This window comes from Notechis scutatus, chromosome 5 (assembly GCF_049901735.1).
Source record: "Notechis scutatus isolate UNSWTSFEM ecotype Mainland chromosome 5, rNotScu1.2, whole genome shotgun sequence".
Lineage (NCBI taxonomy): Eukaryota > Metazoa > Chordata > Lepidosauria > Squamata > Elapidae > Notechis > Notechis scutatus.
The window spans coordinates 50,416,071-50,546,439 of record NC_142013.1 but is presented as its reverse complement, the minus strand read 5'-3'; the positions used below and the strand labels follow the sequence as shown (position 1 = coordinate 50,546,439).

Here is a 130,369-nt window from a genome sequence, read left to right as displayed (position 1 = left end):
CTGACAAATTATTCATCCAGTGATTTCAAGAAAATGAAGACTAAGTAAATATAACAAAATTGTGCCAGAAAGACAGGTATTAATAGAAACTGATACAGTTTTTGAACTTAAATTACTTTCTGTAAGCACTGTAGATTTCTGCAGAACTATCTGAAAAGGATCTTCTACTCTGACATAATCATCTCTATTTCAAACAATAAATATTCATACAGAAATACAAATTGCACTTCCCCTTCTTTGCCATACTGATTGTATGTAACTAATAAAATGTATGGAATCCACTGATAGGGAAACAGCAAAGCATCCTATATTTGGTAAATTTTTCAATATAATATTGACAAAATATTTATTCTAGGACATTTTTACTACTCTTCTAAAAGCATCTTCATTCTCCCAAATGGAAAATTTGCCCAATTGGAGCTGATGAACAATCATGAGTTCCATTTAATTCATAAAATGAATAAAGGGAACAGAAGCCTTCTATCTTGGGCACCTTGCACATGTAAAAAATTAAATGGAATATTGTTCCCTATTGGACAAAGGTAAGTCAAACCTGGAAGTTTCGTTCCTGATAGAATCTGGAAACTATTTTTTAATTCCTATTAATTTATGTATGTTAATGTATGTTTGCCATATTATTCTCATATTATTATAACCAAAGTTTTCCTTGGGAAGTAGTTTGTTTTATTGCTATCATAATTACACTGATCCAAACTGAAGGGTTTTTTTTTCTTTAAGTATAAATCCCTACCTTTTTTTTAATCTCATGATCACCCCTTTCTAGCACGTTCAATGAATCATATACTCAACAATTATTTATTTTCTACTTGCAAATCCCAGGTACAGTATACAATCTAGAAAGGCAAGAATTTTGCTTAAAATATATATCCAAGCAATATACGTGAGCTATGTATGCTAGTGAAAGTGATTATTTTGGGCAGAGAACTCTGATCTTTATTTTTAGCATTCTGTCTCCTATACGTGCATCACATGGAACAATATGTCCATTAATATGCTTTATAATCAGTTGATTTTGATGGCAGAAGCATTTTGCAATTCATGGCACATTACTATTTTCAGACATTTTATTTCAAGAAAAATACATCCACTGTCCCCAGATTAATGCACTTGAATGACATGTATTAGTTGAGTACTAAAAATCACAGAGGACTGATTAAGCCTATTCATAGGATGCTGAAGACTATGCTCTTGTAATGCATTATGCACATTAGTACATGATTGAATAAAAACAGATAATACTGTTAATCATCCACTCCACCTGAACATTCAAGATATCTGTTATACTGTCCTATTATTCCTTCTTACCTCATGGGCATGAACTATGCACATCTATGCTGATACATGCTAATTTTATGCATACTGACTTTTCTGGATCGGTGATTCAGCTAGCTCTGTATCTTTCAGCATACAAAATCCTTATCCTTGCAGAGAACAAACAGCGGGGTTTAAAGATAACTGAACATCCACAGTTGTTGTTTTCCTAGAAATATCCAGGAATACACAAATATGTAAACCATCTATTCTATATGGGTTACTTTTTTTTCAAGTTTAAGTTAATTCTGTTCTGTTTCTTGATCAGTCTGAGTTTTTTCACAGTGCGTACAAATGTTTCTTCTAATATATACACAGAGAGGAAGAGAGATAAATTTATTTTGTTTATTACAAAGCATGATTACCAATGATAATTGGGTTTTAGTCTGCAAAGTAGGTCAGTTGGCATTTTTAAAAAAACTCATAATTGATGGATGCTGGTATTTTTTTAAAAATCCTCCAATTTCTATTACAAACTTTCTAAGCTAATAGCTGCATTACATCTTGTGACTTTGAATTGTGCACAGAAGTTTTTTTTTCTTTCTCTGCTGAACTGATTATGAATAGATTTCATTTCAAAGCCTATAGCAATATTATTAAAAAGTAATATTCAGTTTGTAAATATATTGTTCGTACTTTTCTTTATCTTTTACACTATACATTTTGAGATGAAAGAGGTAAAGGTACATACAACATTCCAGAAACACTGTAGATTTAGATTTAAAAATGATGCATATATGTTTACTTTCAATTGCTTTTCCAATAATTACCAGCAATGAACTGGCACTCTTTTCTGTTGCTATCTAATAAATTAGTATGTTGCTGAATTTTCACAATATGATGGCAAGATTTGGTTTCAGAAAGTCAGTTTATATTTCATAAGTATACAGATAAAGATACACTGATTTATATCTTTATATCTTGCAAAAAAGGATCATATTTTGGTCTTATCTGGAATCTTCCTGTTTTCCATATTATAAATTATAAAGTAATTTGGGTATAAGTTCTACAGCAGCCATTTCAATAGATGTGTTTGTTTATTTATTTATTTATGTCAATTGCTTACAAGATAATAGGTATAGGTAAAACATAGTTATGAATACATGGATACATATAAGAAAAAAAATAAAAGAAACAATAGGATAGGGACGGTAGGCGCGTTGGTGCGCTTATGCATGCCCCCTACAGACCTCTTAGGAAAGGGGTGAGGTCAATAGTAGACAATCTAAGGTTAAAGTTTTTGGGGTTTGGGGAGGAAACCACAGAGTCAGGTAGAGTATTCCAGACATTGACCACTCTGTTGCTGAAGTCGTATTTCCTGCAATCAAGTTTGGTGCGATTAACCTTGAGTTTGTATCTATTGTTTGCTCTTGTGTTGTTATGGTTGAAGCTGAAGTATTCATCGACAGGTAGAACATTGCAATGTATGATTTTATATACTATACTTAGATCGGACCGAAGATGGCATAGTTCTAGGTTTTCTAGGTCTAGAATTTTGAGTCTGGTGGCATAAGGTATTCTGCAACGAGTAGAGGAGTGGAGATCTCTTCTTGTGAAATATTTCTGGACTTTCTCAACTGTGTTAATATCAGATACGTAATGCGGGTTCCAGACTGATGAGCTGTATTCAAATATTGGTCTAGCAAATGTTTTGTATGCTCTAGTTAGTAGTGTGATATTACCAGAGAAAAAGCTACATAAGATTAGGTTAACAACTCTTAATGCCTTTTTGGCTATGTAGTTACAGTGGGCTCTAGCACTTAGATCATTAGAGATGAGTACTCCAAGATCCTTGACAGAGTTTGGCTCATCAACAAGGTCTTGACTATTCAGCTTGTATTTTATTTTCTGATTATTATTATTTTGCCAATATGTAAGACAGAGCATTTATTTGTTGAGATTTGAAGTTGCCATTTGTTTGACCATTCTGATACATAGTCAAGATCTTTTTGAAGGGTAGCAGTATTGTCTGTGGTATTGAACAGCTTTACATCATCAGTGAAGAGAACACAGTTGCTCTTAATATGATCACAGAGGTCATTTATGTAGAGTATGAAGAGAGTTGGTCCTAGAACACTGCCTTAGGGGACACCACTATTGACAGGTACAGAATTTGATAGGACGCTCCCAATTTTGACCATTTGTTGTCTGTTTGACAGGAATGCTTCTATCCAGTTATGCAATTGTCCAGAGATACCGTAAGATTTTAGTTTTAGGAGTAGTTTGTCATGTACTTTGTCTTCTATACTACCAAGCTGCTGAAGCATTACTTCAATCATCTTATTTCTGTGTAAACTAAGTCATTACAATTCAGCTTCTGCTTCTTGAAAAAACACTTTGAATATTCATTGTTTCAGTCCATTACTGTGAGAAAAGCTCACACTGACAACACATGATCATATTTTAAAACTTTATAAAAGAAATCTTGAAGATGAATAATGTATTGGTGTTCAGTTATTTCTTTTATAAGGTACTCAGGAAAAACAACTAATTTTTTGCTATTCATGGTGATGCCCATCAGTGCAAATTAGATCACGTTTCAATGTTTTTTTAAGTTATGCCATGATTTCATTACAAATTTCTTTTCCATTTGTACAACTATCTGTGGAGCACATCCCAGTAATTTCAAAATGTGTACTGATTCCTCTTACAAAAAATAGTAATTATGCTCCTTTAAATTAGTCCTTTCATCAAATATTATTGAATAAAAGAGATTTTAGTTTTAGGAGTAGTTTGTCATATACTTTGTCTTCTATACTACCAAACTGCTGAAGCATTGCTTTAGCCATCTTATTTCTGGAGTATTTTAGGAGTAGTTTTCCGTGTACCACTGAATCAAAGGCTTTACTGAAGTCTATGTAGATTGCGTCTATTGCTTTGCCCTGATCATGTTGTGTAGTCCATATGTTTTTGCAGTGTAAGAGTTACAGATTACAGGATAGTTTTTTTCTGAAAACAAATTGTTTGTTAGAGAGTAGGTTGTTTGTCTCTAAGTGGAGGATAATGGATTGGTTAATAATTGATTCCATGACTTTACAGGTGATGCAGTATAAAGAGGTTGGTCTGTAATTTTCAACTAAGTTGGGGTCTCCCTTTTTGAAGATGGGGATGACCATGGCTAGTGACCATAGGTTTGGCAAGGAGCTGATCCTGAAAGATTTTTCAAAGATTATACTGAGAGGTTTGGCTATGGCAGTGGATAGCTGTTTTAACAAGTAGGCACATATTCCACCCGGTCCAATAGATAGAGATGGTTTTAGATTGCGTAGTGCTTTTTTTGTCTTCTGTAAAATTGATATGTATTAGATCATTGTAGTTGTCTGTGGTTCAACTAGGAAATACTGGGCAAAGAATGTGTTAAAGATGTTGGCATTAATGATTTAATCGTTGCAGTCTTTACCATTTGGTCCTTTCAGGGGTGGGATGGACCTTGAGTCTTTTAGTTTGTTGTTTACAAAATTGTAGAAAGCGTGGGTGGAATTGGTGCATAGAAGGTTTTCCTCTTGTTTAATGTGATAATTGGTGCATTCAGTCTTTATCTGGTGGCATAAATTTTTGTATCGGCTTTTGAAGTTGGCAACGTGACCAGATTTGTTTTTCCGCCAAAGTGATTTCTTTTTGGATTGAAGCTTCCTTATTGTTATGGGTAATTTGTTTTTTCTGGTTTTGAGAATTGTTATTGGTACATATAGTTTGATGACTCTTTTGACTTCAAGTAAAAATATGTTGTAATGGTCTTCAACAATATTGCATCCAGTGAATAGAAACTGCCAATCAAGGGATGAGAGATTGTTGTCTATAAGACCATAGTTGTCTCTTTTGAAGTTATAATTGGGGATCCCATTGTTATGATGATTTTTGTGTGGATGTATGTTGAGACAAAAGTCAATCATGTTGTGGTCACTGTTGGAAAAGGGTACTTTAATTTGAATTCCATAAATTGAATTCAAACTACTGCAGAAGATGAGATCAGGGCAGTTGTTAAGTCTAGTATTGTTGGTTACTAGTTGTTTCAGTAACAGCATTGTAGATTTGTAACAGCATTGTAGAAGGTTGTATGTATGGGTTCAGTTTTACATTCATTTAGGGTCCAGTTAATATGAGGTAGATTGAAGTCACCAAGAAGGATAAAAGCGTGTGGGTAGGATGTTGCCCATGTTAGTAGTGAATTTAACTTGTTTACATGTTTGATGTCATAATCAGGGGCTCTGTAACATAGTAAGAATTGAAATGTGATATTTAAGGACAGTTCACAGATAATGGTCACAGGAAGAGCAAGCTCCTGAGTAACTTGGATGCTTTTTAGATGTAGCAACTTTTTATAGAAGATAGCAACACCACCTCCTCTACGGATTTCACGACCTGATCAGTAAACATGATAGTCTCTTACTGTGGTAATGGAGTCAGGGAGAGATGCGTTGAGCCATGTTTCACAGACAAATATGATGTCGAATTTAGCCATATTTAGTAAGAGGAGAAATTCAGGTATTTTATTTACAAGGCTTCTTCCATTGAGTAGCTTGCATTTAAGGCCAGTTGTGGTTGGAATTGAGGTAGTTAGGGGCATGCGTGCCTAGTTTTGAGTGATGGTGGATTGGATGAGGTAGGGTTGGATGCAGAGTTGGGGTTTTAACAGATTTAACAGATAATCAGAGTTGGAAGGGACCTTGTAGGTCATCTAGTCCAACCCCCCGCCCAAGCAGGATACCCTACACCATTTCTGACAAATGGCAGCCCAATCTCTTCTTGAAAGTCTCAAGTGATGGTGCTCCCACAACTTCTGAGGGCAAGCTGTTCCATTGGTTGATTGTTCTCACTGTCAGAAAGTTTCTCCGTATTTCCAGGTTAAATCGCTCCTTGTTCAGTTTTCATCCATTATTCCTTGTCTGGCCTTCAGGCGCTTTAGAAAATAGCTTGACCCCTTCCTCCCTGTGGCAGCCCCTCAAATATTGGAAGACTGCTATTTATTTATTTTATTTATTTATTTATTTATTTATTTGATTTGCCAATTGTTTACAAGATAATAAGTATAAATGTATACATAGTTGTGAATACATGAAATGGTTACATATAAGAAAAATAAAAGAATAAGAGAAACAATAGGACAGGGACGGTAGGCACGTTGGTGCGCTTTATGCACGCCCCTACAGACCTCTTAGGAAAGGGGTGAGGTCAATAGTAGACAGTCTAAGGTTAAAGTTTTTGGGGTTTGGGGAAGAAACTACAGAGTCGGGTAGAGTATTCCAGACATTGACCACTCTATTGCTGAAGTCGTATTTCCTGCAATCAAGTTTGGTGCGGTTTACTTTGAGTTTGTATCTATTGTGTGCTCTTGTGTTGTTATGGTTGAAGCTGAAGTATTCATTGACAGGTAGGAAATTGCAATGTATGATTTTGTATACCATGCTTAAGTCAGACCGAAGACGGCGTAATTCAAGGTTTTCTAGTTCTAGAATTTCAAGTCTGGTGGCATAAGGTATTCTACAGCGAGTAGAGGAGTGGAGAACTCTTCTTGTGAAATATTTCTGGACTTTCTCAATTGTGCTAATATCAGATATGTAGTGTGGGTTCCAGACTGATGAACTGTATTCGAGTATTGGTCTAGCAAATGTTTTGTATGCTCTGGTTAGTAGTGTGATATTACCAGAGAAAAAGCTACGTAGGATTAGGTTAACAACTCTTAATGCCTTTTTGGCTATGTAGTTGCTTAAGTTACTATTAATTATGTAGTTGATTAAGTTACTACTGCTGTTAAACTGGCAATTCACCAAAAGAGTTGGATATTTAAATAGCAGAGTTTAAGTAAAATGAATTCAAATACCAGACAGTAACTCTCAGGGTCAACAAAAAGAAGATGAAAACTTAAGTCATCAAGTCAAGATTCAGGAAGGCCTTCCACAAATCCTTTGTAAATTGCAATGACACATTTTAATGTTTTTGTATATTGATATATTCCAAGAATGGTTTTAAATCTTTTTAATCTTGGTTTGCTGATAATCTCTGAGCTGTGAGTTCTTAATCAAAATTCAAAGCAGACCTTAATTCATAACTATAAAATAAGATTACAGTCCCCTGACCTGTTTTTAGTAGGCAGTTTTAGTGCTTCACTTTCTTCCTTTAAAGCAAAAGCAAGTAGAAAAAGTAATTGGAAGCTCATGTAAAATGTTCAGATGTTTTTTCATTAAGCATGTTGTTTAATGACAGGCTATGAGATAGTTAATTCTGAGCACCAAATATATTCCAGCTGTTCTAGCTTTTCAAGATAAACTAACATTGTTGAACTATTATAGAAACAATTAGGACTCTGCAAATACTCTGAAGAGATGTGTCAGGTTTTATTTCCTTCTTTTATAATTTTCTTCTTTTTTTGTTCTTGTTTTGTATTTATCTAATAAAAGGGGAGGAGAAAGAAAGCACAAGAATACAAATACAGAACTTTCATATGACTCTTTAAAGCTGCAGTGCCTGTTTCCAGGACTCATATATCCCAAGTAGGAAAAAATAATCTCAGGGGTAAAAAGGTTAGTGAGTTGCAATCAGGCACTGCACTTCAACTCATAATGAAGTAGATCTTCCAGACTGAACCCGAGTCATTGCTTAACCTAGACACAAGGTTACAGGTAGTCCTTGACTTAGTTCGTTTAGTGACCATTCAAATGGCACTGAAAAAAGAGACTTATGACCGTTTTTCACGACCGTTGCGGCATCTCCATGGTCATGTGTTCAAAATTCAGATGTTTCACAATTTATTCATATCTATGATGGGTTGCAGTGTCCTGGGTTCACATGAGCATCTTTTGCAACCTTCTGACAAGCAAAGTCAATGGGGAAGCCAGATTCACTAAACAATCATGTTGCTAACTTAACAACTGCAGTAATTCACTTAACAACTATGGCAAGAAAAGTCAGGAAATAGGGCAAAATTCACTTAACAAATGTCTCACTTAGTAACATAAATTTTGGGCTCAATTGCAGTCATAAGTTGAGGATAATGTTTGTGTAAAAAGTTATGTCCTAATGCAGAAATAGGCTGTGTTTTCAGACTACTATTGTAGTCTGCCAGCTGCCAGCAGAGCTGACAGCAGACTTGGACAATGAGGAGGTTGGGGAGGAACTTGGACCAGTCTTGGAGTCTGGGGAAGGCTCTGATAGATGCTCTGCATCAGAAGCAGAGATAGGGCCAGGGCCGTTCGACATTTCCCAGCTGCCTTCAGAGTCGGAGATAAGTGGGGAAGAAGAATAATTGGGGCCTGTTCCAGATGCGTGTATGCGCAGAGCTGTCAGGAGAGGAACTGAGGAACAAGGGCTGACTCGGGAAGGAAGGTACACGTGGACACTGAATGGGCCCTCCCTGGGGAATAAATAGAAGCAAAGGGGGAATGGTGGTTGCAGGAGACAATAGTTCGTATTTCTTTTGGAAGATTTGCTAATCTTGGTTCGTGCTTCACAGAGACGCCTTGCCAAGAATTAATTTATAGCTTTGCAACTGGAAGCTCTTGGCCTGACAATTATATAAGGACTGATAAGGTCTGTTCTTGCAATTAACCCTTGGAAGGATTATTGTCGGGACTTTTCTGTGTGTGAATGCCATGAATTCACAGTATTTAAATAAAGAGGGGTTTTTCGGGACAAAGAGTCTGTTTCTTGGTTCTGCTAAGACTGGGTTAGAACAACTACAGAGTGGCACAGTGATTAGAATGCAACATTGCAGGCGAATTCTGTTGACTGCCGATTGCCAGCAGTTTGGCAGTTCATTCCTGACTGGCTCAAGGTTGACTTAGCCTTCCATCTTTCCAAGGTTGGTAAAATGGGGGCCCAAATTGTTGGGGGCCATATGACTCTGTAAACCGCTTAGAGAGAGCAGTAAAGGATTGTGAAGCAGTATATAAATCTAAGTGCTAGTGCTACTTTTGGAACTTTGGTATGAGTTGTTGAAGAGTAAACCAAACTGCGGCCATATTAAGTTTGCCTACAATTGCTACAGCATGACCTCCATTTTAAATTGCATTCAACCATCCCTAAAACTTTCTATTACCACAGTTAACTTTGCCTTCTTTTTTACAGGCAACACAGAATCATCGCACCAATGTTCTAAATGTGCACGTTTAAGTCAGTGTTGATTCCTGGTGACTTCCTGTACAAGCCCCTGTAAGTTTTTTTTTTGGGGGGGGCAAGATTTCAGAAGTGTCTTGTCTTCTTCCTAGGACTAAGAGTTTGTGACTGCTCCAAAGTTGCGTTTGTACGTAATAAGAAACTAAAATCAATAGGTCAGAAATCAGTCTTCTGTTTGATAACCTATTGCCTTAATCACTGCACCATATTGGCTGTCTCTTGGAAATGAAGTTGATGCTATTATCCCAGCAAAATAAAGTTTGGTGCAGGAACTGGTGGAACTGGTGGATGCTAATAGAGCTGCATTTCTATATTCCTTCAAATGTTTTCAAAATAACCGCATTCATTCACACAATTCAAGAAATTAGTAGAAGTTATTTCTTTCCTATGTAAAAACAAAAATGGAGCTCAATATCTAATATTATGTTATGTGCAACCTTGTCAAAAAAATAGGCAAACCAGAACAGAATTATTTCATGTGTCAGAGATACCATTATCAAAATTTCCAATGAGTGCCAATGGGGTTATTAAAAAAAAAAAAGGCTAACTTTGTCACACAAAGTAATGGGAAATTCGGTTTTTATGCATTTGGATCTTAGCAGATAGTATATTACTTTTAATCATTAAAAATTTGAAATGTAATATCATGCAAATGATGAAAATATAATGGGAAAAATTATCAGTTCACCAAAATTCTTCAGTGATATTAGCAAGATGTCTTCTAGATCAAAGAAATGTAATTTAAAAAGTAGCCCTTGGACTTAAAAAATGAGGTGTTACATTTATGCTTCATATTTTTCATTTATATTTTAGATCTACCATATATTAAACATTCTAACAGAGAATTTTATACTTTAAAGGTGATTTTATCTGTATTTATCTGTTTTCTGAGTGTGTGATAAAAAGCATCATTTTAATCAACTGATAATTTATTATGTTATCTCTATTGTCTATCTATACTGTATAGCAAGGCATTCAACAAAGAAGACCACAACCTATTTTTTAATAAGCTAGAAAAAAGTGGAATAGATAGCATCACCATCAAATGGATTCGCAACTGGCTGACAAACCATACTCAATGAGTAGTCGTAAATGGGTCTAAGTCTACATGGAGGAAAGTAAGCAGTGGGGTGCCACAAGGTTCTGTCTTAGGCCCAGTACTCTTCAATATCTTCATTAACGACTTAGATGAAGGAATAGAAGGGGAACTTACCAAATTTGCAGATGATACTAAGCTGGCAGGAATAGCTAACACCCAAGAAGATAGGCTCAAGATCCAGATGGGCCATATCTAACTGGGCCATATCTAACAAAATGAAATTCAATGTAGAGAAAAGTAAAGTCCTACACTTAGGCAAGAAAAACCAAAAGTATAGACTGGGTGAAACCAGGCTCAATAGCAGTAACTGTGAGAGGGATCTTGGAGTCTTAGTGGACAACCAGCTGAATATGAGCCAGCAGTGTGCAGCAGTAGCCCAATGCAATCCTAAATTGCATTAACAGAGAGATATAATCGAGATCAAGTAAGGTACTAATACCACTCTATAAAGCCTTAATAAGACCACACCTAGAGTACTGCATCCAGTTTTGTTCACCACATTATAAAAAGATGTTGAGACTCTAGAAAAAGTACAGAGAAGAGCAACCAGGATAATTAGGGGAGTGGAGGCTAAAACATATGAAGAATGGTTACAGGAATTGGGTAGTGTAGTGACGAGAAGGACCAGGGGAGACATGATAGCAGTCTTCCAATATTTGAGCGGCTGCCACAGAATAAAACAAGCTGTTTTCTAAAGCGCCTGTAGGCCAGACTAGGAATAATGGATGGAAACTGAACAAGGAGCAATTTAACCTGGAAATAAGGAGAAACTTTCTGACAGTGAGAACAATCAACCAATGGAGCAGCTTGCCCTCGGAAATTGTGGGAGCACCATCACTTGAGACTTTCAAGAAGAGATTGGACTGCCATTTGTCAGAAATGGTGTAGGGTCTTCTGCCTGGGCGAAGGATTGGACTAGATGACCTACAAAGTCCCTTCCAACTCTGATTATCTGTTATTTGTTATCTATCTAAAGATTTATAAACTTGATATCTTTAATACAGCATCTCGGAGCTTGGTTGTTTTCTTGCAGACATTTCATTACCTAAACTAGGTAACATCATTTTATCAGTAAAAAAACCCATTATAATTATGATTATTAAATTTATTTGCCACCCATCTTATGGTTCAAAGTGACTCTGAGATTTTTTTTTAATCCTAAAAAAAGCCTGCAGGTTCTAAGATAACAATTCAGATATAAAAACTGGGTTTTTAAAAAGATAGTCCTTTTTTTTCCCCCTCAAAGTGAAAAATATTTTAGACATCATATGATGAACTTACAGAATATTAAGCATACTCATGAATGTTTTGTTTGGGGAAAACTGGTTTTAAAAAATTGAAAATGCTGGCTGCCTCAAGTGTGTGTGCGTGTGTGCGTGTGTGTACTTATGTATATGAAAGAGGGAGAAAGACAGACAGTTTGGGGTAGTGGTTAAGACACCATGTCAAAAGCCTGGAGAACTTGAGTTCTAGTCCCACCTTAGCCATGAAAGCCAACTAGGTGACCTTGAGCCAGTCACTTTCTTTCAACCCTAGAAGGAGCTAATGGCAAGCCACTTCCCCCCAAAAAAAAAAACTTGCCAAGGAAACTGCAAGGACTTGTCCAGACAGTCACCATGAGTCAAAACTGATTTTAAATCAGATACATGTGTACTTACATATGAATTCTTAGTTTGTATGTATGGATGCATACATAAAATACAAACAAAACTAGACCTTACAACTGTCATGCTAATGGGACAAATTCTAACAATTTGCATATCCCTCTGGCCCCTACTGGTATCCCTTCTTGATACTGCTGAATCATAACTTATAATAGCAAATCCTAAACAGCAAAACCAATAATAGGAGATTTTGAAAATTATAGGTCAGTGTCTGGAGGTTAAAGAATTCTGCTCTGAAAGAGAGAAATGATCTCTTCCAAATATTAATGTATATGGTTCTCCTCAGGGACACCCACAATAGGGTCAAATCACCAAAATGGTGGATGCTTTTGTAATTGAAGCCCTTCCCAGTGACACCTATAGAATCAGGACTATTTGCATATATTGCAGCATTAAAGATTTATTGAAGCCAATACACAGGAAACTGTTCAACTACGGGTCAGTATTAAATTGGAGCTAGATAAGGGTCAATGGAATTCAAGAGAGTTGGACTGGATCTGTTGTGGCAATGTAAGGACGCTAAATTAATGACACTTTTTACTTCCCCCTCCGCTCTGCCTGCTCTTCTCCTATATAGTGACACTCACCATTTTGATGCTCTTGATCCATCATTTCAGCTACTAATATCTGTGGTTCGTCTTATTCAAGAAAAAAAAAGGAAACTGTTTCTATCAAATGTCCAGTAACTTGTTTATTTTATTTTGAGGATATAGCAAGAAAAACCCAAAAGATTTTAAAAATGACATTTATTTTACACATTTGTTTTGTCTTGGAATTTTTATCTTATAAAAATTAAGATGTTCTTATAATCTTAAACTAATATCCATGGTTCCTGATTTACCTAAATTTGCTTTTCATAAATGTATAGCTTAAATTGAATATAGTGTTAATTTAATGCTTTTTTTAAAAAACACAGACAGGTTAAAAAAACAATGGATCTGATTAATATAAATCCATAGCTTATTTCATATGCACCAATTATGCTTACACAAGTTGGCAAAGCAAGATCATCACTACTTAATGTTTGTCACATTTAAATCATGCTAAATGGCTTTTATGTAAGAAGCAATGTGTTGCTAAATGGCAACTCTGCTTCATTTTAACAGTATGAACATACACTACAAAATGTGGAATTCACTTAATTCTGCAACCAAAATGAAAATTTTATAAAATATTAGAAAGTTGCTTTTAAAGTTTACTACTGAAGCTGAGAAGATAGAGATACCAGGTATTTCTTAGGAAGGCATTCATTAAATTAAGTAACAATAACTATATGGGAATCAAAATTCTTGGGCTTCTCAAGCGTAGCCTTTCTTTTGTCTGTGAAAAGTTAAAACTGGGAAACTGGTTCAAAGAGAGCTAAACAGTTTGCTTTTTAAAAAAGTTTTTTTTCAAGTTTATTATTTCTCCAACCCATTCAAAAAAAAAAAAAAAAAGGCAACTTTGGTTGTGTAATCTTTTATCAAAATAATGTCATTGAAAATTAATCTAAGTGAGAAAATTAACACTAAACAGTAATTATTTGTTCAATACCAGATGGGAGAGGTAAAGTTCATTCTGTTTTTTTAAAACTTGCCTTAAGTTGGGCTTTCAAAATTCAAACCAAAGGGATTTAAAACAAGGGAATTTCAAGGGAATTCACTCTATTTTTAAAAAAAATGTATTATGGAGACCAACTACCATTTTGATCTAAGAACTGGAGACAAATAAGTTGGCAAATGACAACTGGAGACAAAAGTCTCAAAGGATAATATTCTAGTTTATGCATTGTGGTAAACTAAAACCACAAAAATTACTGGTTTCTGAACAACCATGTTGTGATTAAACAGAATTCTTAAGCCTCAGAACAGGCTGATTCAAACAGAGGTGGATTCCTTGCTGGAGGTTTTCAAAAGAGAGTTGGAAGACTCTCTGTCCAGGATTGTTTATTGGATTTCTTCAAGGAGCAGGAGGTTGAAGTAGATGGCCTGAAAGATACCTTCCAACTTAGGAGTACAGAAAGTCTCTATCAGATATTCTGTATAGCAAGCCAAAGAAAATAGAAAACCAAGCAATTACAAGATTAAAAGTTTTATTGCCATGTCATAAATTTATTGATAACAACCATGAATAAGATTATTAGCCAGACAACACTTAAGATTTGGAAAGATCACAAAGTCCATAAGTCACTTTAATCTTGAGCCATGAGCAAGTACATGTAGGCAGTAAAGCCATGAAGGTTTTCCATGACAGTCCCAGATTTGACTTCCAGTCAGTCCAAATGTTAAATTTAGGGGCCTAATGCAGGGCAAGGAGAAACAAGAGCAGAAAATTCTGAGGTTCATAACAGCCAGGCTCAGAGAGCAATGGCCTGGGGACTACTGCCATGATAACTGCTTATCACTTTTGCTCTTTGCTCCATAGCTGTCAATGTGCTGTTGGACCAGATGGCCCATCAAAAGCTGACTCTTCATTACCTAAATCCAGCCTCACTGGCTACTGCTTATTGTCTCCTGGAGCTGCAACAAACATCTACTTCAGGCTGATAATCTGTCAGGTCTGATTCTTCAGCCTTTGACTCATAGGATTCAGATGAGACCATAACATCATTGATTTGATTAGTGTTACAGTACATTCAAACTGGAATCTCTGATCTGTCGCCTCTTAACAAGCCGTATTCATGAATCTGATTTGGTTGTTTGATTTTGAGTTCTCAGAAGAGAAAAAAGCTAGTTATCCGCATCAATCTAACTCATGATTTGGCAACCAGCCCAGTTTTGGAACATAAATCAAAAGTTACAAATCTATTAGTTTGAGATTAGCTGTAATAAGACCGGAGATAAATTCTTTCATTTCTTCAACAAAAAGCATACAATTTTAATTCTACAAGTAATTCCTTTGTTTTATGTAACCATACAGTGGAATGTAATGATGCCATGTATGATTTGCTAAATCAAATAAAATGTCAAGAGATTGATCCTTCATTCAACTTCAAAGGACATGCTGAATTTAAAACCAATATTCCTTTCACTTATTCATTTATTCTTCAGTATTTTTCTATGTTCTTTGTAAATAGCATACTAAGTTCACAACTCAAGTTGCTTCATATTGCAAATAGTCTTGAACATGTAATTGTACCGTAGAGTGTAAAAGCACAATAATAAATCATCTAAATGTCTCCAGTTGTGCTCAGTTCCATTAAAACCAGAAAGATATTGTTTTCAATCAAGACAGCTACAAATCTAGACCACCACTACTAATATAGGATATGACATTATCAAAATTTATTAAGGTCTTGCTTTTATAGGAAAGCTGCTTAACTGCTAATTTCATTAATGCATTTTCTAAAATTAAATGCTTCTCTCCCTTGGGTTTAGCTAACACATTTAATGAGGTTTTTGCCAGGTGATTTGTAGCAAGTGTCTGCTGCCATCTATTGTCTGAAGATAGCATGACTGCAAAAAGGTCATCTTTTTTGGCTGAAACACATGGTATATCTATCCGGTTCTAGAAACATTTTTTACCTGTTTGCAGTAATTTAGGCCAATGAACATGAAACGTGCTTGTAGTAAAAATAGAATAGAAAAGAATAGAATTCTTTATTGGCCAAGTGTGATTGGAATTTGTCTTTGGTGCATATGCTCTCAAGTGTACATAAAGAAAAAAATACATTCATCAAGAATCATAAGATACAACACTGATAGTGATAGTCATAGGTTACTAATAAGCAATCAAATTATACTAGGAAACAAATAAAACAATATAAATTGTAAAGATACAAGCAACAAAAACATACATTAAACTTTTTAAAAACTGCATCTTGTTCAAATGAGCAGAGTTGCAAAAGGAACATCTGACATCCTTTAATTTACAACCTAATCTAATTACTATCAGCTAAACTTTAGGTTATGTTAATGTGATAGGACCCTCATTATTCATGGAGTTCTAGATTAACAACACAAATAAAGAAACTGTGGAAAATAAAAAGCTCAGCAGCACATTTTGTACATGTGCAAAGACTGTCCACAAATTTATACATGTATAAAATATAGAAAATAACCCAAATATTTCCCTCTAAACAGAACTATGCACCAAAGACATGAAAAACAAGAAATCTTTTTCTATAGGTAATATGGTCTGCTCTGTAGTTATTAATTGCAAATACAGGGAACTATGGGTAATAGAATGTTCAATAATGAGACTCTTTTCTGTAGCTATAGAGAAGCAAACAGATCTTAATGTTTGTGGAAATTCTCAATCATCCAGGACATAGTTGTCTTAATGGTACTTTTTCAAAAGGCAATTGGACTGTTTTTTCCTTGAGGAAGAATTTTTCAACTGCCTTTTGAAAAAACACCTTTGAGGCAAACAAGTCTTAAATTAAATCTGTTCCTATGTTGCTGCTGTTCAACATTATTGTAATTTTGAAACTGTCACTGAACTATTGTTCATAAGTGAACAATTACCCCGAATTAAAAAAATATTTAAAAATATTCAGCATAGCCTCAAAAACGAAAATGGTTAATAACAGGATGATTACACAAAAGCTAAATCACTCAAGCATGACTTTGTGCCTCAAGTGCTGTTTGATTATCCATTTGTTTTCCTTGCTATGATATTCTTAAGAATTTTCTCCAACACCAAAGTTCAAAAGCATTAATACTCTTCCTGTCAGAGCTTCCACGATTCTGATCTTTGTGGGTATAGACACATTGTGGTATCTGAATATCTTTTCCAAGGCTTTCATGACTGCTTCATCAATGGTTAGATGCAGTTTATTTCTCAATTATTTATTCCTGTACTTAAGTAGGCTATTTAGCATTTAATATTCTCATTATCAGTTACAAGGCTGTTCTACCTATTGTCAGCTTGCTCTTCTTTGTATTGAATTGTATTTTAGTTCCATTTTTTCACTTTGCTCCTTGATTTTTATTACTAAAACTTGTAGTAATATTTATATGATGCTGGATGTTGGGCAGAACATGCATTTAATAAATTATTATTATTCATCAAACATTGTTAAAACACATATTCCTTCAAATATACTAATCAGGTGAAGATGAATAGGACAGGAAACAAGTGTTTTTGTTGTTGTTTTTAACTTGAACACTGACACCTGACTGGATTTGCTCATTTTCAAACTTGCACCTTTCTTTTGCCATACCAAGTTTGGTTACTTTCTGTCTGTTTCCAGAGATTTCTCCTACTGAAATATAGATTCCAAAATGTTTTATATAATCTCTTCCCAGCAGAAAGTGAACAAAAATATCTATTTTAAAAAACACATTTTAAAAATTTGCACTGCATCGTTCTTAGGAGGATAAACTCCTCTGAATACTTTATTCAATTGAGGTAAACATTCTTTTGTCTAGAAAAAAAGCATGCTGGAACTCAGCAAACCTCATTTCCCATTAGTTGTCTGTGAAACACCAAAATGTTATTTCCCTAGATATTGGTTGCAATTGTTGAAGCATGAGGAATAAATTTTTAAAAGGTTTAAACTTCTGTGATAGCAGATCTAAGAAAAGGCAGGCCTTGGATGCTGTTGATGGAAAAAGAATTACCCTGTCTTCTTACCATGCAATATGTATCAGTTCAGAGAATTCCTTAAGATTTTAGCATTAACTAAAATTATTCTCATACTAAATTACTAAAGTTATTCTGACACTTGTGGCTAAATGCAATTATACTGATCTCACCAGAAATGGTGAAACATAGCATAACTTTCTGTCTTTTCAAATCTTGTAAAAATACTTGCTTTCAGAAGTAAAGCAGAAAAATAATTCACTCTGGTTCATATACATTTCTTCATAGATTTAAGTTGCATTAACGAACTTTCTTCAGTATTTGTAAAGCTAAGCAGTAGTACAGAACTCACTTTTTAAAGTTTAAGAATAGTATTGTATGGGTTACCTAGTTATCCTTAATCCCTCCTTTTTTCCTTACTGATTGAAAACCCCCACCATAACTGAGGTCCAAAGATTTAATGTAATGCAAAAAATGTCTTATATATTTTTAAAATTCAAAAATATTTATTCAGCTATTACCAGAATTTTTTTCATCAAACTTCTTTTTTTTTTTTTCATGAAACTACACCTCAAATGTTAAAATTCAGGCTGAATTGTGTTGTTTCAAAATTTGCTGTTTCTATAGGTAAATAGTGTTGTATATTGTGAAGTTGCTGATTTAGAAGGGAATGGAAACCCAGGTTCTAGTTCAGCCATAAAACTTCATGGTCAGCCTCTCTCAGCATAACTAGCTTGCAGGATTGTTTTGGAGAAAAAAGAGAGTGCTGGTCTGAAAACAGGATAGAAATGTATAAAATGCCAGAATCTAAGCTTAGGGCCAAGATCTTATGCAATTATAATGCAAGTGCATGATTCTGGAAACAGCATAATTATATGACCAGAAGTTGGTATAGATTGTCAAGGAAAAAAATATTGTCAGATTTTGTTTCCCAGGCACTTGGATACATTAAAACCATCTTTGGAAACATTGCTTACACGAATTAGACAGAACCCAGGAATAAAAGGACTAAAAATTAAAAAAGAATATAAATGCCAGTCATTTGCGGATGATATGGTATTTTTCATAGAGGAACCAATTGAAACAGATCAAGAATTACTGAAAGAGTTAGATCAATTTGGGGAAGTTGCAGGACTTAAAATTAATAGGGAAAAAATGAAATTAATAACTAAAAATTTAACAGAAAAACAAAAACTAAAATTGGAAAGGATAATGGGACTACAAATAGTAAAAAAAGTTAAATACTTAGGAATTTGGTTGATGGCTCAATGCAAAATTCTAATGGAAAATAATTATAATAAATTATTACAGCAAGTTAAAAAAGATTTAGAGATATGGGTTAAATTGCAAATCTCCTTATTAAGGAGGATTGCCACTATAAAAATGAATATTCTGCCCAAATTTATTTACTTATTCCAAACAATACCAATAAAAATACATTAAAATTACTTCATGGAACTTAAGATAATCACCAAATTTATCTGGCAAGGGAAAAAACCGAGGATAAACCTAAAGGCAATGCAAGATATGAAGAGCAGGGGAGGTATGGAATTCCCAAATTGGGAATTATACTATAGTGCAGCCTCCTTACTCTGGTTGAAAGAGTGGGTAAATCTGTCGAATAAAAGGATCTTATTTTTAGAAGGCCATGATTTACAGAGGGGATGGCATGCATTTTTATGGGACATTGGGAAAATTAAGCAGAAGTATTTCCACAGACATAAAATTAGAGATTCCTTTTTAGCTAATTGGAACAAAATAAAAAAAAAAAAAACATTATTTAAAAATCCCAATTTGGATCTCAACAATGGAGGCGATGATACATCCAAATAATCTAGATCTTAATAAAATGATAAAATACAAAGACCTTCTTGATGAGCAAGGAACTTTAAAATCATGGCAAGATCTCCAAGAACAGGGGCTACAAGTAGACCAGTGGGCTTACTTGCATATTCACAATAGATATAGCCAGGACAAGAAAAATTTTGGAATTTTTACTAAGGGACAACAAATAGATAACATTTTATTAGGTCCAGATTAAAAAAAAAACATAACTAAATTTTATAATTATTTACTAGAGACGGAATTAGAAGAGGAAGTAGTCAAAGGCAACATGATAGCTTGGAGCAGAAACATAGGACGTAGCATTACATTATTAGAATGGGAAAAGGTTTGGACAAGGAATAATAAAATTACAAGATCAGCAGCATATAAAGAAAATGCCTATAAAATGTTTTATAGATGGCATCTCTCACCCTCGAGAATAGCGAAAATGTCTCCTAATATGAATCCGAATTGCTGGAAATGTAAAAAGAAACAGGGAACATTTTTTCATATGTGGTGGTCCTGCACTGAAGCCCAAAGATACTGGCATAGAATAAAAAAATGGTTAGAGGAAATAACGGCAGAGCAAATTGAATTAAAACCAGAATTCTTCTTATTGGGGATATTTAATAGACAAATTCCTAAAAATGTCAAATATATAATACTGCATATTCTTACTGCGGCCAGCATAACCTTTGCACAGTGTTGGAAAGAAGCAGATATTCCAACAGAGGAGATGGCTGTACAGAAGATAACAGCTTGTGCAGAGATGGACAAGTTAACCTTAGCACTTAAGGAAAAAGAAACATCAGACTATTATAGAAGCTGGGAATGCTGGTATGACAGGATAGAACAAAAATAGAATATATATTAGTAAACAACGTAAAATGTAAATCATAATTATATATTCGCAATAAGATGTATTTGTAAATGTATCACCAATATTGATAACAAACAAGGAACCATAGACTGTCGATAGTAGAATTGTTAATTTTTTAAATCACTTTCTTTTTTTCTATTTCTTTTTTCTTCTTCTTCTGTGTGTTGTGTTTGTTTGATATTTTGGTTTTGTAATCAATAAAGTTTGTTTATTTGTTTTTTTTAAAAAACCATCTATTAGGGATGCTTAAAATTGGACTTCGCACTGAGCAGGAAGTTGGATTCAGTAGCCTAAATGGTCCTTCCAATTCTTTCAGTTCTATCATCAACCAATAAGCCTTTCAGAACTGCTATGCTTTATGGAGATTAAATGGTATGGTTTTTTTTTTTTTTTTGGATAAAAAATACTGCTTGCTAAATCTGACCTACTACATGTGTTGGCCTTTACATAGAAAATACCAATACTATGCAATAGCAGTAGCATTTAGACTTATATACTACTTCACAGATCTTTAAAGCCCTAAGTGGTTTACAGAGTCAGCATACAGTATCGCCCCCAACAATCTGAGTCCTCATTTTACCAACCTCGCAGGATAGAAGGCTGAGTCAACCTTGTGAGATTCGAACTGCCAAATTGCAGGCAGTCAGCAGTCAGAAGTAACCTGCAGTACTGCATTCTAACCACCGTGCTACCATGGCTCTTATATTATTACATATAAATATTGTTATATACCAAACAAAAGGTATACACAGGTGAAACTCGAAAAATTAGAATATCATGCAAAAGTTCATTTATTTCAGTAATGCAACTTAAAAGGTGAAACTAATATATGAGATAGACTCATTACATGCCAAGCAAGATAGTTCAAGCTGTGATGTGTCATAATTGAGATGATTATGGCTTACAGCTCATGAAAACCCCAAATCCACAATCTCAGAAAATTAGAATATTGTGAAAAGGTTCAATATTCTAGGTTCAAAGTGTCCTACTCTAATCAGCTAATTAAGCCATAACACCTGCAAAGGGTTCCTGAGCCTTTAAATGGTCTCTCAGTCAGGTTCAGTAGGAATCACAATCATGGGAAAGACTGCTGACCTGACAGTTGTGCAGAAAACCATCATTGACATCCTCCATAAGGAGGGAAAGCCTCAAAAGGTAATTGCAAAAGAAGTTGAATGTTCCCAAAGTGTTGTATCAAAGCACATTAATAGAAAGCTATGTGGAAGGGAAAAGTGTGGAAGAATAAGGTACACAAGCAGCAGGGATGACTGCAGCCTGGAGAGGATTGTCAGGAAAAGGCCATTCAAAAGTGTTGGGGACTTTCACAAGGAGTGGACTGAGGCTGGAGTCAGTGCATCAAGAGCCACCACACACAGACGGATCCTGGACATGGACTTCAAATATCGTATTCCTCTTGTCAAGCCGTTCCTGAACAACAAACGTCAGAAGCGTTTTACCTGGGCTAAAGAAAAACAGACCTGGTCTGTTGCTCAGTGGTCCAAATTCCTCTTTTCTGATGAGAGCAACTTTTGCATCTCATTTAGAAACCAAGGACCCAGAGTCTGGAGGAAGAATGGAGAGGTACACACTGCAAGATGCTTGAAGTCCAGTGTTAAGTTTCCACAGTCTGTGTTGATTTGGGGAGCCATGTCATCTGCTGGTGGTGGTCCACTGTGCTTCATTAAGTCCAGGGTCAATGCAGCTGTCTACCAGCAGATTTTGGAGCACTTCATGCTTCCTTCCAGACAAGCTTTATGGGGATGCTGACTTCATTTTCCAGCAGGACTTGGCACATGCCCATACTGCCAAAAGCATCAAAACCTGGTTCAATGACCGTGGGATTACTGTACTTAATTGGCCAGCAAACTCGCCTGACCTGAACCCCACAGAGAATCGATGGGGCATTGGCAAGAGAAAGATGAGAGACATGAGACCGAACAATGCAGAAGAGCTGAAGGCCGCTATTGAAGCATCCTGGTCTTCCATAACACCTCAGCAGTGCCACAGGCTGATAGCTTCCATGCCAAGCCACATTGAGGCAGTTATTGCTGCAAAAGGGGCCCAAACCAAGTACTGAGTACATATGCATGCTTATACTTTTCAGAGGTCCAATATTGGTCTATGTACAATCCTTGTTTTATTGATTGCATGTAATATTCTAATTTTCTGAGATTGTGGATTTGGGGTTTTCATGAGCTGTAAGCCATAATCATCTCAATTATGACAAATCGTGGCTTGAACTATCTTGCTTTGCATGTAATGAGTCTATCTCATATATTAGTTTCACCTTTTAAGTTGCATTACTGAAATAAATGAACTTTTGCACAATATTCTAATATTGCCTCTAGCCACTTGTCCAGCTAACACAATTCCACATTGCATGAACAAAATGAATCATGGTTTTTCATTTTTTCTCCAGATAGTTCCAATCCAGTTGTTGAACTAGTCAGACTCAAAATTGAGGCTTGTAATAAATTAACATGATAGTTCTTTTATAGCTCATTGTTTTTAAATATGGAATAAGCAATTCATGATGATCTCAAGAGATTATTTAAAGAACTGTTGTTTCATTAAAAGTATGTCCAAATCTCTTATAACCCCCCAAAGAGAACAGTGGAGGAAATGTATGAAATAAGCATGCTTAGATTTCTGTGTGCACCCACCTATTTATATGTGTGGTGTAGTTAAATATTTAACTTCAAATCAACCTTTAAAATCCCAAATAGCACAATAATAGACACGTTAGTCCTTTAATAAATGATAAATGCAAAATATGAAAGTAACCTTTTAAAGAGTTTTATTCAAAGTCAATATTTGTTTCTTTAATATATTATATAAATGTATAAATAATGTTATTTCCAGAGTTCTGTTTTAATAGTATGAATCAGTTGGTATGCATCAATTTTACAATGCCAAATTTTTACAAAAATGAAGATATCAGAAAGGATAGTTTTATTGCATTAAAAAACACTGGACTATGAAAAGTTAAAAAAAATCAACTGGAATTAAGGGTTGTTTTTATACAATCTTTATGCTTTTATGGTTAGAATTTCTAACATTCTGCCCAAAATATTTAAAACTAATTTAACATGCTCTGATGCAAATATTGTTCAAAGTCAGAACTAAATTCTCAAATTTTACCTGAGTTTCTTATACTGTATATTGTAACTGATGTATTTCAAGTTGATGATTCAGTTTTTCAATGTCCACATGCAAAGCAAAACTTTACACAATCTCCTAGAGATAGCTATTTAGGTGTTAAGCTACCTCAGATTCTCCCACCCCAAAATTAGACAGTAGAAATTAGACTTACTTGACAATTCCTGTAAAAATGGGAATTAAACCTGGGAGTCTCATTCACAAGCATTGAGGTTTTTTTAATCAAGATGCAATAAAGGCTGTTTTCATTGCTTTCCAAGTCAGTGATCCATTCTTTCATATACCTTATCAATAAATTTCTGAGGGACAGAAGCCCCAACCATCAGACTGTATTAATTCAGTCACAAAATTAGCCAACCCAGTTATATAAACATATAATTTAGAATTTACAGCGGATACATCTTTAGAAACAACTATATCAATTGTTTCAAAATAGGCGTAAATACTTATCTGGAGCAGTTTTTTATGTTGTATACCCAACAGATTTGGCACTGTTAACTGATTTGTCAAAAAAAAAAAAAAAAAAGAATGAGGTGAACCTAAAGAATCAAAATGTGATTCCCAGAAAAGAAACACATTTGTACTCTTCAAGAGCAAGAGTTTCATTAAATGCACATAACACCTATAATGCCAGCTAAAGGCTTTAAAGGACTCATTCCTTATATGATCAAAAGAGAAATGAATACATGCAAAAGAATTCATGCATATTTAGAGGAAACTTCCACAATGAAGTTAAAAGTCTGTAAGCGTTGTAATTCTTAATGCTAGTTTGTGACAAATATTTGTGAACATCACTGCAGCTTTGAATGATCTTGAAATCACTCTATGAGGTAGTGTAGTTTTCTGTAATACATGCTGGTTGTTAATAGCACTATTTGGATGGTGTATTTGGCCAAAAATTTACTATGTAGATTGACACTTTATGTTAGAAATACAAACTTACTTTTCTAGAGGCTAAATTGATTGCTAAACTAATCAATATCTGAGCATACCAGAGAAGATTGCAGGATTCTCAAATAGTAAATATGCTAGGCAAAAAGTTGTCACAGAAAGATAATTGTGTTCCAAACACAGTTACAAAAACTTATATGTTTTGAGGTAGGAAACAAAGAATTCCATTGGCTTTTAAATTTTGTAAACCAGAAAAAGTATTTAAGGTTCAGTAGATAAAGCTTCTATTATTAAGAGCACTATACTATTACAGAATTTATACAGACTTTCTGTAATTAATATAATGCAGTACTGGCTACAGTAAAATGTTCTAATTGCTTATTTTAGTAGTTAAAATTATTGAAGCTGTAAAGTGGCTTATCTTTATAACTGAACTGTAAGCTACTGAATTTGAACAGCTACAATTAGCTTTACCCATAAAAGTAATTTATTTAAAAGAGGATTTTCCCAACATGCCCAACTTGGTCCCACAATTAAAAATAAAAGTTAAAACCCTTCCAGATTATGTGATCATTTCATTTATCCTTATGAAAACCACATCAAACTTTAAGTAGGAAGCACAAATTAACATAGTCTACTATAAATATTTTTATATGGAGATCATGGAAGGACAGCAAGCTGTCAAGAGTAAATACACCTCTAGCGCAGTGACCTAACATTATCAAAGATTTAGATTCTTGAAGTGCTTTGTTTTATTATCAAATTCTTAAAATACCTAGATTGGAATTATCAATAAATGTAAAGTAGTGGATGAAACAAATGTTACTGCCTTCCATGGCATTGGACATCTGAAGTAACAAAACTGTATGGATTTCTTTCTTTTACACTAAGTATATTGCCTAAGTTTTATATGTCATTTAGAGAAAAGCCCATAATTACATTTAGGTTTGATTGAGGGTGTTGAATATGAAATGCAAAATTAATGCAGCTGCAGTTCTATCTTCTTACATGACGACCAGGCCTCAATCATGATAGGGTGAAATTTAAAAAGGGTTATTCATCTGTAGTGCATTTGTCAGTCATTTGTTGACAAAAATCTGTGATACCACTTCCACTCTGCACACACTGTTCCAAGCACAGTGTTTTCTCTGATATTCTTACAGGAACTGGACATAATTCTTGTGCTTGATCATATCCTGCATCATAGCCTCCTTTCATATGTTGATAATTAGAATGCTGATCATTAGATGATATAACAGAAAGACCAGCAGATAATTCAACACACAATGGCACTGTAGATGACATATCAGAAGGTGCTGCTTGTTCCCTCTCAGGAACCAAAAATGAAAGTGGACATTCAGAGGCTGAGTATTTTGCAAGAATCTGGATTTGCTCATGACTCAGTGCTGCCTCCTTGAATACTTGCTGGCAAAGTCCTGTTAGATTCTGTTTTGTCTCAGCCAGCGTGGACAAAATGTGATCTTTTTCCTTCAGTAAGTTCTCTTTTTCACTTTGCTGCAAGAAAACAAAGAAGTTCTGAGTTCAGTACTGAAATACTGAATGGGTGGGTTTCCACTAAAGACAGAATTATATTTTATAGTTTGTTTTGTATTTGAAAACAGTGATAATAAACACTGCTTGGAGTACGGGTAGTCCCAGACTTATGACCACAATTGAACCAAACATTTCTGTTGTTAAGTGAGACATTTATTTAGTGAATTTTGTCCCGTTTTACGACCTTTCTTGTCATAGTTGTAAAATGAATCACTGCAATTGATAAGTTGGTAACATGGTTCTTAAGTCAATCTAGCTTCCCCATTGATTTTGCTTGAAATCAGAAGGGTTGCAAAAGGTGATCACATGATTGTGTGGATGGCTGCAAAGGTTGTAAGTATGAAAAATGGTCATAAGTCACTTTCTGTAACTTTGAACGGCACTAAATGAACTATTGTTAAGTCAAGGACTACCCGTACATACCAATTCCTTTTCAACCATAGTATTAATCTCACTTAACCGCACAATAGGGATATATAGTATTAACACAAGTAAACCACAGCAAAGGAACCCTTAAGTAAATACTAGGCAGTATAAACCATACAGTTCGTTGGTCATCAATATTTGGTGACAAGTAACAGAATAATTGTTGAACAATCTTTCTGATTTTTCTTCAAAATGAAAGGCGAACTAATCGTAATAATATTACAGGTATACATTTACTATCAAAAAAGCAAACCCTCCAAATGAGAAGGGCTCAAAATTTAGAATGTTCTTTCACATAATATCACTACATCACTACGTCTCTTGCAGCCCTTGAATAATGAAATTAGAAAATTTAAAAACAAAAATAAAAGAGTTCAATAACGTTCTGTATCCTTAAATTAGGCACCCTAATTTAGACATTTAAATAATTTTAAAACATTAATATTCAGTCCTTAGTACTTAAACAATGTTGAGCATTGTTATGTATAAAAATGTACAACACCCAAGGGAGCTGCTGCCAGTCATATCAATAGTAATGGACTACATGGATCCCGGCTTATATCAAAATTTCTGAAGCAGTCCTAGAAAGCATATGCATAGCAACCAATCAAATAAAAAATGAACTATATTCTGATAGAAATATGATCACTAAAAAGCTACTTACTGAGTTTTTATATTGAAAGTCTTTGTCAATAAGCCAATATCATAATATGGAGCAAAGGCATTATTTCTTGTTGATATAATATTTAATATATTATTCTAAAGTGTGATGAAGATTTTTATTAACAATAAAAGCACACGAAATGTTAACAATTACTTCCTTTTTTGAACAGTCAATATATAACTTTGATATGGGGATTATTTTAACTACTTTAAGTTATATAACACACCTCTTTATTTAACAGCTATTACATTGCTGTCAGCCCCATGGAATCAGGTCCATAACTGAACATAAAAGTTATGTAGGGAAAATTCTGTTTTCCCAGAAAATCTTGCAATTTCTTCAAAAAATATTAGTGAAAGACAGGCTTTATTTACCTCATCAACAAGTGATTACATATTAGAGAAACTGCTGTCTCGAAACAATAGTTTTTTCAGATTTCTGTCAATAAATGAGTTACTAGTCAAGAAACTTTTTGAAAAATGTTGTGCAAGTGAAAATAATAAAAACACTGGCAGCAAAGTAAACTATTTCATTTCAATCAGGGACAGGAAATGAAATCAGTGCATATACACTCAGCTAGCGCCAGGTAAGCAAAATATATTCCATATTTTCCTATAGCTTGAGAGAGGGGAAGGAAGGCAAGGAAGAATCAAAATGTTTATTACCATAATTAAGGATAACCATATATACAGTCAATATTACATAGAATCAAGGATTTATTTGAATTTTTAAATGTATTTATTTATTCATTTCACTTTGGCGCCTACTAATTCTAGGCCCACTATGGATAGTTCACAATATAAAAACAATACGAATACAGTGAATAGAAATGCAAGGAAAATAAACAAACTGGCACATTCAGAGAACTATGTCAGAACATACAACACATATAACAAACATATCTTAATTGAACAAAACTATCTATACATACCAATTTTTCTATTTCTGTTTCAAGGTTTTGTATACAGTCTAGCTTTCGTTTACGACAACGCTGTGCTGCAATTCTATTTTTACTTCGTCTTCTAATATCATGGATACAATCTAGCTCTTCTGGAGTCAATTTGTGCATTTTCAGAAATGACTGGAAGTCATTTCTAGAAAGTGAAATTATCTTCTGTGGATTAAATGGTAGCTTTACCTGCAAGTTATAGATATTTGATTAAAGTTTCATAACTTAGTAGCATTCAAATCTGAAACCCTGAAACCATATTATTTTGCAATCAGACTCAGTGTACATCTCTCAAAACATTTTTCCAAAGTCATACCACAAACATTCCATGACACAATAAGTTTTTTCTTTTAAAAAAAATCAATTCTATTACAGATAATTAGCCCACTAATACATTTTTAAATGTTCCGAGTTTGTGAAAATCCATCTCCCGGCCACAGATAAATAATTAAGTCTTGCTTACTAGAATGATCACATTGAATTGCTCCCTGACCTTGGAAGGCAAAACTGGAAAGAAATAATGTTGCTAGTGAAAAAATGTGCCTGCCTCTATTTATACGAACCTTTGCAAAGTCCTTAGGACACAGCCACCACAAGACCAGTTGCTCCAGATTATAATTATAAATAAAAGATATACAAATGGGGAGGGTAGACTGTATTCATATTCTTAAAGGAATGATTGAATGAAGAATATGAAATTGAAAAATCATGTAAGAGTAATATGAAAGATGAATATGTAGCTATGTAGAAAGATTCTGGTAAGACAACCAATGCATATTTTAATATTCAAACTGACATATATATACATTGATATGATAACGTATAAGAATTCTCAGCAAAAATATTGAAAACATAAATTTTATTCCATTGGGTAGTTTGAGTCATAGCAATGTTAGGGATATCTTTTTTTCAGTTTGAATACACGTCAACAGCACAATTCTTAACAAAGAAAAAGAAAGCATGTGTAGTCTCACCTCGCATTCCTGTTCTCTTGCAGAAAAGGATTCACTGTCGCCCTCTGTATCCGTTTCAGAATCCTCTTCCAAATTTATCACGCACGAGTAAGGACATTGCTCAGGTGGTTGTTCTGGAGTACAGTCTCCACTGTTAACTTCAGTGGTACCTTCAGTACTGAGATTACTGATGAAAGGGCAAGTGACAGAGCTCAACGTTGTAAAAGTTCTTGGAGGGCCATTCTCTGGGCTGTCAGTGATTCTGATGCCTAACCAAGGACATTCAGTTTTCTTTTCTGAACAGCTTTGTTCTGAAAATTCTTTTGGCAATGCAGGAGACAAGTTTATTTGATATGCTGCATCTGTGTGGTAAACATCGCTCCAAAATCCTTTTGCTAACTGTTCTGCTATCTCTCTCTCCACACTGCTTCGATGACTAGGTGATGTACTGTTCACATTTCCTTGCTCGTACAAATTAGACTTTGGAGTTGCGTTCTCAGCAGTGTTTTCATTTATTGGTTTGCAATTTTCGGCAATGGCATTTTTTTCAATCACTGTATTGCTTTGCATACCACTTAAAGTTAAATTGCAGTATTGATCATATGCATTTAAGAAAGAAGCAGAATAAAGTCCATGAGTAGTCACAGAAGAATTATGTTGGACAAAGTGAGAATCTGTCTTTTCTGCTAAACTTTCATCATTCTTAACCGGAAGGGCCATTTCATTCATGAAATCTTCTTTTCCATTTTCTTCCATTGCTACCTGAGTATCTTCACATTTTGCATCTGAATGCACAGCTGTACATTCAAGAGGTTTTTGTATAGCACCAGTAATATTTGGTTCCGCCTGATGAATAGTAGTATCAGATGTTACCTGAATTTCATTAATCCCAGGACTGGATTCTAAAAGAGGGATTTTATCAGTCTCCAAAGCTTTTTTAAATTTCCTGTATTTGGGGCAGAGGGACTCTGCATTAAAAAACTGATCCTTTTGTGATACAGGGTCATGGATTTGATTAGAACTGTCTTGCAGTAGGGACACGGCTGGATTTTGTTCAGTACTGTATGCCTTCAGCTGAGAGTTTTTAGCACCTTCATTTTGCATGATTTCATCCTCCTCATCAATTTCTAAATCTCTAGCATCAACACTTCCCATTTTACTGCACTGTTTCTGACAACTTGGTTTACAGCATTTTATTTTTGGATATTCCTGCTGTCCTGATTTATGATCCAGAAACTTGAATTTAAGGAACTGAAAACAAGATTCTTCGATGTCATGTATTCCCAAGAACTCAGCACATTTGCAAACTTCAGCCACATTGTCCTTATCTAAAATAAGCTTGGAAGTATAAGCGAATTGAAGTAAAGGTTCAAATCCTTTCAGTGTAACCTGTTCAGTTGAAGAGATGACATATGCGTAATTATGAAAATGATAAAAGATTGTATGTAAGAATATTTGTACATATAAAAAGTAAGATGGGACTTATTTACACAATGTAATACAATATATTAATATTAATTTGTCCAGAAATAAGAATAGGTTTGGTCTTTCTTGGCCTGTTTTGTATAAGCTCAAGTATAGCTAAAAAATCTCTTTCATATTGCAGAACTGACCTATGCTTATTTCTGGCCAATATTAGTATGGAGAAATTCAAGGAAATAATCAGAGACCAAAACTTACAACAAAACAAATTATACATTTTTTATAGATTATGCCAATTAGACACAATGATTCCATAGCTAAACACAATGATTCCATAGCTAAAATGTATAAACAACACTGAATTATAATCTAAAACTTTTATGAAATGAAACATCAATACCTAATTCCTGAGAAACTGTCAAAGATATGCAAAGCTATTTCAAATGTTTGTTACATACTTTAATTGTAAAGAATGTACTTTTTAATCATCTTTTGTGGACTTGTGACAAAGCAAAAAACATTCTGAACAGATTTAGGTTTTAATTCAGAAGGTTTTTAAAACATGTATAAAATTGAAAGCAGAAGTATTTCTTTTAGGAATACTGGACAAATAGCTTGAAAAAAGTGGAACTTTCTTATTATACTTGTTGAGTGTAGCGAGAATTATATATATTCAAAAATGGAAAGTTTTATCAATTTTCACCATGGAAGAATGGATGGAAAAACTGATAGAGTAGCAGAAATGAGAAAAGTAATTGTGTTAATTAAAGAAAAGAATGTATCTAGTTTTGTTTCTACTTGGAAACCACTTTTGGACTTTACGCTAAAAATAGAAAAAAAGGAAACTTTGATTTGGGGTTTTAATGATTAGTTTGCTACTATAGAAATGGCCGGTATTTTCTCTCTCTCTCCCTCCTTCCCTCCCTATATATATGTGTACATATATATATAAAAGACTCTTTAGAATTGTTTGCCCAAATAAATATTCAAACATCTTTCTAAAGCCAATGTAGAATAAATATTCAAATGACATTTCAAGCTTGCTTCCTCACTAGGTTCCTCCACAACATATGGAGAGCTGAGAAAACTTTTATTTGGATAAGATTCTATAAATACAGAACACAAATTAACTATGTTTCAAATATATAAATTGCACAATCCAAACCCAAAATAAACCCGTGACTGGAGCCTATGTATTTTGGATTATATATGAATTCCAAAATACCAGTCATGGATATGCAAAACAAGATTAAAATGGAAACTCTGAGCCAAAACTTTTAAACACAGGTAGTCATCCACTTATGAACATATTTGGAACCAGAACTTCTGTTGCTAAGCAAGACAGTTGTTAAGTGAGTCATGCCTGATTTTATTATCTCTTTTGCCACACTTGTTAAGCAAATCACCATTGTTAAGTGAATCATATGGTTGTTAAGCAAGTCTGGCTTCCCTCACTGAATTTGCTTGTCAGAAGCCAGCTGGGAAGGTTGCAAATGGCAATCACATGATTGTGACTGATCACTGCAACTGTTGGGAATACATGCTGGTTGCCAAGTGCCTAAATTTTGATCACATGACTGCAATGGTAGTAAGTGCAAGGACCAACTGTAAATCACTTTTTCAGTGCAGGTGTGACTTTGAACAGTCACTAAATGAATGGTTGTAAAGCGAGGACTATATGTAGTCTAGAACAAGGGTCGCCAACCTTTTGGACCTCAGGAACCACCAAACTCCTAATTTTAAATCCCAGGGACCACTAATTGGTTCTGTGGGCATGGCCTAATTTGTGAGTGTGGCTTGGTGGTCATGTGACTGGATGGGCATGGCTTGTATGTAAATATTATAAATATTTATATAAATATTGAATTTTATAAAAAAAGAGCAACTTTTACCCAAAATCAGGCAAAGCAGGTAGGCAGATTGAGTTGCTCACAGAATCACAGATTTATTCAGAAATCTATCTGCCATTGGCTAGCTGAGTCTGTCACATAAAATTTGCTAGCAAGCAAGCTCAGAAAATTAACTCACAACACACCATGTATGTAAATATTGAATTTTTATTTTAAAAAAGAGCAACTTTTACCCAAAATCAGGCAAAGCAGGCAGGCAGATTGAGGTGCTCATGGAATCATTCAGTGACCTATCTAACTGCCATAGGCTAGCTCAGTCTGTCACATAAAATTTGCTTGCAAGCAAACTCATAAAATTTGCTAGCAAGCAAACTCACAAAATTCACTCACAACTCACCATGTATGTAAATATTTATTTTTTTATTAAAAAAGAGCAACTTTTAGCCAAAATCAGGCAAAGCAGGCAGGCAGATTGAGTTGCTCACAGAATCATTCAGTGATCTATCTATCTGCCATCGGCTAGCTCAGTCTCTCAAACTTGCTTGCCGTGAGTCTGCACTGAATAATAGAACCTTCAGTCTTAAGGGAGGTTCAGCTGTGCTTAAAAGCACAGCTAGAAAGCTTAAAAGACTAGCTAGAAAGCAAGAAATCCAACCATTTCCTGCTTCCTAGCTAACTTAAATCTCCCAGCACAGAAGAACAGATGATGGTCGGAAAAAGGAAAAATAGCAATTTAGCAGGCAAGTTTGCCGGGTAAGGAGTGAGTGGGCGGGGAGGGTACCCGTGGGCCATGTGGGTGGCGCAGCCTTGTGTTCCTGCACCGCCTGGATTAATTGCTTTGGGAGGGTGCTCTGGGGGTGAGATTTCTCTGCAGCCCACCACAATTTTTTCACAGCCCACCAGTGGGCCGTGGCCCACCAGTTGGCAACCGCTGGTCTAGAAAGCCTGGCCTAAAGTAGAATGTTTATTTTAAGTTTGTACGGGGGGAAACTCCATACAAAATATTTGTTCAAAATTAGGTTTTGCTATTTAATCCAGTCCTTTAAAATCTACCAAGAGCTGTCACGGAGCCTATACAATTAAATATTGAAACATTTTTTTTTTCTTTCATAAAAAGTTCTAACAGAAATTATAAGTGAAACAGAAATACTCAGGCATTAACATCAATAGTCCACATCCATTTTCTTATTAAGAAAAAAAAAGTCATTTCAAATATTTGGCTGAGAGAAAATAAATAAGTTTAATTATTACTTTTCTAAATACTGAAAACCTATAACTTTGTGTGATATAGAGCCTTCTGAAAGCAAAGCCTTTACCTTTGAATTATTTCTTTTTTTCAAAGATTCAGTGTCATGTTTATCATCCTTCTACTGGTAAGTAATTGCAGTTTAGTAATGAGTTAAAAAATAGGCCATAACTTATCAAAAAGCAAGCTAAATTGTATCCTGAATATTTATATAATATTTTGTACCCTTATTTATCACATTTCATGTCAGATACATGGAAATGCACTGCAATAAAGTAATATGCTTTGAATTGGTTATATGTTTGACAAACAGCAATCCTAAAAATAGTTAAAACCACCCGATTATTTGATCATCTTATGAAAGTGCTGATATCATTGCTGGTGCTGATATCATACAAGTAAGAGATCGAACAGTTACATAACAACTGAATGCTCATTTCCCTTCCATATTTAATTAGAAGGCTTTGGAAACCAAATCATATCTTAGCCCCCCCCTCCCGTTTCACATGTGAGATCCACACCACCCATTTGGCCTTCCGAAACCACAGCTCTGCCAATTGGCCTGGGATTCCAATGGGGGCTGTTGTAATGGAGGTGAGATAATGGACTGAGATAGTCTACCTCCACTCCATGTATATCTTGTTCCTTTCTTTCCCATCATTCCTGATCTTTTGTAAATTTTTAACATTAATACTATTTTAATATTTTATCTTTTTTTTTGGTTATAAGCTACCTAGAGTTGCTCCTTGGCAAGATTGGTGGCATAGAAATTTAATAAATAAATCTCAGCTCTAATGTACATGGGCATTTTTTAAAAATTGAAAACAGTTGCTAGAATTCCTGTATCTTTATCTCATGCATTAGGGAAAAAAATCTTACTAAAGAAAACTCTGAAAATTGTGTTGGGAAAAGAATTATTTTTTATTTAGGTTGCTGCCAAACAGGCTTTAATAAGACAAATATTTATTGCTAGTGATGTTGTAGCACTTAGTCATTTATTACAATGACACATCATCTTTTAAAACTGCAATTCATAGATTTATCTACAACACTTTAAGAATTGTGTATACAACGTACATGTGTGTGTGTGTTTGTGAGAAAGAGATGGAGGGAGGGGGAGAGAGAGAGAGAAATACATTCATACACACATGCATACACACAGTATGCTAAATACTAGTAATCCTTTATGGTTTCTTTTCAGGCCACAAAATACTGGAACTGTTTCACTTCAAAAGTCTATACCACTGGACTCAATTCTGAATAAACCCAGTTAAGTTTCAGCATCTTTAGTGTTCCTGTTGCTTCCCCATTTTCATCTACCAAATTGCTTTTCCCAAATATATCCATGTTTTCCATTTTTCATAGTACTATGTTTCTTCTGAAATTAAGCAACAGCTAATGCCTCCCATTTTGAAATGTATTTGTTGTAAATACTTCCTTTTCAGTGAACTCCTGTGATTTAAATTGAAGGGCAAGAAAAGCTTAGAAAAGTTTATCTGGAAGGCAAAGAGTAGTTTCAATTCTTTTCCTTCTCTTCATTCCTGAGGTATACTTGTGGTACACCCTTCCACCTAAAACTCTCTTGTTTACAAATTATTCAATTAAGAGAGAAAACTAAAACAAACTGGTTGGTAAAAGAAAGCTAATGTTAAGGAATTAAAATTGGAAACAAATTGTTTTGAGGAAGAGAAACAACTGTATCTCCCTCCTATTTTAAACCTGATTTGGAAAACACAGGTGCTTGCTTAGCTGTGGTGGAATTTGCCTGAGAAACTTTTATATTATTTAATATCAAAAAACAGGCATTTGGTGCAAAGCAAATTGTATAAATGGAATTGCCATGCAATGTTATAAACACGTTTGTCAAGGGAAAAAACGGGGGAAGCAAAATGATCTCTCTTAAATATCCAAAGTAAAAACCTTAAAAATAAAGAAAATTTCTTATTTTGGTCTTGATTCAGTGATTATTATACTGTATGGCTATTTGCAAAGACTTTATACTGAAATGGTTGGTTTGCTGAGAGATTAGGCATGTGGGATATGGATTTACATATGAATAATAATACTAATATTAATTATTTTCCTTAATTCTATGTTGGATGGGAACAGTGTCTAGCTTCAAAAGAACATGTACCATGTTTTGCTGGAAATAGTATTTGCCTATGCAGTTCAGGCACAATTTGTGGACTTTTAAGTTACTAATAATATGCATATTATTCTGAGTAACTTTAAATGTAGTACAAAGTAAGATTATATAAGTACAAGCAAATGAACTTACTTCTTCAGGTAAAATTATTACAAGATCTGATTCTAACTGACCCACAATTCTTGAACGAAAATAGACACTGCAGGCTGCAAGCAGTGAACGATGGGCTCGAAATCTCTGGTCTTCTACTAAGATAGTAACATCACAAAAAAGATCTTGCTTTCTCTGTTCATCAAGACTAAGGAGAATATTGGTACTGTGTACTGAAGATTCATACGCAAAAACAACACTGTTCCTTTCACTTAAAGGCATTCTGTATAACAAACGTTGATTAAGATCTCAGAGGAAATCATGCTTCGTTTCTTCACATCTGAAATAAATAAAATTTACAAAATGTTAAACATGTTTAAGTTGACAAAGTGTGTGACAAATTGATGGTGAAGGTCACTTGACAAAAGTTTAATATCACCCAGGTCAAAGCATATCATTTTCACCTCAGCCTGGAGAAAACTCTTATTATTACCACTATTAGAGAAAATATTTTTTCTTTCCTTGGATTCTAGGAAATTGCTAATATTAACATTTTTAAGTTGGAACAGTTTTAATCTTGCTGCCTGTTTGTTTCTAATCAAATTGTGTCCTTTTATTTATTTTAGTGTACTTTTTATTATTCTGCTTCAACATTTTCTATTTAATTATGTGATGTGCTTTCCTCATAATGTTAACCTATTCATTTTTTTAAAAAAAATAAAATCAATGTCATAACTGTATGCCATGTTTTCTATTTTTAAATCCATCTGAACACAGGCTTGTTTTTAAAGCATCTCCAAAGTCTGATCAATTTTCATAAGCCTTCATCTGCAATCCTACTTGTCTTCCAACTACCTTATCTAATACTATCAGCTGTTCCTGTTTTCACCCTCTGCAGTTAGTTGTGTAGCAATAAGGGTAACATGTGCTTGTACTTATTGCCATCCTACAGATTACACTCACTTAGATACAAACAGATACAGTACTTTATACACAATTTTAAAGTGGTAACCAGAATTAGCAGAACTGAGTAATATTGGGTGAGAATATACTGAGAAGTGAAACAGTCTTTCATATTTATTTATCTACTTCAATACAATTTTACATGAGCAGAATTTTCTAGCCAAAATGGCTAACGCTATGTGGGAAATGATAATTCTGTGTAATGTAGATGCATCATTATTGATAGAATTGATAGAAACAGGCAGGCCAATTGTCATTGTAACAATTTATAAGACAGAACCTCATTTATACATTGTAACTTAAATGAAACAACAGTTTAATGTATTTTCTTCCATCTATTCATCATGAATAGATATTACCAGACAGAACTGCAGAACCTATTCAGGAATTGTACCATTTGATAGAATTCTTTAAATCTAAATGAAGATCAGAGAGGCACAAATTGTCAATAAGCTATCTAAATGTCAGATACAGGAAGAGTACTTTTGCTCTATTTTCTAATGAAGATATATAAAATCCTACCCAATCATTTTCTTTCCTGTTCTTTCAAACATAGTTATGGAACACAGAAAAAATGCACTTGCCTTTTCATCACATGAATTATAAAGACATATTTCAATTTATAGGCAAGTTGAACCACTTATTCCTTCCGCATCATCCTAGATAAATAAACGTTGCTGATGCAGAACAAATTGTGCAAGTGAAACTACAACACACTGTTACAAACTGGTTTGTCAAGGGAAAAACAAAAAGGGGGGGGTCACAGCAGAATGACCTCTCTTAAATATATGAACAAATAAGCTTAAAAAGAAAACCTATTTCTTCTCTTGCTCTTGACTTAGTGATTATTATACCGTATGGCTATTTGCAAATACTTTATACTTGAAATGGTTGGTTTGATGAAAAATTTGGCATGTGGGGGTATGCATTTGCTTGCTTCTTGTTGATGCTGAGTTTAGGGATGCATTTAAAAATCTGAAAATACAATTTGTGTTAGTTTACCTGGGCCCAGTACATATGGAAAGGACACTGGCCAGTACATGTTGGTAAGTTTTTCATAACCTGGCCCCCAGTGAGAGCAGATTGCATGCTATTTCACTATCCATGCTACCGTGTTTCTCCAACAATACGGCCTCCACCAATAGGAAGCCCCAGCATGATTTATTGGCATAAAATCAAATTAAGCCCCTCCCCCCAAATTAAGGCCCATATTAAACATGCGAAATGGTGGGGGGAATGGCGGGGGGGGGGCTTGCCGTTAGGAAGTACTTTGTTGCATGCCCGGATATGGTGCTGCCTGCATTGGTGGAGCACTTCATATCGGGAGACCTTCCATCACCGTTGCTTTCCCTTCTCCCTTGCTGCCGTAGCGTTACAGCAACGCCGCAGCGTTTGGCGCAGCCACGTGCAGCCAGTCAGGGCTCCTCCCTGCAACCGGAGCCCTGAGGAGACACTTGGCTTCAGGCGCTCCTGTGGCGCTTCCCTTGCCTTTGAAGGTAAAGTGAATTATTTTAAAACCTCCGCTCATCCCATCAGGGTCGCGCCAGAGCCGTGCGAGCTGGGCAGAGCTGGGAAAGCAAGCCGGGGTGTTTCCTGGTTCTGCCCAGCCCGTACGGCTCTGCCGCAGCCCTGGCGGGATGAGCGGAGGTTTTTAAAATAATTCACTTTACCTTTGAAGGCAAAGGGAAGGCGGCGACAGGAGCACCTGAAGCCAAGTATACCAACAACAAAAGGCAAATCCTCAAGGTGGGCAGGAGGGAGGTGGCTACGTGCCCCCCGGGCTGCTTCAATGCAAGGTCCTGACTTGCAGCATCCTGCCGTTGCCGCCGTGTCCTTTTCGCCGCCGCCTCCCTCTCCGACTGCGAAACTCGTGTGCTTCGCCAAACGCTCCGAGCGAGGCGAGCTCTTTCATACATAAAGAGAGAGGGAAAGACGCCGGCGTGCTCTGAGAGGCTGGCTCTTTTCTCTAGCCAAGGCTGACATCTGACTGAATCTCTATCCTGCTCCTTTATCCTCACGACGGGGTCGGCAGTGACGCTCTCTGGTGCGGCCACCTCAGCTTGCCAGCCTTGCCCCGCTATGAGACGATACTTTGACAGCTGCTGCTGCCGCACTCCCTTCTCTTTCCTCGCCTCTCCTCCCTTCGCCGGCAGGAGTGTGCGAAAGCAAGCAAGGTGGCTGCGCTGTCTTCTTTTTCCCTCAGCTTGCCGCCGCCACCACCTGCGATGGGCGAGGAGGCGGCGGAGGCACCCGAAATGTCACCAAGGCAACGTGTGCCTCCCCGCCGGGCCCTCCGCTCATCCCGCCAGGGCCGTGGCAGAGCCGTGCGGGCTGGGCAGAACCAGGAAACACCCGCGGCTTGCTTTCCCGGCTCTGCCCAGCCTGCACGGCTCTGCCACGGCCCTGGAGGCACTTCCTGTCAGCCTCGGCTAGAGAAAAGAGCCAGCCTCTCGGAGCAAGCCGGCGTCTTTCCCTCTCTCTCTATGTATGAAAGAGCTCACCTCGCTCGGAGCGTTTGGCAAAGCACACGAGTTTCGCAGTCGGAGAGGGAGGCGGTGGCGAAAAGGACGCGGCGGCAACGGCAGGATGCTGCAAGTCAGGACCTTGCATTGAAGCAGCCTGGGGGGCACGTAGCCACCTCCCTCCTGCCCACCTTGAGGATTTGCCTTTTGTTGTTGGTATACTTGGCTTCAGGCGCTCCTGTCGCCGCCTTCCCTTTGCCTTCAAAGGTAAAGTGAATTATTTTAAAAAACCTCCGCTCATCCCGCCAGGGCCGCGGCAGAGCTGTATGGGCTGGGCAGAACCAGGAAACACCTGCGGCTTGCTTTCCCGGCTCTGCCCAGCTCGCACGGCTCCGGCGCGGCCCTGATAGGATGAGCGGAGGTTTTTAAAATAATTCGCTTTACCTTCAAAGGCAAAGGGAAGGCGGCGATAGGAGCGCCTGAAGCCAAGTGTCTCCTCAGGGCTCCGGTTGCAGGGAGGAGCCCTGACTGGCTGCACGTGGCTGCGCCAAATGCCGCGGCGTTGCTGTAACGCTATGGCAGCAAGGGAGAAGGGAAAGCAACGGTGATGGAAGGTCTCCCGAACATCCAAGCTGTCGCCGCCCGCCCACCCGAGGATGCAACGGGGGGGAGGAATTAAGTCACCCCGAAAAGACGGCCTAGCCGGTTTTTCGGGGGTCAAAAAAAAATAAGGCCCGGCCTTATTATGTGAGAAACACGGTATTCATTCATTGATTTCTTTTCCCAGCCAGCATAGCAAGTCTTTTGTAAACATCAAAAGAATCCTATACCATCGAAATGGAAATAAAAATCATTTGAGAGATGATAGTCATCTGAACACAGGCTTGGTTTTTAAACATCTGAACAAATGAAGAATGAGAATATAATATAGTGTAAACCACTGTGTCCTGTCTCATTCAGTGATACAAAAATATAAATAAATTCAACTAGGTTCCATGTCTGAGACTAGAGTTCTCTATTCTTCAGTGTTGCCTAGGATTTATGTGACTGAGTGTGTTTTTCTTGTTTACTGACCAGTTGTCAATTTCTGAAATATCACTAGCTGGTATCAGCAACATGATTTATAACCATAATGCTAAGATTAAAAACAAGTTAGATCAGAATTTCACTGTGTAGAATCTCTGAAGCATTTTGAGGTTTGTTCTGATAAAACAAAACAAATTTAATGATTTGAATTTTGTTCTATTGCAATGAAACCACAATTTGGAGCATTTCACCTTTCATACTTATCCTCAGATGGACCTTACATTCCTCCATATGACACTGTACTCCAAATCCTAACATTCATTGCCACCATTATTAAAGGTAACTGTAATGTACAAAATCTAGAACCTGCCCTACATCCTGCTTTAAGCTGAATATTCATAGTCTCTTAGATGCAAAAGAGGAACAATCTTGAATGCTTTGCTAAATATCTCATATTCTCAAGTGATTTGATTCTGTATTTTGTATTTTTATACTGCTTCTACTAAGTTACAGGAAATAAAAATTGAAAGAGAAGGCTAAGAAGGATCCAGAAAAATATGAAATCTTAGAGTTATCATTATTGAGGTTATTCTTAAGTCCAAACACAAGATAAATTTTGGATGACCCCTGATAAGAGTAGGATGAGTTTGCCCTACTTGACCTCTTGGCTTTTGATAACATCAAGCAATGGTATCCCTCTGAATTGGCTCGGAATACTGGCGGTGGGAGGCACTTGCTGTGCTTATTTATCCTTCCCTGAAGTTGACTGCAATTGGTGGTGATTGGGAAGGAGATATTCCACCCTCAGACCTTGTGTGCAGTGCTGCAGGATTTGGTGTTCTCCCCTATTTAATATTACATGAGACTGCTGGGTGAGTTGGGGCGAGATATCAATACACTGATAACCAATTATATGGCAAATTAAGCAATTCTGTGAATGTCTTGCCGCAGTGACTGGAGCTGTGAGAATCTGGACGAGGAACAAGACTTCAGTTGAACCCCACAAAACTGAATGGCTTTGAGTTTTGTGGTCTGATGGTTTTAGGATTATGTCATCTGTGGTGTTGGATGGGTTGCACTGCCCAGACAGATCCAATGCACAGTCTGGGGCTTCTGGAGGTTAACTCACAACTCTTGCTCAAAGAGCACCTGGTACTTATGGTTAGGAAGGCTTTTTACAACTTCCTTTGCGTGCCACTTGCACCCATTCCTAATTTGAGTTCTATTCACAATCACTTATGCCATAATCATCTCCAGATAGGACTACTGTAACGCACATGGGTCTATCCTTTAGGAGCATCTGGAAGCTTCAACAAGTGCAAAATGCAGCTTTAGGACAGTTGTATGTACCTCCAAAACTGCACATGCCATACCTCTGCTGTGTAAGATGCACTGGCTCCCAGTTTGCTTCTGGTTCCTGTTCAAAGTGCTGGTTTTAATCTTTAAAACCCTTCCTAGCATGGAACAAAGTTGTCTGAAGCCTGCCTCTGCCCAATTACAGTTGCTCATTCCATTAGATCTGACAGAAAGGTATGCTGCAGATTGCATTGGCTAAGGATTTACATTTGGTGGGCTCCATGAAACAGGCCTTCTCGGTCATGGCAGTGGAACATTCTCCCCCAAAGTGAGGCTAACCCAATCCCTGTTAATGTTCTGTAATTCTCCCAAGACCTGGATATATTGATGGTCATGAAATCTTACTTAACAGTTGCAAAATTAATAGAAAAAAGTACTTATTTCAGCAGCTTTTTAAAGTCTAAGTTAAAAATATTTTCTTTGTGATACAACTTATCTTCCCAGCTAGACATAGCATATTAATTTCATAATGAGAAAAAAATGCTCATTTTATAAATTCAGATAAACAACAAGCATTAGCCTTAATTGACTGTTGAATAGCTAACCCCACCTCCAACCACCTTCCCTTTTATGGACAAATAGATATGTTCCAGTTGAGTGCTAGCAGTAGTTAAGAGTTGCTGATTCATTATGTTATGCTGACACGGCATGAAACAGCATTTTATAAAAAGAAAAACAGACTTGGCTACTATACCACCTTACAATTTAAATGCAGTTAGTTAATATGACAACTCATTTGAAATCAAAAACATTTTGCATATTTTTTCCTTATACATAAAATGTTATAAACATATTTTTAATAAATTCCTTCTGTTACTGGAAGGCAGTCACTGCATAACTGCAATCTACAAAATCTAGAATATACTAATGGATTTAAAATATTTGATTTCTCGCTAGATATGACTACATATTTAAGAGATCAGATGTGTTCAATTCAAGGGAAAATGGTGCGATAATTAAATTAACTACTAATGCATGGGAAATCTACACCTAAAATCATTACATAGGAAGACATCATTTATTTATAAGCTAGAATCATAAATGAGTAGGGGTTTTTTGTACCAGTCTAAAAAAAACAGCCTTATGTTTAGGATTATAGTTGTAAATGTAGGAAAGAAAAAGGATTATCTATAGGAAATGAAAACAACATACTGCAAACAAAGACAGGGTAATTATCAGAAACTTTAACAATTATGTCAGAAAGGCTAAAGCATAAAATAAAGCTGAGGCTTGTAACAAATGCCCAAAGCAATGAAAGTCTTTATTGGATATGTCAGAAGACAAAGAAAGATGAAGCAGTTTTAAGGTCTATTATGAATAGAAAGGAGTAAATAATGAGTAATGGCAAAAAGATAGAATATCTTACAGTAACTCCCTATTTTACATTTGTCTTTTCTCAAAAAATAAATAAAGATCTACCTGGCTGTTACTAGGCCACTGATAGAAAGAGAGAATTGTAGCTTAGAACAGAAAAAAGCATTTAATTTAAACAAATTCAACTATCCTAAGAGAGGAGGTGAACAAACAGAGTTGATTAAAGAATAAATGCAATTTTTGACAACTCCTACAAAACGGGTAAGATCCCATAATATAGTAGAGAAGAATAAGCATTGTCCCAACAGGAAGGAGGATAACTGGGGAAATTACAAATTTGACTATTTATCATCAATAGTGGGCAAGATCTTCAAGATTATTAAACAATATATAAGTGAACTGTTGGATAAGGATGTATCAATTAATAAGCAACATGGGTTTGGTGCTTACATATCAGATTAATCCTATCTTACAAAGTTACAAGCTTCATGAATCACCGCCTTCCAAAGCATTGTATGTTGACCTCAGCAAAGCAAAGTGCTCCCATTAATAAAGTAGTAAACATAAGCTACATGATTATGTGGAATCATATTTGAGTGAATGGCCACACCCAGATATATATCTTAAATGATTTTACATCATTTAAGATGTAGATTCAACATTAATATAAAGTGGCCTGCAAAAGGCTCTTTCCAGGGCCCTAAGTTGTTTCATATTTTTATTCATGGGTTGAATAAATGGGTTGAAGGGGTACCAGATGATACAAAACTACGAACAGTAGCGAACATTTTAAAAGATTGAAAAAGATCTAGATGGGCTTTAATAGTGGGCTAAAATAGTGGAAGTTAATAGGAGTAAAAGTAACATTTTGGATCTGTAGAAAAAAAATGACAGGAATGAGTGTAAAAGGAGACAGCTCTAGCTTGGCAGTCATATTTATGAAAAGGATGTGGATATTGTAAAGCGTTGAGTATGAACCTACTGTGTGATGCAGATGCTAAAAAGGATACATTAAAGGATGCATTAAAGGACACTATTTAAGGATGCAATTGACTAAAACAAAAAGAGTTCAGATCATAGGAATTAATTGCCCTATTATAGTCTGATTTTATTGGGCACCATTTGGAATACCATGTCCTGTTCTGAGAACCAAAGTTTGTTCTAAACAAATTGGAGTAATTTCTTCGGTACTGAAACAGAGGAGACTAAAGGCAATCTATGAAGAACTATCGAAGGAGGTGTTTAGCCTCCAGAAGAAATTACTGAGAGAGCCATGATAGTAGGTTTCATATATCTAGAAAGCTGTTATACAGAGGAAGAAGCAGACTTCTTCCCTGAGACCCTAGAGGAGAGGACCAAAATCAATTAATTTAATCTATAGGGAACTAGATTCAGATCAGATATTAGGAATAATTTTCTGAAGGCAAGATCTGTCAACTAATGAAATAGGTTGCTGCATAAAGCGATGTACTCTCCTTTAGTGGCAGTACAGGTAGTCCTTGATTTACAAGTTTGTTCGAAGTTACAATGGCACTGAAAAAAGTGACTTATGACCGTTTTTCACACTTATGACCGTTGCAGCATCCCCCGGGTCACGATCAAAATTCAGACGCTTGGCAACTGGTTGATATCTATGACAGTTGCAGTGTCCCTGGATCCCCTTTTGCGAACTTCTGACAAGCAAAGTCAATGGGGATGCCAGATTCATTTAACAATTGTGTTACTAACTTAATAATTGCAATGATTCACTTAACTAATGTGGCAAGAAAAGTCGTAAAATGGGGCAAAAGTCACTTAACAAACTTTTCACTTAGCCACATAAATCCTGGGCTCAATTGTGGTCATAAGTCGAGGACTACCTGTATTGAAATACAGGCCTGATAGTCTGATCTGATACATAGTAGCAAATCTGATCGAACAAGATGTTGGACTAGATGTCCTCTGAAGTACATTCTATACTTTTGATTCTACATTCTGCATAAGAATAATCCAGAGCATTAAAATAATATGAAATTCATTAGGAAGTGAGCAACATCAGTTATTAAATAGGTCATTTATTTTTGTATTAAGTAGATATAATGATATTTAGTAAAAATACCATTTTTACTAAATGCTAGTTAAGATCTTACAAGTCCTGTCAACAACAGTTCCAGAACTTGTAAAAATTCATCACTACACTGACATGATCATTAACCTGATAATTTGTAATTGTTTTGCTTTTAAAGAGATAACTAATGAAGCTTTTCTTATCTGATTTTATTGTGAATACTTTATAGCTTGAATTATTAGTAATCACAAATAGGGCATACTTGGAAAATGAATTGCTTCCGATCTTGTGCAAACACAGCACATCCCTGCTATTCATTAAGACAATTCAACTTTTTTCAGATATTCACATAAACCTGAAAAAAATGGTAGCTGCTTTAGAGTTGACTTATTAAATTAAGTACAACCCTTAAAGCACCTAAAACCTTTTAGAAACTAGTAAAGAATCCTAAAAATATCCAGGAAGTGCTCTGTTTATGCAAAATGCCAAGTACATGGTCAAAGTATCTGTTTAAAACATTCAGTTCTAATCGAGTTCTAAAAAGAAATTGCAATCTACCTTCAAACACATGTATATGCACCTTTATAGTTTTACCTACAATTCTGTATGTATGCATTCAGTGAAATCCCATTGAAATATAGAAATACAGTTCGTTATATTAGATGTTAGGGGGGGAAATTGCAGTTCCAAAATTTACATATATCTAGGTTCAAACTATATCCTGAGGTACAGTACATTCTCTTTGTGAACCTGCTTTTCCTGCAGGAATATAATAACCTCATTCAAATTGAAAATCTATTCCACAGTGTTGACCAGATCCCCTTTTCTTATCATTATTAGGTTTCAGTTTATATTTCTCCATACAATCCCTCACCATTAATTCTGATTAATTCTGAATTTCAAGAAGTGAATTTCAAGATGGTAAGACAGAATTGGGAGCCAATAGAAAATAAATATAGGAACAGATATTATTAGACCATTAAATTCCAAGTAACTACTTCCATCTATTAGCACATGTTCCATCTATTAGCACATATGCATAAAATGTGGAATTCACTGAAACACAATTTTGTACTGAAACAGATTTTTTGGAATCAATTTTGAAATTAATTCTCTAATAAGGTGGCTCCCTATATATTAGTGTCATAAATTTTCTCTCAACCAGACAGTTTAGAATAATATAGTTTATGGTCCTGAAGGCTGTTGAGATATCCAACATAACCAATAGGATTAAATTCTGCCTGTCAGATTTCAACATAAACTTAGATGTTACCATACCCTGTAGCGTGTTTTCTCAAATATAGACTTGTGGAGACTGCTATAAATTGGGGGCAAGGAATGGGGTCAGGAGTTTTAAAAAATCAAATATTTTACTAGCTCTTTTTTGAAACAGAAAGGAATTATTGCAATGAGGAACTCACCCCTATTCCTATTTACTCAGCCAGTCCACCCACAGACTTTTAAAACTAAAGGAGAGCAATGGTCAAAAAAAAAAAAAAAAAAAGAAAGGTCTCTAAGAACCTTAAGGGCATATTCCTGTAAAGTATCAGACAAGAAAAGCCTAAAATCACATCCTTTTTGTTCATCAGCTGAGGTATTCCATATAGCTATGGTGGCAAACCTATGGCACATGTGCCGCTGATCAGCTCCACTGTGTATGCATACGCGCCTCCTGCCAGCCAGCTGGCCTTCAGGTCTCTGCCGTGCATGCATGGGGGATGAGGTGCATGCATGGGGGCATGGCGCCTGTGGAGGCCTTGCATTTTGGGTATGCACAAGCACGCTTTGGGCTCTCGGGGCTCAAAAGATTTGCCATCACTGCCCTATAGCATGGACACAAATTATTTTATTACAAAGTGGTGTAAAATGTGATCATTATAATAGTTTGCATTTTCTTCTTCTAAGATAAAATACACTGCTCAAAAAAATAAAGGGAACACAAAAATAAGACATCCTACATCTGAATGAATGAAATATTCTTATTAAATACTTTGTTCATTACATAGTTGAATGTGCTGACAACAAAATCACACAAAAATTATCAATGGAAATCAAATTTAACAACCCATGAAGGTCTGGATTTGGAGTTACACTCAAAATTAAAGTGGAAAACAACACTACAGGTTGATCCAACTTTGATGTAATGTCCTTAAAACAAGTCAAAATGAGGCTCAGTAGTGTGTGTGGCCTCCACATGCCTGTATGACCTCCCCACAACACCTGGGCATGCTCCTGATGAAGTGGCAGATGGTCTCCTGAGGGATCTCCTCCCATACCTGGACTAAAGCATCCCCCAACTCCTGGACAGTCTGTGGTGCAACGTGGTGTTGGTGGATGGAGCGAGACATGATGTCCCAGATGTGCTCAATTTGATTCAGGTCTGGGGAACAGGCGGGCCAATCCATAGCATCAATGCCTTCGTCTTGCAGGAACTGCTGATACACTCCAGCCACATGAGGTCTAGCATTGTCTTGCATTAGGAGAAACCCAGGGCCAACGACACCAGCATATGGTCTCACAAGGGGTCTGAGGATCTCATCTCGGTACCTAATGGCAGTCAGGCTACCTCTGGTGAGCACATGGAGGGCTGTGCGGCCCCCTAAAGAAATGCCACACCATTACTGTCCCACTGCCAAACCGGTCATGCTGGAGGATGTTGCAGGCAGCAGAATGTTCTCCACGGCATCTCCAGACCCTGTCACATCTTTAACGTGCTTAGTGTGAACCTGCTTTCATCTGTGAAGAGCACAGGGTGCCAGTGGTGAATTTGCCAATCTTGGTGTTCTCTGGAAAATGCCAAACGTCCTGCACAGTTTTGGGCTGTAAGCACAACCCCCACCTGTGGACGTCGGGCCCTCATACCACCCTCATGGAGTCTGTTTCTGACCGTTTGAGCAGCCACATGGACATTTGTGGCCCTCTGGAGGTCATTTTGCAGGGCTCTGGCAGTGCTCCTCCTGTCCCTCCATGCACAAAGGCGGAGGTAGTGGTCCTAATGCTGGGTTGTTGCCCTCCTAAGGCCTCCTCCACATCTCCTGATGTACTGGCCTGTCTCCTGGTAGCGCCTCCATGCTCTGGGCACCACGCTGACGGACACAGCAAACCTTCTTGCCACAGCTCACATTGATGTGCCATCCTGGATGAGCTGCACTACCTGAGCCACTTGTGTGGGTTGTAGACTCCGTCTCATGCTACCACTAGAGTGAAAGCACCACCAACATTCAAAAGTGACCAGCCAGAAAGCATAGGAACTGAGAAGTGCTCTATGGTCACCACCTGCAGAACCACTCCTTTATTGGGGATGTCTTGCTAACTGCCTATGCTTTCCACCTGTTGTCTATTCCATTTGCACAACATGTGAAATTGATTGCCAATCAGTGTTGCTACCTAAGTGGACAGTTGGATTTCACAGAAGTGTGATTGACTTGGAGTTACATTGTGTTGTTTACCTGTTCCCCTTATTTTTTTGAGCAGTGTATAATAGAACGTTAACTACTCTGAATGACTGCTGTGTTAGAATGGAAAACAGCAATGTCAAAAAATAATTGTAGAAGGACCCTATTTTTTATTTAGTTCACTGTCAGGCCATGTACTTTACAGTCACCAGTCAAATTGGTCAGATCAAGTAGAAGAAAGCACTCATGAATTATTGTTAATCACCTGGGGCACTTCTCCATTTTAGAGGTAAACATAAGTGACAAGTAAATCCCCAAGAATCAGCACAGAGCCATTCAAATCCAACAGCCTTCTGGGTAAACTATCTTAATTGGTCCTCTTGTTATAGTTTTGAAAATCTTAGTAAATACAAAGCCTACAGATAATATGATAAAACGTACAAAAAAAATCCTACGTATACTGATTATTTCTGTGCAGCCAATGAAGAAAATAAAGTACTATGCGTACCCTATGATTTGTATTTTGTGCTTTTATGACCGGACCTGGGTTTGTCCTTGTCTGCCATTGTTTTATTCCATTGTATTTTTGTTTGGTTATAATACTACCTGCATCATCCAAATGTGCAATTATGAGATAGGCAATATATACTGATAGAATACTAAATAGAAGAGACTGACAAATGTCATGAAGTCCATAAAATGCTGGGCAATTCACAAAAGATTACTATTTTTTATGTTGAATTATTCAAAAAACATTATTTGCTTTCGAATTATGCTGCCCAGTTTGAGATGGGAGTTGGTTTAATAATGAGGCAGGTGGTATTATCAACAGACTATGTCTGCAGCACTCACCTTTAGATGCACTCATTAAAAACTGGAATACTGGGCATCTGACTAGAATGGAATTATAATATATCTATAGTCCCACTGTGCGATAGGCAGCAAATAAATTTAACAAACAAATGAATTTTGCTGGCCAGGTCTTTGTTTGCTATATACAATCAACTACTTGTTAGAGGTTAGAAGCTATTGGCCCTCCACTATCAATCACTCAAGAATCAAGCCAAGCTGACATGCTAATCCAAGATGAAATCTTGAATTATCACTCTTTTCACATTTATCAAGTAACAATTCAAGAAAACTCTTGCTATCTTAGGATTCTTTTGTAAACTAAACAATAAAGTATTCCTTACATATTGCCAAGATAAGCAAGATGGTATTTATATTTCTTTCAGTAATAATAAAAGATAGGGAACATTATTCAAAATATGGTTTGTGAGAATTAATTCCTTTTTTGAAATTGCTAAATGTAATATGGAAAGGTGGAAAAATGCAAAGAAACCCTACTTTTGTTTATCTTGACAAATTTTCTATCAATCTGCTAAGTTTTTTACAAAGCACATGAAGCTTTGTAAGTGATCATATAATCTCTGACAGTCCTCACTTTAATTATAAATCAACTGTTCATATCTCCATATCATACAGCATCAGATTATTTTAAACAATCACATTTCAGCTAGACCAAACAGATTTTCTCCCACTACAGATACATTTTGCTACTTTCTTAATAGTTTAATTAAATTGGCATCCAGGTTCTTGAATTAGTTCTCAGAAAAATCTCCAAGTTCCAGTCCCATTACACAGTGCTCGTTTCGTATGACGGTATTTCATTTGTTTCTTTTCAAACTTTAGGAAAACAGCAAGACTTAAATTACTCCCTCTTTGTGTAATTAATATAGACTACCCACAAAATAGTGACCGCATTCCGCTTCTTTTACAGCCGAAAGGGCTCCCTGTGAATCCCTGTGGCGGTTATGTTAAGGGGACTCAAAACGGCTATACCCCATGGATAGATCCCCCACAGTAACAAAGTTAATTTACGTGAGGTAACTCAATCCTGCCACTCAGGGCTTTTTTTTATTTTTAAATAATGCGCTGTCCTACAGTTCACAACTGTCATTGCTCCCAGCAGACACCCGAAAGCCCACAAGCGCACAAAACCCCGGACGCCACCATCCCCTCGGCTCAAAGCCGCCTTTCCCCGCCGCCTGCCTCCTGCTAAAAAGCTCCCCCGTTCTTCAGCGGGCCGCACCGCGGTCAACCTTCCCCAGCCAATCGAGAGGGGGCGGGGGGTGGGGGGGTGAGCAAGACGGACAGGCAGTGTTATGATCGGATAACATGCGCGCCTGCGCTCTACCGGTCCTCCCCTCCCCTTCTCTTCCGTCCCTCGGCCATCCCAGGGAGTCTGTTCTGCCCGCGCGCCAAAACCCCGCGTCCGTCCCCCCCTCCGGCCCAGCCCGAGCACTCCCAAGCGAGCGTTTCCTACCTCAACACTCTTCCTCCTCCGACAGCTCCACCGTACTTTCGCTACGCTCTCGGTCAACCGACTATAGTCAGGTGACAACATCACAGCCTCCTCCACCCTCTCTGAGCCGATTGGACGCCGATGCCAGCTGACATCACTATTCTCAAACCTCCCCCCCTTTCCTTTCTTTCTTTCCTCTCTTCCTCCCTTCCTTTCCCTGGCGTTAAAGTTCTCCGCATGCGCGCATGTGCCTGTTTTTTTTTTTGCTTCCCGCGTCCTTTTCCCCACCCCGCCCCCTCCCGTTGACCTTATGGGCGGGGTTGCTCGGTCAGTTCTGCGTAAGCGCGTCGGTTGGGGTTGATTGGGTGCTTTGACTGCCTTTCTCCAGAAGTGCGGAAAATACAGAACTCCTGGCTACTGTCAGTCAACGCAGGAGAATCAATGAAAGAGCTTTCTCCTGGGTAAACATGTTCTGAAGCCATGGCAACAGCAGTGTACCCTTTTCCCCACGTTTTGTGCTCTTTTGTGTGTTTCTATCCCAGGGCAGTAGCTCTGTTGAATTCTACTGTATAGCGCAGTGTTGGTGCGGTGGGTGTTTTCAATTCAATGTGTGGAGGAGGGTGAAGGATGTGTGTTTGTGTTTATTTCCATGGTCATGATGGGCACTGAAGAGGGTGTTTGATTTCGTTGTACGAGGTGCAATGACAATCAACTCAACTCAACTCAACGCGGATGTGATTGTCAATATTTCAAGCACTGCCAGAGGGCATTCCAATTGTATTTTAGCTTGACTTTCCAGACACTGCAGCCCCCCCAATCTGAAATTGTTCAGATTTCAGGAACTTGAAGACAATCTCTATGATGGCAGCAGATCAAGAGGGAGGTTGATTCGGGTAAGTCCGGATCCAATAAGCTGGTTTGCGGTGGAATGATTAAACAGTATTAATATTGTAAACAATGTAGAAGGCCTGTCTCAATATATTTGTGTTAAACTGGGGCTCTAGTTTGCAAAATATCAGTAGCCATTGAAAAATTATACCACTCTGCCTCTGATCAGCTTTTGCAGAAGCTTTGAACCTAATTCCCGTTTTCGTAGTTATCAAAATTCTTTAAAGAAAAATGTGCATTCAAATGATGAACAGAATGAATGCAGTGATATTTATTGTTTTGTAGTAGCAGTAAGCTACAAAACTATTAACAGTAAGTTGATGATGGGCGTGCATAAGCGCTAGGGGGCATGCATAAGCGCACCAACGTGCCTACCATCCCTGTCCTATTGTTTCTTTTCTTTTTTTTATTTTTCTTATATGTATCCATGTATTCATAACTATGTTTTTACTTATACCTATTATCTTGTAAGCAATTGACAAACCAAATAAATAAATAAATAAATGAACAGCCAGTATAATATGTGCAGCATAAATTGTGTAGCCCTAGAAAACTATGTCATGACTAATGTAAGTCTCCGTGGATCACAGTATCTCTACTACTGTATAAGCATGCTTAAACCTGGTTCTGACTTGAGCGTGTGACTGTGATCCAAGCATAATAAAAGTTTCAACTTGTTCAGGTTTCTGCAAGGTAATAAAAAGGCATTATTTGTAGTATTAGAATGTCAACAAAGGCTTTAATTGCCAACTACTTTATCATGAAAACAGCCATAAAACTAAGACAGTTGACAAAAAGAGGGAAATATATATCTAAATCTAAATAGAGAATAAAACTATTGTAACTTCTTATGCCAAGCTAATTTTCATTTTGTAATTAACCACATAGGAACAATTTTGTTGGTGAATCTCATTAAAAAGCCATTATCATATATAGTTTTATTCTAATATTAAATAATATTTTTATTGATTATCATCACCTTGTCCACTGAGAAAAACTATACAATTATCTTATATGTCTTCTACCAGGAAATAACCAATACATGATTCAATTGGGTCAAAATATCATCTAACTTCAATAACTTTATGTAATTAGAGCTATTACAAAATTGAACAAATTGTAAAGCTTTTACCTATGCCATCATTAAGTGGATTTTTTTAAAAATGCATCTTATTTCTACATGGTAGGGTGTAGAGTTTTGCAGACAAAAGCAGATTGCTTACTAGTGAATCTTGATATTCAGGTGTTAACGGTTGTATGGTTAGATGGAATCCATCCTAGCCAATACAGTAGAATTAATAAAACTTGTTTTCAGTTAATAATAGGAGTAGCACTTAGACTTATATACTGCTTCACAGTGCTTTATAGCCCTACCTAAGTGGTTTACAGAACCAGCATATTGCCCCCAACAATCTTGGTCCTTATTTTACCCACCTTGGAAGGATGGAAGGCTGAGTCAACCTTGAGCCTGGTGAGATTTGAACTGCCAAATTGCAGGCAGCTGGCAGTCAGCAGAAGTAGCCTGCAATACTGCATTCTAACCACTGTGCCACCATGGCTCTTTAAAACATGAATTAAAGGTTAAAAATAGGAGATGGGCCAAATAAAATAAAACAATCTGAGATTTCCATTAAATTGTATAGAGAGAAATAATCTATAAGTTTTGGCTAACCTAAGTAAATAAAAAGAACTATCAATTCTGAAAGATCTATAAACAGACAAAACCTTTTGCTGTGAAAAGGCAAAGACCTTTCAGAGGAAAGGTAAAGTGTTATAATTATTTACCACCAATAGTGATTTGTTAAATAAAAAGAACCAGGGGACATTGATAACTGAATTATTTTGAGAATGATGCTTCTTTATTCAGAGTTGGTGTACAAAAGCAATGTTATTCCTAATTGTCTGATGAAATTCATGGTAAATCAGGATGGAGACAAAAATGACTCACTTGCATTCTGACAACTGAAGCAATATTTGAGAGATCCTTGATGCTTTCTGAGCTTGCTTTTTTGCAGATGTTTCAGTACCCAAACTAGGTAACATCATCAGGATTAGTAAGGAGTGCAGTTTGCTGTCAGTTTATATTCTGGTGGCTTGCCTGTCAGTATTGGTGGGAATGATCTTAGAGATTCTTTGCTTGGGTTGTTTCTTGTTGGCTCCTTTGGCAGTTTCTTGATTGACAACCCCAGAAAAAAACCCAGAATCATCTACAACATACAATGTAAGGACTGCAACAACCACTATGTAGGACAAACAGGCAGAAGACTGGCAGAACGTATCCACGAACACCAACTAGCAGATAACATGATGAAAATTCTTTAATTTCACAACATATAGACAGATTTAACCATAGTTTCAATTGGGAAAATGTGACCATCCTAGACCAAGCCAAATCCAAAAAGGCCAGGGAAGCCTGGCACTCTGACAAATCAGCCATCAATAGACACATAGACATTGACAACATCTATAGACTATGCAAAAGAGACTATCACTCAGCCCGAAAAGGAACAAAAAGTCCCAAGCATCTCTCTGCAAGCAGTTGGCACCCAGATCAGTATAGAATTAACTCCAAGGATAACATCAGACTAACAATCAAATAAACAATACCCCAGTCAAGAAACTGGCAAAGAAGCCAACAAGAAACAGCCCAATTAAAGAATCTCTAAGATCATCCCCACCAACACTGACAGACAAGCCACCAGAATATAAACTGACAGCAAACTGCATTCCTTACTAGCACTGATGATGTTACCTAGTTTGGATAATGAAACATCTGTAAGAAAACAAGCTTCAGAGAGCACCAAGGACCCTTCATATCACATGGAATATACATGGGTAGCATTTACTATAGAAATGAACATCACAGATTCTACAATACATATTTACATCCTACATTAAATGAGACAAAGACAACAAAACTGGAAAACAGTATTTGTAACCTGATGTACAATGTCCTATATGTACCTGCATTCGTTCATAATCTGTTGGGTATATCCAGGTTACCACCTAGGAAAAAAGTGTGTTATTGAGAGAGATGGGGACAAGAAAAGCCAAAAGTAGCAGACACAAATGAAAGCATTGCTGTTAAGAAAGCACTGATTATTGACAGCACCTGGAAAGATAATGGCAGAAGAGGTTTGAATAAACAGATGGACAAGAGATTATATAAAATATGTGGCTGCAGAAGAAGTAAATACAGAACTGGGGGGGAAATGAAACAGGAGGAAGAAAAAGCTTCTAATTTTGGCTACAGAAAATGTCCAGACACAACAGTAGAAAATTCAATGGTAAAAGAATTAATATAAGTTTTAGTTGAAGCAGTGGAAGAAAAAATGTGGGATGCTGTAAAGAAGGTAAAATATTAGTCATAGAAAGTAGAATAGCCAGCCATAATTGTTGAGAATATGGAGATGACCATACAATAACATTATAAAGTTTAAACAGAATGATTTTTTCTTGGATTTTTTTTTAAATAATTGCTTACAGTTCCAAAACGACTCATTTCTCAGAAGGATGTTGAGAAATCCCTTGAAGTAAAAACAGAAGAAAAAGATGAAGTTGCTACTTAGTCAAGAAAGAAGGAAGATAAAGATGATGAGACAGAAATATTAAGTAAAATCGTTACATTAAGGAAATAAAATTACGGCTAAAGAAAAGAGGTGTGAAAAACTGACTCAGGATATGCTAACAATGGGCAAAAGCAATATAGATAGTACATTAAAGAAGTTCAACTTGATCTTGCTTAGGCAAAATAAAATTACTGAATCACAAACCTGAGTTGTTAATGTGTACTTTGGATTTCATGGTACAAAGCTATGCATGTGGACATATATATATATATATACCTGTCAGAAGGGATTGGAAAATATAAAACTATAGCATTCCCATATCTCTTGTTAAATTGAAAGAAAGAGGAATCTAGGGAAAGAAGAAGCTCAGAAGTGTAACCAGAACAGGATGTCAGTGGTGGGAAATAAGATTGCAGAAAAATGTAAGATTAAAAAAAAAAAACAGAAGTGGGTATATAGGAAAAATTATTTGCATATACTGGTAACATTACAGTATTCTCTTTATATCCTGGAAAGAGAGCAGTGTTATATTTGGGAGTGGAGAGGGGTGCAGAAGAGAAGACATGATGAAAGGATATTGTGCTATAAATAAATACGTAGTTAACTAATGGCCCAACAGGAACCCTAAACTAGGCTTAGAGAAGATAAACAGAGGGAGGAGTTAGGGCAGAGCATAAAGTGTGAAAAGAAAAAGAAATATTTGCTTTTCCAAAACAAAAATTAGTAGCCTTTACAACAAGCCAAACTTTAATTTTGTAATTAAGCACTGTCTTTCTCTTCAAAGTGAAACAGTTTATCATATTCTACACCACCAATTCATGTACTTTTATTATTAAATAAAGTTTTAGTTGATATATTTTTGGGAAACAGAATACAATTTAATCTTTTCACACCTATGTTTCACATCTTTTCCATGGAAAAGAAAATAATGTTCTAGAAAAAAGATGTGACCACTTCAATATAGGATCAAATTTCACGATATGAAATATAGCTGTATCATATTTTGGATAAAGTGGAAGAGATTATAATGCTTCTGACAAAATAAAAATGCAATAAAGACATTGAGACTTCTTCCCAATTCATACTCTGAAAATTTTGTAGTGGATGACAGATGGAAAACAAATGCAGATGATCCAATTTAGATTATATACTACACATTTTTAATTGTATTGTAAGTTAATTTGATAAAATCAATACTTTTAATATGCATCCTGGAGCTGAACTTTTGTTTAATTAAATAAAACCATCAAGATTCTAGTATTTAGAATAATTTGAATTCAAAATATGCTGTCATTAAATCTACTGGACATTGTAACATAAAGATTTATTGGCATCTGTCACCTCAAAATATATCAGAAATAGATTTGACATGCCAGATGATTGCCCAGTAAACCAACAAACTTTCATTTGTCCATGACCAAATGTTCCAAAAATGCCACAATGCAAACAAGCTTTTAAATTTCAATTGTTAACAAAGATGGTTATCGAATTGGTAAAATGTTAGCCCAGATTCAATCACTTCAATTTATTCATTCATGAATTTCACTAGTGATACTTTAACTGCTTTTACCCCATATCCTCAGAAAGATTGTTGTGAGATGAAAGAAATATGTTTTGTTAATTCTTTCTTTATTCTTTATTGGCCAAGTGTGATTGGACACACAAGGAATTTGTCTTGGTGCAAATGCTCTCAGTATACATAAAAGATACATTCGTCAAGGGTCAAGAATCATAAGGTACAACACTTAATGATAGTCACAGGGTACAATAAGCAATCAAATCATACTAGAAAACAGTCAATATAAATCGTAAGGATACAAGCGACAAAGTTACAATCATACAGTCACAAGTGGGAGGGGATGAGTGATAAGTGATGAGAAGATTAATAGTAATAGTAATGCGGACTTTGTAAATAGTTGGAAAGTGTTGAGGGCATTATTTGTTTAGCAGAGTGATGGTGTTTGGGAAAAAACTGTCTTTGTGTCTAGTTGTTCTGGTGTGCAGTGCTCCATAGCGTCGTTTTGAGGGTAGGAATTGAAACAATTTATATCCAGAATGTGAGGGGTCTGTAGATATTTTCACAGCCCTCTTTTTGACTCGTGCAGTATACAGGTCCTCAATTGAAGGCAGGTGGGTAGTAATTGTTTTTTCTGCAGTCCTAATTACTCTCTGAAGTCCGTATCTGTCTTGCTGGGTTGCAGAACAGACTCAATAATTCCTCTGTAGAACTGTATCAGCAGCTCATTGTGCATCCAGAAGTATATTGCTTTATAATAAAGTATTGGACTAAGAGTAGGGAGAACCAGGTTTATTATTTTTTGTTTATTTAATTTTTATCTTGGCATAACCTCACAACTCTCAGTGTGTCGCAGTAAAAGCAACAACAAAGGAATTAAAGCAATATAAAGTAACTACAAATAATATACAATCTAAATAGCAAAAACAAAAAAGTGGGAAGGAGAAAAATAATCGGATCAACAGGAGTTGCAACTGATGCCTCTTTAAAAGGTTTAATAACTTTCTAAAAGCTACGATGGAAAGGGCCAGTTTGATTTCAATGAGGAGCCCATCTCATAGTGCTGGTGCTTCTACAATGAAGCAAAACCCCCTTCTAACTTCATCTCTCTGACAAGGGTGGCACAACAAGCTACAATTCAAATAATGGGTCATTTGAATAGGTGCCAAACCATAATGTAGGTGATTCCAGAAGATGCCAAGCCATGATGTACTTTATAGGTGAACAATACCAGCTCAAGTTCACAATCAAACCAAGCCCTACACCAAGTTAAGTTGTCCTTAGAAGTGCAGGTATTAAGGTAGTGTTCTTGCTGTTGTCCTGACAAGATTTTAAAACACTGCTCAAAAAAATCAAGGGAACACTTAAACAACACAATGTAACTCAAAGTCAATCACACTTCTGTGAAATCAAACTGTCCACTTAGGTAGCAACACTGATTGACAATCAATTTCACATGCTGTTGTGCAAATGGAATAGACAACAGGTGGAAAGCATAGGCAGTTAGCAAGACATCCCCAATAAAGGAGTGGTTCTGCAGGTGGTGACCACAGACCTCTTCTCAGTTCCTATGCTTTCTGGCTGATGGTTTGGTCACTTTTGAATGCTGATGGTGCTTTCACTCTAGTGGTAGCATGAAACGGAGTCTACAATCCACACAAGTGGCTCAGGTAGTGCAGGTCATCTAGGATGGCACATCAATGCGAGTTATGGCAAGAAGGTTTGCTGTGTCTGTCAGTGTAGTGTCCAGAGCATGGAGGCGCTACCAAGAGACAGGCCAGTACATTAGGAGATGTGGAGGAGGCCGTAGGAGGGCAACAACACAGCATCAGGACCACTACCTCTGCCTTTGTGCAAGGAGGGACAGGAGGAGCACTGCCAGAGCCCTGCAAAATGACCTCCAGCGGGCCACAAATGTGCATGTGGCTGCTCAAACGGTCAGAAACAGACTCCATGAGGGTGGTATGAGGGCCTGACATCCACAGATAGGGGTTGTGCTTACAGCCCAACACGGTGCAGGACGTTTGGCATTTGCCAGAGAATACCAAGATTGGCAAATTTTCCACTGGCACCCTGTGCTCTTCACCGATGAAAGCAGGTTCACACTGAGCACATGTGACAGACATGACAGGGTCTGGAGACGCCGTGTAGAACATTCTGCTGCCTGCAACATCCTCCAGCATGACCGGTTTGGCAGTGGGTCAGTAATGGTGTGGGGTGGCATTTCTTTAGGGGGCTACATAGCCCTCCATGTGCTCGCCAGACTGACTGACCTAATGGCCTGACTGCCATTAGGTACCGAGATGAGATCCTCAGACCCCTTATGAGACCATATGCTGGTGCCAACCGCACCTGGGTTTCTCCTAATGCAAGACAATGCTAGACCTCATGTGGCTGGAATGTCTCAGCAGTTCCTGCAAGACGAAGGCATTGATGTTTGGACTGGCCTGCCTGTTCCCCAGACCTGAATCCAATTGAGCATATCTGGGACATCATGTCTCGCTCCATCCACCAACACCACGTTGCACCACAGACTGTCCAGGAGTTGGGGGATGCTTTAGTCCAGGTATGGGAGGAGATCCCTCAGGAGATCATCTGCCACCTCATCAGGAGCATGCCCAGGCATTGTAGGGAGGTCATACAGGCATGTGGAGGCCACACACACTACTGAGCCTCATTTTGACTTGTTTTAAGGACATGACATCAAAGTTGGATCAGCCTGTAGTGTTGTTTTCCACTTTAATTTTGAGTGTAACTCCAAATCCAGACCTCCATGGGTTGCTAAATTTGACTTCCATTGATAATTTTTGTTTGATTTTGTTGTCAGCACATTCAACTATGTAATGAACAAAGTATTTAATAAGAATATTTCATTCATTCAGATCTAGGATGTTTGTTTTCCCTTTATTTTTGTGTTCCCTTTATTTTTTGAGCAGTGTATAATCGGATGCATTTCACCCAAACATTCGGCCTCAAGATAATCCACTTGCTATTGAGGACATGGCTTCATAGTGGAACCTCCTCCTTGTGAATAGCTGAAATGCATAAAGAGGAATTAACCCAGTATCTGTTGAACACTTCAGACTAGTACAGAAATATTTTACTTTCCCATCCTTGAGCTGTTTTTCCAAAGCTATTCTGCTTTCAACAGTAAGGCTTTCTGATTCTTTCAAATCATATCTGCAGATCTCCAAGCTGATTCTTGATTTATAGACCTGGATCAGCTGGGAAGCAAATGACCAACAGAAGTAATAGGGGAAGTGGAAAAGAGGGAGGGTACTGACCAAACAACTGTCATCTGTTGTTTAGACTGCTTTTATGCTTTTCTGGAAGAACAATAAACCAGTATCGAAAAGCACCCCAGCTATCAATGGAATGGTTTGAATAGCAATAGTATATAGACATATATCACTTCACAGTACTTCATAGCCCCCTCTAAGCTGTTTACAGAGCCAGCATATTGCCTCCAACAATCTGGGTCCTCAGGTAAAAAAGAAAACCTGGGCAAAACCAGAGTGAATTCTGACAATTTCTAAACATCTCAATGTGTCCCTCAGTCCAAACTCACCCCCTCCTCCGTCTTCACCCCAAATTCAGGGATGGATGATAGGTGATGTTAGGGAGGAGAGGAACGGAGAGGAACTGAGTGAAACTAAATTGAGGAATCCATTTACTCCTGCTGTGGTTAATTTATGAAGTGTTAAGGGTAATAAGATATTAGTGGTATTATTCATGACAAGGTCTTTCTCATATGTAAATTGTGCTAGCTTGGAATATTCATCTTGCTTTGTGCTTTGTGTTTTTTTTAAGCAGCAAGAAATAGTGGATCAAATGTATAGAATGTTTCACAAACAATGTTTACATTTAGAGAATATACATAGAATATAGTATACTTTGACCAGAGATGAGAGGAATAAAAAAAAATCCAATTTCCCTTTCATTTTAAAAACAATAGTAACTGCCAGTGGAGGGAGCTCCAGTGCCACTGTGCAGTATCATCTGTTCTGCATCATTAGATGTGGTACTGGAATGATAATCCTAAAATTAATGTAATTTTATAGAAAGGCAAAGGAAAGAATATAAACCAATGGAGGTCAGTTATTAATGCTATCTGCAAAGAATTGTTTCTCCTGCCATCTGTTTCTTTAGAGTTAATACACCATACCCAATTTGGAACTGCTGCACTTTGCTTAATCAAGGCTTATATTAAATAACATGAATGGATAGATGGGAAAAAATAAGAGACTATAGAAAACCTGATTGAATTAGGAGAGAGTGTGTGGAAAATGGAATGGAAAAGTAAATGAGAGAGTTAAACTTGGGCAACCAGCCGTGAAGTCACTGAGCAAAGCCCTAAAATAAGAGGGACCGATACCTCTGGAAGCAAGCAGAGGTCCTCCTGGACTCTAGTGAGTTCGAAAATTGATGGTGGAGTAAAACTAATGGAAGGAGGTGCCTGTACCCACCACAGGGAGCAGTGGAGTCCTCTTGGACCGCTTTTTGGTCTGTAAACTGACAGTGGGTGTTTCCCTACAAAAGAGGGGCCCTTACTCTGATAGAGAACCGGAGTCCTCCCAGACCCTTTTTGGTCCAAAAACTGCTGGCAGGGCAGGAGTCTTGTTTAGGAGTCTCCATTCGTTGGGACCCGGCAGGGCTGAATTGAATCCCTACATCAGAAAGGGAAACATGGGATGCTCTAGCTTTTTTTCCCCCAAAAAAGTTTCTTATTTTTATTTAAAATATATATATATATATAAAAACATCTTTCAGTTATACAGTGTGTCAACTGGGTACATATATCTTATGTATATACATATTAATAATTATATAATTTTTTTGTTTTACATTTTATTTGGGTTGGGTTTATATTTTTTCACATATTAATGTGTACATTTCTTACTAAGTTTACATTTTTATTACAATCTATTCAACATTATATCTCATTGTAACAATATCATTTAATTTCTTACTTTATTTTCCAACCATTTATAAAATAGATCCCAAATCATATAATACTCCTTTTCTTCTTGTTCTCTAATTGCCAGTGTTAACCTTCTCATTTCTGCATACTCCAATATTTTCTTAATCACCTCCTCTATCGGAATCTTTTCATTTTTCCAATTTTGAGCAAATACAATTCTAGCTGCTGTTAATATACGTATAATTAAATATATTTTCTTTACTATAATTCTCGGGTAGTATCCCCAATAAAAATATTTCAGGCTTTAAGCAGGGGTGGGATTCAACCGACATTACTACCGGTTCGATAATTATGTTTTGCGCGCGCATGGGTGCTTCGCGTGCATGTGTAAAATAAAACTAAAGCTGTGCTACCTGGACAGCTGATAAGTGTTGCACGCGGGTGCGCAGTGCTCGAAAAACACCTTTTTACTGTTTTTTTCAACTTTAGCTGTGCCGTGTAAAGCAGCTAAGGTTGAAAAATCAGGAAATAAAGGTCAGTTAAGAGCCGGGCGGGTGGGCGGGCCAAACAGCAGCAGACACAGAAGCGGTTCTATGTCTGCTGCTCTTCAGAGTTACCGGTTCTGTAGAGCCAGGCAGAACCGGTAGGATCCCACCCCTGGCTTTAAGTCTATATGTTGTTTTATCATCTTTTCCAAGGGATGCTATAGCTTGAGGGTCAAGAAAGGGCCCCCCAAGACTTGCTTGATACTTTGGGCGAAAAGAGGCAGTTGCCTGTCTAGACAAAAATGTCAAAGGAAAAAAAGAAAAAAGGTTGTATAAGAAGTGGGCTTTGCTCATGGACAAAGCTGGAAAACCAATTTGGCTAAATAAAGGTACTTAAAAGAATAGGGAAATATATAAATAGGAACATTGGGTTTTTTTTCCCCCTCTTTCTCTCTCCCTCCCTGTCTTCCATGCAACCACATGCGGTATGTTTAAGATTGTGCCTTCCCTCATTTTGAGTTAACTGAGATTTATGGTGGGAATGAGCAGTGTGTGTAAACCTGAGAGTTCTGTTTTCTTTTTCTGTTTTGTTTCTCTTGTCTTTGCATGTGTAAGTCTTTGTGTGCCCGCCCCCCCCAGGTTAACGCAACGGTTAAGTGTCTGTGATCCCTAGAAACAAGAATTTTAAATGGTTAGGAAAAAGAAGAGTTAAAGAAAAGAAAATGCCTTTACTCTGAGTTTGTCTGGCCAGCAGAACAGAATAAAGAGAACTGTGTTCTTTTTTTCCCTTTCCTCTCTGTACTTTTAAGAAAATCCCAAGCTTATGAGGGAATCTTTTAAGTTAATTTACAAAGTTTCATTCTTGCATTTACTGTGTGTTTAAATGTTTTTATCTGTCCATCTTTTTTCTGAAGCATGTGAAATTTTTCTTTCTTCCTCATTTGTGATGTCTCCATTTTGTTACAATTGCTTTGTCTGTTTAATAACTGTAGTACTGATGCTTCCCTCCCTCTCAAACTCTGCCTGCAAGCTATCTACCCACCCCCACGTTACCTCCCCATCTCTACTCCTCTTACAATGTCTTTCCTGGGAGGATCACCCATAAAAGGGGGAGGGGGTCTTGTTCTCATGTCTTTCAGTCCTGCATAGATGACTCTTTAACATGTGGAAACAGATGCTGATCCAGATGCTGCATCAGAGGAAATCTTCCATCCATTTGAGCCAGGAATTCAGTTTGGGTCCAGTCATCCACCTGAAATCATCACAGCAACCAGAGTGGCGCAGACTTTCCCAAACCTGATTGGCCAGCCTTACCACCAAGCCAAGCTTAATGCCACCCAGCAGACATGAAAAAAAGGACCCTGAGATGGACAAATAAAGACTAATCAATCCCCAGAAGATAGCTTTAAAGACTATGGGGCGAGGATGGAAATTCATTGTAAAGTTCTCTTTCTTTGCTTTATTCACAATTGTAACTGATCAGTTAAATGGATTCTTGGAGGATGGCATTTGGGAGTGGTTGGCACAGCAAGTTCTGAACACCTTGGACTTCTGTTTAGTGGGAGGAAAATTTGTCCAGAATGTTTTATTCCCTGTATTGTAGAAATAGCTGCATACATACAGACACACACACCTTCCTTTCAGAATCAGACTTAGGCCTATCACCTTCACCTATCCCCACACAAAGCTTCTCCTAGCTTGGTTTGTTTGTTTGTTTGTTTGTTTTTGCTCTGTGGCATTAAGGCCCAAGCAGTCATATTTCCCTGCTAATTCCATGGGGGAAGGGCATCCCAATCAGGCAATTTCCTCACTGAAGAAGTAGCAGAAAAGATATTTCCAAAACCCAAGCCCTGATTGTGACTCACAAATGATGTTGCCTAGTTGCCCTGTAAGGCTAAGAATGCTGCACTGGTGGTCTCATTAATAGGAGTCTCGGGGCTCATTGTGCCCAATTTGAAAAATACTAAATGGCCTAGATTGTGCACTGGCTAACCTCAATTTGGCCTCACAAAAGTAAGAGCTAGGATAGGTTCAACAAACAACCCTTGAGATGGGCAGCCAGTAGTTATGTAAGGCAAAACCATAGCTGTGAAGAATTTGGGGCTTGTGCTTGTTTGAAACCTCACTGTAAGGTGACAAACTCCTAGGATTTGCACATGACCCCTACAGCAGCCAATAGGATACATGCCCTTGCTACAGGAATAGGAAGCTCAAGGTCAAAGCCCAAGGGAGGATATAAATAACACTCACTCTCCACTGCATGTGGTCAACTACCCAGGACTTCAAACCCATGTGGTCCTGTTCACCATTAAACCATCTTTCCAAGCAGCCTCCATGTTTCCAGTGTCTTTCTTCCCTCTTGGAACTGAACCCAGATGGACATTTCTTCCAACATTGATGTATCTGGTTAGAAAAAGGATATGTGGTTTAAAATAAAGTATTTAGTATAAGTATAAATCTATTAATATTAGCATGTAGAAAAGTAATAAAAAGCATGGTTGATTTTATCTTTATAGTGAAAAACTACATTAGCAATTTATGCAATGGTAATGAGAGGTTCTGAATGTGGGACAATCCTTTATTCAGATCAGGTAGTTTATTACAGTCATGATTGTAATAAAAAATCATGACTCCAACCCACAATCAATTCTTAGCAGGTGGTCAATTGTCTGAAAACATTTATACAGGATTATGTTAACAATAACTTTCATGGGCAACTTTTAAAATGCATTGAAATAAAATAAGTTGTCAATAATTTGTCCTCTCACATCACAAAATTGAAATTTATTAAAATATATCCATTTTAAAAGTGATGTCATCATTTGAATCTGTGAAAGAATTGAGATATAAAATCTGTCTGATCTGTCAGGAACTCGACTAAGAACTGAGGCTATATAAAGCAACAAATTTCAACATATAATGGACATTGTAACAGCAGATGAGACACAGATTCAACTGCTGAAGCAAAATCTTTCAGCAAAGGGAATATTTATTTATTTGATTTGTCAATTGTTTACAAGATAATAAGTATAAGTGTATACATAGTTGTGAATACATGAAATGGGTACATATAAGAAAAATAAAAGAAGAATAAGAGAAACAATAGGACAGGGACGGTAGGCACGTTGGTGCGCTTTATGCACGCCCCCTACAGACCTCTTAGGAAAGGGGTGAGGTCAATAGTAGACAGTCTAAGGTTAAAGATTTTTGGGGTTTGGGGGAAGAAACTACAGAGTCGGGTAGAGTATTCCAGACATTGACCACTCTATTGCTGAAGTCATATTTCCTGCAATCAAGTTTGAGTGAAAAGGTTAACTTTGAGTTTGTATCTATTGTGTGCTCTTGTGTTGTTATGAGTATTTTCCCTCTAGTAAAGTTGAGTCACTGAATTAAGCTAAAGTGAAACTTTTTATCAAGATTTTAAATCAAATTTTGATATCAAATATAATATTTTATATCAAAATATAACGATTTTAGCCAGGATGATTTTATTTAGGTTTTCTTTTTTAAAACAAAAATGGAAAGGATTTAGCATCCTTTCTCTATAAATCAATATCCATTATTTGTCATATTTTAATTTCTTCAGTCTGGAAACATGCAAAAATGTAAGATGAATGTAAACATACCACTATTGATTACTATCTCAAATTCTTGAATGATGGTATCCAGGAGAAACTGAGCTATGATGTCCTCAGAACAGGATGTCTATTTAAGCCAATAAATGATCTTGCTTGTTTAGATTCTACTTCAAAAAATTCTGTCTCCAAACATTGAGGCCATAACAAGGAATTGTTATACCATTATATTTGCCGTTATATGCACTCATACTTGGGCATAAACATAAAATTGTAACAAAATTTTTTTTTTAGCTGACTAATTTCCTGGTAACATTCTGGAAATGTCTGGGTAAAGCTTTTTAACAACAATTACAGAATGGTTTTTCTGAGCTGCTCCTACAGCTTTTGAGTTTAATATATAACTATAGCATTCTTTGGTGGATTCCCATCCAAATATTAACCAGATCCAACTCCACTTAGTTTCTAAGCCCAAACAGTGTAAGTCAGTTTCTGTTACTCATGGAGACAATTTCATAACCAAGTCCAATAATTTATTACTTGCTTCCTTGCTCACAGAACAACTTTAATGATGTTCTGGGAAACTGAACAATTAAACACTGTCCAACTATTTACAAAGTCTGCACTACTATTACTATTAATCTTCTCATCACTCCTTATTACCCCACTCCCACTTGTTACTGTATAACTGTAACTTTGTTGCTTGCATCGTTACGATTTCTATTGACTGTTTCCTAGTATGATTTGATTGTACTCTATGACTATTATTAAGTGTTGTACCTTATGATTTTTGACTCTTGACGAATGTATCTTTTCTTTTATGTACACTGAGAGCATTTGTACCAAGACAAATTCCTTGTGTGTCCAATCATACTTGGCCAATAAAGAATTCTATTCTATTCTATTCTATTCTATTCTATTCTATTCTATTCTATTCTATTCTATTCTATTCTATTCTACTCTACTCTACTCTACTCTATTTTATTCTAAAATGTACTGATTTAAAAATGAGGATAAATTGTTCTGATATCTGCCAATTTCTTCTTTAGATCACAATGAAAGATAATTGGATATCCAAGGCCTAAGCTGTTTAGCATTTTAAAGTTTAATATCACCATCATCTTATGTTGAGTGTGGTAAAATATTACTACACTGCTCAAAAAAATAAAGGGAACACAAAAATAAGACATCCTAGATCTAAATGAATGAAATATTCTTATTAAATACCTTGTTCATTACATAGTTGAATGCGCTGACAACAAAATCACACAAAAATTATCAATGAAAATCAAATTTAGCAACCCATGGAGGTCTGGATTTGGAGTTACACTCAAAATTAAAGTGGAAAAAAACACTACAGGTTGATCCAACTTTGATGTAATGTCCTTAAAACAAGTCAAAATGAGGCTCAGTAGTGTGTGTGGCCTCCATGTGCCTGTATGACCCCTCTACAATGCCTGGGCATGCTCCTGATGAGGTGGCAGATGATCTCCTGAGGGATCTCCTTCCACACCTGGACTAAAGCATCCCCCAACTCCTGGACAGTCTGTGGTGCAACGTGGCATTGGTGGATGGAGCAAGACATGATGTCCCAGATGTGCTCAATTGGATTCAGGTCTGGGAAATGGGCGGGCCAGTCCATAGCATCAATGCCTTCATCTTGCTGGAACTGCTGACACACTACAGCCACATGAGGTCTAGCATTGTCGTGCATTAGGAGAAACCCAGGGCCAACCGCACCAGCATATGGTCTCACAAGGGGTCTGAGGATCTCATCTCGGTACCTAATGGCAGTCAGGCTACCTCTGGTGAGCACATGGAGGACTGTGCAGCCCCCTAAAGAAATGGCACCCCACACCATTACTGTCCCACTGCCAAACCGGTCGTGCTGGAGGATGTTGCAGGCAGCAGAACGTTCTCCACGGCATCTCCAGACCCTGTCACATCTTTAACGTGCTTAGTGTGAACCTGCTTTCATCTGTGAAGAGCACAGGGTGCCAGTGGTGAATTTGCCAATCTTGGTGTTCTCTGGCAAATGCCAAACGTCCCGCACGGTGTTGGGCTGTAAGCACAACCCCCACCTGTGGACGTCGGGCCCTCATACCACCCTCATAGACTCCATGAGTTTCAAACGGTTTCTGACCGTTTGAGCAGCCACGTGGACATTTGTGGCCCGCTGGAGGTCATTTTGCAGGGCTCTGGCAGTGCTCCTCCTGTCCCTCCTTGCACAAAGGCAGAGGTAGCTGTCCTGATGCTGGGTTATTGCCCTCCTACACGTCTCCTGATGTACTGGCCTATCTCCTGGTAGCGCCTCCATGCTCTGGACACTACGCTGACAGACACAGCAAACCTTCTTGCCACAGCTCACATTGATGTGCCATCCTGGATGACCTGCACTACCTGAGCCACTTGTGTGGGTTGTAGACTCTGTCTCATGCTACCACTACAGTGAAAGCACCACCAGCATTCAAAAGTGACCAAACTATCAGCCAGAAAGCATAGGAACTGAGAAGTGGTCTATGGTCACCACCTGCAGAGCCACTCCTTTATTGGGGATGTCTTGCTAACTGCCTATGCTTTCCACCTGTTGTCTATTCCATTTGCACAACAGCATGTGAAATTGATTGTCAGTGTTGCTACCTAAGTGGACAGTTTGATTTCACAGAAGTGTGACTGACTTGGAGTTACATTGTGTTGTTTAAGTGTTTCCTTTATTTTTTTGAGCAGTGTATATCAAGGTAGATGGTTCAGTATAAACATTGTATAGCTCAGGCATGAGTCAGCAGTTACCAGTTGTATCTGGATTAGGCTAATATTTATGATTTTTATTTTGTTTCTGTTTTTTCATATATGTTTTATTTTTATTCATAAACATTTTGAATATAGGGCATATCATTTACGAAGATGCAAAGGAGGAAACAAACATATCAATATATATGTTAGTAACAATAATAATATAATGAAATAGTTTTAACTGAATTTCTTTGTATTAGCTTATTTATAGTTCTATTAATTATATCAACATGTTTATAATTGTTAACCCTCTTTGTATTTAATTCTTGCATAACAATAATCTTTCCTAATCTAATTTCTACCTCTTATCTCTAACCACTCGTAAAATCTGTTACATGTTAAGTAATATTCTGTGCTTTCTTTGTCCTTTATTTTTAATGTCAATCTATCCATCTCTGCACAATCTTGTATATTCCGAATTATATCTCATCTGGTGGGGTGTTCTTATTTTTCCAATATTGTGCAAAAACAATCCTTGCAGTTGTCAGTACATGCAAAATTAGATATATAGTCCCTTTATCATATCCTTCTGATATTATACCCAACAAAAAGTCTATGTGTTGCTTAATCATCTTTTCCAACCATGTATGTATTTTCATCCAATATTTTCTTGCTTTTGTACAGGTCCACCACATATGATAATAAGTACCCAGTATAAGTACCTGATAATAAATGTCTGATTACATTTCCAACATTTGGTGGACATGTTGCTAAACATTTTGGCCAATCTTGCCAGTGGCAGATACCACCTATAAAACATTTTATATTTTCCTTATATGTAGTAGCCATAGTCAGTTTATAGTTCCTATCCCACAATTTTTGCCATTTGTCTAGTTCTACAGTCAAACCAATTTTTTTTGCCCATACAATCATTGTTTCTTTGACTTGTTCCTCTTCCATTTTATATATATATTTATATTATATTTTTAAATGTCTTTATAAAGTACATTTTTTTCCAAAGTAATAAGATTTGAGTGTATCAATGCTTCCATTGTGGAAAGCCTGACTGGTATTTTCATATAGTTTTGTAATTTTATTTTTTCCCATACCTGAAGTAAATATATATATGAGTTTTTAAAACTCTGGTCCTTATTGTAAATATTAGGGCAAAATTATTTTAATCTCTGTTATTCTATGAAATAGATGCTAATTTCATTATTGTATCAAACCAATTAGCTATCAATTTTATAATGTCACATTATTTTTTTAAATGGTTTGGAAGTGACTACTTACAATTATTTCTATACTGATCTTACTAATTATTGAATTGCTATACAAAATTCTTAATAAAAAGTATTTCTTAATTAAGAAACAGTACTGTACTGAGCAAAGTACTGTAAGAGTAATCTTAGAATATTTTGTGTCCACAAATAAGAATGATTTTTAATCCTTTCATTTCAGTGACAAATGCATTATCCTTTTTCCTCTTTTGATTTTTTTTAAATAATGAAGCATTATTTACTATATAAGAAACATTTTTCTTTTTAAAGAGAGGCAGCCCTTATTTTGTTCTTATTCAATGCCTTTCTACCTTCTTTAACTTTAAGCTTTAGTTGCTCCAGTTTGATATTAAATAATGGCAACCCTTAAAATAGGAAAGTGCATAAATAGCTGAGAAGCTCCAAGGTTCAAACTGAAATAGCCATTTTGTTTGTTCAGCTGCATGCATCATGGTAGGTCTGAGCTCATTGCATTTTTGGTATATTTATAAGCCACTCCATTTAAAACGTCTTATCTTTTATAACTGTGCATTATTTTATAATTTTACAATTGAGAGTGCCTGATTTTTATCAGTGTCAGAACAATGCAAAGGAAATTTCTGTAATTATTTTGATAGGAAAAGCACTTCAAAGGAAGACTTCACAGCCATTATGATTTCATTGGATCCACTGTAACTATCTCTAAACTATTTCACAGATGTGGGACTCTTGATAAATCTAACCCATGTGAATACTACCCGTACAAATTCATCCATCCTTCCTCCTTTCCTCCCTTCCTGTAAGAATTGCAAGAAATGTAGTTCTTACTTTCATTTTCAAAGATCTCAGTCATTTGGGTTTCATGTAGATGTCAAAAACAAGTGAAGAGAGTACCTCTCCCTATCAACACTGATTGGCACAGGCCTTGGAGTAAGGAGCTGAACCAGCTCAAAATTGTGCCACCCAGTCCCAACCCCTGTAGCTGACTCCAAAGTATAGCATGGTGTATGCATCAGTGTTTTTATTTTGTTATTATTTAATATAGTCAAATAAAAATTAAAAGACCATAATATAGGCGGGCATCAAATCATATGAAACCATAACAGAGCTTAGTGCAGTTTAATCTGATTTATTCAAAAAACCCAACCACTTCTTATTGCAATACATTAAGCCAACTAATAGGAATTTAAATGCTGGTTCAATAATAAAATATGTTAATTTTTATCAATTTTATTTAATATTACAATGGTATAAGCCAACTATGAGGTTCAGTTGGCTCTAATAGCATCCAAAAGACTAACTAACTTGATTGCAACATTATTAGAACTGCACTTCATTAGATGGCTATCTGGGCTCAGCTTTGGTAAGATTTGTGGATTTGTGTCCATTCAGCTAAATTTGATGTTTTTCATTGTGGAGAAAAGAAAGGTTGGTGTGGGGAGTGAGGAATTTTATAAGTCTGTGATAACAAAAAAGATACAGATCTGATAAGACTTTGAAGGCTATTCTTATTATGAAGTTTGATCAGAAGTGATATTCAGCAGGTTCTGACGAGTTCTGGAGAACCAGTAGCGGAAATTTTGAGTAGTTCAGTAGTTCAGAGAACCAGCAAATACCACCTCTGACAAGATTTTATAGTATCCTTCCCCTGCTATGCCCACCAAGCCATGCCCACAGATCCGGTAGTTAAAAAATTTGAATCCCACCACTGAAGTGGATGCTTTTACTCCAATAAAGATGGCTAGTTTTGAAGATGCTACCAGAGTCTGTGCCTATCTAGAATCTGAGTAGTTCAACATTTTAGGCAGAGTAATGAAATTCAGGAATAAGATTGTTTTTTAAAATTATTTTTAATGAAAAAAATACTGTGCGAATAGAACAGCAATATAACAAAGACATTTTAGCTGATTCAAGGAAAACAAGTATGTGGAGAAAAAGAAGGAAGTGAAACATTTAAAATATTTATCTAAGATCAGCCATTTCTTCTAAAAAGTTCATCAAAATGTGGATGTAAGACTAAACCACTTTTTTCATGATAAGCCTAAACAAGTTACCAGAAAGCAAATCCCAATCTGAATTTACTTTTAAGTCATGTGTATGTAGGGTTGAAATTCCAACAGACAATCATATAATAAAATTATTCATCTCATATCTCTCTGTTACTTTTCTATTTTTTTTTTACAAATAATTTCTAGATTCTTGATCTTCATGTGCTAATTTAATACTACTGGTTTTATTTTAAAGTTATGTGTATTCAGAATCATATACATTTCTATACAAATCCTGGTTTGGACTAATCCTCAACCTATAATTCTAGAAGGATATGATGATGACATTCTTTTTCTGTACCTGACATGCACGTATGTACTATATCATATTACATTTCTACAGTTTCTGAAGCCTCAGAACAATAGATTTTTATAAAGTAAAAGACAAACTTTCTTAAGTTTGTTATTTTACAGCAACATAAGTTTTAACATCACCATGAACAAAACTAGCAAAAATATTTTCTTCAGTGGGCATTTTTTGCCTATTCCAATGATGATTGTAATGCTTCTTTGTGTAAACCACATTGATAATTCAGTTTATGACCAAATCAGAAGAAAACAGTTCATAGACTGTCTTGACATACTTAATTGTCATTGGTGGAATAGAGTCCTCGTAGTTTGGCTGGCAGGGAAAGGCGGGGGAGGATTTTGAGAATTCTTTCGGTAGCTAATCTTTAACCCTATTTGACTGTATGGGAAAGGAAGATGGAACAAAACTACTGATAAAATTTGCTTTTGTAAATTTTATCAATTTACTCTCATAGAAATGTATACTAATTACTTTATTATACTGTTGAAATAATTGTGTGCTTTTCCTGGTCTGAAAAATAGTTTCAGAGCGTTATAATTCTGATTGCTTTGTGGTATTGAAGATACTTTTACAAAAAAGAGAAATGGAAACAAACTGATCCAATGTGGTTTGAATATGCACTTTCTTGGAAACAGGCTGATTCTCACAACACATTGAGCAGTGCTTTTAATTAGGGGGTGGTCGCAACCATATGTTGTTTCAAATGTATGTTGATCTTTGTATGTAGCACAAGTGTTAATAGGGATGACCTTGCATAAAATCACAACTAAAAGACTACTTATGCTATACACAGAAAGGGTAACAATTTCAATTTCTTTCTAAAAAATGTATAGTAGTCAATTTTGTTACATTTTGAACTTGACGTCAAATATAAAATCCTCAAGTCTTCATTTGGGAATAATGCATCCTAACTAAATTTCAAACTAAAAATGCCATTAAAATCAACAGGATTTACTTTTAAGAATTTTAATACTGTTGTACAACTTAGATCTGTCCCTTTATTGTTTAACAATGTACATATTACCTTGTCAATTTATACTGAAATTCTAAGAGAATCTATTCAGAACTGAAATATTATTAAATATATTGAAGGTTACTATTTGTTTGTAATTTTTTTAGCTGCAGCTTGACAAAGTGATTTAGGTACAATGTTGCTAACTTTTAAATATTCTTTCATATTTGAGTACCTTTTTACCTCTCTTGCTAGATAACAGACTGGTTTTTCTCCCAGTTTTCTTGGTTCAAATTGAGAAGACAGCATTGCCACAGGCTGCCCCATTTTAACATTCTTCCTGCCATATAACTTAGTGTAATCCACCCTCCAACAGAGATGACTCATACCAGTTTCTAATGCACTTAAACCTTCTTAAAATTGAAAGAAATATCTTTAGAACAGAAACCTGATCCATTTGCATATATAATAGGGACTGATAAGCCTCTAACTATGCTACTTGAAATAAAATATCCAATATCCATATTTAGCTAGTGGCTGGAAAGCATTACATTAAATATAGATGCTTGTGTAGTCTGCAAGTTTAAGTGTTCCAACCCTTTAGAAGGAATCTTTGAGACAGGGAAAGAAAAAAAATCCATTTACCCAGCAGACTCAAGATTTGCATTTTTTATTGGCCCAGATATGTTGATTCAGGTTATGATGATCCCTGTCTCTTTTGATACTGTATTCTAAGCTTCTCCAGCTGTTCAACACATTGTGTCTGGGTCAACTCCAGTGTCCGGTTCTCTTCTGTCAGATCTGCATACTCCTTCGTTAACTGCGCAGCATCCTTGTTCTCTTTCTCAGCTTCATCTAGCCTAGTGATCAACTCTTTTCTGAAAAGGAAAACAAAAATTAAGTGTCTTTTATTTTCCAAGATTATATTAAAGATGAACACAGATACCTTGGCTTGGATTCAAAGATTCATGAATTAAAGAAGAAAAGGGAGAATTGCTTTCTGAAAGCATCAGTTGCTAGAAAATGCATGAATGTTTTTCCTGGGAAGACTCAAGTTGGTGTGTTCAGTATAGCAATCAAATGCTCATCCTGGTAACAAATCCGTTGTGTATAATTTCACTGTTAGCTGTAGGTAAATTTGAATTAAAAGGAAAAAATAGTTGTCTCATAATATATGTATGTACGCATGTATGTATGTATAGTATTTATATACATTCTTTGTATAATCTCTTGATTTTTTCCCCTTTCAGATACCCCTGCTGCAGTTGTTATTAGTGGAAAGCAACTATGGACAGGTCTGAAGGATCTTTTAATCATTAGTTCTAAGTTCTATTTTTAATTAACAACAGTGATAGTATGGTAAGTATTGGTAACAAATTACTCATTTGAAACTTAACATACACTATGTTAATATATACTAAAGGATAAAACTAAACATCTAATGCTGAGTTTACCCAAACTCTGATTAAGAGAGACAATACCATTAATATATATATATATATATATATATATATATATATATATATATATATATATATATATATATATATATATATATTCCAGTGTTCCTAAGCATTTGCTTTGCCTTTTGAGAAAATGGGTTGTATCCATCGTATAGGTAGTCATTTTTCAGTTTATAGGCCATAGTTTTCCACAATCAATACATCTTTTCAGTTAAATACTTACAATAACTCTTTCCTTTTTTTTAAATCAACAATAAAGAAATATAAGTTCAAAACCAAAATTTCAGTGAGGCTCTTTATCAGATACAAATAAAACAGGAGCTGAATTTTTATTACCAGTGTTAACCATGAAAAAGAGAGGCAGAGGAGAAGCACTAAAGCCAGGCAATACTGTGCTATGTCTCTCCCTTGCTCCTTGACACACTTGCTCCCTGACACAGGAAATCACTGAAAAATTTAAGTACTATGACTCCTTTTTTTTGTGCTGTCCTGCAAATGACTTCACCTGTTTCATATGTTTGCACGTATGTGTATAGAGGATGCTGTGTGTGTTTGGATTTGTGATGCTGTACTTGAGAAAGGAGGGGAAGAAGCATGCTGAATTTCCTCCCACCAGCATCTGACTAGGATTGTCTGTTCAACGGGGCCTTCCCTGCACAACAATGCTTATTCCTACTGATCAGGGAACACGTTAGAAAGATAGAAAAACAAATTCACAGCTAAAAGGAGATTTTTAGCCATCTGAACCTAAAACAATATTTGAAGTCAAGTGGTGTAAACTACCTCCAGAGTACTATTGGTTCCATCCAACAGCCATGACTCCTTCTAATACTAGTAAGTTAAATATATTTATCACATATGTCTTACTGTCTTCAAATTTACTGCACAGTGAATCAGTTCCTAAAGAAAACAAATTCATATCTAGTTATCGAAAAGAAACATGTTTTCATTTATTCCAGATATCTCCTCTTCGATGGGTGAAAATTGAACATCATATTTTGTTTTAAATGGTTTCTTCTAGTTTTTTATAACTGAAAATCATCCAACAGTCCTATACGTCATAGCGTCAGGTTGAAGAAAACTGGTTTCTCTATTAGTTAATTAAAGCCATGAAAATTTTCTCATTTGCAAATGTAAATCCAAGTTCTTGGATGTAACATTTCAATTTATTCTTAATGCTTTGAATGCCAGCATTTCTCTAGGTTTCTAAAGCACTTTCAAAATTATTGCACTATAAGTAAAATCAGACCAGGTGCTGTCTTGGCCGAGAACATTGGGAAAGTACATATTTTATGTTTATTTTTCGTTTATTTCATTTCAACAGCTGTCAATCTCAACAAATGACTCTTGCTACTTTCAATGCAAAGCACAAGTTTCACCTATTCACAGAGATAAATGCACTGAATTTTTATTTCACCTTAGTTAAATCACCACACCAGTTGATGACTCTGTGACAAACTGAGTATTTGTAAGATGAGGGGAAGAAACAAACTTACTTTCTTTCTTCAAGCAGTGCAATTTCTTTTTTGACTTCATAGTATTCTTCTGCTATTTGGCAATGCTGTTTGAACACCTGCATAGATTCCTTTGAGTCATGGCAGGGAGGCAGGGGCTTTATGAACAAAGAAAAAAAAAAGTCTGAGACTTTGTATTTAAATGGATCCTTCAGAAATAGAATTTAAATGGAGGTGTCATTTGAACACAAAGAGGGGATGCTTTATTTGATATTGCTCTTGTGAAAAGGCTTACATTTCCCCTTCTCTCTGGGAAAAAGATATATGATCTGGCTTTTTATTTCAGGAAAAAGTAATTAACCTTCATTCAAAATAGCATTTTGTTCCTCATTTAATAAAACAGTACAAATATTAAATAAGAAGCAATGCAATAACTAAAACACAAAAAAGAGAAAAACTGAATAAAATAATGCATTACTAGAATCACACCTGACATTGTTGCACAGAAAATTTCAAAAGTAGTACTTAATAATTTAGTATGTCGAGTTAGGGGAAGCATTGTGAGTAAAAGTTCAACATGTGGTTTTTTAAAAATATGTCTTTAATTTAAAAAGTAAGCATTCTTCTTTCACTCTATCTTGTTATTTAGAAATGGTCATATTAAGCATACAGATACCAAATGTTCTCTGGTAACCTCCCATTTTTTAATGTTATTTATTTTTTACATTTTGAACTGCCCATCTGCCTCAAAAAGTGAGGACAAATCCATAATTTCTGTTTGCCCTATTGCCAGTATGGGCCTCTCATTGCTTCTGGAGGGCAGGAATAGATGGCATCCATCCAGAGTCATTGAGATTCAGAAGGCATACAAGTTTGATACATAATAATAAATTATAGTTTGTTATAGTTTGATGTATTTCCTCCAGTCTTTTTTTTCTGTTCTGCTACTCCAGATACTGCTACTATCCAGACTTTTTTTTGTCTCTCTTATTGACAATTGTTAAGTGTAAGAGTGCTTGTCCATTTGAATTTTAAAGTCCCAGAACAATTTAGTTTCTTCACGATATTCCAATGCACCATTGCTGCTACTTTATCATACCATTGTTTGTAGTCAGTCTGTACAATCTACTTGCAAGAGCTAACTTTGTGATCTACTGTTGATTCAGCTTCTTTGCAGAGACAGCACTTGCTCTCTATTACAGTCTTCTCAATTCTGGTTTTGTATGCATTTGTTCTTAAGTCTTGGTCTTGTGTAGTCAGAATTAGCTCTGTCTTTTTCTTCAATTTTCTGGCTCTTAGCCATTGCCAGGTCTGGTTATGAAATTTACCTTCAATTTGTGGCACTGTAGTTACAGGCAGTCTACAACCATTTGTATAGTGACTGTTTGGAGTTACAACATTGAAAAAATGACCTATTGTTTTTCACAGTTATAACCATTGTACATTCCCATACTCACATATTTGGATACTTGGCAACTGGCATGTATTTATGACAGTTGCAGTGTCCCAGGGTTATGCAATCATCATCTGCAACCTTTCAGCAAGCAAAGTCAATGGGGAAGCCAAATTCACTTAACAACGTGCTACCAATTTAACCACTGCAGTAATTCACTTAACAACTATGTAAGAATGGTCATAAAATGGGGCAAAACTCACTTAACAGTGGTCTTGCTTAGCAACAGAAATTTTAGGCTCAATTGTGGTCATAAATTGAGGACTGCCTGTAGGATGGTCCACCAAGGGTAATAAAACAAAATAACAATGAGAGGACTATATTAGCAGAGGTGGTATCCAGCAGGTTCTGACCAGTTCTGGAGAACCGGTAGCAGAAATTTTGAGTAGTTCAGAGAACCGGCAAATACCACCTCTGACTGGCCCCGCCCCCATCTATTCTCTGCCTCCCGAGTCCCAGCTAATCGGCTAGGTCTTCTTTTGTTGCCCTGCACAGGAGAACAGAACTGGAAAGCAGGTTAATGGGGTGGGGAGGGAATGGAATTTTGAAGTAACCTTCCCCCAGGAGTGGGGAGGGAATGGAAATTTTATAGTATCCTTCCCCTGGAGTGTGTGGGGATGGAGATTTTACTGTATCCTTCCCCTGCCATGCCCACCAAGCCACGCCACTCCCACCAGGCCGCGCCCACAGAACCGGTAGTAATTTTTTTTGAATCCCACCACTGTATTAGGCTCAAGCAATAGAATGCAGCAAGAGGCAGTGTGCGAAGACGAAAAGTACAGAAAGAAGGGAGCAACATCCCAAAGGATAAAGGAGGCAGGATTTGACAAAGGCATCAAGGGAATGGCCTTGAGGCATAACTGGAATTGCTACTACAAACAGAACTGCTACTGTTAGATGAAAGCAACCTGAGCCTAGGGTAGAACTGAAACCTGTGAAAAAAAAATCTCACCTAAGGCTCTCTTCTTGACCTCACAAAGGTAAAGAGGGGGTGGGGGAAGGCATTAAGATGCACATTAAGGGTATTAAATGCATTCTGAAAAAAGTTTGACGAACAATTCCTAGCACATTCAGACTTGCAAGATTCTGAAAGACTTGAGGTGTATTAAACTGATTGGATGAGGGGTATCTCTCTAACCTAATATCTAATTCAGCAATATTGTTGCATACTGCAACAATTTAATATTCTTGGCAAGCACCTGTTTTATCATTGGCCACATCTTCTACATTCTAAAGTATGATACCGTAATGCCTGCTATTTTTCAGCTTTTTATCATCCCATTTCTTTTTTGTTGCCTTTTGTTGCCTTTTGCTCAAGCCAATATACATATTATTTCTCCCTTTAATTTTATCCATATAACAGTCCTATGAGATGGGTGGCATTAAGATACATGATTGGCTCCAAATTACCCAGAAAATTCTTTCTGAGTGGGAGTTTGAGATTGCATTCCTAATCCAGTCCCTATACTATACAACTCTGAGTGTTCAGTCTATCTTCAAACAGAACTTCTAGTCTTGTGCTAATTTAAATTACATTTAATAAATAATAAATATCAGCTAGAGGCACACAGTGTAATTATTGCTACTAAAAATGAACCTTTAATCTTCTGAATATGTCAGACAGAAATGCTATACATCTTTGCTAGAATGTCAGGAAGGCAGCAGCTCTTCTCATCACAAATGTGTCCTGTGTATGTCAACAGTGTCTTGGAACGGTTCATTGATTTAGATGTATAACATATTTTACATTCCAATAACAGAATATTTTGGGATGTGATAGAATGATAACTTCATTCTGAGGATCCGTTGTAGGATTATTATTAATAATAAAAACAGTGCTTTAAGTTTTTAAATCTTTTGTATGATAAATACCTATATGCAGACAATTGCTGACTATTGGGATTTTTTCCTATTAGGTAGTCATACTGTAGATAAAGGTATTTGGAAAAGATTCACATTGCTGAAATAAATTCTAGTTTGCATACCTACTGGATAGGATCCACAATAATATTCTGTTGGAAGAGGGCAGTTTTACAAGGAAGTTCTATAGTAAGCATTAAAAATCATGCTACACAATCACAAGCATGCACAATCCAAGAGTATTGCAGCTTTACTGAACCTTAATGTAATGCAATTGGTGTGGAATGGAAGATGCTGTCAAAATAAGAATGCATTTTCTTAGTTTTCTTCTATTATCTCTTCTATATCTTGTTCTGTGATAGGTTTAAATCATGACCTGGGGCAAGAGAAGGCCACCATCATGGGGCCTGAAATAAAGCTAGACTACTTGGCGAAGAAGTGCTTTATATTTTATAAAGCAAAATTATGTGATTTCTAATTTATAAAATACATTATGTGATTTAGGATATTATGATGAGACTGCTTTCCTCCATAGTGTCTTGCTGGTATTTGCAGATATCCAAATAGCTCTTCCCTAATTATCAAGGCTATACTTTGCTGCTAGGGAGTTAGGAATAGATTAGGAATAGATGACAGTTTAGATTATCGTATTAGATGCTCATGGTGGTTATGGGAGAAAGGAGAAATGCAAATACACAGTTGTCTAAAGGAAGAAATTTAAAACCCCAGAGAATAACATATTAAGATTAAAAAAGAGCATTTTTGGGGCAGGAGCTTTCTATAGACATGACTGTAGGAAACTAAGGGTTTAATACTGGTTAAAACTGACTTTGTTCTGATGGATATTGAACACTACATCTTAATCCAAGAAAAATATCTAGTGATCCTAAAGTAGATGGATCATGTATTTTGTACTACTGAAGGCTTATCTGTTCTTGAGTGGAGTGGAGTCCATGAAATATTTAAAATACTGAAGTTTGCAGATGATACAACAGTGATTGGTCTCATTTGAGACAATGATGAATCCACATACAGATGGGAGGTTGTACAACTTGCCTCATGGTGTAACTGGAACAATTTGGAACATAACACACTAAAAACCGTAGAAATGGTGGTAGACTTTAGGAGAAACCCTCCCATACTACCACCTCTTACAATACTAGACAACACAATATCAACAGTAGAGACTTTCAAATTTCTAGGTTCTATCATATCACAAGACCTAAAATGGACACCTAACATCAAAAACGTCATCAAAAAAGCACAACAAAGAATGTTCTTTCTGTGCCAACTCAGAAAGCTCAAACTGCCCAAGGAGCTGCTGGTACAGTCTTACAGAGGAATTATTGAGTCTATCATCTGCACCTCTATAACTGTCTGGTTTGGTTCTGCAACCCAACAGGACAGACACAGACTTCAGAGGATAATTAGGACTGCAGAAAAAAAAACAATTACTACCCACCTGCCTTCAATTGAGGACCTGTATACTGCACAAGTCAAAAAGAAGGCTGTGAAAATATTTACAGACCTCTCACATCCCGGACATAAACTGTTTCAACTCCTTCCCTCAAAACAATGCTATAGAGCACTGCACACCAGAACAACTAGACACAAGAACAGTTTTTCTCTGAACACCATCACTCTACTAAACAAATAATTCCCTTAACACTGTCCAACTATTTACAAAGTCTGCACTACTATTACTATTAATCTTCTCATCCTTCCTTATCACTCATCCCCTCCCACTTGTGACTGTATGACTGTAACTTTGTCGCTTGTATCCTTACGATTTATATTGACTGTTTCCTAGTATGATTTGATTGCCTATTGTACCCTATGGCTATCATTAAGTGTTGTACCTTATGATTCTTGACACTCGACGAATGTATCTTTTCTTTTATGTACACTGAGAGCATTTGCACCAAGACAAATTCCTTGTGTGTCCAAACACACTTGGCCAATAAAGAATTCTATTCTATTTTATTCTATTTGAGGGGGAGACCAGAGGAAGATTCATGAAGAAAAGTACCCTGGGGCCTAACATACCAATTCAGACAGTAAGCCTGTTATGGGTATGTCACAAGACAGACCAAAGAAAGATCAAAGATTTATTTATAGGGGAGTCATCACTAGATCAGGTCAGATGCTGAGAGACAACTGAAAGTTTGCCTATAAGTTCTCTAAGTTCTTTTCTTAAATCTAGATGTTATTCTTAAATCTGTTCTACAGAGGAATTATTGAGCCTGTCATCTGCACCTCTATAACTGTCTGGTTTGGCTCTGAAACCAAACAAGACAGACACAGACTTCAACATATAATTAGAACTGCAGAAAAAACAATTGCTACCAGCCTGCCTTCCATTGAGGACCTTTATACTGCACGAATCAAAAAGAGGGCTGTGAAAATATCTATAGACCCCTCACATCCTGGACATAAATTGTTTCAACTTCTACCCTCAAAACAACGCTATAGGGCTCTGCACACCAGAACACTAGACACAAGGAGTTTTCCCCCCGAATGCCATCACTCTGCTAAACAACTAATTCCCACAACACTGTCAAATTATTTATTAAGACTGTATTACTATTCTTCTTCTCATCCTTTCTAGTACCTCTCTCTTCCCACTTATGACTATAACCATGTTGCTTGTATCTTTACAATTTATATTGTTTTATTTGTCTCCTAGTATGATTTGATTGCTTATTAGTAACCTATGATTATCAGTAAGTTTTGTATTTTATGATTCTTGATTAATGTATTTTATTTTTCTTTTATGTACACTGAGCATGTGCACCAAAGACAAATTCCTTGTGTGTCCCATCACACTTGGCCAATAAAGAATTCCATTCCATTCCATTCTATTCTAAATATGAATAGATTTAATACTACAAAAGAGTATCAGACAGGAGATGGATTTGCTTGCAAAAGAATGCAAAACAGTCAAGCCAGAAAAGTGAAATGATTTGACTGTTCTAGTAAAGTGTAGCTGAACTTGCTTCTTGGGGTCTTTTCTGTGAATAAAAATGGGGAAAATTGCTCTGGGAACCAGTGGTGGGATTCAATTTTTTTTTACTACTGGTTCTGTGGGTGTGGCTTGGTGGGCGTAGCAGGGGAAGGATACTGTAAAATTTCCAGTCAGAGGTGGTATTTGCCGGTTCTCCAAACTACTCAAAATTTCCACTACTAGTTCTCCAGAACTGGTCAGAACCAGCTGAATACCACCTCTGCTGGGAACCTGAAGTTTTTGATCAGAAGCCTCAAAGATTTGTACACACCTGTAATATGCATCATTACATAAATTCATTCAGCTGGTATATTTTTGTTTCATTGGCTGACATCTATATTTTGACTCAAATTGATGGATGGGTTATTTCTACCTATAACTATGTAAAACACATTTCTATAATGATTACATTAACTTCTTGCCATACTACATTTTGAGTCAAGACTAAGGACTTGTTTAATTTCATCTATGGTCCTGTTAATCAGCACCAGCATTCCTTTTTTATGAGTAACTATTTCTATCTCCACACCCTTGTTTTAGATCCCTCTATTTGTGGAGGAAAATGTTTAGAGTCCCTATGTGGGGAGTGGCACAGAATATTTATACTCAGATTGACCCTTTTAAAATGGTACAATATTATTCTCTAACCTTTAGCATGTTATTTTAGTAAGTTTCAATAAAATAGCTAACAATTTTGATTAATAATTGGCCTGTGACCACAAATACAGATGATAACATATGTCTGCTTATAATTCCCTTAGATCCAAGTTCAGTCTTTGAATTTAAACATTGTTATTAAATATTAATTGTTAATTCCATAACACTTATCAGAATATGAAAGTTTCTTACCAAAGTCTCTGCTTTTTATAATAACTCTAGGGAGCCGATCAATGTTCTTCTAATCATCTAGTGGGTTTAATAGTTTTATGAAATGTTTCAGTGTGAAGTTTTGCCTGAGAAATTGTACTGAGACTGCTCTGAACTATGAACTATGGTGGCAAAGAGTTTTATCTTATCTTCTACGCTGTTTAAACTTGGTTCCAGTTGCCCGCTGGACACAATTTAAAGGGGTGGAATTGACTTTTTTAAAAAATAATGTTATGTGTCAGCTAGATTTGATGGCAAAATAAATTAATAAATGGCATAAAGCTTAATAATCTTTGGGACTGACTGTGAATCTTCCTGGTTAGTTTACATCAGCCTGAAAGACTTTTGAAGATGGCCCCATTTCTAACTTGGGTACACAGAAAAGAATTTTTCATCAGACATGAAATGAATACTTCCTAAAGAGATACATGTGGCAAAAGTGCTGCTTTTGTGAAGTTTTAATAACTGTTTTTTTAATAATGTTTATTGAAAGTTTCAAAAAAAATATTTTAAAATAGAGAAACGTTCTCACATTTTTGCAACGTTTTCATAGCAGTGTACATTTCTATTAGTGTCTATTCATGTTTTACTTTAATTTTGCATTTGGCATGCATTTCATTGTAATATTTTATGGTTTGTGTTTTTCAATTTTTGTAATCACTTTAAATAAATAGAATTTCCCCCCAAAATCAGCACTGTTTCTTCAGTCTACAGATTTTGCAACTCCAGAAAATGAAAAAAAATAATTGCTCTTCTTCCTATTTTTATTTTTTACAACACATTCTACGTAGTGATTTTGATTTTGATCAAACCATCGTGAAGTATTTTTCCCCACTGTTGATGTAACTTGGGACACTTTGGTTGACTCATCACAAGACCCTTACCTGACGTCACCTACACCTGATCAATCACAAGACCCATTACTCCATCTGGTGATCCTCCCCATTACAAGATCTTCCGATTACATGAAGCCTTTATAAGCAGAAAAACACCAACACTGAAGATGTTACCTAGCTTGGTAAAAAAAAATGTTTGGAAACCAATCCAAGCTTGGAGAATGAACCTCCAGCCTCACTTTGGTTGTATAGAGTGAATGAAAGAGGATTAAATTACAAAACTGTATGAAAGAATAGGGATCAGGAAAGTTATGATAGACTGACAATATCCTTAAAAAGAGAAACACAGACACACACATACAGCAGTGTGTAGCAATGTGGTAGATGGATCTGATAGGAAAAAAAGGATGATTTGCATGCATAGAGAGATAGGAATATGGTATATGGTGTTAGTAAAATTACATTTTGTTGGACATAAAAATGTAACTTTATTGGCCATTTGTAGTGCACAGAAACAAAGTTGATCAAATTTATACAAGGTACATACAATTCTATAAGATGTATGAACATTGTTCATCATCCTTTGGAAATAATGGACTTTGTTCATTATTTGGGAGGGAAAGTGTGAATTCAAATTCAGAATACTGAATTTGCAATTTACCAAATTGGGGCATGGTACATGAAATGAAGATTCTACTGCACTGTCTTTTCTTTTCTTTATATCATTCCTTTATTTTATTTTCCTTACTTTCTTGCTCTTCTTCCCTACTGTTTACCATGAAAAGATGTGGAAAATAAGTTATCATCAAGACTATATTCATAGTATATTTGAAACAGAATTAACATGACAAAAATATAAAACAAAAGTGTTCAGTTCTCAGAATATAGGGCTGAACAAAAGCAACATCTATGGTATCAACTGAAATAATCCTAAAAATATTAAGAAATGTAAATCTGACTTTTGGAAGTGGATCCTCCAAATAGTTATTACTTATTTACAAGCAAATTAGAGTCTAGTATTCCAAAACAAATTATCAATTTTTATTTCAAAATATGTATTTAAATTATACATTAATTATAAATCCTATAAATTAATATTCTGTTTTAAATTTTGAACTAGCACCTTTTTCACTCATGCTCATTTTTTTTGGCTCAAAATATAATTCTTTAAATCTCAACTGCTTAAGACGTGAACTCAAGCCAATATTTCTACATATACAGGGTAAACAGATGCATTGTGATATGTCCACCATGAACATCCATTGACATCTATAATATCTATATCGTTACACAGTGTTCTAGAAAAGACCATCAAAATGGAGTTTGGAAACCAATAATTTGGATTATTCTATTGTTACAGTCCAAGAAAAAGAAAGTGAAACTTACAGAAAAATTCAGAGGAATATTTGTAAAATGCAGGATTATTTGGATTAAGTTTATAAATAGTGGATTCATTACTGAAGTGTTGGTTACTATGGTCCTTAAGAAGATCTTAATTATTCTGAGAAAATCTCTCTGGACCAACAAGATTATAATAATGTCCATGGGTAAATGTCATCTTTTGGGGACGATGATTGCAAACATAGCTATAACCTAACTATCATATAGAGATTCTGTTAACATACTGCTTGTCTAAAGATCTGTCTCTGTCTAAGCTTTTTAAATTATTATTATTTAAGGACAGAATTGGCTTGGATCATCCCAAGGACTATTCTAAATATCTATTGGGTAAGGTCACTTGGATCTGCGTAGAGATAGATTTTGGCTGGCGGCCTAGAGAATGAAGCTGCTGGGTGAGATCATCTATCAGTAGGGGGAGAGACATCACAAGCATGCTGTTAATACCCAGGTATACATCTCTGGACTGGATTGTACAAATGACTCAGTAAAAGTGCTTACCAGTGCTAGAAGTGATGAGGACATAGATAGGGATGAACATTTCAACCCAAGCAAGAGCAAATGTCTCCAGGTTTCAGAGCGCCATGGTTCTGGAGCTGTTCTATCAATAACTCCAGATAGAGTAGCATTCTCCAGAGTTGGTGTACAATCTGGGAGTCCTCATGGATCCCGAGGAGCAGATGATGTAATCGTTGAAAGGGTCCATGTGCAAATCCATCTTGTGTAACAGTTGTGCCCATTCCTGTATTCAGAGGCTTTGCTTAGGGTCATTCATACAGTACTTTAGTCACTTCTCATTTAGATTGCTGTAATGGTCTCTACATGGGTCTGCCCTTGGAAAGCCTTTGGAAACTTCAACTGATTAAGAATGTGGGGGCTTTAAGGATGGGTCATTAGCACAGCTCAATGTATATGAATTTTGGGCTGTGAGTTATTTGTAAGTTCCCTCAGCTTTTGTATTGATTATATTTGTTTTTAATTATACATTTCTATACTTTTGTGGGGACGTGGTGGCTCAGTGGCTAAGATACTGAATTGGCGATCAGAAATGTCAGCAGTTCGGTGGTTTGAATCCCTAGTGCTGACTAACAGAGTGAGCTCCTGTTACTTGTCCCAGCTTCTGCCAACCTAGCAGTTTGAAAGCATGTAAAAATGCAAGTAGAAAAATAGGTACCACCTTTGGTGGGAAAATAACAGCGTTCTGTGTGCCTTCGGCATTTAGTCATGCCGGCCACATGACCACAGATCTTCAGACAGTGCTGGCTCTTCGGCTTTAAAACGGAGATGACCACCGCCCCCTAGAATCAGGAATGACTAGCACATATGTGCGAGGGGAACCTTTACCTTGACCTATACTTTTGTATTGTTTTTGTATTGTTAACCATCCAGCACTATTTGCTTAAGTTGGGCAGTGATATAAATTTTCTAAATAACTTAAGAGAGATAGAGAAAATGACACTTTGATTCCCCCCCCCCCCCCGATTTTGCTTTTGATAGTAATGTTTGGACATAATTATGGAACATTCACTCATGTCAGCCAATTTCTAGAAAGTAACATTGGAATTCTACTTTAGAATGCCTGAAGAAATTATTTTTTATGTTTCATATTTATATGAAGTTATTAGCTTCATAGAAAGTTTAGGCTAAAATATTACCATAGCTTAATGATATGCAATTAAAGCACGTACATTAAGAGAGCCTGTGCATGATCAGCAATGAATTCATCTATGAACTAGGTGCTGAAGATCAATTCCTGGCTGTTTATTTCTTTTTCTTTCTTTCTTTTTTAAAGCACTACAGATGAGGGATTCTCAAACCCTGGATAGGGATAGCTTGGCTCTGCTGATTCATGGTGATAACCTAACTGCTGTAATGCAGTCCATGTGATGTAACCCTTGAGATTGCTCCAGAAACTAGAACTAGTTCCTTACATGTACTAAAATATCTTCACTGGTTGCCAGTTCATTACTGAACCAGACTCGAATGAATGGCAATTTAAATACATCAACCACCAAGATATCTACAATCTCTGGAGGGGTGCATGCTTTGTATACTATAGATTATTGATTGCCACTTGTCTACAACATACGAATAGGCCATATCTGTGATGGCTCTGTTCAATGAAAAACAATCAAGGCTGTGAGGAAGACACTAGCTAAGTCAAATCAGCTTAAGCTACAGATCAAAAAGTTGGGCTACTGTAACTTATATCAACGATTTTGTGTGTCTAAATTTTAATGTTTGTTGGCTTAGTATTGGACTGTATATTGGACTGTATAACATTTTAAATGAATTTTATAGTGCTACATACCATTTTGGGATGTTTAGAATGAAATATAACAAAGAATATTTTTCAAAATATTAGTAACAGTAACAACAGTAATAGATTAAATGGCTAGAAACATGCAATAATATTTATCCCTATGAAGCCAGACAAATAACTAAATCAGATTTTTATCACTTACTGAATCTAATATGGCAGACAAAACTTTAGGCAGGCTTTTATCTCATCTGTCTATACTCTAGCAAAATAGCCCAGAACAAAGCAGAAGAAACTAATGGTATATGTAATCAGTTAGATACAATATTCAGAGGAAGAAATAAATGAATATGTATTTCCTGGACATGCCTTATCTGTTATATTAGTGACTCAATATTTTTTTTCCAGGCACATATATTGCTCACAATTTGCACACTAGAATTTCTATTATAACATGGAACTATAACAAGTAATATGAAATTCACGGTAACTATTTGAGAACAAAGCTGCCATATTGCCAAGCCCATGACTGGACTACTTGTAATACACAACTGTGGAGTTGGAGTCTATATCTTGTGGAATAGATCTGGATGCTTGAAAAAGTATCTTGAAAAAGTGAAGTAATTGAAAAAGAGCACAGATGACAAAATGATACCAGCAAGAGCTCCCCAACAATGATAGATAATAGTAGAGAAATGATGACTTCCAGAAGAGTCAGAAACAACAAAATAGGCTTGATTCTCAATGTTCAGGGATAACTGCTTCATATAGTACTTCATTAATTTGATTAATTTTCAATTCAAATTAATGATCTTTTTCCCAGTATTTACAAAAGGACTAAATGCATACTTCTGATTTGCACACTATGTTCAGCTTGTCTTACATGTTTAGGCTTTCATGAATGTTTCTATTGTTATACACTCTGTAAATCCTGTTTCCAAAACTAGAAAACCTTTTTATTCCTGACTTAAGCAGCTCTTATCTCCCCCCCACCTTTCTATAAAGAGAAAGGCAGCCCATCTGTCTAACAAATCTGTCATTTCCTTCTTTCCATGCTTCTCATTCCCGTAATGTCATTTTTAGTCAACCAGTTGTATGGATTCAGTTTTTAGAATTTTAATAGCTCAAGTGGTCTCCACCAATGTTACATCTCATATCTTTAGGGTTGGTATAATAGGGTTGGTCTCTTATGGTCAGAACTATAATTGAGTTAGAAGATGTATAGTCACTGCTCTTGGATCAGATTCCTATCTATGACAAAACCATCCTCAAAAAAACAAGAGTATACATAGAAGTAATTCCTAAAGCATTAAACAAAAATTACTCCTAAGCATATAACTTTTTAGTTTTAGCCTTCTAATTTAATTTGTTTTTCATATGAATACCTACTGCTCTATTTCCAGAATAACAGGTAGCAGATGATTCTGAAGTTAACCTGGTGTAAACCAGTGAATAATTCAGTGTCCTTTTTCAAAATTGGACTACAGTTACTTTAGCAGTACCTTTGTCCCTACTTATTCTTTTTCTTCATTGCAAAACTGTCACATAGCAAAACATGAAAAAATTATACAATAATGTGATCGTGTTTATCTCTCAATTAACAACAAAATAATTATATTCTAGACTTCAGATATGATTATGAACACTGTTCTTTGGAAGAACTGTCTTTAGTGTGAGACAAAAAATGCTACACATGAAGTAGGCCAAGAATTTTTTAATATTTAGTAAGAAATCTGTTTCTAGAGGTTTATACCACATTTGACCATATAAGAAATAGTTAAATTGAAAAAACAAACCAGACATATCCTTTTATTCTAATCCAAAATAAACACATTAGGAAACACTGAATTTTATAGTGAGTATGTAATACTAGTTCCTACATAAACTATACATGAGACTGGTTTGTATAGATTAATGGTCCTGCATATCATGCACACTTAGACAAGGCCAGATAAAGTACTGCAGTCATCAGAACAGTCTTCTTCAAATAATGCTGGTTGGAATTAAGAGTTGAAATCCATTGCATTTGGAGGATAGCAGTTTAAGAATGGAAAGACAATTACAACCAAAATAGTTAACTAAGAGGAGAAAAACAAGAGACTGATTCTCTTATTAATTATTCTACCTATTTAGCATGTAACGAAAAGCAATAATAAAAAAGTGTATTAAGAACAAGCATTAGGAAGGGGAAAAACAAATTAATGCAAAATTTAAGGAGAAAGTTGTTGGAAAATGGGAAAATTGTTCATAGAATTAGACAAAACTTATATTAGTGAAAACCATATGATAAATGCTTCTTAAACACCATTTAATCCATGCCAAAAAAACAGAACAAGCAAAGATTGTTAGAATAGTTTAGAAGCAATCTCTTATTTTCCTTAATTACTATTATTCTAAAATATTGTGAATGAAGGGCACTGATATGATAATAATGTAAATATTTACAGAACTTTACATCAAACCCTCCTTTTGCCTTTTCTCTCTTGACACTTCTCATTACCGTATTTGCCGGCGTATAAGACGACTGGGCGTATAAGACGACCCCCAACATTTCCACTCAAAATATAGAGTTTGTTATATACTCGCCGTAAGACTACCCCTCTTCCACACACCTTCCACTTTTGCACTTTTTTTTTTTTTTGACGCACTTTTCTGCTTTGGACAATTTTGAAATGAGCTAATCCAATTTTGAACCAAGAATATGCCAATAGCTATGGAGTTTAGAAATGAGTTTTAAAAATATTTTTCATTGCTTACCATTAAGCGTAAAATATGTTGTAAATAAAATGAGAACACAGGAAACGTTCTCTTCTCAATACAGCTGATCTCTCTCTCTCTCTCTCTCTCTCTCTCTCTCTCTCTCTCTCTCTCACACACACACACACACACACACACACACACACACACACACAAAACCCGGACACTGAAAAGGCTGCCAAGGAACAGTATATTCAATGCCTTCTCTTTAATCAAGAAACAAGGAATTCCTTAGAATCTTTTTTTTTCCCCAAGTGGCCCTCTTTAAAAAATATATGGAGGTAACACTTTCATTCAAAAAGTCTTCCAGTATCTGGAGTCGCTCAGACATATTGAAGTGAGGCAGGAGAGTAAGTGAAATTTGAAATGATCCAGCTACAGTTTTCTTCCCCTCCGCCCGAAGGCCATTATCTCCACATCAAAACGAACGAGGGGAGGCAAAGAAGCCAAACACGCTAAAAAGGATCTCTTTATTTTCCTACACAAGGTCACACCTACTTTTCCGCATTCAAAGGACAACCTCTCCTCACCACCACCACACACGCACACACACCCCAATACCCGCAAACAATGTTCTGGGCATTAATCACCATTGCTACATTAACCTGGTAAATTTATACCCTGCCTCCCCACTGTTGCTTTGACGGCAGGATTTCACACAGCGGGCGCTCGCTCGCTCTCTTCTCCGCTCCCACCGTTCGCACATGTTGGAAGCACCGTAAAACCTGATAACCCACCCGGGGCTCCCCATCCTTAACCTACAGCCGCCCGCATGCAAAACCTGCGTGCAAAAGAAAAAAAAGAAAAGAAAAGTACGCCGCACGTGAGGATCTTGAATCCTCTCCTCCCCACACCACTAAGGAAGGAAGAGGGGGAAAGGTTGCGCAGCGTGTGGCAGTGACACCCGCCACACACACACACACACACACACACACACACCGCTCCCCCCAGCCTCCCTCCCGGCTGCAACTCAAGCTCGAAGTGGGAGTCGAGTCCTCCCGGCGTATAAGATGACCCCCCACTTGGAGGCATGTTTTTCAGGGCAAAAAAGTCATCTTATACGCCGGCAAATACGGTATATGAATGAGAAGAAATGTCTAAATCAGTTGTGACATGTCATGATTACCGAAACAACTATTTTTGTTTTTGTTTTAGGTTAATTCTAGCAGTCTTTATTTAACTTTGGCTTGGCAAAACAGATGTATTTAACTGAATGATTAGAGGTCATATGATACGGATGTCAACAGAATTGTTAACTAATATTCAAGAAATAAACATTGAAACAAGTACTTGGGCAGATCACAATCCAATGACAATTAAATGGAAAGGACAAAGAAGAAGATCGAGATGGATGTTAAATAATACTATATTAAAGGAAAAAGACTTCATACAGTGGATGGAGAAAGAACTGGCTTTCTTCTTTAGAGAAAACAAAAAAGAAGATATATCAATCCAGAATGTATGGGATACAATGAAGGCATATGCCAGAGGCTTGATAATAGACTATACAAGGAAAAGAAATACCATGAAAAGACTGGATGAGTATAAAGGACTTGAAAAAGAGCTACAGAAAATGCCACAGAAAAAGGACATTAAGTTAAAAATGGATATAATTAAACATAAAATGGGTCTAATAGAAAAAGAAGAATTAGCACAGAAAATCAGAGGTGCTAAACAGAACTACTTTGAAGATGCAAATAAACCAGGTAGATGGTTAGCATATAAATTGAGAAAGGAGAAAGAATAAAGGAAAATATTGCAATTAATAGATGACCAAGGCCAAGTTTGCTATGGTAGTAAAGAGAAGAAGGAAATCATATGAGACTATTATGGGAAACTATACATACAAGAGAATATTGATGAGGAAAGAGTTAAACAGTATTTACAGAATACTAATCTACCCCAGATACCTAAAGAGATTGAAACAATGTTAGAAAGCAATATAACGATGATGGAGCTAACTGAAGCACTCAAGAAGCAAAATAATGGACAGGCACCAGGCCCAGATGGACTTCTGGCAGAATTTTACAAAACACTGCAAGAATCATTGAATCTTCCATTGCTAGAAGTTATGAATGAAGTTATGTTAAAGAAGAAGATACCTAAATCATGGTCAGAAGCTTATATTACACTTGTCCCAAAAGAGGAGGCCGATCCATTACAAATCAAGAATTATAGACCTATTTCCTTACTAAACGCAGATTATAAAATTTTTGCTTCAGTATTGGCAGAAAGACTTAAAAAATACTTAAACAATTTTATCCATCCTGATCAAAATGGATTTCTGCCAAAGAGACAAATTAAAGATAATATGAGAGTAATCTTGGACACTTTGGAATACCACGAGACACACCCTGAAAAACAAATGGCTTTGATATTTCTAGATGCACAGAAGACATTTGATAATGTGAATTGGCGATTCATGTTATTACAGCTGGAACAGATGGGCTTTGCTAAAAAATTTATTCAAGCAATAGAAGCTATATATCATAAGCAAACGGCAAAGGTAATGATAGAGGGAGAATTGACAGACTCTATTGATATAAGAAAAGGAACAAGACAAGGGTGCCCACTATCACCTCTGTTGTTTGTGTTAACCTTGGAAGTGCTAAACAGAAATATTAGAGAAGAAAAGGATATAAAAGGGATGAAAATTAAAAAGGAAGAATTTAAGTTGCAAACATTCGCAGATGATCTGGTTTTCATTTTAGAAGACCCATTAGAAACAGCATCAAAATTGATAGAAAAGATAGAGGCATATGGAAAGGTGGCTGGTTTGAAAATAAACAAAGATAAGACAAAGATCTTGACAAAGAATATGCTATCAAGACAAAAGGAAGAACTGGCAGATCTATTGAAAATTCAGGTCATGAATAAGATCAAGTACTTGGGGATACATTTGACAGCAAGATGCAGTACACTAAAAGAGAATAATTATATCAAACTTAAGCAGCAGATAGTGCTAGATTTGGTGAAATGGGAAAAATTACAACTGTCATTAATAGGGAGAATATCAACAATCAAGATGAATATATTACCCAGAATTTTATATTTGTTCCAAACAATTCCAATTAGGCTTGGAAAAGATTACTTTGAAGATTTAAATAAAATTGTGTTGAATTATATATGGCAAGGTAAGAAAGCGAGAATAAAGTTAAAACTTTTACAAGATGCCAGAATAAGAGGAGGATTTGGTTTACCTAATTGGGAGTTGTATTACCAAGCTACAAATTTGATGTGGGTTAAGGAATGGATAACATTAAGAAATACTAGATTGTTGAAATTAGAAGGACATGATCTGTTGTGGGGGTGGCATGCTTTTCTATGGTATAAAGGAACTAAAACACAGGGGCATTTTAGAAGACATTATATACAGGAGTCTCTGTGGTTAAACTGGGAGAAGCTAAAAGACAATGTTATTTGAAAATTCCAGTCTGGCTATCAACTATTGAAGCATTTTCTTATCCTATAATATATAAAAAGGAACAAAAAGTTAGATATGGTGAAATATTGAATGAAAAGGGTGAACTTAAATCTATACAAAAATTAGAGGAACAAGGTATAAAGATGAATTGTTTTTCATATGCGCAAATACATTCAAGGTATGATAAAGACTCTAAAACAGAAGGTTTCTATGATAAACTGACTGGTTTAGATAAGATTTTGACAGGTACTGATGAAAAGGTGATTAAAAAATTGTATGGATATTTATTAGAAATTAAACTAGAAGAAGAACAAGTTAAAGAAACAATGATTGCTTGGGAGAAGAATTTTGGATATGGGATTGATCTAGAGAAATGGCAAAAATTGTGGTCTCAAAATTATAAAATGACAATGTCAATAGCATATAAAGAAAATTTGTATAAGATGTTTTACAGGTGGCATTTCCCCTCGACAAGAATAGCAAGAATGTTCAAGAACAAATCTGAAAAATGTTGGAAATGTCATCAGACACCTGGCTCATATTACCATATGTGGTAGACTTGTGCGGATGCTAAAAAATATTGGACTAAAATCCACACGTGGTTGGAAAAAATGATAAAAAAGCATATAGATTTGAAACCAGAGATATTTTTATTGGGAATTTTACCTGAAATATATAGTAAAGAATTGAAATACCTGATTGTAAATGTATTAACAGCGGCTAGGATTGTATTTGCTAAAAACTGGAAAAATGAAAAAATACCATCACAGGAGGAAATCATTAAGAAAACATTGGAATGTGCTGAAATGAGTAGATTGACATTTGAAATCAGAGAACAAGATGATAAACAATTTTATAAAATTTGGGATCTATTCTATCAATGGTTAGACAATAAAACATGGTAATGAAATATGTAGATTCTTAGAAAATAAATATACAAAGATGTATTCTTTTTTTATTATATCTTCAAAATGATTGTAGGATAGATTTGAGATGATAATATGAACTGTCATAAAACAAATTAAGTAAAGTATGATTATTTCGTAAAACATGAATGAATAAAAGTATAGTCAAATGATTGATTAACAATGATATTAATGTATTTAATACTTGATTGAAAATATGAGAATATATACAATATAATTGTAACTGAAGACTACGAAATGGAAGCACAAAACAATTTGTAAACCAACCGGCACACTGTATGTATATACATGGAAGATGGCTTGATGTTTTTATGTTTTGTCTATGTTCGTCTTAAAAACCAATAAAAATTTAAATAATAATAATAATAAAAGTTTAAAAAAACCAGATGTACTTAACCATTGTGACATATAATTTTTTGTTTACTGCTTACTGTTATGTCTAAATCAGGCAACTATGGCTTATTTAATTAACTACTTTTAAAACAAATCCAAGTTTAGAGAAAGATGTGAACCCACACAGGTGAAAAAGGATGAGCCAAGATAACTGCATACAAGAGTTGGAGACAAAAGTACACCATGAACTAAAAAAAAGCAAAGAAACTAAAATGACAACCTAATGAGAAGCTTGTCTGTTGAAACTTATATTGCTATTTAAGGGTTGCCTGATATGCCCAAAAGAAGGGTAAGGAGGAATTACCTTTTCCCCATCATTATACTGATGTGGTTACCTGCTTGGTAGGCTCGTTTTATTGAGATCTTTAGTGATACAGTGGATGGTGAGTGGCTGCATAAGATGGTCTTGGCTAGTTTGGTGGATGGCCAACATTGTACCAGTTAGCTGGGCCAGCAGAGGAACCAGAGTATGCTAATGATACTTAGGTATGTATCCCCTACCCCTGGCCATGCAGGCGATGCTGTTGCAGTGCTATCCAAGTACCTGGAAGCTTGTTGGGGATAAATCAACTGCAGCTCAAACCTAGCAACAGAGAGTGGCTTTGTGTTTTTGGCTCTCTTTGGTCTGATGACGTGTTATCTTTGCTGTTGAATGCGGCTGTACTCTCCTGCACTGAATTGGTGAGCAATTTGGGTATCCCTGTATTCATGGTGCCTGCTTGATGAGCAGTGGCAGCCATAGCTAGGTGGGCCTTTGCGGAGATCCATTTTGTGAGCCAATTGCACCCTTTTCTGGAGCAGTCAGTACCCACACCTTAATTATTTCCTGGTTTGATGATTTCTATGTGCTTTACATAAAGCAAAATGGTAGTGCATCCTAAGGGGAGGATTAAAGCATAAGGTTTTTGTTTCATTATTTTACTACAGGTAGTCCTCAACTTACAACAGTTCATTTAGTGACTGGAGTTACAACAGCACTGAAAAAAGTGATTATGAGCATTTTTCACACTTACAACCATTGCAGCATCCACCCCATGGTCCCGTGATCAAAATTCAGATGCTTGGCATCTGGCTCATATTTATGATGGCCGCAGTGTCCCGGGGGTCATGTGATCCCCTTTTGTGACCTTCTGACAAGCAAAGACAATGGGGAAACCAGATTCACTTAACAACCATGTTACTAACTTAACTGCATTGATTCACTTAACAACTGTGGCAAGAAAGGTCATACAATGGGACAAAATTCACTTAACAAATGTCTCACTTAGCAGCAGAAATGTTGGGCTCAATTGTGGTCATAAGTTGAGGACTACCTTATTTTTATTATTGTTTTATAGTTATTGGTTTTATTATTGCTGTGAACTACCCAGAATTACTGGTTCTGTAAATCATATAAATAAATAAAGAGCACTTTGTTAGAAAATGTCTGTTTTCTTTTATGTGGGCAACAGAGATTGGATGATACATTCCTTCTTTTTTTAGCTCCTTGGTCTCAATCTAAATCTGGAGTTTATTTTAACAAAGCACTTGAGTAAATGTAAGTTTATCTATACCAGCAGTCCCCAACCTTTGTGGCTTGGAGGTCTGGCTCAGGGCAGAAGGAGAACTAGGCTGCATGAATGGCAGGCTGGTGCACACATGCATGCACACAGCTATGTGGTGCTATACAGAGGTGGTATTCAGCAGGTTCTGACCAGTTCTGGAGAACTGGAAATTTTGAGTGGTTTGGAGAACTGGCAAATACCACCTCTGACTGGCCCCGCCCCCATCTATTCTCTGCCTCCTGAGTCCCAGATGATCGGCTGGGTCTTTTTTTGTTGCCCTGCACAGGAGAACGGAGCTGGAAAGCAGGTTAGTGGTGTGAGGAGAGAATGGGGATCTTACAGTATCTTTCCCCTGCCATGCTCACCAAGCCATGCCCACCAAGCCATGGCACACTCACCAAGTCACACCCACAGAACAGTTAGTAAAAAATTTGTATCCCATCACTGGTGCTACAGAACTGGAACTTAAAGATTCTAATATCTCTTCCTATATGTCCTCCCTTTCTTCTTGAAATAAATTGTGTATTGCATTTTTTAACACTGTGGCACCAGAAGCGTTTAGAATGTGTTTATTTATTTACCTCAGGAAGAACTCATAATTGTTCTAAGTAAAGGTCTTTTATCCTTTGGCCTAGAAGAATATAAGGTATTGTCTCTTAAATTCTCTTCCTCACATTTTGCCTATTATAAATCCTATTAAATTATCTTGCAGACCAGATTATTCTCCAAAATAACTATTCTGTACAAACACTATCTGAGAACATCTTAATATGTTAATTGCATGTACATATGGATTCCCATTGGAATAGTATATTATTGATAATTTTCAAAAATATGCTCCATATTATAGCTTTGAATATTAAAAAAAACAAAACAGAGGCACCTGAAGCTGCTGTTCTAGATCTGGAAAATCCAAATGAAAGGCATTCTCTGGAGGTGAATCATCTGAAATAAAAACATAAAGATTATGAATTCATGATATAAAGATTAGAGTTTGCTTATCTTTGTATCTTTATATGCACAGAATTAACATTTTGATTGACATTTTATCACATTTTATAGACTGTCTCCATATCTCTAGAATATATGTGTAGTTTTAATAAAGATATGTACATGTGTCTATCCAATATAATTTTTTTTACAATCTATCCAATCATACCATTTATCCCAAATCAAATAGTATTCAGAGTTATCTTTTTCTTTTAATTTTAATGTAAGCCTTTCCATTTCGGCACATTCATAAATTTTCTGAATAATAAAGTATAGAGGCAGTTAATCGGGCATTTTCCAATAGTGTGCCAGTGAAATTTGTGCCACTGTTAAGATGTGGATAATCAAGTACCTTACTTTAAAAGAACAGTCCCCTTTAATTATACCCAGGAGGAACAATTCAGGTTTCCACTCCAATCCGCCTTGGATAATTTCCTTTATCCATAATTTAATCCTAATCCAAAAAATTTTGACTTCTGGGCATGTCTAACAGAGACGGAAGAAGGTACCATGATTTTGTCTATCCAATATAATTTATCACTGAAAGTATAATCCTTAAAAATTTTCACAGCCAGTTATATCCTGAATCTTCTATTGAATTCCTCGATGACATGTGAGGGAAGAATGGTTAGGTACTTCTCCCTTCTCTCTTGTAGTTGATATTGCTTATTAATTAAGCTTTCTGTTCCAATTTGGGGAGAAGAGTGATGTGAACCAAGCTCCCCTATAATGTTGCACCTTAGTGGAAAGAGGTTGCCTTTGCTGCTTCTTTGTATATAGAAAAGAGAGTTGCTGAGCTACTAGAAACAATCATTCTATATCTGAGGATTCACCAAGTCTGTCTCCAGTCACAGGAAACCATTGTAGTCACCCCCTCGGTGCTAATGTATTTTACAATACAACTCTTAACATTTCTTTAGTCCCCAAATGCTAAACACTATAGACTATAATGCCAAATATTGCTGCCAGAGGATCAGAAGCCAAGGAGCAGCCTGTAATCCCAAGTATGGTCAGAGATGGAAGCAATGATCGTTGACCAAGAAGTATCAGTAACACAAGATCAAAGGCTTGGAAAACAGGGAGTGGAAGAAGGAACAGAGATACAGTGCTTCTGCAATGACCTTAGGTCAGCACTAGTACATAACTAACAGAACTCTTAAAAAAGTAATGTAATCATAGTCATTCTGAATATTTCTTGGGGTTTAACTGGCTTATGTTTTTTGTCTCAAGCAAAAAATGTGCTGTTAGCTGGTTCTAGTTGAAACTTGGATTGACTCACCCTCTGCTTCTGTGTTCATGTGTTCTAAGATAATGGTTTAAATAACCCAACATTGTGTTCATAATATGCAAAACTGAATGCAAACAATGATTTGTAAACAAATATGAGTTTGTTGGGTAAAACAGGCAAATCCTATTTATATATTTTGTAAAGTACTGTATATACTGAGTATAAGCCTAGTTTTTCAGCCCATTTTTTGTGCTGAAAAATCCCCTCGGCTTATACTTGAGTCAGATTCCCTCTGAAAAAAATGGTGTGGAGTCGCGGCCTCCGGCGGCAGCGACTCCCAACAGCCCAGCCGGGAAGGGCAAGGCAAAAGCGCTTTGCCTTTCCCTTCCCGAGGCGGCGGGACTGGGGCCGCTCCGGCGGCAGCAACTCCCAACAGCCCCAGCCGGAAGGGCAAGGCAAAAGCGCTTTGCCTTTCCCTTCCCGAGGCGGCGGGACTGGGGCCGCGCCGGCGGTAGTGACTCCTGACTCAGGGGGCCTCCGAGGAGGGGAAGAGAGTGACTCCTGCCTCCCGCTGTCATCATCATCTTCTTCTTTTGGGTTAGTGAATCAATTAAACCTTTCATGATAGTGAGATCGTTTCCCAAATTAATTATTTTTATTTTGAAATTTACCAGTAGCTGCTGCATTTCCCACCCTCGGCTTATACTCGAGTCAATAAGTTTTCCCAGTTTTTGTGTAAAATTAGGTGCCTCGGCTTATATTCAGGTCGACTTATACTCGAGTATATACGGTATGTCTTAAGAGAGCGTATCAAGAGAAACAGCAGCTAGAGAGATGTCGTGTAAAAAAAAACTGGTTCGTGGGACATGATGTCTGAACAAGGTGATGACTTCTTGGTCCCTGACTCTGACCCTAAAGGGGTTCCTAAAAATACTAAGGTCTTTGCTTGCCATGAATTAATTTGTCTTACATTTCTGTCTTATATTTATTCTGTATGACATATATTGTCTTACATTGCTGTAGATTCTTTTCCCTGGATAAAATATATCAAGTCCTTTGATTTTTTTTTACAAGTCCATTATTCATTATTAATATACATTATATAATATTAGTAATTTAATTTACTCTCCAAAAACCTCTGAAAGCTGGAAGCTTTTGTAATGTTTATAAAACTATTATTTCTTCTTGAATCTTAATGGCACCATATAGCATTTCTAGATTTACACAAATGTATGACTTGTTGAAATATGGTTGCTTACATAAGCTGAAAGAGAGGCCTCATATACACAGATACCACACTAAACCCTACTGTTATTTCTTCAGTTTTATTCCAATATGCTGTGTGAAATCAGACATTTTTCAGCTTTAATTCACTGCTATAACTTTCCCATTAATATGTGTTTTCCTGGTGTTGGGACTGCCTTTGCTCACACAGCATATAAAGCTGTTTTTCCTGAAAAGGAAGAAACTATAAAGATTAATTAAATGAGGAATGGTGACCTCATATTTGCTTCATTATTTACATTTATTATAAAAAGACAAAGAGCTAAAAATACATATGTGCCCACTTCATACTAACATATGCAACAGATGTATTTTCTACTCTGGGATTATGTCGCAATACAAAAAAGCCTTGTCTGAAGTGTCCTAAGAGCTCCAGGAGGACCATGAAAGACTATTGGGATGTCAAGAATGAGCAGCTGGACAATAGTAACATCCTCTTTTTCTTCTGGAATGAGAATGGAATGAGCAGATCTCTGGCAAATTGCCACATGGCAGGCAGCCCAAACCAGTCTGGGTAAGGGGACAACATTGATGGATTCAATGATGAGCACTATGTTTACTCTTCCAGTGATTAGTCTGAGATATACTTCAGTGGCATGTTTTTATGTATGTTATATGGAATTGTATCTGATCAAATCACTTCTGAAAAACCTTGCCAAGAAAACTGCAGGGACTTCTCTTGGCAGTCTCCAAGAATCAGACATGATTGAACAGAAAAAAAAATGTGGACTTGTATCTAATCTTTGGCTAATAAAACAAGGAATTTTGTTCATCATTCCTTTGGCTCATTAAATTATTTTTATAAATAACATTGACTAGAAAATGTTAAAGCAAAAATATTTTTTTTTCTTAATACCAGTGGCTTTCTGAACAGAGGTAGAAGTTATTAGCTTGTTTGCTCAAAGGAAATCTTGGTGAGTTGAATGAAATTTATTCCAATTATGTGGATAGCACAGTAGTTTTAAAAATTATCATTTACTTGATCAACTGCATTATTGACAAAATATAGCAGATATTTTGACATAAATATAAAGCTGCCCAAGCTCCATACTTATTCTCTATGTATACTCATCATTTTTATTTATTTATTTAGCTCCCCAGCTTACCACAGAATAACTCTGGGTGGCTTATAATGCTGAAAAGGATAAAACTATATATAATACAAGTAAAATACTATAAGAATACTCAGCCCTAACTAAAAGATTGGGAGAGAGGGAGTGGGGAGGGAGTGGGATCTGTTATATTAATCTATCAACCATGTCCAATCTGAAGCTCCCCCATTGGAGCCCCAAGCCAACTGTCAGAGCCAGATTTTTACACTCTTATGAAAGTTCAGGAAGGTTGGACCTGGAGGAACGGGTGGCTCCAACCCTCCTGATACTACAACAAAAGCTTAAAGAGTTTAAAGTCTAGCAAGATGTTTCAAAGGGCAGGAGCAATAGCAGTAAAGGCTCTTCTGGACCTTGCCAGCTGAATACCCTGGCCAATGGGCCTGTAGCATGCCCTCTGCTGGCACAGATGCATTGGGCCAATCCCAATGGGATGAGATGGTTATCTCCACCAAGCCTTTTTGGATAGAAAAATAGATAGAAAGATGATGGGTAGATAGAAGATAGATAGATAGATGATGGATAAATCTATATATCTATATCTATATTTATCTATCTGTCTGTCTGTCTATCTATCTATCTATCTATCTATCTATCTATCTATCTATCTATCTATCTATCTATCTATCTATCTATCCTATCCATACATATACATATATTAATCACTACTGCACAATATAGCTCAAAACTACTGTTTCTCAGGAAGATTCCCATCACATTTATTTTTTTCTTATTTAATTATAGATACAGATGGTGGTCCTGATTTTCATAAAGATTAAATTCCGTAACTGACATGGACTGACTAAAATTGCCTTCTAAGACTATTGTTAGAAAACCACTTTCCATTTGGCACCCATATGTTTTCTCTACATCTTTATTTTAAGTTTTGGTGATTATTACATATGTAGCTCTTGCATAATAATACCTCAGGAAGTGTGTTACTGAACAAAAACATGTCACACTAGTGCAATGTAGAAAGTAACTTATGGAAGCACATCAGAAATAATCATTAATCTCAAAATTTGAGAAATGTCAAAAATTGAGAATTCATCTCAAAAACAGTGACTTTGTCAAGTGCCCGGGAAATCAGGAGATCCAGGCAGTTCAAATGAGCATAAAAATGTATTGCAAGCTTAATTCTCTACAAGAATCTGGCCAACTGACCATTAAGGGGAATGTGAGAAAGATACGAGAGGCATTCAAGGTAGGTTGGACTTAGATCTCTTGTGGACGCGAAGGGACTCATGACTTATGCTACATTTCACCCCTCCCTCAGGCTCAGTCTGGTCCTCTCCTACAAGCCTGTCAAAAAGTAAAGGTGCTTCAAACTTTGCTCAGGTTTCTGCTAATATTGATAGTAGGGTGTGTTTCAGAGTATAAGAATATATGCCAAATAGTATTAATTATGCACCTCTGAAATAATAATTTGTCTATAAAATTTATTGACCATCTGGATGAGGAAATGATAATGATAATGATATTGTTATTGTTAATAAAGATATTTGTAGCAACAATAACAGCAATATTTTGCTCTGATTGTGACTTGCAGAGTTAGGAGATATGGCTAATATTTAGATTTCAAGAGTCATATTGAAGGCTGATATGCACATATTCCTATATATACATTTCTTTGTCCCATTATCTAGAAAACAGAAAGGAGAAGACACCCTCTATCTACACTTGGAACTAAATAGTAAACTGCTGTGGAGTATTTCCATAACAGAAGACCATATAACCAATGATCTCTTCACATTTTTTTCCTTAGGATAAATATTTTTTATTCAATCATCTGTTTTTCAGGGTAGAAGCATTTGTAGCAACAGCTGGACATGTAAAAAAAAGGGCATCAGGAGTGGGCTGTAAGGGAGAGACCACAAAAGCCACACATGGACCAGGAATATTTTCCCACTGCCTATGAATTAACATCATGTTTGCTTTTGTCTGCAAAGATATTACTCACATGGAAACTGTGCTTTACAATTAAGTGTAGAGAAATTGTCTGATTAATCTTAGCATCAAGTTAAAGTCTGAAGACAGTATGCTTTGACCAAAAATAGATCTTCAGAACAAATGTATATTTCCTAATAATAGCATGGAAAAATCCAGCCGGCAGTCTTAAGCATCCTGAGCCAATAGTGCCTGCCACAAAACAAAAATAATGAGTATGATGGTATCTGCAACTTTTGATATGGAATAATGACTTATGAATTATGATGACTAAACATCATAGCAAAATTTACAATTATAGTGTCTAAATCATGAATGGATATAAAAATAAATGATTTATGGATGTAGTGTTATACTACCAAGAATTTCTGATTTCTAGCGATGCAAAACACAACTGTACAAAAATATTTTCTTTCCTGAATTTTGAATTTAAAAAAAGTTTGGGATAGTCAAGAGTACTTTTTAAAATGTACATCACATTTTTAGTGCTCAGATAAATTCTTCTGTTTAGAATTTTTTAATTTTATAAAACTCTACTTGGCAAATACTAGGTTTTTGTAGAAATTAAAGCACATATTGAATCCTCAAGTCTATATAACATGGAATAAATGAAATAACTGAAAATTTTTGGAACTAACCACACAAGATTATTTATTACACTCCTATTTTGTTAAGCTAGAGAGACTTCTGGATGCTTGGACTAAATATTCTCTGTTGATTTGGGGTATAGAGATAGTCCTTGATTAATGACAGCAATGGGCACTGAAATTTCTGTTATTAAGTTATGTGGTCAAAAAAGCACAATGTCACATGACCATGCAGCTTAGTGACAGAAATTTTGGCACTTCTGCCTGAATGAATCACTGTTGAACATTAAATAAGTATGTCACATGGTCACCCTTTGTGACCTCCTACCTGCTTCCCCATTGACTAAAATATAGCAACAACTAAACAGCACAAAAATAATACATTAAACACTGTCTTTGCTTCTTAACTAATGGTTCTCCTTTTTTTCTTTTTGCAGTTCCAATATGGTAATTCTAGTTAAATGAAAATAATAGTTGAAGTGCTGTGATTAAGGTATAGCTCAAGGACAAGAAGCTTCAGGTTCAAATTCCCCATCCTCTCACTTGCTGACTTTACGCTAGTTAAAGAAAAGAGAGCTATGTACTATATTTCAAGAAGGGCAGAATATAAATCTAACAAATAAATTAATATACAATATGTATACTATCAAACATTTTAATATAATGTGAGAGCACAACGGCGAATGAAGAAATATAGACAAAAGTTTACTTTTTTCCTCTCGGTTATAATCTTATGAAAATTAAACCCTCTGATTCCTATTAGCCACAGATGAAAACTTGTGGCTAATGAAGCAGATATAAAACATTTGCACTGAAATGATGGTAGTTGAGGAAACATTTAATTTTATCTTCCTGTCCCTGTAGCAACTACTGAAAAATAGCCACAACAAAAATGGCTTATGCAAAATTAATGTTATATCTGTCTGTATCTCAATGAAAGTATTCAAAAGTATTTAAGCTTAACAATTTATGTTCATATTTGAATGCACATATTTTGCGTTACATGCCAGTGGCCTCCTACACTTTTTTTTTTTCAAAAGAAAGACTATTGTTCTAAAAGAAGAAAGATGAATCATAGAAAAGCCAAAAGGAACTAAGAAGCATGACTCAGTCTCCTTAATGGGACAGCTGCTGTAATAATATTTGACTGGTAATTGTCAAGGATCAAAACTACATAGGGCTAAAGGTTGTTTTGGCAATATGAGGAATATGAGGAATATGCCACAAGATGTGCTACTCAGAAAAAGCTTCTGTAATTTATATGTTTTATAAATGTAAAGGCCTCCCATTCAAATCTCACACCAGACTTCCATCCTATCAGTCTATAGTTCTTTATCCATTTCATACAAAGATTTGTGTATCAACTCTTTCTTTTAAACAGATATACACTGCTTACTTGTAAACTTCATAAACAGATACCTCAATAGTACAAAAAACAGTGTTAGTGTACTGATAGTATATTGTATAGCATCATACATTTCTTATAATGGGCCTTATTTTGCTACTATCAAAAGCTATAAGGCCAATTAGCTGTTGTTGTTTTTTAAACTATTTTGAGGTTTGCTGTTTAGTTTTTCCAACCTAAGTACTACAGAATTAATCATTAATGTGGAAAACGGACTCTTAATGGAGAAACCAGTTTCACTTAATGACAGCAACAAAAAAGGTTGTAAAATTGAGCATGACTCATTTAATGACAATATCATTTAGTGATGGAAATTCCAGTCCCAACTGTGATTGACATTTGAATTTGTTTTCAGCACAGGTGATGGCCGCCTGGGACCAAGAATCATGCAAAGCAAGCTTCTTGGCCCAGAAGCATCCTTTCCAGTATCTTGCTGCATCTGCCAGCAACTGCTGCTTAATATAACTTTTTTTTTCCTATTGGGGAACTGGTCCTGGCTCAACTGTTTGACAAGTGAAGGAATATGATAAATCCATACATATTTGCATGAATATATAGACACTTTTATCAGGGGTGGGATTCTACAGGTTCGCACCTATTCACTAGAACTGGTTTTTAACATTCTAACCAGTTCGGAGAACCAGTTCTTAGAAGAAATTACTGGCCTAATCCTGTAAGGAAGGCAGGAAGTAAACATTCTGGTGTTGCTTACAGAAACTGCCTCTTGATTAATCCTTATTACATTCTTGGCAGGACTAGACTTCCTATCTCAGGAACTTCTCTGGAGTTGTTTTTCCTCCTTTGCTGGTACTTTGCTTGTGTGGAGTGACCATTCAAAGTTACAATGGCACTGAAAAAAGTGACATGACCATTTTTCACACTTACAACTGTTGTAGCATCCCCACAGTCATGATAGGCGAGGTGAGGAAATGCGTGCCTCAATGTGAGTGATGTTGACTTGGCCACATCCAGCCAGTCACATGACCACCAAGCCACGCCCACCAACTAAGCCACACCCACAGAACCGGTGGTTAAAAAATTTGAATCCCATCCCTGACTTTTATGTATGAGAGAATATAAGAAAAATATGTTATCTTTGCTGAATGAAGAATAAATATTTGAAGTCCTATTCAAAAGATAAAGGTTTCCCCTGTCCAGTTATGTCCAGGTCTAGAGGTCATCTCCATTTCTTAGCTGAGGGAGCCAGTGTTGTCCAAAGACATTTCCATGGGCATGTGGCCAGCATAACTATTTGCCAAGCCGCATGGAATGCTGTTACCATCCCACAAAGTGGTATATATTTATCTACTCGCATTTGCATACTTTCAAAATGCTACATGGGAAGAAGATCGGGCAAGAAATGGGAACCCACTCAGGAACCTGGTTGTCAGCTTTCCAGCTGACAAGCTCAGTGTACTTTACCACTGAGCTATTGCATCCCTATTCAATAGCAATAGCACTTAGGCTTATATACTGCTTCACATATAATGCTTTTACAGCCCTCTCTAAGCGGTTTACAGACTCACCATATTGCCCCCAGCAATCTGGGTCCTCATTTTACCAACCACAGAAGGATGGAAGGCTGACTCAACCCTGAGCTTGGTGAGATTCGAACTGCCAAATTGCAGGTAGCCGGCAGTCAATAGATGTAGCCTGCAATACTGCACTCTAACCACTGCACCACTGCAATTCTTTACCTCAAAAGGCCTTTTCTTTAACACCTACACTGATAAATGTTTTAAATGAGCACGTGCCTGAGAGGGTTTTTTTTCCTTGACAGAAGGTAATTATATAAATATGGTATTGGTATCCGCTTGATTAGGCATGGAATATTATGATTTAAGATTTATTAGATATAGCAGAAGAACTACTACAAAAAGTTTTCTTACTTTTTTGTTTATGAACCAAATAGTAATCATATTTGAACAGGAATCATAACTGATTTATTTAAAGTGTAGTGATGTGTTAATAGCTGTCTTCCTGAAAATGGTAAATATATATATAATGTTCAGTTAGAAAAGAGCCCCAGATTCACAAGTCACAACAGATATTACCCCTGTGGAGTTTAATCTGGTGCAAATTGAATCCAAATTGAAATAAAAGTAGATGAATGAGTGCCAATTCCATGGCACATGGTACTCTTTTTGTCAGAAAGGAGGTCCAACATGTGACCACCTTTCTATAACAAGCAAATTTTGCAGTGCTGAGTTGCTAGTTTATGGAATAGTTAAAGACAGGAAAGCTGATGGCAGAAAACAATACTAAATTTTCTGCCGACCATTACATTGATGCTACAATCTTAAACTCTCTTACTAGAGAGTCAAATGTTACCAAGCATTTAGGGCACCTGGACTGCCTAAACTAAATTACCAGAGGGCAACAAAGAGTTAAGGGTTCTGTGGCTATTTTTCACTGCCCCATAGTGGCAGTCTAAATAGTAGCAGTTCAAGTCAGGTACTCCTAACTTGCTTCTAAACATCCATAGGATACTGTATGACTTGCTTTTTTATTCATAAATTTTTCTTAAAATACTTTTTACAAACTTTTTCATTGGTATAGTTCACATGGTTTATTTATATTTAACTGTCTTTTTAAAATCATATCTGGACATATTAAATATCCATAATGGTGTTCTGTCTGAAAGTTGGATTTAGGCTACTTGCAAATTCCACTTTCAAGCATGGGACTCTCCAGTTCTGGGGTGTTTATCAGCTTGGCCTTCTTTACAGGATTTGTCCCCAGCAATTCTTATCATGAGGTAAAGGACCTTCCAATAGATGGATTTTTGGACTTGGGTGAAAATGATATATTTTTAAGTACTGATATTGATCCCACCTTAAAAAAATAGTGGTTAAAAAGTATACATTTAAACATTTCAGAAAATTTAGAGTTGAATATAATGTTCTAAATAATACTACAGAAAACTTCTTAAACACACCGAATACTGTCCCCATGCTTTAGAGAGAAAATAATTTCAGCCACCTAAGAAAAATCAAATACTCCTTTGAAGAGTAAAGACAATATAATTGGAAGAAACAAAGGCAAGCAAAAGAATATTTCTGTAGACTATTACCTGGGGAATCATTTAGACTGAAGGCAATTCGTATCCGTTTATCAGCAGGTACCCTTGCTGTGGTGATCATGTGGGCACTCGAACCTATGCGTCTAGTTGTATGTTTCACCTAGAGAATAAAATAGCAATTTTTTATAGGTCGTGCAAATTCATTATTGGTGCATTTCAGATACGTTCCTGTAACATGCTTTAAATTATGTTCAATTAGAGATTTCTATCCAGATTTTTCAACAATTTCAGATGCTGTCTCAGCATATGATTTTCCTTTCCCGAATGAAATTATGCCCCAATAATATCTTGTTATATTCAAATGCAAAACAGAGAGATTTGAAAATGCAGAAAAGGTTTGCTTTGATAACAGAGGGTCTATTTAAATATTTAACATGCTCTACAGAAACGCAGAGCAAATTATAGAATTGTGCTATGTGTGATGATCATGAGCAAGTTTGATTGGCTTATACAAGTCTGTCCCTTTCTCCCACAATGACCTCTGGTATTATTATTTTTTCACAAAATTAAAGACAGATGGATCAGATTTTTTTTTCTAGATTAGCCTATCATTAGACAGAATACAGCAGTTGTCTCCAGCAACTGTTAATTAGACTGCTGTATCAAGTGACAGTGGCAGATATAATTCTAATGCTAGTATTTGAATTAAATGGAAGTGCTGATCTCATCAAATTCTGTGAATTATGCTTTTTAAATTTTTGGTCTTCTGTTAATGAATATGTATTTATATATATATATATTTTAAAAAAAGACTATGAATCATTGTGCTGATGCAGTTGACTTGTTTTAACTTTGAACTCTACTATGGAAGCAAGGATTAAAACAAACCACCATAGTAAGTTTAGCACAAAGTGTAATCTGAGTCAATGAATGCAATCTAGCAGCTGTTAAACTGACTTTCACCATAGAATGTGGTAGAATCAAGGGCAGAATGGAGATGGGCAACATGGGTGTTATTCATGTAGCTTTTTCTTACCTTATGTCTTTTGAGGGAGTGCCTTTCTATTTCTTAATACATTTCTATAGTTTGAATAATGTTCCCAAAAGGGAATAGTATTATGGGCATGCATGTAAATAGATGCAACTATAATAGATAACAAACTGCACGAGAACAACTAACTTGTATTAATTCTGAATGATAGGAGCTTGCTAAACAAAATGCTTATGACATTTCAAATTTACAATATACTATGCAGACAGCTAGCATAGCTTTTCTAGAACACCATTCCAAAAATGAGGTTACTAGGTTAAGCTGATCTGTGGATAAGCTGTGATCACAGCCTTTAATTCCTATGTAAATTATGCACTTTCATTGTGGTTTATCATGGTTACTTTAATACAAGATGTAGGAAACCACAGAATAATTCTCATGAGATGAAAACACATCCTTTTAAATAAAAATTAATCTGAAAAAAAGTTACCAAATCCTTCTGATTTGGAGCTACCATAAACTAACACCACTTTTTCTGCAATATCAGTAGGGTTAATTATAATGTATATGCCAACAGTGACTTATAATAAAAAAATAACTCTTCTTCCTAACTCCTAAGTGGAGCTACATTTTTTATTTTAACTGATGCTGGACAGAGTCATGACATTTTAGGGAAGCTTATAGATAATCCTCGACTTATGATTGTTTAACAATGGTTCAGTGTTACAGCAGCCTTGAAAAAAAGGATTTACCACCTGTACTTTCATTTATGACTGTCATATCATCCCATGTTCATATGATCGCAGTTGGGGCGCTTGGCAACTAGCTTGCATTTATGGCCAGTTGCAGCATCCTGTGCTGAAGTGATCACAATATGCAACTTTTTTGTTGATTTCCAGGAAAAAAAATAAACCAGTGGAGAAGTTGGATTCATGTAATGACCATGTGATTTGCTTCATGACGTCTGTAAAAGTTGTCGTAAATTGGGTCAGATTTACAACCACAACAAGTTACAATGGGAATTATGGTGTGAGAGAGAGAACACACCTGGTAAATGACTTTTTGACTGGCATCACAAGAAACTGACTATCTGCAACTGAAGCTTTTCCTGCACAAGTACTTTCAACTGATACTCATTCCTGGCCACACTGTCACAAAATGAGTGGTAAGCCATATGTTGATCCTTACAGATAACCATAGTTCTTGATAGTTCTAGAAAAAAGTCCAGTCTAAGTATCTCCTTGTTCTCCCTCCACAGGCATATCCTTCAAACAGATGGGCAGGTGCCCAGCTATTCTTTCTCCACAATCCACTTTCCCAGACTTCTGTTTTTAAAAGAAAGTTATTTAGCTTGGTCACAGGTGATGAAGAGAAAACCTATAGAGAATATTTTGCCTGCCCTCTCTCAATTCAACAGATTGCTGCAAAACACAAAACAAAATACAACTGGAAACAATGGAGGTAGGAAAATCTCTAATACAATATCATTTACCCACTCATCATATTGTAATTTTATTTTGCAATTGGTAGTTGTAAAGTGATGGCAGTACACTCTTCCAGTTTTAATTTCTAAACAAAATTTAGTCCAGTCAGACAGATGGAGAGAGGTAAATTGTATATGCAACTGAGTGAGTTTATATTGAAGCCTTTACATCATATCTGATGCTTTGAAATCCAGACTGGTCTGTCACATCTACTTATTTTACAAAACTATATTCTGCAGTGCTTCCAACAAAGTAAGCCTAAAGGGAGACTGATCATGTAATGATTGTCTCCAAACCTTAGAGGCTTCTAAGGCAGCACCTTTGTCTGAAGACCATAGCTCTCAGACCGCCGCCATTATGGAGGAAACTGTTCTATAAGCTAGGCCGACTCTCAACTGTTTAAGGATTTATAGTAATAACAAGCACACTGAATTTGATCTGGAAATCAGTTGGGAGCCAATGCAGCTTAGGCAGAGTAAATAAAATATGTTCTCACCAAGATGTACCTGAGAAGAGTCTTGCTGCTGCATTTTGAACCTGCTGTAATTTCCCAATCTCTTTTAAGAAATCCCCACTTTGCTATAATTGTAATGGCAAATCACTAGAGCAAATATCACAGTTGCCAGATCAGGCAGCTTCAGGAACACCCCAACCACATAAAACAAGAAGCATTTCCAAAGTGGTGAGGTTTCCTGGATCTAAAAAGAAAGGGGTTGAAAAAGTATACTTTCACCTTGATATCAAGATGTACTGTTTTCCAGGAAAGGAGAAGTATATGGAAAAGGCTAGATATTTAAGTAAACCCCAAAATATTTCTTCGGAAGGAAGGGAGGAAGAGTTTTTGAGATACAATTTAAAATTGTAACAACTTAATCTTAGTTTAAGCTTGTCTTGGAAACTGTGTCATCCATACAATTGGTACTGCTATAATTGTTGTGTGAAATATGTTTTAGATATATTACCCTATATATTGCTCCATCATTGAATATCAACTATGCTTTTATATCCATAAAAGTGCAAGTCCCCCCCGCCTGGAAAATCTATGTTAACCGGGCCACTGCAATTTCACTGGTGTCAGAATGTAATCGTGTATAGCTTTCTCTACTGTTTTGATAGAATAAGTCTAAAAAAAAAAATCTCAATAGCCAAAAATGACAGTGCATAATTACTGTGTATTCCTTTTCAGCTCAAATAGGATAGCTATTGTTATAGTAACAGATAGCTTTTCATGGAGCAGGATTCCATCCTTCCAAGGTTGGTAAAATGAGGACCCAGATTGCAGGGGTGGGATTCAAATTTTGTAACAACCAGTTCTGTGAGCATGACTAAGTGGGCGTGGCTAAGTGGACATGATCATGTGACTGGGTAGGCGGGGCTTCTTCTTGTTGTTTTGGCAGAAAGCCTCCCCCCATTTTGGGGCCTTCTGGGCCTCAGGGAAGCCTCCCGGGGGGTGTTTTTGCTCCCAGAAGGCTTCCCTGGGGCTCAGGAAGGAAAAAAAATGGAGCATAGGGGGGACACGCAGCATCCCCCTGCACTCCATTTTGGGACCTTCTGGGCCTCAGGGAAGCCTCCTGGGCGAAGCAGTAAGTAAGCGAGGGGAATCCTGGCACAATTGATCATAGGAACAGCTGGTCGTTGGGAGAGGAAAAAAAAGAGAAATACTTTAAGGAGTGACTGGGTGGGGAAGAACGCAGTCAGCGATGTTGGGCATGCACGCAATGTTGGACATGTGTGATAAGGACTGATTGGGTGGGGAGGAGAGGGGCGGGGCCAGCCAGGGGCACAATTTGCCAGTTGTCCGAACTGTGCAGAATCATAACAACTGGTTCTATAGAACTGGTCCAAACTGGTAGAATCCCACCTCTGCCAGATTATTGGGGACGATATGCTGACTCTATAAACTGCTTAGAGAGGGCTGTAAAGCACTGTGAAGTGGTACATAATTCTAAGTGGTATTGCTATACAGGTAAAAATTTAAAATAGAATTAAAACTGGTTTATTGGTAAGATGTAAATTGAATAAAAATTGAACATGATGCAATGTATATATAATTTCCAATTTACCTTGCATCTGATTGTGTAAAAAAATAAATAATTAACTGTATTCTTAATCCAGGAATCTTTGTCATTCATTTCAAGATAATATGCTAATATAATTTGTACATACTGGAGAAATAATACATTTGACATTTTTCAATTATATAAATCATCTCATAGTATATTATACTGCTTAGTATAACACAATATATATTATTTTATTGCCTCAAGCTAAACTTTTTTGTGCCTAACAAATAACTAGTGCTACAATGCTTTTAAAGTAGATTGTTGATGTCCCCCCTTCCCCCACCCACCCCAAAATACTGATACTATACTTAACTTGCCAAAATTCAGCCTGATGCTAGATGGAAAGAAATAATTAGTGTTCCATATATCTTTGTGCTACTGATTGGTTTCTGAATTTTTGCTGCCCTTACATGTTAGGTACTGGAATATTAACACCTAAATCAGACAAAGATGCTAAATAAAAGAGTATTAGATCCTGTTGATTCCGAAAATAGTTTGATTTTTTTTTTACTTTGCTAGTCTTGCAAATAAAATAAAATTCAAATAAATATGTGAACTGTCATACTTTAGATAAAATTATATAAACAAAATTTGGATTAATGATCTTTATCTGAAATACAATGCTAGACTTCAAGCTGTAAGAAGAAAACCTCATATATCATGTTTAGTTTAGAAAAAAATATGTTTTGCTTTTCTATTCAGTCTAGTTTACTATGACTTCATATTCCAGATGGAAGCTTCACAGATGCTACAAATGTAGTCTCTACTTTATTCCATTAAATATGTGGCTTACCAAAAAGTAAAAATAAGCATAAAAGTACTACATGAATTTTATCTTTAATTAAATTAATTATTCGAAAATATTGTACTGTTAAATGGTTTTAAAAAACACAAAGATTTTAGCCAGAAACTTGGAATAAATCATACCAAGTTCTTTTCTTTTAATAAAGCCATAAAAGGATTTTCAAATATCCATTTTTAAGCTTTCCCAAGAGATCTGTACAGTACAGATTTATTTTTCTCTAATATAAATAGTATACATATATCCAAGGTTTTCCTCTTAGAAAAATAAAGCAAACGGAAGCTATAGAAAGAACAGAGCGAAGGTATAAATGTACACATATCATCTAAAATGAGGAACTAAATAAAACTGCTTCAAGCATACATCTTGATTTCTTCTTTTGTGTAAGACAGAAAGCTTTGATTGTGGTATTCTATGTCTGAAACAGTCATTTAGGAAACATCTCTTTAGTTGGCTTATTTGTGAGTCTGCATGCACTTTGCTTATATCTAAAAAACTTCAGCTCCTGAACCCAAGTGTGGTTACAACTCAATCAGTTAGTCCAGTTTTCACACCTGTTGCCTTACCTCACTTAGTGGTGTCTGCACTTGTATAAATCCAGGGCCAGCCTCTGCCTTGACTTGTTGTTGCCTTTATGGAGTAAAGATTCAGGAAAAGAAAAGGCTGCACCTGCTACATAGCAGTGAACTGACAAGGTCTGAGAAGTTGAAACAGCTGTCAGGACAACATGCTGCTACCTGAACTTCTCATAGGCTTTTTACGCCCTCAGGACCACCCTTTTCTCTTTTCCGTCCCAATTCCACTGTCCCTTCCCTTCCCTGCAATGAAAGATTACAGCATTGTCATGCTTCCTGAGCACCCCCCCCTCCTTTTTCAGGAACCGTATTAAAGTAGCCAATTGTCTGGAGGCCAAGATGTTTAATTCATTAGTCCTGCCAAACCTAAAATACAAACTGACTTGCTTCATGGGACTGGAATGTTTTCAGCATGACCCAATCAGTGTCTGTGTCTATTCCAGCAAACTGGAAAAGATAGCCTGACTCCAGTCAGCAAAAATGTCTGCTGCTCCTATCAGCCTGGGATGAGGTTGCCAATTTGAACAAGCAGCAAGCAAACTCATTGCTACAGTCAAGCCAAGCAACTGGACTAGCCGTTTTCTTGACAACTCTTGGAGATGTCAAGCAATACTGTACTGTCCAGTAAATTAGAATGTAGACTTTATAGCACTAAAGAAGACAGTAAGTGGATATTAGAACCTTGATTGTCCTAAGCATATTCACCTAGGGCAGTCAAACCTGGGATGCCCAAATCAGATTTACATCTACACAGAGAATTAGAGTATTCTATTTATCTCTGCTGTTGTCTATTGGTTGCCAGGATTTTTGCAGTCCAATTACAGTAGCCCCCATTTGCAGATGTTTTGGAATAACATTATCTTGGTTTAGAAGGGTTTTTTCAGATGTTTTGGAATAACATTAAGCTTGGTTTTGAAGGGAAGTTATACACTGTATTTCCCTAAAATATACTGCTTATAGGTAATTGTTTTGCTTAGGAATGTTAGAACTATTGAAAATGTAGTCAAGTGATTTGCAGATAGATATTTCTGCAAAACATGTTGAAAAAATGATGGTATACATAAGCTTACTGCTTTCAAAAATAGTATTCAAATTTGAATAACAAAAGCCCCATATTTCCTGATAAATTCTGAAACATTCAGGACAATGTCTATTATTGAGTAGCTGCTTCTTTTAATAATTTCACTTTAATGTTGCTATCTAATGATCTTGTATTTTAGCCCACATTTTCTTTCCTTATAGTTCTAACACTAATTCTATAGTTCTTGATCCAATTGTTCAATTATTTTGGGAATTGGTTTATAAGTATTATAACAAAAATTTAAGTTGCTGGAAACTGGGAGAACTGCCTTAGGCAAAAAAGCCAGTTGGATGACCTTGGGCCAGTCACTTTCTCTTATCCCTAGGAAGGAAGCAATGGGGAGCCACTTCTGAAAAACCTTCCCAAGAAAACTGTGGAGACTTCTTTGGGCAGACCCTGAGAACTGAATATGATTGAAAAGAAAAAAAAATGTCTGTGTATTAAAAAGCAACATATTTGTTGTAGTTTATATACTGATTTGCATTTTCTTTTCATTCATCTCAGCAACAGACATCAGTTTCTCTATGAAGATGCTAAACTGGAAATAAACTGACATGTGTGATTCTTATATCCAAGTGGAAGATTGCTTTGAAAAAAGTGAAATTGGTTTATTTGGATCTTAAAATAAGATTAATATAACATACATTTTTGGTACGGATATACTAGACTTTTCAGGAAATTATTAATAACAAATAGTTGCAATTGCTCTGTTAATGGAGAGGCAATCAGGATTTGGAATGTTAATGTATTGCTCTTGTTCTATTGTTAATGTATTGTTAATGACTTGTTCTATTATTATTACTTTTGAGATAGAAATCTACATTACATAATTAGTTGCTATATGTGTCCTTTGTCAACATTTGCAGTAGTATTTTTTCTTCAACAAAAGAGTAAAGAAGACTTTTGAATAATTTGAGCAATTGTGAATGTTCAACAATAGAACTTTTAAAAGTTTTTTTAAAGGTTATTTTTTAAAAAACTAAATGAATATAGTAAATGTAATTACATGAGAATCTCTTCTGCTATGGGAAAGAGAGAAAAGTTGCAAATTCCTACTTTTTCCCCATTAGGCATAAGGATGGGAATGTTCTGTTTCTTGATGAAGCACTGTAGTCATTCAATATTTAGGATCCAAGCAAAATTATTTCAATCGTGGCTTGGATTATGAAACTTATCTCACTAATATACAACATATCATGTTTTGGTCACCACACATTCCAATGTTATCATTCCCTGAATTAGAAACATTACAACTTATTTACACACTAGAGTTAGAACAAGCTTGTAACTTTATTCATTTATTAACTTAGCCTGAAAAAATTAATAACTGGAATATACAGTATAAATAAAAAGAAGTATCTTATATTTAAGAAACACCTGTTTTCCTTTGATTTAACTGCCCTGCTTTTACCTCATTAGTATTGGCAGCATTTTGGTAAAGCAGATGATCTCATTGACATTAAAATGATGTTTGATGTGTTAGCCTAAAAATGAGCTTTAAAAATACTCTAAACACAGGTAGAGAAAAATACTGTGAGACTAGTTACCATGCATGCAAAGAAAAATGGTATTTTGATCCAAGGGAGAGCATAGTGATGCAGCAGGGTCTATTTTGAACTCATGGACAAAAAACTATTGTTATCATATACTAACATAAACAATACATGGAAGCCTGAAAATAATACATGGAAGCCTGTATTTCCCACAAATTGCTGTTGTCCACATTTGTTAGATACTAATTGCCATCAGCTTTGCTTAGCATATAGATCAAGGGTGTCAAACTCGATTTCATTGAGGGCTGCATCAGGGTTGTGTTTGACCTTGCGAGACCGGGAGGTATGGCCAGGGTGGGTGTGTTCGGCTCCAATCACTCATCGATGCTCCATTTTTGTCCGCGACGGCCTCCTGCAGCCCTCTGCAAGTGAAAATGGAGCTCTGGGAGTGTACGGCCTCCCCGAGCTCCATTTTTGCTGGCAGAAGGTTGCAAGAGGCTGTGGCAGATGAAAACAGAATCTAGGTGGGCCACACATGGACCTCCCAAGCTCCATTTTCGCTGGCAGAGGCACCACAGGCTGATCCTTCACTGTTTTCAGGGCAGGCCCGTGGGCCAGATCTAAGCATACTGTGGGCCGGATCCGGTCTGCGGGCCTTGAGTTTGACACTCCTGATGTAGATGATCAGGTTTATAGTTCTATATATCTCGAAGAAACATAAAATTGGTAAAAACTTTGCTGTAAAGTATCTCTCAGTGAGAAATATGCATGTACACTGAAACTGAAAAGCTCTATTTACTGAAAAAAGATTGTTACAAAGGATAAAGTTTTGAGTATGGATGGAGAAGAAAATAATTCATAGTTGTTCCATAATACAGGACAAGAAATGAGGAATTTCAGTTAAAAAAAGTCAAGGTCAGTTAAACATCCGTTTAAAAAAAATTCAAACAGTCTTGGGAGAAAGTGGGCTTTCCTTTGATGAAGCTGTTTAAACAGAGGCTGAATGGCCATCCTACTGGATTCATACCCTGGGCAATGAGGTTTTTTTTATTTTGTTACCAATTTATGTAGTTCTCTATTTCACAATCAGATGTCTGGGAAGTGAACACAAGCTTAAACATGAGCAATACAACATAATAAATAATAATTAACAATAACAAAATAATAGCACAATGATGACTGAACTAAATGCTGTTGTTTAGATTAAAATCATATGTGACCTGTGTATCTCATGGCAAGTACATGAATGCAGAGAATGGAAGTAATTTATTATCATCCAAAAATATGGATGTTTTCAATTTGAACTCATTCTTTGTGAAACTGAAATCAACAGGGAATTTCAACATAGCAGCAATTTAGTACCAAACTTTGGTGTCTGTCATGAATATGAGGCTATCCCTCAAAATAGTTTGAAGGACACTGCCTGAGAATGTTACATCAAGTTTACATTGCTGGAAAGTCAGCAGGGTCTCCTATCCTTTGACACTTTTCTGCACATATTTGCTATCACCTGGAACAGTTTCTTTAACACTACCAGATAAATAAGACACCAGAGAGAATCCTTCATAATCATTCTGCTTTCCAATACTGCCACCAAGAGAACATAATTAATATGTTCTTGATATAAAAAGATAACAGAAAGCTGGTTATTTTTTTGCGTGAAACCTGAATAACTTTAAAAAAAATACATGGGTCTTATTTGTAAAGATCAAATATTGCTTATAAATTAATAGTAGACATATATACACAAATTAAAATACTAAAACGCCTCTGCCACCTTTCAAAACCAGGTTTTTCCAGAATAGCCTAGAATAGGGATCCCCAACCCCTGGTCCGTGGACTGTCATCAGTCTACGGCATGCCATCAAGTGGGCCATGCAAACATGCCCCTTCCTGCCTGTAGAAAAACCTTTCTTCATGTAACCGGTCCTTGGTGCCTAAAAGTTGGATATTGTTAATATTAACATGTTAATATTGCCAAGCAATATTGTTTATCAAGTATTTCACTCAATGCAAATTAATGTTTGCAGATACAGTGAGTAATCCTGGCCTTCCTTTTTTCAGCTTGCACCCACAAATCTTTGAATCTCTTGGAACAAGAAGGAAAGGAGAGAAAAGGGATAAGAAAAAAATATATTTTGTCAGTGGTGCCTAACTGACAATCACAGTTGGCTAAACACTTTCACTAAACAGAAAGCATATATGAAAAAGTTAGGTAGAAAAGGAGCTCCTGATGGATTATTTCAAAACTCCTTCTCTTTTTAGTGTTTGCTTTTTTTCAGTCCTCTATCTGTTCTCAAGTATGCTTCCCTGCTTTCCTGGTCTGTAATTTATTTTTATTTATTTATTTATTTGATTTGATTTGCCAATTGTTTACAAGATAATAAGTATAAGTGTATACATAGTTGTGAATACATGAAATGGGTACATATAAGAAAAATAAAAGAATAAGAGAAACAATAGGACAGGGACGGTAGGCACGATGGTGCGCTTATGCACGCCCCTACAGACCTCTTAGGAAAGGGTGAGGTCAATAGTAGACAGTCTAAGGTTAAAGTTTTGGGGTTTGGGGAAGAGACTATAGAGTCGGGTAGAGTATTCCAGACATTGACCACTCTATTGCTGAAGTCGTATTTCCTGCAATCAAGTTTGGTGCTGTTTACTTTGAGTTTGTATCTATTGTGTGCTCTTGTGTTGTTATGGTTGAAGCTGAAGTATTCATTGACAGGTAGGACATTGCAATGTATGATTTTATATACCATGCTTAAGTCAGACCGAAGACAGGCGTAATTCAAGGTTTTCTAGTTTTAGAATTTCAAATCTGGTGGCATAAGGTATTCTACAACGAGTAGAAGAGTGGAGAACTCTTCTTGTGAAATATTTCTGGACTTTCTCAATTGTGCTAATATCAGATACGTAATGAGGGTTCCAGACTGATGAACTGTATTCGAGTATTGGTCTAGCAAATGTTTTGTATGCTCTGGTTAGTAGTGTGATATTACCAGAGAAAAAACTACGTAGGATTAGGTTAACAACTCTTAATGCCTTTTTGGCTATGTAGTTGCAGTGGGCTCTAGCACTTAGATCATTAGAGGTGAGTATTCCAAGGTCCTTTACAGAGCTTGGGTCATCAACAAGATCTTGACTATTCAGCTTGTATTTTATTTTTCTGATTTTTTTGCCAATATGTAAGACAGAGCATTTATTTGTTGAGATTTGAAGTTGCCATTTGTTTGACCATTCAGATACATAGTCAAGATCTTTTGTAGGGTAGCAGTATTGTCTGTGGTATTGAATAGCTTTACATCATCAGAAGAGAAGCATAATTGCTCTTAATATGATCACAGAGGTCGTTTATGTAGAGTATGAAGAGAGTTGGTCCTAGAACACTGCCCTGGGGGACACCACTATTGACAGGTACTGGATTTGATAGAATTCTCACTTCTGGATATACTGAGATGTTCAGAGCAAATGATGTGAACTGGAATTGGAATCACAATGCAAAGTCTGCCTCTTATATACAATGGGTTGCATTTGTCCCCTGAATATGTCCTATTTACCCTTTACATATCAGCATGATGTTGTCTTCATCTGTGGCCAACCAATTGTGGAGGCACTTTGAAATAAGTCCTGCCTTATAACATATGTATAATGGCTCACTGCACACTACATTGCACTTGAGATTGAACTTTTTCAGAGGCTTGTTATTTGTAATGAAAACTACTATTTTAATGCTAACTAGTTCAAATACCCAGAAATGTTTCAAGGGATACTCCACAGAGACTTTCAAAGAGTGTTAAATTGTAATTTTATGAGGCTAACATGCTGTATTATTAGCAACATACCCTCGATTCCCACAAACAAAAAAAAACATGTTTTTTTTGTGTGATATTATTAGCATAATGTTCATAATATTTCACTTGGTTCTAGTATTTATTATATAATATAATAACTGAATCATTCACCTTTCTTTCATGACAGATGACTAGTATTATAGTCTCTGAATAAGTGTTTATGATACTGTAACAACATAAATTTTTATCCTGAGAGATAAGTATTTAAAAAATCTATAGTCCACACATATATGGTACCATATTTTATGCTTAGTGCAGGGATATCCCATATCCAGAGAAGAAAGTAAATGACTGGCATACACAATTTTGATCTGTCTTGTAGTGTCAGAAGCAAGATGCTATTATGCTCTGCTGTATTATCAGTCAAGAAGAATGATTGGTAAATGTTTTCTAGTGGCTGCTCACATTTGATGGGAAGGCAGGCAAAACTAGAGAAATTACCAATCTTTAACTTGTCCAACATCACAATGACAGAACCAGCATAAGGCACAGAATGAGGGCAGTATAATTTATGCCAGCATATTTTTCTACTTACATACAGATAGCATAAATGCTTGTTAATACATCTGTGAGGAAAATCCAATTGGCTAATTCAGTCTGGGGAAAAATAGTGCATTTCCTAGTTTCAAATTATGATAGCTAAAGAATAGCTGAAAAATCTTGCCAAATATGATTAAGATTATTTAATATGCATTAGAATAGAATAGAATAGAATAACAGAGGTGGAAGGGACCTTGGAGGTCTTCTAGTCCAACCCCTGCTTACACCACTTCTGACAAATAGTTATCCAACATCTTTTTTAAAATTTCCAATGTTGGAACATTCACAACTTCTGGAGGCAAGTTGTTCCATTGTTCTAACAGTCAGGAAATTTCTTCTTAGTTCTAAGTTGTTTCTCTTCTTGATTAGTTTCCACCCATTGCTTCTTGTCCTGCTTTGGAGAATAGCTTGACTCGCTCTTCTTTGTGGCAGTCCCTGAGATATTGGAACACTGCTATGTTAACATTCTCTTCATCAAACCATAGTTGTATCTTTAGGCCATAGGATCTGTGTTTCAAGGAAATACAATTTATGCACTGTCATAATTTCATTGTATTTTTTAGCCCAATGTGGGACAGAAAGGTTTCAAGTTCCTTTTACAGAGAAATTCATAAACATTACTGTCATATGAATATTTCTTGCCTTTAAAAAAAAGATATGTTCTCTCATCACTAGCACAAAAGTAAATGGCAATATTGTAATATTTAGATGTGTACATTATATTATTACTCATTGACAATATTTTTATATGTATCTATTATTCCATACATTTCCAACATTAAAACCTGTAGTTAGTTCTAACTCTACCATTATTTTACTGCTGCTGTTTCTCCATCAGTCTGCTTTCATCTAGGTCAGATTTTTGTTCATGCAGTTCCCCAAAGTGTATTCACAATAAGGATTTGCAACACGCTTTTTATCATAATTATATATTTTTCAAAAAATGTCTTGTGACAAACTACAACTGCATAGAATGGCATGAATTGTAATGCTAATTATATATTTGGAAATATTTTTACTCCATCATCTCAGAATTTCAAACACAGCATAACTTTCAATGTGTTTTTAGTAAACCAGTACTGTTACTAAAGTGAAACCAGCCTAAACGCCATTTTATATTTTATATATCCTCCTGTTGTGTTTTTGTTTTTATGTTATTCACTTATCACTTGTAGCATACTGTAGATGATATATTTTAAACATTTTTCCCAAAATTGTGTAAATTTTTATTAGAATGTTAATGAATAATTCTGAAATTGTCAAAACATGTGGGCAGATAAACTAGGATTTTCATCTAGTAATAGGTTTTGGCTGATAAAAAAGAGAACCATTGCCAACAATACATTCTGTGACTTTCAGATGGTCCTCTATCAAGGCCAACCATCTTATACAATATAAATTATGTAGCTAAATAAAGATCAAGGCTAACTCAAAGTCACGACTAGACACTGATTCCCAAATAAGTATTTGGCACATACCAAGTTTGTGGGAACACATGCTTTTCAGTTATTTTAGTCAGAAGTTATTTGGAAGATATTTTAAGAATAAACTTTAATATTCCAACAACATTTTGGAAACTCAAGACTAGTATATGTGTTTAGCATTTTTACCTGTCTTAATTAATAGGATGACTTCTTTGTGCAACTCATAAAATCAGGTCATTAAAAATGATTGTTTGAAATATTTATTTAAAACATTTAGTTTGTTCATCATTTACTTTAGTAGAGCTGCAAAATATACTTCTTAAATTGTTGTTGACATTTGGAAATTTTATCTCCCTGAATATTTTATCAGTTATTAGAATAGGTTTTTAAACTCAGAATTCAAGAATAATATTTGTGGAAAATTTAAAATGTATGTCCTGTTTATTTGGAATGTTAACTAAGAGGCTTGATTTTATATGATCCTATTTTCTTTAGCGTTTTCTTTTTAATTCTCTTCTGATATCAATTGCACCTGAAATTATTAATTGTGCTGAAAGCTTCCTCCAATCAATATTACTGACATCCAAAGCATATTTTATAATTTTGCCTGTTTTAAAAATATGATATATCAACTCAGTATATTTATAAGTTCAAAAAGGTTTATAATCAAATTGACTATAATTTTAAGAAACATTCCTTTGCATTATACTGTATATTGTACAAGTGTAATGGTAAACATTACAAAAATTAGATTAGCCTATAAAATATTGACATGATAAAATAAATTAATTGAAATAGTTCTCACAATCAGAACACCTTAGTCCATTTTAATCAGTGGAACAACTTGCTTCTAGAAGTTGTGAATGGTTTAACTGGAAATTTTAAAGAGGTGATTGAATAACCATTTGTCTGAAATGGTATAGGGCAGTGATGGCTAACCTTTTTGTCAACGCCCCCTGTGCCTCGTTTTGGGCCTGGACAGTCTTCTGCACCAACCCGGAAACCAAAATGTGGCGTGCAAGGGGACTCCTGGGAGGAGAGGGGCCAACCAGAGGTGGGATTAGCCCATTCTCTGAATCCGGTAAAAAGTTAACAACCAGTTTGCTCAAACCTGTGCAAACTGGCTGAACTCCACCTCTGTTGGTAGGCATACATCAAAGGGAACAGATCTGCCCACTCAGTAAAGTTAAGAACATTTCCATTAGAGCTGCATATCCACTAAATTAAATATTACAGAGGGAATATTCACACATGCACCCATACACCACAAAAATCTGACTCCTATAAATATTTTCAGTCTCTGTACTCCAATCTTGTAGCTACTTTCAAGCGCTATCTTTTGTGCTCTTGAAATAAACCTTTTCTTCTTCAAGCAACGTGTCTGGTTTTCATGCTGATTTGTTCTTATGCAACCCCAACTCAGATTGGGACCTCAAATGCTTCTAACATTGCTTTAATTTTATAACCTTGTTTCTTGTACACGGAAATCTGCTATCATATTTCTATTATCATATTTCACCTTATTTACCTCCTACCTAATGTAACTGTAATGTTACTAATGACAAGCAGAAGTAACGTTAATCTCTCTGTAGTCATGATTTATCTACCTGCAAATGTATAGGAATAGACCTATTAAGATAGGGCTACTGTACTTTGGCTGCCAGAATCCAAACTATGAGTAAATGGCTGCAACACCTAATCCAATTGGTCTTCAATATTTTGTAGTCTAGATAAGGTAGCCCCATTAATAAGAATTATCTTTCTATAGAAATTTCTCAACACATTCCTGTTTTTAAAAAAGCTGGATATTTTGTACTCTGGTGTTTTTAGAGCTCTTAGCCAACAAAAAAGCTTTCCAGTAAAACTAAATCTGCCAAATCTTAATTATGAGGTATCTAGCTTTTGTGAACATGAAAATCAGCTACTTCATTCTACATGAAACCTGGGGAAGCTACTGCTCAAAATACTGCTGAACTATAATTTCCAGAGATGTTGAGCCCTGAAAGGAGTGTAAAATTCTCCACCCCTATCCAATTCTTTAACATGAACAGAATAACTGTGGAAAATAAATGTTGGGAATTTTAACTTTATGAATCATGTTTCAGTATATTTATTTGTGGAAAAATAATAGTATACACCTCATAGTGAGGTGATGCAGAAATAGCAGATTACTTAAATGAATGATTCTAGAGGCAATGCAAAATGTACAGTATTTCCTGGTGCAGGAGGTGATTATGCTGCAGAATTAATTCGTTTATCTTTATAAGATAGCTGGAAGCCTATCCAACCAGTCAGTACAGGTAGTCCCTGATGTATGAAAATTGAGTCCAGAATTTATATTGCTAAATGAAAAAATTGTTAAGTGAGTTTTGCCCCATTTTACAATTTTTCTTGCCACATTTAGGTGAATCACTGCAGTTGTTAAATTAGTAACACGGTTGTTAAGTGAATATGCCTACCCCAGACTTTGCTTGTCAGTAAGTCACAAAAGATGATCACATGATCCCAGGACACTACAGCCTTCTTAAATCTGAACAGTTGTCAAGCCCCTGAATGTAAATCACATGGCCATGGGGATGCTGCAATGGTTATAATTATGAAAAATGGTCATGTCACTCTTTTCAGTGTTGCAACTTCGGTCCCTAAATGAACTCTTCTAAGTCGAGGACTACCTGTATGCTCTTTAAAGGGGCATAGCCCTTAATACAGGTAATCCTCAACTTATAATAGTGCATTTGGTGACCATTCAAAGTTCAACGGCACAAACAAAAGGGACTTACAACCATCTTTCACAACTATCCTAGTCTCATAGTCCCATGATCAAATTTTGGGTGCTTGGCAACTGGTTCATATTTATGATGGTTGCAGTATTCCGAGGTCATGTGATCACCTTTTGCAAGCTTCCAACAAGCAGTCAATGGGGAAGCCAGATTCACTCAACAACTGTTGCTAACTTAACATTGATGGAAGTTAAAACCCACCTCTCTCCTAGGAAAATGAAATATTTTAGGATATACTAAAAAGACAGAATATTTCCTCCAAAAGAGAAGTAGAAACCCAGAAAGGTGAAACTCAGCCCCCCTACTTTTGCTAGTGGGCCATTAAGGCCTGGGCCAGTCTACTCTCCATAACTAAGGTCTACCTCCTTTAGGCAGACCCATAATAGGAATTATTGAATATGATAATGAGTAGGGAACCCTTGTGTGAAGGTTTCCCTCTGTTCTGCCAGTCAGGCAGGAAAACTAGTGGTTTAAATTGATTGGTTCACACCAGAGGTGGTATTCAGCAGGTTCTCACCAGTTCTGGAGAATTGGTAGTAGAAATTTTGAGTAGTTCGGAGAACCGGCAAATACCACCTCTGACTGGAGATTTTACAGTATCCTTCCCCTGCCACACCCACCAAGCCACGCCCACAGAACCAGTAGTAAAAATTTTTGAATCCCATCACTGGTTCACACTACAGGCGGGAAATTCAAGGGATCGCAACGGAGCTACCAGACAACTACTTCACTTCTTTGTACCAGTCGACGGATAAAGAGCTGTTCTCACTATTCTAATCCTCCTGCCTCTTCAATCAGCACCCCCATATGTTCTGTACTGTACATTAGCATTCTTGTAAATAACCGTTCTGATTGGCTAAGACGCGCGGCGACCTGATTGGTCGAGCGAGCCGCACTGATTGGCCCGCCGCGAATCCCCGCGATTGGAAGAAACTGATCGCGGGAGATTCAAAGCGGTGTCATTGGCTGCGGCTTGGCCGGCAAGTTCTATAAAAGCCGCCGTCTGCCCTAGCCGCACTGAGTCGATCTCGGGACCAAATAAATAGCTGAAAACGGTCACTGACTCCCAAGCCTTCCTTCCTACGGCGAACATAACACTGGCGACGAAGGTGGGATCGCAGAACTGATACCCACCGAGCACGTGACACCGAGAGAAGCAAGATCGACGAGATGGCCAGCATCGCACCGCCCGCACCCTTTAACCAAGCTACTGAGGACTGGGAATCGTACATTGATCGGTTCCTGATGTTCTTAGAGAGTAGCAACCTCAAGGATGCAAACGGGAAGAAAAAAAGGGCCATCTTCCTGACGCACTGCGGGCCCGCAGTGTTCAAGATGGCAAAAGCCCTCGCGAAACCCGAGGACGTGAAGGCGATGGACTGGGCCGACCTCGAACCGCTGCTACGAGGCCACTATGCTCCCGCCGTGCCCACCCTCATCAGGCGGCACGACGTCTACTGGCGAGACCAAAAACCGGGTGAGAGCATTAGTGATTTCGTGGCAGACCTGCGGAATCTGGGAGGCATGTGTGGCTTCACAGACATGGACGAGGCGTTACGCGATCGCGTCGTCCTGGGGCTCAGGGACCCCGTCCTACAAAGCCGACTGATGGCAAAGGGCGACATCTCCCTCACAGACGCCCTGGCCGAAGGCACCGCAGCCGAGGCGACCCGGAAGTCAGAGGCCCGAATGCGGAGGCCAGACACCGGGGACCAAGCCTCGACCTCTGAAGCGACCCCGACGACCAAGACGCCTCCAGAAGCAAGCCGCCGAGCGACCACCACAACCCATCATGGCGACCTCGACTCCGCCTCACCACGGACGAAGAGGAGGACATCCATCGGCTCCAAACGGAGCGAGACCGGCGCGAGCGGCGGAGTCGTAAGTCGGGACTCCAATGTGCCGGGTGCGGAGGCGACCATCCTCGATCGGAGTGCCGGTTTTTCGACGCGATCTGCCGGCAATGCGACAAAAGAGGCCACATCGCCCGAGTCTGCCGACTAAAGAAAGCTTACAGCCCCCGACGGCGAGACAACAGTGGCCGGAGACGGGACGGCACCCCCCCAGGGCAAGAGACCGCCAGACTGAGAATCGTTGGTACCGGGACGGATGGGGCCGACGGAACGGCGAGAACCGACAGAGAGAGGAAACACACCAGACGGTTGTCATCGGCCATTCGTCGAGCGCTGATGCCCGAAAGGTATACGTGGAAGTGGGCATTGAGGGAAAGCCATGCAAGATGGAGGTGGACTCCGGGTCCTATCTCTCCATGGTTGCATGGCGGGAAATCAAGTGCCTGGTGCCCGCCATCCACAAGAGGGGGCTGGAAAGCCAGAGGTTAATCCTAAAGGACTACCAAGGGAACCGCATCCCCGTAGTCAGAACAGGACACTTTGAAGTCACATTCAAGGGGCGCACGGCAAGACTTCCCCTGACAGTCATGGACAGAGACCGACCAAGCCTCTTGGGATTACAGTGGTTCGCGCCGCTCGGGATCGAAGTAACGGGCATCGACCACATCGCGGAAGCAGACTGGGAGGAGCAACTCGCAAGGGACTTCCAGGAAGTGTTTGACGGCACCCTAGGCAAGTACCGAGGGCCCCCCATCTCTTTCAGTCTAGACCCCAGCGTTCCCCCGATACGCCTAAAGCCAAGGTGGGTACCTTTCGCACTCCGGCCCAAGATCGATGAGCAAATAGATAAGCTCATCAAACAGGGGGTCCTAGAGCCAACCGACCATGCCCGGTGGGAAACACCCATAGTCACCCCAGTTAAGCCCGATGGGTCGGTGAGAATCTGTGGGGACTATAAGGCCACCCTAAACTGCGCCTTACAACAAAGCGCCTACCCCGTCCCAGTAGTGCAGCACCTCCTACACTCACTGGGGGGAGGCAAGGTTTTCGCGAAACTCGACCTGGCACAAGCCTACCAACAGTTACCGGTCGACGCGGAAACCGCCGAGGTGCAAACCATAGTAACCCAACGGGGGGCTTTTCGTTGCAAGAGACTCCAGTTTGGAGTCAGCGTGGCACCAGGAATTTTCCAGAGCCTCATGGAGAGACTCCTGCAGGGAATCAAGGGGGTGGTGCCCTACTTCGACGATGTACTCGTGTCAGCAGCCAACCAAAAAGAACTGGAGGGTCGCCTGAGGGAGGTACTACAAAAATTCAAAAACGCGGGGCTAAAAGTCAAAAAAGAAAAATGCCAGCTGCACACCGAGAGGGTCGAGTTCCTATGATATCTCCTAGACCGGCACGGAATTCACCCAACCGAGAAAAATCAGAGCCATCAAAGAAGCCCCCAGGCCAAAGAATAAAACGGAACTACAGGCGTTTCTGGGACTAATTAACTTCTATAATGTTTTCCTACCCCAAAAGGTGACCGTGGCGGAAACGTTGCATAGGCTCCTGGACAAAACGGCCACCTGGACCTGGGGGAAACGTGAGGAAGTCGCATTCAACAGAACCAAGGACCTGCTCACATCGGATGCCGTCCTCATCCAATACAACGAAACCCTACCATTAGTGATCACATGCGACGCATCACCTTTCGGCGTCGGAGCCGTCCTCAGCCACACTCTCCCCAACGGAAAAGAAGCACCCATCGCCTTCTTTTTGAGAACCTCTCAAAACCAGAAAGAAATTACAGTCAGCTGGACAAAGAGGCCCTGGCAATCGTTGCCGCCATAAAGAGGCTCCACGAGTACCTCTATGGCAGGACCTTCACCATCATCACCGATCACAAGCCGCTGCTGGGGATCCTGGCAGGGAACAGGGCCACCCCGAACATTCTATCTCCGAGAATGACAAGGTGGTCCGAATTCCTTGCCGCCTACAGTTACCGCCTAACCCACCGACCCGGTAAGACGATCACCCACGCAGACGCCCTGAGCCGCACGCCGCTGCCCGACCGGGACTCCAACCCAGCAGCTACAACATCCACCCTTAGCATAGAGACTCTACCCAATCTACCCATAACCGCGTCAGACATTGCCCACGAAACCAATAAAGACAAACATCTGGCGCGGGTCTTGCATTGGGTAGAGAAAGGGTGGGCGGAAAAAGACGACGACGAGAAATTCAGGACATTTCAAAACCGGCAAACAGAACTGTCATTGCAAAAAGGCTGTTTACTATGGGGGGATAGGGTTGTCATCCCAGAAACATTACAAGAAAGGGTTTTGGAGTTGTTGCACGAGGGGCACCCGGGCATCGTTAGGACTAAAGCCCTGGCCAGGAGTTACGCCTGGTGGCCAGGGATGGACAGACAAATCGAGGCATGGGTGGCAGCATGCAGACAATGCCAAGCGTCCAGGTCAAGCCCCCCCTCCGCCCCAATCCTGGAATGGGAAACCCCCAGGGGACCATGGTCCAGGATTCATATAGATTTCGCCGGACCTACGAAAGGGCACACCTTCCTCATTACGGTAGATGCTTACTCCAACTGGCTGGAGGTAAGCAACATGAAAACTACCACCACAGAGGCCGTTACTAAAGAACTCAACAGACTATTCTCAACCCACGGCCTCCCAGACGTCATCGTATCGGATAATGGACCCCAATTTACCTCGCTGGAATTCGAAAAATTCCTAGCGGAACGGGGAATATGGCATGCACTGACAGCGCCAGCACATCCGGCGGCGAATGGGAGGGCGGAACGAATGGTTCAATTTACAAAAACAACAATCCAAAAAATAGAAACCGGGGAAATACAAGAAAAGATTAATAAAATGCTATTTATACAACATATAACCCCAAACACGACAACAAACAAAAGCCCGGCCGAACTATTAATGGGAAGGAAACTAAGGTCCCCACTTGACAGACTGCACCCTACATACAACCCAGAAAACCCCCCCGACTCATCTAGCAAACACCGAACATTCACACCGGGCGACACAGTATACGCAAAAAATCTCACAGGGGACCCGCTCTGGGTACCAGCAACCATAACCCAGGTGACAGGTCCCCGCTCGTACCGGCTACAGACAACCGACAGACGAGCATGGAAAAGACACATCGATCAGTTAAGATCGAGAACCAACACAGGAAATACAACCGACATGCAAGCACACACAGAAGAAAACACCAGCCAAGAGGGGAGGGAAAACCCCGGGAACCAAAATAATCAACCCCAGCAAGAAAGGAACCAAGAATACTCACCAGCGGAGGAAGAAACAGA

General features: G+C 36.8%; 2 protein-coding genes across 3 annotated transcripts; both read right to left on the bottom strand.

Annotated features, from left to right (window-relative positions):
• Positions 1 to 23,190: 23,190 nt before the first annotated feature.
• BACH1 (BTB domain and CNC homolog 1) lies at positions 23,191 to 50,887 on the bottom strand. Its single transcript, XM_026664151.2, has 5 exons — positions 50,656 to 50,887; positions 35,809 to 36,106; positions 29,034 to 30,401; positions 28,042 to 28,248; positions 23,191 to 25,981 (listed from the first exon to the last, which is right to left on the bottom strand). The coding sequence occupies exons 2-5, from the start codon at positions 36,046 to 36,048 to the stop codon at positions 25,520 to 25,522; spliced, it is 2,277 nt and encodes a 758-aa protein (XP_026519936.1). The 5' UTR covers positions 36,049 to 36,106; positions 50,656 to 50,887; the 3' UTR covers positions 23,191 to 25,519.
• A 20,524-nt stretch (positions 50,888 to 71,411) lies between these two features.
• Positions 71,412 to 114,060, bottom strand: MAP3K7CL (MAP3K7 C-terminal like). Of its 2 annotated transcripts, XM_087966679.1 has the most exons (7): positions 114,013 to 114,060; positions 113,567 to 113,577; positions 111,979 to 111,999; positions 108,153 to 108,236; positions 97,413 to 97,474; positions 75,850 to 75,965; positions 71,412 to 73,768 (listed from the first exon to the last, which is right to left on the bottom strand). In XM_087966679.1, the coding sequence occupies exons 3-7, from the start codon at positions 111,986 to 111,988 to the stop codon at positions 73,588 to 73,590; spliced, it is 453 nt and encodes a 150-aa protein (XP_087822805.1). In that variant the 5' UTR covers positions 111,989 to 111,999; positions 113,567 to 113,577; positions 114,013 to 114,060; the 3' UTR covers positions 71,412 to 73,587. The 2 variants fall into 2 exon arrangements, with proteins under 2 accessions (XP_087822805.1, XP_026519934.1); XM_026664149.2 differs by lacking the exons at positions 111,979 to 111,999; positions 113,567 to 113,577 and having other exon boundaries at positions 108,153 to 108,261; positions 114,008 to 114,060.
• Positions 114,061 to 130,369: the final 16,309 nt, after the last annotated feature.

Coding starts and splice junctions, on each gene's coding strand:
- BACH1 (XM_026664151.2), bottom strand. CDS start 36,048: ATGCCTTTAAGTGAAAGGAACAGTGTTGTTTTTGCGTATGAATCTTCA. Junction 30,402..35,808: donor TAATAATTTTACCTGAAGAA/GTAAGTTCATTT, acceptor TCAACTGAACAG/GTTACACTGAAAGGATTTGA. Junction 28,249..29,033: donor CAAGAGAACAGGAATGCGAG/GTGAGACTACAC, acceptor TATAACTTGCAG/GTAAAGCTACCATTTAATCC.
- MAP3K7CL (XM_087966679.1), bottom strand. Junction 97,475..108,152: donor CAGTCTAAATGATTCCCCAG/GTAATAGTCTAC, acceptor TTTTTATTTCAG/ATGATTCACCTCCAGAGAAT. Junction 75,966..97,412: donor ATCTAGAACAGCAGCTTCAG/GTGCCTCTGTTT, acceptor TTGTTCATAAAG/CCCCTGCCTCCCTGCCATGA.